This window comes from Vigna umbellata, chromosome 10 (genome assembly GCF_029865625.1).
Source record: "Vigna umbellata cultivar VRB3 chromosome 10, Vumbellata_1.0, whole genome shotgun sequence".
Classification (NCBI taxonomy): domain Eukaryota; kingdom Viridiplantae; phylum Streptophyta; class Magnoliopsida; order Fabales; family Fabaceae; genus Vigna; species Vigna umbellata.
Window position 1 is genome coordinate 15,550,662 of NC_142174.1, and position 143,017 is coordinate 15,693,678.

General features: G+C 32.6%; 14 protein-coding genes, 2 long non-coding RNA genes and 2 pseudogenes across 19 annotated transcripts; 16 read left to right on the top strand and 2 right to left on the bottom strand.

Moving 5' to 3' along the window:
• Positions 1–12,942: 12,942 nt before the first annotated feature.
• LOC124824394 (uncharacterized) lies at positions 12,943–15,729 on the bottom strand. The gene is made up of 3 exons (XR_015782481.1): positions 14,610–15,729; positions 14,280–14,430; positions 12,943–14,188 (listed from the first exon to the last, which is right to left on the bottom strand). It is a non-coding gene; the product is annotated as an uncharacterized LOC124824394 (long non-coding RNA).
• Positions 15,730–19,332: 3,603 nt separating this feature from the next.
• On the top strand, positions 19,333–21,058 carry LOC124824390 (putative polyol transporter 6). Its single transcript, XM_047296818.2, has 2 exons — positions 19,333–19,474; positions 19,677–21,058. The coding sequence occupies exons 1-2, from the start codon at positions 19,333–19,335 to the stop codon at positions 21,056–21,058; spliced, it is 1,524 nt and encodes a 507-aa protein (XP_047152774.2).
• Positions 21,059–23,760: 2,702 nt separating this feature from the next.
• Positions 23,761–25,455, top strand: LOC124824389 (putative polyol transporter 3). Its single transcript, XM_047296817.2, has 2 exons — positions 23,761–23,896; positions 24,071–25,455. The coding sequence occupies exons 1-2, from the start codon at positions 23,791–23,793 to the stop codon at positions 25,453–25,455; spliced, it is 1,491 nt and encodes a 496-aa protein (XP_047152773.1). The 5' UTR covers positions 23,761–23,790.
• Positions 25,456–27,340: 1,885 nt separating this feature from the next.
• On the top strand, positions 27,341–28,996 carry LOC124824388 (putative polyol transporter 6 pseudogene; annotated as a pseudogene).
• Positions 28,997–31,288: 2,292 nt separating this feature from the next.
• Positions 31,289–32,923, top strand: LOC124824387 (putative polyol transporter 6 pseudogene; annotated as a pseudogene).
• A 4,193-nt stretch (positions 32,924–37,116) lies between these two features.
• Positions 37,117–39,016, top strand: LOC124824386 (putative polyol transporter 6). The gene is made up of 2 exons (XM_047296815.2): positions 37,117–37,271; positions 37,537–39,016. Exons 1-2 carry the CDS (start codon positions 37,181–37,183, stop codon positions 38,928–38,930), a joined length of 1,485 nt encoding a protein of 494 aa, XP_047152771.1. The 5' UTR covers positions 37,117–37,180; the 3' UTR covers positions 38,931–39,016.
• Positions 39,017–40,487: 1,471 nt separating this feature from the next.
• LOC124824421 (putative polyol transporter 6) lies at positions 40,488–44,083 on the top strand. The gene is made up of 3 exons (XM_047296849.2): positions 40,488–40,562; positions 41,705–41,873; positions 42,421–44,083. Exons 2-3 carry the CDS (start codon positions 41,783–41,785, stop codon positions 43,809–43,811), a joined length of 1,482 nt encoding a protein of 493 aa, XP_047152805.1. The 5' UTR covers positions 40,488–40,562; positions 41,705–41,782; the 3' UTR covers positions 43,812–44,083.
• An 808-nt stretch (positions 44,084–44,891) lies between these two features.
• Positions 44,892–46,410, top strand: LOC124824422 (spindle assembly abnormal protein (DUF620)). Its single transcript, XM_088100374.1, has 3 exons — positions 44,892–45,206; positions 45,417–45,758; positions 45,881–46,410. Exons 1-3 carry the CDS (start codon positions 44,892–44,894, stop codon positions 46,358–46,360), a joined length of 1,137 nt encoding a protein of 378 aa, XP_087956500.1. The 3' UTR covers positions 46,361–46,410.
• Positions 46,411–48,734: 2,324 nt separating this feature from the next.
• LOC124824423 (uncharacterized) lies at positions 48,735–53,200 on the top strand. The gene is made up of 3 exons (XM_047296852.2): positions 48,735–49,239; positions 49,340–49,555; positions 52,753–53,200. The coding sequence occupies exons 1-3, from the start codon at positions 49,012–49,014 to the stop codon at positions 52,825–52,827; spliced, it is 519 nt and encodes a 172-aa protein (XP_047152808.1). The 5' UTR covers positions 48,735–49,011; the 3' UTR covers positions 52,828–53,200.
• Positions 53,201–54,351: 1,151 nt separating this feature from the next.
• LOC148192010 (uncharacterized) lies at positions 54,352–55,881 on the bottom strand. Its single transcript, XR_015782570.1, has 2 exons — positions 55,564–55,881; positions 54,352–55,308 (listed from the first exon to the last, which is right to left on the bottom strand). It is a non-coding gene; the product is annotated as an uncharacterized LOC148192010 (long non-coding RNA).
• A 3,729-nt stretch (positions 55,882–59,610) lies between these two features.
• Positions 59,611–62,130, top strand: PBRP (plant-specific TFIIB-related protein). Its single transcript, XM_047296847.2, has 3 exons — positions 59,611–60,278; positions 60,579–60,737; positions 61,088–62,130. The coding sequence occupies exons 1-3, from the start codon at positions 59,703–59,705 to the stop codon at positions 61,838–61,840; spliced, it is 1,488 nt and encodes a 495-aa protein (XP_047152803.1). The 5' UTR covers positions 59,611–59,702; the 3' UTR covers positions 61,841–62,130.
• Positions 62,131–69,340: 7,210 nt separating this feature from the next.
• LOC124824418 (histone-lysine N-methyltransferase EZA1-like) lies at positions 69,341–88,384 on the top strand. Its single transcript, XM_047296846.2, has 17 exons — positions 69,341–69,505; positions 69,955–70,059; positions 73,920–74,188; positions 74,374–74,535; positions 74,863–74,947; positions 75,077–75,238; positions 75,343–75,390; positions 75,474–75,542; positions 76,159–76,568; positions 76,906–77,053; positions 77,489–77,709; positions 78,159–78,290; positions 85,059–85,146; positions 85,505–85,552; positions 85,632–85,760; positions 87,794–87,871; positions 87,971–88,384. The coding sequence occupies exons 1-17, from the start codon at positions 69,341–69,343 to the stop codon at positions 88,157–88,159; spliced, it is 2,508 nt and encodes an 835-aa protein (XP_047152802.1). The 3' UTR covers positions 88,160–88,384.
• An 8,220-nt stretch (positions 88,385–96,604) lies between these two features.
• Positions 96,605–98,366, top strand: LOC148192011 (uncharacterized). The gene is made up of 4 exons (XM_088099986.1): positions 96,605–97,161; positions 97,374–97,598; positions 97,698–97,810; positions 98,041–98,366. The coding sequence occupies exons 1-4, from the start codon at positions 96,605–96,607 to the stop codon at positions 98,364–98,366; spliced, it is 1,221 nt and encodes a 406-aa protein (XP_087956112.1).
• A 2,094-nt stretch (positions 98,367–100,460) lies between these two features.
• Positions 100,461–101,281, top strand: LOC124824414 (anti-muellerian hormone type-2 receptor). The gene has a single exon (XM_047296842.2). The coding sequence runs from the start codon at positions 100,602–100,604 to the stop codon at positions 101,112–101,114; it is 513 nt and encodes a 170-aa protein (XP_047152798.1). The 5' UTR covers positions 100,461–100,601; the 3' UTR covers positions 101,115–101,281.
• A 135-nt stretch (positions 101,282–101,416) lies between these two features.
• LOC124824417 (proline-rich receptor-like protein kinase PERK15) lies at positions 101,417–106,108 on the top strand. 2 transcript variants are annotated; one of them, XM_088100235.1, is made up of 9 exons: positions 101,417–102,219; positions 102,461–103,156; positions 103,481–104,038; positions 104,467–104,553; positions 104,652–104,722; positions 104,855–104,931; positions 105,018–105,162; positions 105,261–105,425; positions 105,575–106,108. In XM_088100235.1, the coding sequence occupies exons 2-9, from the start codon at positions 102,571–102,573 to the stop codon at positions 105,797–105,799; spliced, it is 1,914 nt and encodes a 637-aa protein (XP_087956361.1). In that variant the 5' UTR covers positions 101,417–102,219; positions 102,461–102,570; the 3' UTR covers positions 105,800–106,108. The 2 variants fall into 2 exon arrangements, with proteins under 2 accessions (XP_087956361.1, XP_047152801.2); XM_047296845.2 differs by having other exon boundaries at positions 101,417–103,156.
• Positions 106,109–110,932: 4,824 nt separating this feature from the next.
• On the top strand, positions 110,933–115,595 carry U1-70K (U1 small nuclear ribonucleoprotein-70K). The gene is made up of 10 exons (XM_047296840.2): positions 110,933–111,246; positions 111,373–111,487; positions 111,576–111,655; positions 112,176–112,251; positions 112,335–112,399; positions 112,478–112,540; positions 113,803–113,884; positions 113,955–114,117; positions 114,403–114,462; positions 114,635–115,595. Exons 1-10 carry the CDS (start codon positions 111,133–111,135, stop codon positions 115,242–115,244), a joined length of 1,428 nt encoding a protein of 475 aa, XP_047152796.2. The 5' UTR covers positions 110,933–111,132; the 3' UTR covers positions 115,245–115,595.
• Positions 115,596–119,917: 4,322 nt separating this feature from the next.
• LOC124824393 (sulfite exporter TauE/SafE family protein 3-like) lies at positions 119,918–123,454 on the top strand. 2 transcript variants are annotated; one of them, XM_088100786.1, is made up of 12 exons: positions 119,918–120,278; positions 120,407–120,566; positions 120,651–120,851; positions 121,346–121,410; positions 121,503–121,539; positions 121,752–121,801; positions 121,886–121,972; positions 122,091–122,141; positions 122,333–122,554; positions 122,648–122,741; positions 122,884–123,024; positions 123,104–123,454. In XM_088100786.1, the coding sequence occupies exons 1-12, from the start codon at positions 120,060–120,062 to the stop codon at positions 123,184–123,186; spliced, it is 1,410 nt and encodes a 469-aa protein (XP_087956912.1). In that variant the 5' UTR covers positions 119,918–120,059; the 3' UTR covers positions 123,187–123,454. The 2 variants fall into 2 exon arrangements, with proteins under 2 accessions (XP_087956912.1, XP_047152776.1); XM_047296820.2 differs by having other exon boundaries at positions 119,919–120,278; positions 121,503–121,542.
• A 2,943-nt stretch (positions 123,455–126,397) lies between these two features.
• CHR1 (chromatin remodeling 1) lies at positions 126,398–132,639 on the top strand. Of its 2 annotated transcripts, XM_047296839.2 has the most exons (16): positions 126,398–126,543; positions 126,627–126,706; positions 127,298–127,558; positions 127,676–127,774; positions 128,073–128,419; positions 128,539–128,728; positions 128,849–129,024; positions 129,520–129,589; positions 129,665–129,854; positions 130,217–130,315; positions 130,397–130,491; positions 130,580–130,699; positions 131,348–131,467; positions 131,551–131,649; positions 131,734–131,841; positions 132,226–132,639. In XM_047296839.2, exons 2-16 carry the CDS (start codon positions 126,635–126,637, stop codon positions 132,448–132,450), a joined length of 2,271 nt encoding a protein of 756 aa, XP_047152795.2. In that variant the 5' UTR covers positions 126,398–126,543; positions 126,627–126,634; the 3' UTR covers positions 132,451–132,639. The 2 variants fall into 2 exon arrangements, with proteins under 2 accessions (XP_047152795.2, XP_087956045.1); XM_088099919.1 differs by lacking the exon at positions 130,580–130,699.
• The last annotated feature ends 10,378 nt before the right edge of the window (positions 132,640–143,017 follow it).

Consider the following 143,017-nt stretch of genomic DNA (forward strand, 5'->3'; position numbering starts at 1 on the left):
CACTTCTTTTAAAACATTTACTAAAACAGTAGATTTTATGTAAAATAATAATAATAATGATAACATTTAGGTTTAATACCCAATTTTGTCACCAGTTTGGTTGGCAAATCTCAATTTAATCTCTCGTTACAAAAATGTTTGAAATAGGTTCTTACTTTTAAATTTTTGATTCAAATTAGTTCTTTCCGTTAAATATAACCAAACAGAGTTAATGGGATGAAGATGTGGCAGAATGCAATGATAACGTGTTATTCTTATATTATATGCATAGTGACGTATTAGAAATTAAACTGGATATTAAAGATTAAGTATTTGAAATTGGAAAAAAATCGATTTAGGGCATTTTCTTTTCTACTAATCACATATGTCTCCCCCACCTCCACAAATTCCAAACTCATTCATCACTCCACATACAAATACTTCATCACCTCCTTTCACCCAAACCCCAAACTCACAGAGCACCTCCATAGCCACTAATCAAAGCTGCAGACTGCCCATAGTGTCGGGGAATAGAGCTCATAGCGTCGGAGAACTTCACTTCCTTCGCTGTCATAGAGGCGCTGGGGAGTGCCCTCACCAACAAGTACTCCGAGGGTATGCCCGGCAACAGCTACTACGGTGGCAACGAGTTCATCGATCAGATTGAGAACCTGTGCCGTTCCCGCGCCCTCGAGGCCTTCCATCTCGATCCCTCCTGGTGGGGCATCAACGTCCAACCCTACTCTGGTTCTCCGGCCAAGGCGAACGGAGGCAGAGGCGAAAAGGTAGTAGGTGGTGGCTGTAGTGTGATGAAAGTGGGGCGAACGGAGTAACAAACAATATAATTTTTCACAATTTAAAAATGATAATATCCAGCTCAACCTTTGACAACTTAACATGTCAACGCATACAATATAAAAATAATATAAAAATGACACGTTACCACTACATTATGCCAGATAATCACTCTCTTAACTCCTGTTTGGTTATATTTAACGGAAGGGACTAATTTGACTCAAAAATTTAAAAGTAAGAACCTATTTCAAACATTTTTGTAACGAGGGATTAAATTGAGATTTGCCAACGAAATTAGGGACAAAATTGGGTATTAAACCTACAATTTACGACTGATTGAGAGCGATGGGAGTCAATTTTTGAATGTTATTAAATGCATAATTAATGATGTAGCGATCATTAAGAGGTAAATTAATGGATTATATTCCTTGAAACCTTATAAATAACAACGGATTAGGAAGGTCATCCCCTATTTTGACATTGAGAAAGGAAGATCTAGGCGGTAAGGCAGGAGCAAGGAGGACCGATCGATGGAGATGAAGCATTCCCGAGCAGAAGCAGTAGGAGTTTTTCTCGTCCCATTTTAACAAAAACAAATAATAATAATAAAATGAAAGTAATTTACTAAAATCATTACGATTGTGAAATATACATATGAAAAATAAGAAGATACTCGTTGAAAAGTATCATTTAAAATAATCCATTACTTTTAGAAATAATTTCCATATCGAATAGTTACTTTTGTCATATCCATTATTTTTCCCAGGAGAAATAAAACGACTAAGGACTAGTAAATTTCTACTTCTCTCTTTTTTTAACTTATATATCTATTCAAATATACTCAACATATGTTTCGGCTTCACAAATAATTTTTTATATTCATATAGATATATTGATTAAGCTAGTTTTGAATAAAATTGTTATGTTTCATTTAATGTTAAAACGTTAACTATGGAACAAAATATATGTTTAATTGAAGCATATTTAGCTAGCTTTTTCCCAACTGTGTCTTTCTCTTAATCAATGTATAAGTTAGACATTATCTCGTTTAAAATTGTTAGTCAGGTTGTAATAAAGTAACTCCTCTCGAGACACGAACCTTCTTTATAATTGTAATTAGTTTTTACGGATAAATTAATTATATTGAAATATCGTTATATTCTGATTTCATAAATGCAAACCGATTCTTGTATTCTCAAACTTTCTCCTCTTTCATTCCTATTTTTGAAGAGTTTCTTCCAAGAAGCACCAAGAATATGTTGAAAATGGAATAACGTGAAAATGTGTTACTATGACAATATTTGTCTCACCATCACATGTTAGTTCAAGACATTCGTTTTTTTTAATGATAAATTAAACTTTAAATTTCAACAAAAAACTATTAATGTAATTTAGGAATATCTATTAAAACATCTTGAGATCGATCTATTGAATTCTATGGACTAAAATATAATTATTACCAGTTTAACGTAATTAGGTCGTTTTTATTTTAAAATTTATAAATACAAATTTAAATAATAAGACAAGTAATTGAATTTATTTAAAATAATAAGACAGGTAATTAAATTTATTACACACTTACTTGTCATTTTCCTCACTTCATTATACTTTCTTTAAATAACCTTCTAATTTCACCAAACAGAATAAAGAACAACCATCAACGGAAACAAGTATTAGAACACAAAAATTTGTAACACCAACTCTTAATCGAAACATTTATATATAAATAAATTTTATATATATATATATATATATATATATATATATATATATATATATATATATGCGTTGTAATAATAAAATAGTTGTGTATAATTTTTCTTAATGTTTCTAAAATTCCATTACATCATTATTAGACAATTAAATTCTATAAAAAAGTGTCTAGTTAAGATACGCGTTTTTCAAAATATAACTTTGATTATTCAATTTTTTAAAATTAAAAAGATTTAAGATAATTCTAATATGCAATATAATAATTTATAAAATGTGTTGTATGCAAGTAATAGCTACATCGACTATTTATTTGTGTAAGATATTAATAATAATTTTGATAATTAACTTTAATATTGTTATTTTAAAGGTCATGGCAATGTCTTCTTTTAACAATTGGATATTATATTAATGGTAAATCAAAATTGTTTAATGTTATAAAATTAAAAATAATCATTGCAATTAAAATTTCATAGAAACTCTTGATCTTGAAAAACTATAATAAATTTTGAAATTAAAACTTTAAAGAGATTAAAATTACGCATCCATGTAGAAGAAGAAAATATTTAAACCTTAAAAATATATTGCACTCTATATTTATTTTACACTTAATTTCCAAGTATAGATTCTATAATAGAACTCAATCTAAAAAGATTAAGTCATATTTACAAACTTAACTGATACTTGTTTTTATTTCATGTTCTCGTTACTTACGTCATAACACTTTTATATTAGTCATTCACTAAAACTACTTATTCATCTAAATAAATTTTACCTTTTAGTTCTTACATTTAAAAACGACCCTTTTTAATATCTATACATATTTAATGTAACTTGTAGTTTCCAAGAAAAATAATTTCAATGAGAATGGTCCCTAGCTAAAAGAACTTAGCTTCCTATTTAAAGAAGAAGAAGAAAAGTCAAATATCCTTATCTATAATAGAACTGAAACTTTAAGTTTGTGGACCATTCAAACATTTTCACCACCATTCTTCATTAGCTACTGTTTCATTTCATGCTAGAGTATCTCATATCCCTTCCTCCCCATCTCAGCTACAATTAGACGGTCAACTTTTAAAATTAGGGTTTTCACTTTTAAACTTATATACACGGTTTAAAATGTAAAAGTTATATATTTGACTTAATGTCACTACAAATTAAACATATATTTATTTTTCTCTCCCTTTAATTTTATCTTTCCTTTTATGAGAATAAAATAGTCTATTAATATATTTTATTTTGAGTATAATAAGAAAAATATTAAAATTTTAGTGCAAAAATTTATATATATTTTAATTTAATTAGTGATTAAATTAATTAAACACGTATTTAATTTTTAATAATTACCAAATATATTATTAAAAGAAAAAATTATCCCATATACACAGTTAATCTTGAAGTAACTTTAGTTTTTACGTTGTAAATCTAAAATCTTGAATATTATTTTTTAAGTTAACGTTAATTTTCATTTAAATAAATATATTTTTTAAATATTAAGTAAAAAACATATTTGGTTAACATAATAGTTAATAAAATTTAAAGAAAATTAATATAATAAAATTTGTAATTATTCTAAAAATAAAATAAAATATTATTTATTATATTAAATTGAGTGTGTATTATTTATAAATATTTGATGTGATATAATATGTTTACCGAACCTTTGATAAGTATCTGTCTTGCAGTGGCCTTAAAATGTTGAAAAAAAGGGCATTATGAATGGTGGTCCTGACTTTGTCAAAGACGTACAACACATGAGTTTGTGTCAGTTTTTCCCTCTTCCTTCTTAGTTTGAGATTAGGGAGCGTGTTCTGCAGTGTGTACACAGTTCCAGTATGAGAAGCTGTCTATGACCAAAGGGCTACTACCGCATTATTTTCTTTTATTATTTTATTATTATTATTATTATTATTATTATTATTATTATTTCCTCTCTCATTGATCACTTTACAGCAGTTCATTTCCTCCTCATTCCACAATCACATTACTTACTACTTTCCAACCGATCAAAAGAATCAATACTTCAGAATCTCTTTGCCAAAAAACAACACTCATACCTAATCATCGACTACGTACACTATACCCTATGCTCGTCGATTAGTCTATAAATTAAAAATTTTACAAGTTTTATATTAATTAAAGATAATTTTAATTTATAATATATAAGTGCATTTTATTTTATTTTATTTTGTAAGTATTAGTATTTTCGTTTAGCGTATGTAACCAATTTGTCCGTTTTTCTGTTTTTTAGATTTTTTCTATATATTTCTTTTTCACTTTTAGATGTTGTAACACAAATTTATCACATGTCGTTTTCTCTTCTGCTTGTCTAACAGTCTTTTTTTTGTTCTTTATGATTTCAAGATTTTCTATTCTTCACTCTCCCTTTTATCACATTTTCACTTATCACCTTTGCATGTCTTTCGTTATTACATTAGTGTACTCTTTTTATGTAATGAATTACACCTATGTTACGGTATTAGAGTCGTATGTACCGTCTATTTTAAAAAAGTAAACTTATTCATTAAGTTTATTGGCACTAATTTCTAATTTTATTATTAAAAAATAAATATATGTTTTGGTATAGAAAGATGTATCAAAAATTTTATATCTATTAAAAATAAATTAATTTATAATATTTAAATAATTACAAATTTTAATATACAAACAAATTTTATAAAGTTAGTTAAATTTAAAATTTATTTCTTAATTAAAAAATCTTCATTCATAAAAAAATTTCATTTCAAAATTCTCTAACTGAGATCTAATATAGATGCTTGTTTATAGAATTGACTTTAGGTTTTAAAAATCTCGATTCATAAAATAAATTTCATTTCAAAATTTCTTATATTATGAAATGAGAAAATTAATGTATGGATACCTTGTTTTTTTTTTTTTTTTTAAAGTTGTCTGGGAGAAGTCCACTTGGTGTTGAAAGTATATTATTATAATGGTGGTAATTTAAACTTGAACGATGTAAAGCATAAACTAATTAATCTCCACTTTAACTGCAAAGTTTAAGGCTGATCTTCTGTGATTTTGTCTTGTCCCTTCAAACAAGTACCTTAGAATGTGACACACCATAATGTTAATGCTCTAATTATTAAATGCTACGTCTACTCTCTTACACACACATATTTTTCCCTTTTGAGATAAGCATATCCCTTGCAGTTATTACTTATTGTCACAATCATTTGCCCTTTTACTCCAACTTCCCTTATACTAAATCTGTTCATAAAAATATTTAAAATATGCAAAATAATTTTAGATTTAGGTCATATGTTCACTTATCATGCCTAGCATTGTATTTATTTAGTTTTTGGAGTCATCATGTACTTATTTTAAGATGCACGCGTTGTTAATTAGTCGATTAATGCGAGGTTATTATTATTGTTGAATTCTTTACATTATTAGTTATATTTTTATATTTTTATTAAAATAATAAATTTAAATTTAATTCGATCTCACGTGTCAGAATCCGTTTAAAACCACTAAAAACTCCTGCATAGTGAATTACAAATGTCAAGGAAGGGTTGTCTGAAAATCAGATAGTGGAAGACAGGTGTGTGATGCAGATTGGACGTTCGATTTTGACGGTAGAAGTAAAACTCAAAGTTTCAAAATTTACGCCACTCTCTGTATGCAACCATCTTCTTCCACCTACTGAAAACCATTTTCTCCTCCTTCTCTCTACATCTCCTTCATTTTCTCTATAAGAAATTCTCACATTTTCTTCCTCTGATCACCATTCAGGCACCGTTTCTACTCCTCCGGTGTCAAGGGCTTCTGTTTGAGCCGATCGGTTTTGGGTTCTGAGTTAGTAAGTTATCTCTTCCCTCAGCCGTGTGGTTTTTCTTGAACATGCAAACCAAGTTTCTGGGTGCATGGGTTTCTTTTCACATTCTGAACGATGTTCTGTTTTGGTATTTGGGTAGTTTCTTAAATCGTGAACCGTAGTCTTCAAAGGAATCTGGTGGTGAGCCTTTATCTGCAGAACCGTGAGCGTTCGGCTAGCTTAGAGGTAAGGGAAGCTTATATAATTTGATTTAGATTCTTGCTTTGTATGGATGCATGTTCGTTGATTTTTGAATGAATATGAAAAATGGTTGTTATTGCATTGTTGACTGTATGAGGAACTGGAATGATATTCTGTTTGATGATTTGGTTGATGATGAAATATGGTATGTCGTTTAAAAGTATTGATGATTAATGAAAGCCATGAAATGGGTAGGGATGTTGTCGAGAGTCAGTATTGATCATTTAATTATACCAACGTTCGTTCTCAGTAGCGTTCGTTCTTAATAAGTGTTTGATATTAGACCATGTTGTCAAGAGTCAGTATTGACCATTCAATTATACAAGCGTTCGTTCTTAATAAGTGTTTGATATTATACCATGTTGTCGAGAGTCAGTATTGACCATTCAATTATACAAGCGTTCGTTCTTAATAAGTGTTTGGTATTAGACCAGCGCTCGTTCGATATAGTGTTCGGTTTTCTTGTGGTCTCGGTTGGAACTGAATTCTTTCATTTGGAGAGAATTCTAGTTGAAGACTAGCGTCTTCGTTTCGTTTTGTAATATTTGTACTTAAGCATTCAACCAAGGATATTCGTTCTTTGGTATTTGATTATAAACTTCAGCATATCTATATGTATTTGTATATTTCGTTCGTTCTCGAACATTATTTAAATGATATCTTATATTTATCAAGCTTTTATTCTATAAGTTAAGTAGTGCTCGGTCTTACATCAAGCGCTCGTACTAAGTAAGTGCTCGGTCTTACACCAGGCGCTCGATCTCATTTCCGAAATCTATCTTTATAATAAGAGCGTTCGTCCAAACTCAATAGCGTTCGCTCTCTACAGTGCCCGGTCTTCGACTGACATTCGGTTTCCTTGATGTTTAACTCATTAAGAAGCTAAGTATTTATTGGCGTTCGGTTTCTTCATATGATTCCATCAAGTACTATTATTTGATGTCCTACAATATCTGTCTTAATTGGGTTCGGCATAGAGTCTTAGTACTCGGCCTAGGCTTTACGGTGTTCAGTTTGAACTCTCAAGAGTCAGTTCATTAAATTGGCTCACTTAGAAAATAACGTTCGATTCTATTAGTCTCTGAGAAGTATTATTGTATTCGGTCCCTTTCACAACAAGTGAGTAACTCTCTCGATTTGATCTGTTTTGAGTTGGAGACATCTCAGTCTCACTCCAAGTTTTCAGTCTTGTTCTGGGTTAAAAAGTAATGTTCAGTATTTGGTATCCTACGGGATCTTCATTCAAATTGGTCAAGTTGAGGTTTTAATAATGAAAGATGATGGAATATGATATGGATGAAATGACTTTGGTTATGAAAGAGTATTCCGGGGAGGAATATCTCATGAATGGATATTGGAATTGGTAAAGTATGAATGTGGATAAAGCTAAGCTAGCGGTTCATTCTGATATTCCGTGATTACTCGTTCTCACGTAGAGAAGGGTAAGTCATGTGTGGGAATGACAGGAGGTCCTAGTCCTTATGGTTAATTTGGACAAATAGGACTAACCTCGGGTGGCAGCTGTTGAGGGTATCCCAGTTACTACATCACTCGGGTGCACGAATGTTGTAGCTACACAGAATTCATACAGTCCGGACAGTCAGAGTTTAGTATTAGACTTTGCATGAAAGAGTTAATGATTTATCTTGTTTAGTTGATTGTGTGAAATATATGTTGATACTTGAATTAAATTACATAAGCTTACCCTATTTCCTATCTTGTCACGTATTCCCGTTCGTTCGTCCTTGTCATTGCGATAATCACCCTGTGGTGGGAGTAGAAGGAGAAGAGTTGCTGGAAGAAACATTGGAAGAGACGGACGTAAAGGTCGAACCTTAGGACGCTTGGTCAGTTGTTGGCCTACTCTTTTGTAGGAGCGTTCGGTCATGCGTTTACTTTATCTTTTGATTTGACGGTTAAGCATATGAAGGGTTATAAGTCGTTCGTCCTATATTTGTAGCCATTTGTGCAGTTTTAACTCCCTACTATTTTTGTAAGGTCATTCGACCATAACCGTATGTCCTATCTTTTGTAATAACTGAACTGTAATATTATTATATGTGATCATTCTATTATATAATTTTACACTATATTTTTGGAATGTTATATCACGCTAAGTCCATAACTACATGATAAGATAACATTTGTTCTTATATATATGTGTTATAATTTAACTTTATCTTCAATTAATGTTGAACCTTCAATATATTTTTTTGTCAAAGAAATCTAATAACAAATAAATAACGCGATAAATCTAAATCCCAAACTATAATAAATTATTACACTCTTATACCATAGTAACGTATTGGTATTGAGTTTAAGTCAAATATAATTACAAAAAATAGATCAGAAAGATAAATATCTATTTGTATTTATAAAATATAATTTAAATTATACGAAGTCTCTCACAACTTTTTCTTATAATATTTTTTAATATAAAAGAGTGGTATAGTTTTTTTCAACAATGTATTTTTATTAGGTTTGCACATAACAGTAGTGTCAGACTTTGGTCAGATTTGCATGTGAATACAAAATACACATTTCATCTTTTGCAACCAGCGATATGATGATCACTCATGGCGTGATGTTAGTTTACAGTTTAATGTCTCATTATGTTTGTGTGTGATGTTAAATTTCAAAACCATGATTCTCAAACAAAATTCTTCATGATTCATGTACGCCGAAACGAAAAAGGTTAATTGTTTGGTCAACTCATCTTACTTTAAGAGTAATTTAGATATGATGCTAATAATAAACTAGAGCGGTAAAGAAACGCGTAATTCGGTTTGACTCGGCTGGTTAATTACGGATTGGTCACATAGTGAGTCAATTTAATTCAGTTCATTTATTAATAGTGGGTTAAATGGGTTAACTCACTAGTTCATTTAATTATAACATTTTATAATTCAAAATAAATAAAAATATCAATCCAAGCGTAATCCAAAAACATATACAAAAGACGAATAAATAAGTTTTTAATAGTGATAACTTTTGTATCACTTGTCCATTTATAATATTAGAGTATTGAATAGATAATTCTATAATATTTTTCTCTTTCTTCTTTATCACCATCTACAATATAATAAAAAAAATGTTAACTAATAATATAAAAACACAAAATAATAAATAATTAAATTAAATTAGGTGGATTGACGAGCCAACCCGGTCACCACGGGTTCAACTCGGTGAAACAGATTCTAAGTGAACCGAGTTAAAAACTAACCCACATAAAAAATTACATTTTTTTCAAACCCAATCCGATTCAAACATGTGATCAACCGAGTTGACTCATGGGTTACAACACATTGACAACACTATAATAAACATATCTAATTAGAAAATACTTCAAGGTAGTATCTTTTTATTATTAATTTTGATATTGCCTTTATAAACAACAAAAATATACATAACATTTGAAACAATTTCTATATTGAATTTAAACAGCCTTTTATTTTATCTTCAATAATCTCTTAAAATTTTAACTAAAAAGTAATAAAGAAAAACTATCAACGCGTAATTTTTTTAATTTATATTTTATTATTGTACTTAATATTAAATGGAGGTATATTCATATAAATTTAATGTTTAATGAATTATTATATTTTTATTTTCATTTAAAAATATTAAGTTGGTTTTTGAATTTTTTTAGTTTTGGTTTTAATTTGTGAAAATTAATGTAATTTAATTCTGATTTATAAAATTTTAATACAATTTAATTATTTTCATTAAATTTCTTGAAATGAATAAATGATTTTTCAGTACTATTAACATTATAATTATGTTAGTTATACCAATAAAATAAATATTTTTTATTATAATTTCAATTTTAATTAAAAAATATTGATTTGTTTAAAAAAATCTAACGAAAATGTTAATTTTTTATAAATAAAAAATAAATTACATCAAAATTAAAATTAAGCAAATTCAAAGACCAGTTTAACATTTTTAGAGAAAAACAAAAACTAAATAATCAATTAAACCTAAATTTATACACGTTAGTTATTCGATTTACATATGTTATATATTATTGTAGATTTAATAAATAAAGTGACATAAAATAAATAATAATATTTTATTTAATATATTTAAAATAAAAACTAATACAACTATTACATTGTAATTGATTAAAATAAAACAGCGTTGTGAAATGTGAAAAGACGGACTACCGTGCTTTGTTTTTTCCACATTCATAAGCACAGATTTGATTACCAGTAAAAACTTATTCAAAGCTATAAAATATAAAAAAAGGATAAAAAAAATTCCCAATAAATTTAATTACTATAATTCGAAAACATTTTCATGAAAAAGAAAATAATATTAATTTTTGTATTTATTCCAGATATGTTCTTTGATTATACGAGTTATTTATGGTTTCGATGAGATTTTGTCAATTTTACTTTTAAAAGACATTTTAAAAAATAAAAATATGAAAATATATTTAAATTGTCTTAAGTTTTAATTTTTAAATAAAATCATTAAATATGGCAAAGATTGAACTATATATTTTTATTTTTGTAAAATAAAAATATGTTTTATGTAATAAAGATAAATTTTACTAGTCTCGTATTTTATTTTTAATTTTTAATATAATAATATAGCTTGCAAGTTTGTTAGTTGAATTGTGAAAGAGAAGTCTGGCATCTACCATTGATATTATGAAGAAGATGTACAACAGTGTGTCTTATGTCATCTACTGTGTGCAAGTGCAACAGTGGTTTACAAATGTTCATTATTTAAAAAATAAATAAAACATTTAAAATGACTTGAATAATCCAATTTAGTATTGATAAATTTTTAAACCGATTTTTGTTTCGACTATTTTGCGGTTTAATTGAACTTTATAGATCTGGTCACTTTAGTCACGGTCCAATTGAAACGATAGCATATTATTTGATAAATTTTACACATACTTATATTTTATTATAGTATTAACTATGATTGTTAGTATTGATTAATTGGGGATTAGACGGGTTTGGTTGTAGCGCTTTCAAATCGGTTTAATGGTCTTTTCAAGTTTTACATTAACACCAAATGCATAGTATTTGGACTTGTCGAAGTGCGAGCGGTTGCAGTGTGACGCGCTTCAAATTTAAAGTAAAATAATTATCACTAAATTAGGCACAGTGATTAAGACGAAAGCAAAAAGATTAGGAATATTAATGAATATTCATGAGTTTAAACTAAGCAAGATTAACGATAAGGAGTTGAAAAATTGGAATAGAAGGAAAAGGGCGGCACGTGTTGTTGTATTTTGTTTTTGAATTTATTTAATATTTTTGTTTTGTCTGCCTGCACTGTGTCCATCATGGTTAACATTGACTTGGATAGCATTTTCTTTTCCAATTCAAACAATGCATTATTTTTGGCATAAATATGGGACCCTTCTTCATTTGTTTTTTGGGTTTTCAACTTTCTCTCTCCACAGCAAAAGAGAGGACCAATCACTGTCTTTTGAGTCAGCACTCAACAATTCATTCATAGCTATATGCACATTCAATTGCACATTTAAGCCGATCGGATACGTTTACAGAGAAAATAAATATCCAAATCAAATCATGTCAATAAAGTCCTTTTACCCTATGTGCTGGGTTCGAATTCTGGCATCAAACTATTTTTAGCAGCACGAATAATACTTTCTTGTCTTTTTTATTTTCAACTTTTGCTTTGCTTATTTGGAGAAATTTAAGCTCCTCATTTAGTGTCACATGCCATTAATTGTAATGCTTCTTTCAGCCACCACTCCATGGACAATTACAACCTTTTCCTTCTCACCATTAAATACGGCCAAATTTCTGACCACACCAGGTTTGTTATTTATGGGATACAAAGTATTCCGACAATTATAGTATTTAAGTGTCAACCAAACACTATTATTTCATTTTACAACTTCAACCCAAATTGAAAAGCATAAGGTTGATATGACTAAATACTATACGGTGTACAAATGGTGTCCATAATCTTTCTGCCGAAGAAAAGAATCAAAATTTAGGACGCCAGAAGTTCATTGATTCGCCAAAAAAAGTGACGCGCTGTGACTAGCCAAAATTCTAAATTCCAAGCAGAATCCAAAACATAGATCACTGTACAAAATCACCATTAGACTTAAATCAGCAAACACCAGGTTAAGAACAAGAAATGTTCTCAAAATATCAAATTTGCTTGAAATAAAAATATGTGTATTACACGGAATACACTGTCGACGTAACTGATGACATCCGATCGATTCGTTTTAGGACGGTGAAGACTAATTAACAGTGTAATTGATATTAATTGACAGTTAACAAAAACAGTAACACATATTAGTGGTTAATTAATAGGTTTTATAACAGTAAGTTCTATAAATATATAAAGACACTTTTCTCCTAAATTCAGTTAAAACTTTTCTGAGAAGCATAACGTTAGAGTGTCTTATGCGTATCAACAATTAATATCAACAATTGATAGGCAAATATTACTTTCTTGCGTGGGCAATCGAGGAACACTTAAAGGTAGGACGATCGATCATCGATCTCTTTTAACTGAAACAATGTGTGAGAAAATAATTAATAAAACATGAGTAACTTTACAAAGAAAAAAAAAAAACTTAAAACCTCAATAGTTTTTGTTTTGTTCTAGTTTTGGTGGCTGCGTGTTGAGAAGGAGCTGGGAAAAAAATGATAGCACGTCAATGACCACTTCATTACATTATAAGTTCCCTTCTATATAGATAGATATGGATAAGAGTGGAGAATTTGGACGGTGGATTATGTAACCACCCTTTTTAGAAGCTCGCATATGTGACATAAAACATTTGAAAAAGGAGAATTCCATCACTTTCCTTTGTGAGATGCGATGGCGACTTAGGTGGTCATAGTTTCGACTTTCAACACTGGCCCCCCTTTGTAATCATCTTCTCCTCTTGGTAGCTCTACCACCAGCAGTATATTCTTCACACTGAAGCCAAATTCAACCAATCGGATGTTTTTTTTTTCTTCATTTTCTACCACCTATTGCCCCTTGTTTTAGGCCAGGGAAGAGAAAGCAAGGGATGCAAATAGCTTTCACGTTTGATTAGACACATGAAAATTCAGTTTCAGCTGATGGAGCATTTTATTTTCAAAGAAATGACAATTCTTTCACGAGTGTAATGTCTATGGAGCATTAACAAACGAACAAACAAACAAACAGTAAGGCACACTCTTTCTTTGCACTTGCAGTGGTCATCAATAAGTCAAATGATGGTGATTTGGTTTCACCTTTTGATTCATTTCAGATCAATTAGCTTTTCTTTTTCTAAAGCAACTTATACCAGTATCAAAAAAGGCTTATGTTTCCAACAATGTACACTAAACTTCACATATACTAGCTTGATTATTGTTTTTTAAAACATGATACTAGTTTCTGCAGTTTACTAGTTGATAGAGGCTGGTGTGTCCTGAAAGTGGCTCAAACGTCAAAGGCATAGTGATGAAAGATAAGATCACTTTTTGGTCCCATTCTAGTAGCAATCATAAGTTCTTTTACAATGCTGAAACTAAACAAGAAATCCCAATAAGAAATCAGGAACCCGATTGAACCATAAAGTTAAACCAAATAATAGTCGTTCACGAGTTACCACTTTTTCTTTTACCTTTTGTAATGGTTGGGGACCCAGCTGATCTTGGGGCCTCTTGATATGATAATAAACATCTGTAAAATCAAATAGCAATCATCATGGATGGACAAACGTGTTCATCAGAGGCAGACAGAAAAAGTGGCTGAATTCCTTTTCAAAATTTACCCTGTTATCACACAGTAAGATTCATCCTACCGTCACTGTTCAAATGCAGCTTATTGTTAGACGGTTTTGAACACTGTGAATACGGGGTGGTTCTGAGAATCTTCAGTTTTTCATGATGTACTCAATCTGTTGTAAATAGTTCGGGACGAATCTGAGAATTTGTGAATTGTCAGGTAAAGCGAACTTATCTATTCAATGTAGATTTTCAACCATAATAAGTAGAGTGAAATTAGTTGAAACATTATGAACTTTCATCAAAAGGCTTAGCAAAAGACATGAGATTAAGATAAAACTTTTACAGTGTACCTCTTTAAAAGAAAATCAAATTACCTTGGTATGTTCATTGTTAGAGACCTCCCTACTGCGTTTTCAACTTGCAGCCTCAATTATCTCAGCCTTCTTCAGCTTGGCTGGGTTCACTGTCAATTACAAAATCTCTGCAAAAACCAATACATATATAGTGAGTGGATGTACTACTTTTTAGAAGTTCTTGACCTCCTATAGAGCGAAAACAATGTTCTCTTTTCCTTTTGGGGGTGGGGTGGGGAAGATAAAAACAACCTGAATGAATCATCTGAATGATTTCAACACATAATAACCATGAATATCATATGCAACTTCATTATTCGGATCATCAAGACTATGAGTATCTTCCACAGCAATTTTAGAATCTCCCTCTGAAAACATAGTTTTAGAAATTGCAATTTCGTTCAATCCTTGGCATTTAGAAGCAGCATATGATAACCGTCATCCAAACAAGAAGACAGAAATATAGAAGTTTTGTTAAATTCACTATAAGAGAATGCCAATTGGTAGACATTTTCTCCATGTAATTTCTCCACCATGACTAAGAGTGGTAAACAAAATGGGGAGAGAGAAAGATCCATATCCCTGAGATGAATTTTCATGGTCTGGCATTAGTGGAAAAAATTGCTGGCGTGGCATTCTAACCTATCCCAACCTAAACCAGGTTTAGTATTCCAAATAACCAACTGCCATGAAGAATTTTGTTTCGTCAGGAAACCAGCGTAGCCCCTTTGAGCTTCCAAAGAAATAATTTTAGATAACTACTTGGGAAGACTTTCAGTGCCAACAAGTTCACCACAAACATTCACATCAGAACCTGAACTTTCAAATTCTTGCCAAACAATAGTAGAGCTTGTTTGTTCTCATGCCAAACTTTCCAGACCACCGTGAGGATATAGCAGTGAACTTTTTGCAGTATCTACCTAGTCTCCATACTAATATTGCATGATGCTGCAGGAATCCTATAAGTTCCTCCAAAGAGTATTCTAGAGATAATTGCTTAACTTAAGTACCCTTTTTTGGGGTGAAGAAGTGCTTAATAGCACTGAAACGAAGAAGTGGACGACTCTATCATAAAGACTCTGTTAGACATGTTACAAAAAGTAGAACACAGAAATACGATTCCCAATAGAAGAATACATCAGTATTTGATCTGTGTAGCCAACTCCACCTCGAATGAAAAGGCTCGGTGGTGGTAGTTATATTCCTTGGTTCAGTTGGACCATAATTTAGAAAATTAGTTGGATCAAGTTCGGTACTGTCTCCTACCAATAATCTGTTACCTTTTGTCACTAAACCAATGTTACTTCTAATTTTGTTCATATTATTTATGTGTATTTATCAATTCAACTTTCTTAAATTTGTATTTTGTAACATAGTCACATAAAACAGAGACATGAAAACAACAAATCCTTAACATAGTGAAAGATTGAAAGACACGTATTTAAAATTACAATAACAATGACGTTGCCTATAAACACTTTTCATATAGAAAGCAGAAACTTGAGTGTTTGACGTTGATGAATGAGCAAGCAAGTTGGTGTGCATGTCCTATGAACATTTTTTAGGTAAGTTTGTGGGCGAATACAAATCACATATAGATTCAACCAACTGAATAGAGTTATAAATTGAGTGATTTAGTATAAGAGCTGTAATCCATCTTTCAACATAAGTGACACTGTGAAATGACTCAGTGAAGACAAACGAAACCTCTACTTGAAGGAAACAGATGTGAGGTTGAGTTGGATAAGAGCCCAATACGAGCTCGCCGAAGAAGTGGGTCGCGACCATTTGGACTATACTTCCTCTGCCAAAAGTCAATAAGGAAGCTATCAACGGTAGTGACATTAACACGCCCGATTGAGATAAGATTAAAGTTTAGTTCTTTATATTCTTTATATGTCTAATGAAATTTATTATTGATTGAATTTAATGTTTCACTTACTATTGTGTCGATATTAAATCACTCATTATAATTTTAAGTTCAAGATACATATATCTTACATATGTCTAGCTCAACTAAACTTTATAGTATACAAGTAACTGCAAACTTAGCTTCAATGTTTTCTCATTGAATCAATAATTGAGGCACCGTCGTTGGTAGGCGTTTAACAATACGCACATAATACCTTTGCAGGAGACACAACATAGGTTCCAATTCATCACATGTTAAAGGAAAAGGAAGATGTCGAGAGTTTGTGCCATGAAAAATGTCCAAGTATTTTTTCTTTTAGGCTTTGTGATGACATTGATTTCGTTAAATGTCAACAAATATTTTTTCTTCAAGTATTTGTTGAATAAAATGATTGAAATAGAATTTGAGAGCTCTTTAGTGTTTCTTTCATTTTAATTATATTGTTCAAGTTTAGTTTTTATTTTTTACAATTTATGTATAAATTTAAGTTTTACAAAAATAAAAAGTTAATATAAATAAGAAAATTTATAATATGAGATTAGCTTAATTAAAATCTCTCGTATAAATTTCCTTTAAAATATTCAGTACATAAAACAAATAATTTATATTTTCATTTTATTCTTCTTCTTAATCTATTTTAAGAAATAAACTTTAAATTTAACTGAGTATCACAAAATAGATTTATATCTATATATTTTAACTTTAGTTTATCTCTAATTAATATGAGATTTATATTGAAATCTGTTACTATGGGCTCATAGGCTACCGATCAGTCTCGACCAGCTTCACATCCGTTCGGTCTCGACAACTATTGAGCAGAGTTAACGCACAATGAATGTGATAACGGCTACCGTAAGACAGATTCAACTCATACTACAATACGTCCTATTTACGTCCTATTAGGACTTCAATATTTAACTGTAACAAACAGTTCATAAAACCGCTCCTAACTTGAGCGTCAGAGTGTCTTTTGCAGGTACCTCCCCTCTTTTACAACTGAGCGGTCAAGATTGAAGTTCACCGAGCGGACAATATTGAAGGTGACCGATCGGTTCAAACTGAAAGCAGACAAGCGAAGTGCATCAGTTGAAGGTTAGTGTCTCGATCTCAATTCTTACTGAAATAAAATCATATATATAGTTATTATTAGAAGTCTCACTTAAATTAAAAATAAACTATTTTATAATATACAAGAGAGTACAAATTTAAGATTGAATTAATGTCACTGTGTTAGAGTAAGTTAATTGTCACTGTTAGGTTTTGTATAAAAAAAACTCGTAAGTAGGGCTATAAACACGGCAAAATCCAGCGATCGTGGCCGTTGTATTTGATTTATTCGGCTGAAAGTAACTTCATAGACAATCTGACGATCACTCTGCAGGCCCACAACCTTTCGTAAATGGTTGCAGTATATCTACTATTTAGTTACGTTCTATTTCTCCAAGTGGCAGTAATATTTTGTTATTCACTTCAATCAAGAGGCAAAATCATAATAAAATAATAATAAAATAATATAATGCATTACTATTTTGCTTGAAAGTACTTATGGATTCCATGTTTTTAAATTTTTGTAAGTGTGAAGTATATTTTTTGATGATTAATTTGTTTTATTTAGAGAGATTTTTTTTAATTTTTTATTTCTTTATAAAATTCACACTTAATTTTTATTTCAAAATATTTCAATTTAGTTTCGTTTGGATCAACATAATGTTGATAAACTAGTGATTGTTTATATGTTACACAATTATTTTTAATTCAATTAACAATTTTAAACTATAACAAACTAAAAAAAAAACAAAAAATCAAAACGTAAGTAACTTGACTTGATATTTCTATTCACACTTATCGCCAATTCACAAATTCTAACAAACACGTAGAAATGAAAGTTACAAAAATGTAAATAATTCAAAGTAATTAGAAAATATGATAAACGATTTCTATTTTTAGGAAGACAAACTCTTATAAAATTGTTTGAACTCAGTCTGAGTGTAACGGAATATCCACATTGATTGGCGAAGGTGTGAATATGTGTAATACCTTTTTAATCTAAATAGAGGCACGATAACCTGTATTTGTTTTATCCTAAAGTCGTCTCAATTTTAAATTATTGAAATATTTTAAATTTATTAAGTAATTTAAATATTTATTTCCAAGTCCTTAGTTTCATTTTATTTTGAACAACTTTTATTTTACTGCACAATTCTTTATTCACTCTTCTAATTATTTGATTTGTTTAATATCTATAACTTTTACTCTAATTCACAAGTTACTTTTTGTCTCGCCACATTATCGATTAAATTTGTTCTTTTACGTGACTTTATTCAAATGATGGATAATATTTCAGAAAATACAAACCTTAATTTTATTGAATTAAATTATTTTTATGATACATTTTTTTTATTTATACTTCTTTTATTTATTTTAAAATCTTTCATATTTTGATATTCTAAATATAAAATAATAAATAATAATAAAGTGACGTTCCGTAAGAAGTAATGTTTTTTTATCCCATAAATCAAAATATATTTTCTCTTACAAAGTTTACTAGATGCATACTAGTAGTTTATTTTCCAAACAAAGGACGCATTCATTAAGATTGCAATGCTTCTGATAACGTTGAAGAGTCGTTCTGCAGGGTATTAAAAATAGGCAGGGTTAAAAAACTTGGTTTTCATTTACACGCAAATGAAAACAATAAAATACTATTTATCATAGTGTTTTTTTTTTCTGATAGTGAAGCAACAATTGCATATAACTGGTTCAATGTATTGAGCCCTATATAATGATCATCACAGTTGAATTATTTTCTGATCACACAAGCACAATTAAAAAATGACCGAAAAGGAAGAAAATGGACAGTGCCAACTGCCAAAGGAAAATGGTAATGGTGAAAATGGGGATAGTCATGGCTTCAACAATTATGCTTGTGCTTGTGTGCTGGCTTCTTCTATCATCTCTGGTACATTTGGTTATGGTGAGTGCCTTATTCTCATCTCATCACATACAATTGCTAATGTAATAACTATGGTTCTTCACTTTTGGATTTTAAATGTTCAAGTGTGGTATTTGGAAGTAGATTCAAGGGTGTTATAGAAGAACAAGATCGGTCACTAAGTGTTAATTTTGTTTTATTATTAAGTTTATTTATTAACACGATCAGTAACATCAATTTTCAGAAACGGGAGTGATGGCCGGAGCAGTATTGTTCATAAAAGAAGAATTTGTGATCAGTGACATACAAGTGGAGCTTCTGGTAGGAATATTGAATGTGTTTGCACTACCAGGATGCATGGTTGCAGGAAGAACATCTGATTATCTTGGTCGTCGTTACACCATCATTCTTGCTTCCGTAATCTTCTTATCGGGCTCCATTCTAATGGGTTACGGTCCATCTTATTTAATTTTAATAATCGGAAGAAGCATCGTTGGATTTGGCGTGGGTTTTGCATCCATGATAGCACCACTTTACAGTGCAGAGATTTCATCGCCTTCCTATAGAGGATTTCTCACATCTCTCCCAGATGTTTCCCTCAACTTTGGACTCTTTTTTGGCTATGTCTCAAACTACTTCCTTGGAAAGTTGACCTTGAAACTCGGATGGAGAATCATGTTGGCTCTTCCTGCGATTCCGTCACTTGTTCTTGTCATTCTCATGTTGAAATTGGCAGAGTCTCCGAGGTGGTTGGTCATGCAAGGACGTGTAGGTGAGGCGAGGAAAGTGCTTTTGCTGGTTTCTAATACAAAGGAAGAAGCCGAACAACGGTTGAAGGAAATAAAAAAGGCAGCCGGGATGGATGAAAAGTGCACCCAAGACATCGTGGAGGTTCCAAAGAAAAGTCGCAGTGGTGCAGGAGCTCTTAAGGAACTGTTTTGGAAACCTTCGGCAGCTGTGCGTAGGATACTGATTGCAGCTATTGGAGCTCATGTGTTCCAACAAATATGTGGAGTGGAAGGTATTTTGCTGTACAGTCCAAATGTGTTTGAGAGAGCAGGAATGGTAGGGAAGAGCAATCTCCTTCTAGCTACAGTTGGGATGGGAATTATCCAAGCTTTGTTTACATTCCTATCAGCTTTCTTGTTGGACAGAGTTGGGAGGAGGATTCTGCTGTTGATCAGTGGAGGAGGTGCGGTTGTGACACTGTTGGGTATGGGTGTTTGCATGGCCGTGGTGGAGCATTCAAAAGAAAAGAAATCATGGGCAGTGAGTTATATCATTGTGTTTATCTACATATTTGTAGCTTTTGTGGGTATTGGTATTGGACCTGTAACATGGGTTTATAGTTCTGAGATTTTCCCCCTGAGGTTAAGAGCACAAGGTCTTGGTGTTTGTGTGACTGTGAATAGAATTTCAAATGTTCTAGTGGTAAGCAGTTTCATTTCAGTTTATAAAAAGATTACAATGAGTGGGAGTTTCTTTATGTACACTGCTATCACTGCTTTGGCTTGTTGGTTCTTCTTTACCTTACCTGAAACAAAAGGAAGATCATTGGAAGATATGGAGACAATCTTTCAGAAAAATTCAAAAATCGGAGATACAGAGTTAACGGTGCATATTTAGAGAGAGATGATTATGTGTGGTTAGTGGTAGGATTTAAGGAAAATAATAGGTGGATACTGTTCATCTAAATCAGCACCTCCTACACTCTCCACCTTCCTCTCAACTAAACTTCTCTTTCTTCCCCGATTTCACCTCTCCCACGACAAACGACGCGCCTCATCCTCGTCTTAAAAACTTTTTTTTAACAATGTACTAAACTAACAGAGCTGTTGTAAAAAAGTTAAAAAAAAAGTTGCTAAAAGAATGGATGATGACATTTTAACAATTTTTTTATCTGTGTTATTATTTTATTAATTTGTATATTTAAAAAACACTAATAACAAGTTACCATATAAATTATTATAAAAAAATTGTCAAAAAATATTATTAAAAAGACATTTTCTTAAAAAAATATTTTTCTTCTATTTAGTGAGAAGGATAATTTGTAAGGGAAAAAAGTTTTTTTAACAAATTATTTTAATAATTTTTTGATAAATTGATTTATTTCAAATATATAGATTAATAAAATAGTGACTTAACAAAATTGTTAAAAAATATTGTTACCATAATCCTAATGCATGATTATTTTTCAGAAACTGGCAATCATCTTTTTACACCAAAATTTTTCTATACCAACAATTTTAAGTTTTTTTTTTCATTTTTTCTTTCTTTTCTACTTTACAAATATAATTTTTTTATAATTATTTTACTCCTGCCCAAATTGTCAAATGATCTTAAAATGGTACCAAACGATCTATTCTTTTCAAAACATACAATTATTTTTATTTATACATTTGGGATTGTGTCTAATTAATTATGTATCTAAATATATATATTTAATTTCATATCTTTTTAGAAAATAATATATATTTAATTTCTTTATATATGTACATATATAAAAGAAAATAAAATTAATAATAATAAATTACACAAAAAAATCGTGGATAATTTGTAATAATATATTATCTCGCTGAAGGTATTTGAAGGTGAAAATAAAAAAAATTGAAGACGAAATTTGTGAAAACTTTTCAAAAAATTGATTTGATAAATGTATAGATAAAAAATACTTTAATAAATAAAAATTAAAGATTAAACATTTGTATTTATGGTTAAAAATATATAAAATAAAGATTTAGTGAGTTAAAATTAATTTAGAAAAAGATGTTGACAATTAGTTTCTAAATAACAAATTAATAGGTATAAAAACTTATTATTAATAAAAAATGTAATTCTCTCAATATTACACAATTAAAAAATAATTATTTTTATATAAAATAAATCCTTTGAATTGTGTAATATGGAAGAAATGATTTTCAAATCCAAAAACTTTTTTTTTCTAGCAAAAAATAATTTTAAAATTGCATAATTTAAAAATAGAAAAAGTTTCGGATTACATAATATAAAAGTCAATAACTTTTGGATTGTGGGATCCAGAATCATTTTTCATAAAAATAAAATGACTTTCATATTATACAATTCAAGTGTCTTTCATATTTTATAACCTAAAAAGAAAAAACTTCCAAATTACATTGGGAAAGTCAGTTTTTAAGGAGAAAGCACAAATTTTCATATTACAAGATTAAAGAAAAGAAATTTCCTTATTCTTCTTAATCTTAACTAAAGGTAAGTGCACAAGGTCGATCCATTTTAGGTGTATTTGATGATGAATTTGAAAGAAGAGAAATAGATGGATTTGAGAAATTTGAGGGTGAGTTGATTGTTATTTGATTGTTATTTGTTTTATAGAATTTTGAGACGAGTGAGAGTAAATTTGAAAGTAAAGTTTGTGAAAAAAATTGTGAATGGGTAGAAATTAAAGATTATCAAAATGATCCTATATAATTACAAAAATAATATAAAATAATAATTGTTAAAGTTAAATTTAATTAAAAAATGTTTATAAAAAGTAAAAAATAAAAATTAGTTTTAAAAATTTTAAAAAGTTTATAATATAGTAAAGTGATATGAATGCATATACTATTTATTATGGTAGAATGCAAATTATTGATTATCATTTTTTTCTAAAACCCATAACCACCTCAAATAATCAATTATCACTTGTGATAATTGATTATCGCTGACAGTTCGGAGATGTTTTTTCAGTTTTTGATCTTGCACAAACCTTAGATTTATAAATAGAGTTCTCCACAATTCTTAGAACTTAACTTTTCATTTTGAGACTATTAGAGTAGTGTGCCTAAGGGAAATTATCTGTGTACGAAAATATAACTAAGCCATTTGAGAATACAAAAAAATTATGAGGAAGTTCTCAAGTGTTAATATACTCAAATCAAGTCTTGTGAATAGGAGAAACTTGTACTTAGTGTGTCTAAGGTCGAAACGGTTCTCTTCAAGTTGATTGAGCTGAAGTTCTTCCATCATTTATCTAAGGGAGATATTTTCTGTCTTTCAATATTTTAGTAAAAAAGGTTAATGACTCTTTATAATTATTAACATCTGGACGGAAAATCTTTTGATTCAGAATCAGAATAAAATCATTTGTAAATTAGCATCAGCATGAAACCATCTAGAAATGTGATTTGGCTACAACCTTATTTAAATGTGCGTTAGAAAGTAACTAATTTGGCAATATTAAAACATACATTGTGAACATTCATGTGTAAGAAACTTCATGATTATGAAAGGTTAAATACGCCCAGCCTTTTATTATAGATATATAGTATATTATGAAATTAATTTCTCACACAATACGACCTTCAGCGGAAGAAAAAAACACACTCGAGCAACTATCCATGGAAAACGGTATTGATGAAAATGGTAACAGTGATGGAAGGCTCAACAACTATGCCTTTGCCTCAGTCTTGGCTGCCTCTATGATCTCTGCAGTATTTGGTTATGGCGAGTAACTCACTTTCTGTCTCATTTGAGAAAGAGGAAACGAAACAAAGAGAAAATATAAAGAAGTTTGTGCCAAATACCTTATTAAGAATGTTATTAGATGTTGAACATTATTTTAAAATGTTATGCTCTAAAAAAAACAGACAGATTATGATAATGAACATTATTGTGCAGTTATAGCAGTGATGTCTGGAGTACTGGTATTCGTAAAGGAAGATCTTCATATCAACGACTTGCAAGTGCAGCTACTAGCAGGGATGTTGCATATATGTGCATTACCTGGATGCATGGCTGCTGGAAGAACATCTGATTACAAAGGTCGTCGTGTCACCATAATTCTATCATGCATCATCTTCTCATTGGGCTCCATTCTAATGGCCTATGGTCCATCCTATCTCATTGTAATGATTGGAAATTGCATTCTAGGAGTTGCCGTGGGTTTTGCACTCATCATTGCACCACTTTATAGTGCAGAGATTTCACCTCCTTCCTACAGAGGCTTTCTCACCTCTCTCCCCGAACTTTCCATCAACATAGGACTCTTGTTTGGCTATGTCTCAAACTTCGTCTTTGAAAAACTGTCCCTCAAACTAGGATGGAGAATCATGGTGGTTCTTCCTGTTCTTCCTTCACTTTGCCTAATCATTCTCATGTTGAAATTGGTAGAGTCTCCAAGGTGGTTGGTCATGCAAGGACGTGTAGGTCAGGCCAGAAAAGTGCTTTTACTAATCTCTAACACAAGGGAAGAAGCTGAACAACGCTTGAAGGAAATAAAAGGTGATGTTGGAATTAATGAAAAGTGCATCCAAGACATTGTGGAGGTTCCAAAGAAAACTCGCAGTGGTGCAGGAGCTCTTAAGGAACTGTTTTGTAAACCTTCACCACCAGTGCGTAGGATACTGATTGCAGCAATTGGAGTTCATGCATTCCTTCAGATTGGAGGAATAGGAGCTATTCTATTGTATGGTCCAAGAATCTTTGAGAGAACAGGAATCACTAACAAGAGCAAGCTGATGCTAACTACAGTAGGTATTGGAGCCACTAAAGTTATATTTTCATTCATATCAATTTTCTTTTTGGATAAAGTTGGGAGAAGGGTTCTCTTTGTGGTTAGTGCAGGAGGAATGGTTGTGACCTTCTTAGGGTTGGGGATTTGCATGACCATAATGGAGTATTCAAGTGAAAATGCAGTGTGGCCAATAAGCTTCACCATTGTTGTTATCTACATCCTTGTGGCTTTTATGACAATTGGAATTGGACCAGCAACATGGGTTTATAGTGCAGAGATTTTGCCCTTGAGGTTTAGGGCACAAGGTCTCGCTGTCTGTGTGACCGTCAACAGAATCACAAATGTCATAGTGCTTACAGGTTTCATTTCAGTGTACAAAAAGATAACAATGGGTGGAACTTTCTTTTTGTTTGCTGCTATCAATGTTCTGGCTTTCTGGTTCTACTGTACTTTGCCTGAAACCAAAGGAAGATCATTAGAAGATATGGAGACTGTCTTTGGAAAAAAATCTCAGTTGGAGATACAAACGAAGCCCCATAGCAACAAATGAAATTTCACATCTTTCCTTCTTTGTGCCCTAATTAATATATGTTAGAAAGAGCATGAATTATACTTTTTTGTGGCAGTGTCATGGAAAAACAGAAAAAAGAACATGAAGAGAGGGCTTTATATTCGACTTAATAAAGGTTAATATTGATCAAGAAATGTTGTATTTTTTACTAACTGGTGTTTTTTTCCCCCATTAACTATATATGTTATATTTTTTTATGAATATTAATTACGTTATGATATATATGAGTAAATAATCTGCATTTTATAAATAATTTGATATTCTTTCATTCCCTAAAATTAAATGTTACATTTTGGTTCCTTTATAATATCTTTATATTTTTAATGCTACTATTTGAATGAAAAAATCACAACAAATACCGTAAAATTTTTGAAGAAAATGTTTTACTTTATATTATTTATCGATCAAGGAAAAATATGTTAGCCATTTCTATACCAATGTTAAGAATCAAAAGCACCAATGGAGAAGTATCTTGTGATAATGTAAAATCAATTAAAAGGCACAAAATGAAACTTAACTTAGGAATTTACGTTACAGATCTCACATTAATTAAAAATAAATAAATAAGATGAATATATCAATCTATTTTGTTTGTTAATATTGAATTAAAAATAATATTCTAATACCTTATATAAGTTTCTTCACAATTTAATGATGTCAAGTGTTTTTTCTTGAAAAACCTCACACATAATTTTTTAAAATAAAATATAAAGATCAAATACAAATTGGTGCTTTACTTAAAATTAATAAAAATAGCAAACAATATCAAGTAAAATTGAATTTAAGTTGAAGATCAATCATATATATATGACTTTACTTAAAATTGAAGTTGTCAAGATATATAATTTTATTTAATAATAATATATATAATTTTATTTAATAATAGTGATTAATTAAATTTAATTTTACTTAAGTCACAAAATTTGAGGATGATTTCAATATTATTAAGAAATCGTACTTGGATGCCATGTTTTACGATTTAATCCTTCTGTTAATTAATTTAAAATGAAACTTCGAAAATAAATTAAACAAAATATGTAAAAGAATGGTTTGTGAATGTTCATAAAAGTCGAAATTCATAAGCAAATTGGTTATAAGCGAACTTCTTTGTACTTCTATATTGTGTTATTCCTGCTATATATTGATTCCCATTGTGATCCTCTAACTTCTATTTACAATTTCTTATTAACCAAATATAATTCTATAAATTTATCATCAATCGTATCAATCATTAATATATTGAGTTTTAAAAAAGGTATATTTTTCTCAAATGAATCAATTTAAGCCGTTTTTAATTGGTTTATCCATTTTTTATTTTGAACTTCCTTTATGAGATTTGAAAGGTTAAAAGAATAAAGAAAGATTTTTTTTTTCTATGGGTTTTGAAGATATATAATATACTCATAAATGCAATTTAACAGGTTCATTTATATTAAAATTATTTTAAGTTCTTAATACAACTTTTAATAGTTTCTTAACCAAAGAAAATGAGTAGTCAATTCACTTTAAATAATTAAAAGAAAATGAGTTGTCAATTCACTTTAAACAATTAAAGAAAATGCTTTTGCAACTCTAGCAAATTCAAAGGGTAGAGATTTTTTCATTTGCTTTCTGTCTAAGGATTATTTCTGAGTTTTATACTGCGTTAAAGAGGAGGCCTTTTACAACGACGATAATAATATATGGCAATTTCTTATCAAATACAACCTCTAAAGGAATGAAAAAACAATTGCTTGCTTAAAGAAAATAATATATAAAGTAATAAACAATTCGTGTCACATCACAGACTCTTAGAAACATAGATATTATAGTCTACGTAAAGATTATGACTAACTTTTGAACCCTTTTCAGATCAAAATTAACAATGCCTTCGGAAGATAAAAACACAAAAGGACAACTGTTCATGGAAAACGGCGACAGCCATAGAAGAGTCAACAAATATGCCTGTGCCTCTGTGCTTGCTGCCTGTATTGTTTCTGCTATGTTTGGTTATGGTGAGTGCATAAAATGTACTTTATCTCAAACATTGATGTCTCAATGTTTTTCTTTTTTTCAGAACTAATATTGTTGCAATTTTTCATGAACCAAACGAATTATATGAGCTTAAAAAACTATCTATTATTCTTTAGTCACAGGAGTGATGAGTGGAGCACAGGTATTCATTCAAGAAGATCTTGGAATCAGTGACCTACAAATACAACTTCTGGTAGGTATGTCACATTTGTGTGGGCTACCAGGTAGCTTGATCGCAGGAAGAATAGCTGATCATATAGGTCGTCGCTACACCATCATTGTAGCTTGCATCGCCTTCTTATTAGGTTCAATTCTAATGGGGTATGGCCAACCTTACGCAATCTTAATGATTGGAAATAGTATAGTTGGAGTTGGTGTGAGTTTTGCAATGGTTGTAGCACCACTATATAGTGCAGAGATTTCACCTCCTTCTTCCAGAGGCTTTTTTACCTCTCTCCCAACACTTGCCGTCAACACAGGATTCTTGCTTGGATACTTGTCAAACTATTTCTTCGAAAAATTGTCACTGAGACTTGGGTGGAGGTTGATGGTGGCTGTTCCTGCAGTTCCTTCACTTTGCCTAATCCTGATCATGGTAAAGCTGGTAGAGTCTCCAAGGTGGTTAGTCATGCAAGGTCGTGTCGGTGAGGCCAGAAAAGTGCTTTTACTAGTCTCTAATGCGAAGGAAGAAGCTGAACAAAGGTTGAGGGAAATAAAAAATGTTGTTGGAATTGATGGAAATTGCACCCTAGACATTGTGGAGGTTCCAAAGAAAACTAGCAGCGGAAAAGGAGCTCTGAAGGAGTTGTTTTGTAGAGCTTCACCTGCTGTACGCAGAATACTGTTTTCAGCAGTTGGACTTCATTTGTTCCTGAGACTTGGTGGAAGTGCGGTTATTTTATTGTATGGTCCAAGGGTGTTTGAGAAAACAGGAATCACTGATAAAAGCACACTCATGCTTGCCAATGTTGGTATAGGAGTGAGCAAAGTTGTTTTTTCATTGATATCAATATTCTTGTCGGATAAATTTGGGAGGAAGATTATCTTGCTGATTAGTGCTGTAGGTTTGAGTATGACCATGTCTGGGTTAGCTGTTTGCTTGACCATAGTGGAAAAGTCCAAAGAAAAACTACTTTGGGCACAATATTTGACCATTATTCTTACCTACATCTTTGTGGCTTCTATGTCTATTGGAATAGCACCAGTGACATGGGTTTATAGCTCCGAGATATTTCCTCTTAGGTTCAGAGCACAAGGCCTTAGTATATGCGTGATTGTGAACAGAATTTTTACTGTGGCGGTGGTTACAAGTTTCATATCGATTTATAAAGCCATAACAATGGGTGGGACTTTCTTTGTGTATTCGGGTATCAATATTGCGGCTTTGTTTTTCTATACCACTTTGCCTGAAACTAAAGGAAGGTCATTAGAAGATATGGAGACTGTCTTTGAAAGAAATTCTAAGCAAGAGACACAGATGAAGCCTCCCTGTCCAACGATCTCTTGAAACCAAAGATTGATTATTGTTGGTTGATAAGCAATTCTTAATTTTGTTATTGTTTTCATTAAGATTTTCGTGTTAGTTACTGTTGGTATCAAATATACTTTTATTGAAAATAAAAGCTTTCAGAAATACAAGAATCACTCTTAACTCTCACAGTGGTGCACACAATCATCACAACTCACAATAACTCAACACAATAAATAACATACTCACTTTCTCTCTGATGCTTCACGGTACACACACCACACTCCTCTAGTTTTCTCTCTTCACGGTGGTGCACACTACACCAATTTTCCCGTGGTTCTCCCTCTCTTCCCACACACTCACACAACTTTCTTTCTCTACTGCAACTTTGCTTATTTCTTTCTCGGTGGTGGTGGTTTTTCTTTGCACATCTTGCTCTCCTTTTATAACCAATAAAAGAACTAAACTCCAAGAAACATTGGTGCAGAGTTTCGGTACTTCAGCAGACAAAGTGAAGACACTTTCCTCAAAGTCCTCAACATTACAAAAGATCCGTTTCCTTGTTCAGCAAGTGGGCCCTTTTAAAGTTTACCTAACAGTTACAAGTTATAACAGTCATTCACCATTCACCATAAGAGATGACCCACATGTTTTCCTTTCCAGGCTAGGGCTGTATCCTGTTGGTATGCCGTCTATATCATGTTTTGGCTTGAATTTTGCTTAATGTAACATGAACCACTCATGATGACATTGCCTCTCAAGAGATTACAATGCCTACTTGCACCATGAGTGTTCACCTAGAGCCAATTCACAGATAGAATTTATCATATTATTTTCATAAATGAAACTATCTTCCTTTCTATTGTTTGAATATTGAAAAATTTCATCATTAAAAAGTCAAAGATAATATTACTAAGTGCTTTTTAGATTCATTTCCGGTGGATCTTGAAATCTACTATGATTTCTCAGTTTTCAAATCCAAATAACTACGGTAATAACAATTGTTTTAATCACTTTAAACAAATTACTACAAGGAGACTTCATAAACTAAACAACCAAATCCAAAAAGGAAAGTTACAAATTATGAAAAACTTCCTTTAATCATGCCCACAAGAGTGTAACAATAGAACAATGAAAGAACAAATGAGAGAAAGATTTAACATTATTACCATACAAAAATACATAAAGCATAAAACCACTATTTTTTTAACTTTCAAATCAATAGGCATACAATAACTTTCAAAGAACCAAAGTTTTAGATAATGGTACCGCATCCAACTAAATCAAGTTTCTCAAATCCACACATTTCATCCCAAAAGAGTAAAACTTTTTGTACTTTTTAAAAAAAGTTCTAGTAATAATTTGTCGAGATTAAACTAACAACAAAGTATAATCTTATTATGTTAAAATAAGAAATTCTAACCAATTTAGATCTACAAAATCAAAACACCAACAATTATTGTGAAGATTAATACAATCACTCTTGTTTAGTATCCAAAAAATATTTTCAAAATCAATATCATATGCATCCATAATACCATATCAAATTGAAAATGATTTAAATAATATATATTTATGACACTTAAAGTTAAAAAATCAAATACACATTAATTTAGTCCAAGTCATTGTATCATAAGAAAACTCCCAGGCTAAATGTAATAAATAAACTTTGTCCTCCATCTGAATATTAGTAACTTGATTATCATTCACCTTATAGAACCACATAAAATAAACCATTTGATAGTGAGCGAGCCCCATTTAACACTAAATCTAAAAACAAAACAAGATAAAAACTAAAAAAGAGTTAGTTTATTCATAACAATAAATAGAAAAATAGATAAAAATGAATGTTATCATCCATTTTCTATCACAAAAGTTTTGCAATATTTATTTTTGTAAGGAGTTCATATTTTCTTATACCCTTTAATCACTTTAAAGTTTTTTATAAATAAAAAAATTTGAGTTTATCACATCGTTCACCTATAAGACCATGAAGTATCCCTACAAAATCTCATCCTATACGAGTTCGAAAGAGTTGTTTGTTTCCATAAAATTTTATAAAAAGCTAGCGTTCAGAGAGGCAGCTTTTACAATGATATATATACTAATTTATTATGATATTTTTCATAAAATACAACGTCTCAGATTATGAAGCAACACTTGCTTGCTAAAGAAAAGAAAAGACAAAACACTATTCATGTCATGGAATTATGCAAATTATTATTTTTTACTGAATCTACGTAAAGATCACCATACTCGATTTTGAACACTTATCAGAGTAAGATTTTAAAATATCCTCAGAAGATACAAAGGCAAACCGCCAACAAGTTCATGGAAAACGAGGACACTCATAGAAAGCTTAACAACTATGCTTGTGCCTCTGTGTTAGCTGCCTCTACTGTCTCTGCTATATTTGGTTATGGTGAGTGTGTACAGTAAACTATCCATTGTCTATATCTAATCACTTATAAATAAATAAAAAATGTATTTTTTTTACATAAATAAAAGGGTGAAGGATTCTGAGAAAAATGGGTGTTAGAAAGTTATCAATAACCAATTATTCTTTAGTGTCAGGAGTGATGAGCGGAGCACTTATATTCATTCAAGAAGATCTTGAAATCAGTGACTTAGAAATACAAATCCTAGCAGGCATGTTACATTTATGTGCACTACCAAGTAGTTTGGTTGCAGGAAGAACATCTGATTACATAGGTCGCCGCTATACCATCATTCGCGCCTCCGTCGCCTTTTTCTTGGGCACTGTTCTGATGGGCTATGGCGCATCCTATCTAATCTTAATGATTGGTAATTGCATTCTTGGAATTGGTGTGGGTTTTGCATTGGTAGTAGCATCGGTTTACAGTGCAGAGATTTCACCTCCTTCTTCCAGAGGCTTTTTTACCTCTCTCCCACAAGTTTCCCTCAACATAGGACTCTTGCTAGGCTACATGGCAAACTATTTCTTTGAAAAATTGTCACTGAGACTTGGATGGAGAATGATGGTGGCTGTTCCTTCAATCCCTTCACTTGTTCTTATCATTCTCATGTTAAAACTGGTAGAGTCTCCTAGGTGGTTAGTCATGCAAGGACGTGTAGGTGAGGCAAGGAAAGTGCTTCTGCTGGTTTCTAATACAAAGGAGGAAGCCGAACACAGGCTGAGAGAAATAAAAGGTGTTGCTGGAATCGATGAAAACTGCACCCAAGACATGGTGGAGGTTCTAAAGAAAACTCGCAGCGGTGAAGGAGCTCTAAAAGAATTGTTTTGTAATGCTTCACCTTCTGTTCGTAGGATGTTAATTGCAGCCATTGGACTTCATTTGTTCCTACGGATTGGTGGAAGTGGGGGTATTTATTTATACAGTCCAAGGGTTTTTCAGAGAACAGGAATCACTAACAAGAGCAAGCTCATGCTAGCCACTGTCGGCATGGGAGTAAAAAGTTGTATCTTCATTGACATCGATGTTTTTGTCGGATAAATTTGGGAGGAGGATTCTTTTGCTGATTAGTGCAACAGGTGTTGTTGTCAGCCTATTAGGGTTGGGTTTTTGCTTGAGCATAGTAGAACATTCAAAGGAAAAACTAGTGTGGGCATCGAGTTTTACCATTATTCTTACCTACTTCTTTGTGGGTTTTATGTCTATTGGGATAGGACCAGTTACATGGGTTTATAGCTCTGAGATATTACCCCTTAGGTTCAGAGCTCAAGGTCTTGGTTTATGTGTGGTTCTGAACAGAATTACAACTGTGATAGTGGTTACAAGCTTCATTTCAATTTACAAAGCAACTACAATGGGTGGGATTTTCTTTCTGTTTGCTGTCATCAATGCTTTTGCTTTGTGGTTCTACTATACCTTGCCCGAAACTAAAGGAAGATTATTAGAAGATATGGAGACTATCTTTGAGAAAAATTCTAAGTTGGAGATACAAATGAAGCCCCATACCGAGTTTTTATGTTCTGATAACTGAGTAAGTAAGACACAATTTATTTATTCAAATCTGATGGTAATCAAAATCCAAAATGAAAGAAAGATCAATTTATGTGTTAGATAAAGAAAAATAATGTCAGATTACCTAACTTACAAACTTATAATTGTTAAGCTTTCTTTAAGTGTTAATACACGTTTGATGTCCTGAAATCTTAGATAAAATATATTAAGTTTTACACGTAATTTTAAATAAGATTTTTACATAACTTTTTATAAACTACGACGCGATATACTTTATAACTTAGTGTAATTTAAAAATAATATAATTTTGACTGATAATTTAAGAAAAAAAATATTTAACTCTTTAGATATATTATTTTGAAAGAGACTTCATATCCCATCATTCTCTCTCCTGTACCTAATGCATAAGACAATTTTTACTCTTTTTTGGACCATTTATATGAAAACTCAATGAGGTTTAAAATTCTTAACAAAATATCTTTTTATTTTTTTATAATTGGAAAAAGTTCAAATAAAAAGAAAAGTTATACCCACTAATGGATTTGATTTTATTCTTCCATCTTTTTAACTTTCCAAAAAATATCATAAGCCAACTTCTTTATTCTGTGTGTGGAACTAGTTATTAAACATTATTTTCTTTCTAAACTAACAGTTGTTTAAAATTATAAAACGATATATATTTTTTATAAAAATATTTTTTATTTTATAGGAGTTCTTATGAGTTAAGCTACAAAAAACAAATGCATTTTGATGATATTAGTAGTCAAATCAATTCCTTTAAACTATCCTTCAATTGTATAGTCTTATACTTATACAGTCTCTAGATCTCTCGTTCCGGTGTACGTTCGATTCATGCATGTGTCTCTTCCACTGGAAGTCTGCCAAGAGCCGCTCTATGTTTGTGTCTCTTGCACTTCGTGCCTCTTGCATCGACGATCACTCTCTACCTCGTCAATATTCGAGTGTCATATTTTTCAATATAAATGTATTAATTATTGATAAAAATACTATAAAAAACTAAAATAACTATAATTGAGCTTAAAAGTTTTTGACGATAAAAAAATATTGAGATTAAAAGTAAAAACTAAAAAAATTATTACTTCACAAATGAAAGAAATATGACCAATTTGGTTTTTTATACGGCATCAGCTGGGAACAAGACATTAAAGATATTTGTTTAGTATAATTACAAATAAGGAAAAAAAAGTGTAAATCAACATAGGTACTGTTATTGATATTTTAAAGATATTTAATAACAAGGCAATGAGATATTTTTAAAAAATAGTAATTAAAGATAGTAAATATCTTCCCAGTATTCCTGTATATATATATATATATATATGATCTCATTAAGGTGATGAAATTTTTTTTTACGTCAGTTTGACCAAGTGTTGTGTAAACTAAAAAGTTTGATGCAAAAGCACTGTCATGGAAAATGGAGCCACAAGTGGAGAACGCATAAAGTGTAATTGAGGCCATTCTTACGAATTAAATCTTTCAAAAATAGAATAATATTAAAAAGTTTAGTAGAATTACGTGAGTGCATGATGATGCATGCTTCACAATTCTCATATTTTGAAGGAAATCCTAAAAAGCTAGCAGTGGTGGATAAATTTAAATTTATTTTTATAAAAATCAAATAACTTTGGCAATCAATTCATTTGCCTAAAATTAATTTCTACTTCATTTTTAAAAATTGAATTATTAACTGATCTTGTACTAAAAACGCCCTAATGGAAAACATATAAAATTACCTGGAAGAATTTAATTCTCCCCCTCTTCTTACACTAATCTGCATCTTATAAAATCTTTCGAATTCAATTTTAAGTTTTTACTAAACTTCTCAATAAATAACACTTGATAATGAATAAACCATATTCATTTAACTTTTTTAAAAAGAACTTAATTAAATTGATGAAAAATTAAGAGACCCTTAAAATTATTAAATAAGCATCCATTTTTTGTTACAAATATTTTCTTTTTCTTTTATTGAGAATCTTCTAGAAAAAATAATTATATATATTCGAGAAATTGTTATAAACTAAACACGACTATATACATTTTATGAAAAAAAAAATGAGAGACTAACTGATTACTAAACCTGAACTACAACAAATATAATATTAATATATTTTTTTTGACAGATATAAAGCACGATCTTTTTTATAAGTGTAAAACAAACACATGTTACACGTCTTTTTGTTATAAAAGTGGTGTCGTTTTGTTAGAGACAGATTTAAATCTAACTTAATCTCACAAATTATTTATAAGATGAAATTTATATTCTATTTATATATTATAATTTGATTTTATTTTTAATTTACCTCACACTTTTAACATTTTCTTTTTATCTTTGTTTCTTGGTGTGAATTCATCTTCGGATTTGGATAAATATTAGTCATTAGTGCGAAACTAAGATTCAAACAATAATTATTTTGGCTCCATAATTATGTAAAGTCTCTTTCCTAAGCTTATGAACAAGAAAAGTGCTGTGCTATATCTGTTGCCTCGTTGACCTATGGAAACGTCCAACAGCCACGTTCTGTTTGTGGTGGAAAATTGCAAGTACCAAGGCAGGATCTTCTAATTCCACGTTCTTCACTAAATATTTACTATTTAATTATTTTATTAATATAATTTTTTAATACAAATTTAATCACTTATATAAATAATATGAATTTATAGTTGTAGAATGATATATTTTATTGATAAGTTATTTTTAGTAACATTACATATTATTAACATGTTATTACATGAATATTTGAGTATGATATAAAATCCTTAATGTCTATTTCAAAATTTAATTAAAGGATATGAATTTATATATGTGTGTGATAATGTTTATTTTTATATTTTATTTCTAAAGAGATTTTCAACACAATTTGTTTATGTCGAATATTGAGTTTGAATATGGAGTTTGAGTGTTAAAAAGTTAATGATAAATGACATGATAAATCTAAATTCTGATTGGAATAAAATGATTTAATAATGAGTTTAAGTTTTGTTTTTGTTAAATTGAATTTAAGTGAATTTTAAAATTTCATTATCTTAAGAATATATAAAATAATTCAGAGTCTATCATATTCGAGATTTAAATATGTTATGTCACTTTAGATCCTTCTCAATTTCTTTCATTTTATATTTTTTTCACATGAATATGCATAATGCTTTCTACTGTGAAATTATATTAAAAATTTTATATCAATTAGAGATTAAATCAAATAATAATATATAACAAAAATAAACCTCCAGTTAATAATATAATTTTTTAAGATTAAGTTAAATTTAATTTTTTAGTGTCTAAATTATTTTTAAAGTTGAATCTATTCTAAACTTAATTATAAACTTAAAAATATTTTTTATTTTTTTTTCTCAAGTCTCTAATTTCTTTTAATAAACACAGAAACCAAAATCAATCCATATATAAATATAAATTTAAAGCTAGTTTATAAGAAATTAAATAACACTGACTACTCTTCATCCTCATCTTGTCAATCTATTATAAAATTTACATCAAATATACTTCCAAAACACATCCTATCCTATGACTTTTCAACAAAGAAAATTATAAAAAGAGATAACCTTAGGCCTCTATTTTAGTTTAGAATTATTTTTTTCAAACATAAATGAAAAAGACTAATACTGTAATAGATAAACTTAAATATATTACTGGCAATTTTGTTTAAGTTTTATTTTATTAGTTTGGATCACTAATATTAGTTCGATAGATATATAAAATAAAAATTAATAGTTTTTATTATTTAGATACAGTACTGTTTTGTTGCTTTAAGATAAAAATAAATTAAATAACTGTTTATTTTGAGTAAATTAATATTTTGTTTTTAGTTTTTATTTTTTTATTTGACCTAATTTTCTATTTACATTTTTTTAGAGAGTATCAAAATTTTAAAGAGTGTCAAAGTTTAATGAAAATCTTCAAATTTTAAAGAGTGTGAAAATCACCAGACTGAAAATGGAGTTTTATCATAGTGTGTGTTATTTATATTTTTTTTTAACAAATATTTCTCTAAATTTTTAACCTTGTAATCCCAATTTATCAAGTATCTTCTGGTCTAGAGTGGTGAGACCCATCAGACCCAACTTTCGCTGTTCATCCAATAAGAAGAGGAGCTGCGTCAGTGTCTTCTTCTTCTATATAAACAGGCAAAAAGAATTAAGAAGAGCATATAGTTGTTTTGGCTAGCGCTCAGACTCGTGTTCCAATTCAAGACACGAGAGAAAGAGCGTGATAACCTTCATAGAGAGAGTACATGTCATGGAGATACGTGGAGAAAAAGAGCAGTTTAACAAATATGCTTTTGCATGTGTTTTAGTCGCTTCCATGATATCCATTATATTTGGATATGGTAATATTCAATTTACTACTTTCTTTTATCTGCAAAACAGCTTACTCTACATCTGTTACAGAGATATTTCAAATTAGTGTTTATTAATTATGTTTAACGCTCATGTAATATTTATCAGAGGAATCGCATATAAAGATTATTCTTTTGAACCTAATATAAAAAAATATTGTTAAAATCACTTGGTTGGTATATATTGAATGCTAAATTATGTGGCATTCATGGCTGGGCCTAGCTAAAAGTTTGATACCTGTGTACATAATTTCAGATACCGGTGTTATGAGTGGAGCCATGATATTCATAAAGGAGGAGTTTGGAACCAGCGACACCCGACAAGAAATTCTTGCAGGCATCTTAAACCTTTGTGCACTGGTAGGTTCTTTAGCTGCAGGAAGAGCCTGTGATTACTTCGGTCGACGCTACACAATCTCTGTAGCCTCTTTCCTTTTCATGACTGGTTCAATTCTCATGGGATATGGTCCAAACTACGCAATTCTTATACTGGGAAGGTGTGTTGCTGGAATTGGCGTGGGTTTTGCCCTTATGATAGCGCCTGTTTATTCTGCAGAAATATCCTCTGCTAAATCCCGAGGCTTTCTGGCTTCCCTCCCTGAGCTTGGTATTGGTATTGGAATTTTACTTGGTTACGTTGCAAACTATTTCTTAGGTAAGTTGAGTTTGAAGGTTGGGTGGAGATTGATGCTTGGTATTGCAGCAGTTCCTTCACTTGTTCTGGCTTTAGGCATTCTCGTAATGCCCGAGTCTCCAAGGTGGTTGGTGGTGCAAGGCCATTTGGGAAAAGCCAAGAAAGTTTTGTTGAAAGTTTCAAATACCGAACAAGAAGCTGAGCTTCGGTTCAAGGAAATAAAGATTGCTGCTGGGATAATTGACGAGAATTGTCCTGAAGAAACAGTTAAGCTAGCACAAAAGAACAATGGTGAAGGGGTTTGGAAAGAGTTGCTTGTGAGACCCTCTTCTTCGGTTCGGTGGATGCTGATTGCAGCTGTGGGGGTTCACTTTTTTCAGCATGCTACTGGAATTGAAGCTGTGATGCTCTACAGTCCAAGAATCTTTAAGAAAGCAGGTGTTACCAGTAAGGACAAGCTTCTGCTCACAACCATTGGAGTAGGCGTTACAAAAATCATTTTTTCGACCATAGCCACATTTTTTCTTGACAGAGTTGGGAGAAGACGTCTCTTGCTTTCAAGTACAGGAGGAATGGTTTGTAGTCTTGCAGTATTAGGATTCAGCTTGACCATGGTTCAGATTTCCCAGGAAAAGCTCTTATGGGCCTTGACCCTCAGCATAGTGGCTACTTACTCATTTGTTGCTTCCTTTAATATGGGACTTGGACCTGTCACATGGGTGTACAGCTCAGAGATTTTTCCTCTCAAGTTGAGAGCACAAGGAGTGAGTATAGGAGTTGCAGTTAACAGAGTTATGAATGCTGCAATTGCCATGAGTTTCATTTCAATCTACAAAACACTCACCATAGGAGGTGCTTTTTTCATGTTTGCTGGTATATCTATACTGGCTTTGTTCTTCTTCTACTTTTTCCTGCCTGAAACCAAGGGCAAGGCCTTGGAAGAGATGGAGATGGTTTTCAGCAAAAACTATAGTAGAAATGTATCTGCCGAAACTGATCTGAGGCAGAATGTGTAAGTGTGGTGATACAGTATCAGTATCGGAGAGAGAATGTTTGTGTACTAGCATTAAATATAATATATACTAATGTCATAATATTTTAAGGTATTTTGCACCAACATGAGCATGTGGCTAGAGTATTCCCCCAAAACATGATTTTAACTGGGCCTTGCTAATCCACTGCTAAAATACAAGTGTTGCTGATTACAGTTCGAGAGAAAAGAAAGAGGATCCTTAGAGAGTTGAATTAGTCCTAATTGCTCATGACGCAACACACAAGGATTGACGCAAGACCCCACTAATCTTTTTTTTAACGGGTCAGGATATATGTGTTTACTGTTTATTATACGAAGAACCCCAATTCGCGAAATCATGTCTCTTCCTTAAAAACATATAAAATCCTAAATCGCACTACTAAACTTGTTCAATCTCCCTTAATGATGCAAAATCATTTATATCGTTTTTCATTAAATTACAAAAACCTACAGAAATTAGGGTTTTTAATTTGGGGAAGATGATGCAGCGAGACGATGATACAACCATTCTGAGTATTATTGTGTGACAACTCATTCCTGATGAGTGACTTGAACAATGTGTTATTAACTATTTGAACATAAATTACGATTTAAAGAACTACATTGAACAATCGAAAAATAATGAATTTCACATCAAACAAAGCTAAGGAAAATAGAATCACACAAGGATATTAAGCCTTTAAAAAAATGTCAATTAGAAAGATAGACGTGAACAAGAGAATTATATATATATAGATTTAATTTTTTAAAATTATTTTATATTTTTTAATAAAAATATAGTTTTATTAGTATTGTACAAAGTGTAAAGTAGAAATGGGTAGAAATGAGAGTGTTCATTTTATTTTATAAAGCAAATAGATGAAAGTAACATGTAAATTATAATGTCGTCAAAATTCTTAAAAGAATTAAATTCATATATTATGTTTGTTTACCTCAAACTTTTTTTATTCTAGAAAAGCTCAAGTATATATTTATTGGAACAACATATACATATAATTAACCATAGATCTTAAATACAAATAATATAAATAATCCCTCGTATTTACTATATTTATAAAAAAAAAATTGAATATAAAATTCCATTTCGATCAGCCAAAACTTTTAAGTAACCGTTAAAATTTTGTTATAAACAAATTCATAGTCAAAATCTCGATGCGATCAAATGTAATTTAATATATTCTTATAAATTAATATTTTTATACCATTATCTAAAATTTATTAACTCTCATTAATTTTTAAAAATATTAACTAACTATAGGTAATAGTTGTAAATATTGATTATATATAGCAACTGATTTTAATTGTGAGGCTCTCAAGACATGATAGAATTCAGTTGTTTTAGGTAGTTATTATGTTATGGATAATACTTTAGAGTTGTTATGTCCGATTCAGTTGGTAAACGGATATATTCTATTTCTTACCATATCAGTTAAAACCTGAGCTGAAATCTTCAACATCCTAATCCTACACTCTTGCGGATCTACTCTCTTCAGCCTATTAAAGAGCATCATTCTCTTCTTATCTTACCAATCCTCATGCACGAATGACAACAGTGCTATTTACATGAAGAACAAAGACTGATCCGTTGACGACCTGTTTTTTGTTCAGAGAAAAGGTGCAATTCACTCTTCTTTCATGATTGAATCACTCTGTATATGTATATTTTACATTGATAATGCTTCTGAAGTTAAGTCTCTGTTAACAACGCATGTGTACTTTCTATTATCAAATACAAACATAAAAGCTTCATCACCTGCTTTTATCAAAAGTGTTCAAAATTTTCAGCACAATCAAACTCAATATGTGTCGAAACCAAACCACACTCCATTGATGTTGTGTTATTTGAAGGAATGATTTCGTTCTGCTCAGTCGTGTAATATTACCTCATTCAATTTTAGATTGTTATGCATAATAATTACATTCACTTTTATAATTTTTAAATTATTTTAGTTATCAGTACATTGATTCAGTTCCAGATTTTGTTTCATGCTCAAATCTCAATACCATAAGCTCCCCTCTGGATATGTACAACTTTTTCTATATATGGCAGTGATACACTATTTAATATATTTAGTAGTGATATTGTTTATACCACTATTTTTGGTTGAAATTTCATGTTTACTTGGTAGCAAATCAGATGCCTATGATTTTCAATTAATCATATTTATTACATTAATTATTACAACAAATAAAATATTTGTTTTATGATTCTTTTATTTATAAATAAAATGAATTTTTTTTTCATTATAAGGATAATGATACTTTGACAACATTTTTTTTACAACATTTTAAAATCAGATGCCTATGATTTTCAATTAATCATATTTATTACATTAATTATTACAACAAATAAAATATTTGTTTTATGATTCTTTTATTTACGAATAAAATGACTTTTTTTCATTATAAGGATAATGATACTTTTACAACATTTGTTTTTATGATTGGTCTATGTTGGTGTTTATGATTATTATTATTGATTATAAAATAATTTTGGACCAGAATGATACAGAATGACACGTAAATGATGCTAAAATATTATCAAAGTATCATTATTCTTGTTATAATACATAAAAAAAATCATTCCCTATGGATTTTAAATTGGTTAAAATTTCATCATTACTTGGAAATAAATCAAAATGCCTAGTATTTTCGATTACTCATATGTTTACTACATTGCTTTACCATAAAGCAACACCTTCAGGTTGACATTAGAAGTTGATCAATCAGCCATGATGTTATATTTAATGTAAACAGGTTTCAAATTGAAGAAGGTACATTATTACCCATTAGTCATCTAAAGGAAGATAACTGAACAAACACAAAAACTTCATCATGGACCAAGGTGGACAAAACCGCAAAGGTTCAAGATATGCTGTTTTATGTTCGGTGGTCACTTCCATGATATCCATCATATTTGGCTATGGTATATTCATTTCCTTCTCACTTGTTTCATTTCTTCCATTCTTTCCTGTGCATTCTTCTCTGTTTTTCCAATTCACCCATTTTGTTATCATTAACAGGATTCTACTTACAGCTTTCCCTTAAGAATGATATATATAAAACGAAAATTCCCCTTAATTATAAAGTTACTATAATTTACAACACCCAAAGCTCCTCTCAACTTATTAAACTTATTAATCTTCAGAGCCTTGATCAATAACTGGGATTTTAGTTAGATTAATTACAGATTTATTATCCATCAAAAACAGAGTCAAACCATATTGTTTGGCAATGCACCGGCTATGTATTAAAATATGTCACGAACAGTAGTTCTTTATACGATCAATCAATCAATTCTCTCTCCATATGCTTCATTTTTCTATGAAACAATGCACCATACTTTAGTGTTTAACACAGGAGAACCTTTCTTTTTAACATTTTTTTGTTTAAGAATTCACACTGTCTTATCTGCTAAAAAATAGTATAAATATAGTGTTTCTGACTGAATTGCAAATGAACGTGATTTTTAGACACTGGAGTTATGAGTGGAGCACTGATATTCATAAGGGAGGAGCTAGGAATCAGTGACACCCAACAAGAAGTTCTTGCAGGCATCTTAAACGTTTGTGCATTGGTAGGGTCTTTAGTTGCAGGAAGGACCGCTGATTACATTGGTCGACGGTACACAATTTCCTTAGCATCCATCCTTTTCTTGGTTGGTTCAGTACTCATGGGATATGGACCAAACTACGGACTTGTAATGGCGGGAAGGTGTGTGGCGGGTGTTGGAGTGGGTTTTGCTCTTTTGATAGCACCGGTTTATTCTGCAGAAATCTCCTCTGCTGAAGCCCGAGGCTTTGTAGCTTCCCTGCCTGAGCTTTGTATCGGCATTGGAATTTTACTTGGTTACATAGTGAACTACTTGTTAGGGAAATTGCCTTTGAAGCTTGGATGGAGATTGATGCTTGGTCTTGCAGCAGTTCCTTCACTTGCTTTGGCTGTGGGCATTCTCGCAATGCCGGAGTCTCCGAGGTGGTTGGTGGTGCAAGGCCATTTAGCAAAAGCAAAGAACGTTCTATTACAAGTTTCAGATAGTGAAGAAGAAGCCGAGCTTCGGTTCAGGGAGATAAAGAGTGCTGCTGGGATTGACGAGGATTGCACTGAGGAAATGGTTAAAGGCTCTCGAAATAGCTCTGGTGAAGGGGTTTGGAAAGAGCTGATTTTGAGGCCTTCTTATCCTGTTCGCAGGATGTTGATTGCAGCAGTGGGGATTCACTTTTTTGAGCATGCCACCGGAATTGAAGCTGTTATGTTATACAGTCACAGAATCTTCAAGAAAGCTGGTGTTACCAGTAAGGACAAGCTTTTGCTCGCCACCATTGGAATAGGCGTTACAAAAGTCTCTTGCTTGATAATGGCCACTTTTTATCTTGACAGAATCGGAAGACGCCGCCTCTTGTTTATAAGCACTACAGGAATGATTTTTAGCCTTACCTTGTTGGGATTCAGCTTGACAATGGTGGAGAAATCTCATGTGAAGCTGGAGTGGGCCTTGGTTCTCAGCTTGGTGTTTACTTACGTATATGTTGGATTTTTCAATCTTGGACTTGCACCTGTGACATGGGTGTATGGCTCAGAGATTTTCCCTCTGAGGTTGAGAGCACAAGGAGCAAGTATAGGAGTTGCAGTGAACAGACTCACCAATGCTACTATTTCCATGACTTTTATTACAATCTATAATGCAATAACTATTGGGGGCGTCTTTTTCTTGTTTGCTGGTTCATCTGTTCTGGCTTGGCTCTTCTTCTACTTTTTCTTGCCCGAAACCAAGGGCAAGGCCTTGGAAGAGATGGAGATGGTTTTCAGCAAAAAGTCTCAAAGGAATGCAACTGCAGAAACCGAAACGGGGCAGAATGTGTAGTGGGTGTTTACAACTTGTTGCTCAAGTCTTGGAGGGGCATGTCATCTGAAAAAATTTGCATCAATAACTGTTTCAAAGACGTCAACCAAGTCTATAAAGTTTGTTCCTTTCAATTGTCACCACGAGTTACACCTCTGTCTCAGTCTAATGCAAGTCCCTCAACTAACCAGCTATTATCGGGCTGTATTTAGTTCTTTAAGTTGAGTTAAGAATTTTTTTTAAGAGAAGTGTGTATATTTTTATCAGCAGCAGATCAAATAATGTATATCTGATTTCCAGTAGCAATAAAATATTCAGTTTATTTCATATTCAATTTTTCATTAAGTTATTAAAACTATATATGAGTGACACTTTATTACATATAACAAATTTAATTAATTAAATTTATTATTCCAGTAAATTTTATTTAATGATAAAGGTTCTTTCATTAGTATTTTCTCTTAATTAATATAATAAGATAAGATGAATCAGTGAGACAGTTATTATTATTAGAATAGCACCCCTCCTCTCATATATATTCATCCCAGAAAATAATAACGAGTTTCCATTTGAATGTTTCTACTTTTTTCTTTTACATAAACAGAGATTTAGGCTGTGTTTGAAATTTCCTTTTCACAACAGTTTGAATGAAAAAATAAAACACATTCTAATGCAAAGTATTAAGAAGGATAGAGAATGATTGACAATAGGAGGCAAACCTACACACCAAAGACTTAGAAAAGTAATAAACGAGAATAACTATATAATTGATATAGACGCAATGCAAGCAATATTTCCAAAAATTATGGATTAAATCTTTAAATAGAAAATTGAATGACAAAAATGATGAGCAACAATTTGTGGCCACAGTGATCCTACAAGCAAGGAGAGCCTTATGCAACAATAGGTGCGTGTTTCCCCACCACAGGTACAACAACATACAAATGTGTTTAGCCTTTGACTCTGACCCTCTTCCTTTTTCTCTCTTTCCTTACTCTTCTCACCTCTTCAATCAACTTATTCCTCGTACACTCTCTCTCTCTCTCTCTCTCAAACACCCACGTTAAAACACCGACAGAGACCGACACACATAATAAACTGATGAAACAAGCAGCTGCAAAGTCATCCCTGAGGAGGCTTTGTCCGAACATCGATAGAGAAGATGGGTTGGAGACCGTTCTTGAAATTCCAATACCCGAAGAAATGTTCACACCCATGGGAAGCAACGTAACGTTGCGGTGGCAAAACATGTTAACGTGGATGAAGGCTCAAACAGAAGACAAATTATCCACCCCTACAGTTTCAGCGCGCTTAAATGAGCTTCGCTTTCTGCTTTACCTCGTTGGCTCTCCTCTCATCCCTCTTCAGGTCCAATTAGGTCATTCCGTCCGTCGTCCGGTCAGAGATTGTTCTATTGTAAGAACACACACCCTTTTTCCATAATCAAATTTTAAGATCTGAGATGCATGCATGTTTACGTGTCAATCAATCTCAGATCAGAACTACTAAAACCGTAAACGAACTCAAATATTAGATAAATGCATGCATGCTTTATGATATATGTTATGTGCATTTGTTTGTTTATCGTTTGGTTTTCGTGTGTTGATTTATTCGATTGTGGTGCAGGAAGCATCAACGGCAAAGTATATAGTACAACAGTATATAGCGGCAACGGGAGGACAACCAGCATTGAATGCGGTGGATAGTATGTGTGTTCTTGGGCAGATAAAGATTGTTGCGTCAGATTTTCACCAGACTTGTGAAACCGTTGAGGTGAAGAAAACCTCGGAAGAGATGGGAGGGTTCGTTTTGTTGCAAAAGGACCCCGATTTGTGGTGTTTAGAGATTCTTGTGTCAGGGTGCAAGGTTTCTTGCGGTAGCAATGGCAAGGTCTCTTGGCGCCATTCCTCTAACCAGCAGACACCAATTTCAAGAGGTGCTCCTAGACCTCTACGTCGTTTCCTTCAGGTACATTAATACTATAATGTTTTACAGAGTTGTCAATAATTAATTTAAAAACATGTATATGTTTTTTTTACGGATTCTTGTGGTGTCAATGTGATTATGATTAAATTGGTTTTGTTTATTAGGGATTGGATCCAAGGGCAACGGCTAACTTATTTTTGGACGCGGCATGCATAGGAGAGAAGATAATCAATGATGAAGAGTGCTTCATCTTGAAATTGGAAACAAGTCCAGCAATTCGTGATGCCCAAAGCGGACCAAACTTTGAGATTATCCACCACACAATATGGGGCTATTTTAGCCAGCGATCTGGTCTCTTGGTTCAGTTCGAAGATTCAAGATTACTGACGATGAGAACCAAAGAAGACAACGACATTTTTTGGGAAACAAGTTTAGAATCAGTGATTGAGGATTACAGGTACGTAGATGGGATAAACGTATCACACAGTGGGAAGACTCGAGTTACAGTTTCCAGATACGGTGAACAATCAGCTAACCATAAAAGAGAATTGGAAGAGAGATGGAAGATCGAAGAGGTAGATTTTAATGTCTGGGGTTTGAATGCTGAAAGCTTTCTACCTCCTTCAAACTTAGGAAAGACATAAAATGCTTCGCCGTACAAAGCTTTGTAATTGGTAGATCTTAATGTATTGGGGTTTGGGCATTGAACAAAGCTTTCTATCTCTCTCAAACTCAAGAAAGATACAGAATACATTTGTAATAATATGTAATCCCCTCAAGAAAAATATTTATATTTTGTAATGACAAGCATGGTGCTGATGTTTATTCATTAGATTATTGGAGTACTAATTTAAAAATATGCACATAAAAAATTTGCCACAATTTTATTTCATTTGTTATTAGAGAAAATTTTTATATTTTAGCAACAATTTATTTATGCTAATGGTAAATTACACAAGACACTATCTGTACTATATGTCTATATGTGTTTTTAGCTACATACCACCACTAAGATTTGAATACTTTTTAATATTGTTGTAAATATTACGGAAAACAAAGTTCTATATATTTTTTCTATAATACAATGTGTTAAAATTTTAAAGCCTAATTTTTTATTTGGAAGTAATTGTGATGTTTTTGTCTGGAATTAGAATTATTAAAGAGGATTTGAAAAAGAAATACTGTTTTAATTTCATTTCTTGTTGAAGAAAGTATTTATATATCCCAACCGCTCATCTTTAAATTAGGATACGATTGAATCTTTAAAAAAAATAAATTTAAATTCTAATGATTAGAGTGAATTTGAAATCTAAATTTGTATTTTTTTTTAGAAATAATAGTTTGTATTTTAAATTAATAGAAATAATAGTTTGTATTTTTTAAAATACTTGAAAAATTTGTTTATAATTTTATATCTATATATAGAAAAGTTAGATACAATACTTTCACATATGATATTAAATTTTAGGATTAAATATACTTTTAGTTTTTAAACCTATAATTTGAAATTAAATTTTATTCATGTCTAAATTTTGACAAATTTTAATTTTAAATTTTAAAAAAAAATAATGTAGTTTTTGTCATCAAACAACGTTAAGAATTTGCTATGTGAAAAACAACGTTGTCTAATGTTACTGTGTAACCATATCTAATCAAAATTGTCATTACATTAAAACCAAAACATACCATACTATAATAAGACATATTAGCAAATCTTTTACGTTATTTGCTCACGAAAATTACATTTTATTTATTAATAAAGTTTAAAGATGAAAATATCAAATCCAATTTCATATAAAAGTTATATAAAATATTAAAAGTTATTAAAAAATAAATTTTAATTCAATAAATAAAATGTAATAATATATATATATATATCAAATTATAAAATAAATTTTCATATTAATATTATTTTTTGGTCGCAGTACAACTAAATTTATTGATTTTGTTACTTTGAATATGAAGACATATAATAAAAGATATCAAAATAATAAACCTATAATTATTTTCCACTCGACTATAAATATACTAAAAAGCCTAGTAGTGGATCCCATACTTTTTAAAATAATCCTTATTTTTGTATGGTAAGAAAGGCTAAATACAAATAAGAAAATTAAATAATATAATAAAATAAATTAATATTTTTATTTTTATTCAAAATATTATTTATTTATTTCTATTTTTTTTATCTCTATTAAAATGTAAATCATTTTAAATTTTAAATTTATAGTATTTCTTTTTACCAGAAATAATACATGGAAAATGTAGTGAGTATTTTATAAGTAAAAATACTTAAATTGAATGACGATATAAAAGAAATAAAAAAAATAAATTAAGAAACATAGTAATTACAAGAAAATAAAATAAAATTTAAATACTTACGTTTTTATTTGATACCATTTTTTTAATGTATATTTTTATGTTATATATGTGAAATATATATATATATATATATATATATATATATATATATATATATATATATATATATATATATATAATATGTAGAATATCTTTTCAGCAAAGTTTCGTTTCTTTAGCTAATCGTTATTTGAACGATTTTAATATGATATACAATGTTTTATTTGATTATTTTAATACAATTTTTTCTCAATTTAAATATATTTTTTATAACATAATTAGAATAAAATATTTATTGACTTATTGACAAAAAAAAATTATTTTAAAATTATTAAATTAAATTTCAGCCATATTAAACTAACGTTAGTAATGCAAGAGGAAGACAAATAACAAAAATATTAAATTACAATTTCAAATACAATAATAAAAAGGTGCCGTCGGGTGTCGGTTGCCACAAGGAGCAATAACGGATACCAGTCTTGGCATTAAAACGCGGAATGCAATTACGTGGAATGGACGGCGATGATTGTCCCATATCATCTACGACCAAGGTCAAGCAAATCAAGTGTAATAAAAAGTGGTGGCCCACGCGATGTAGCATTGTCCCTTCCGTAGGAGGAAACACCAAATCCGTCATTTTCTTATTATTGCACCGCAACCGCATCGCAGTGTATCTGAGTAACAACACGGTCGCTCCAAATCTCATAAAAAACACAAAAACAAACAAAACAAACCATCCATTCGTATTACCAACTCAATCGCACTCATTTTCTTCCCTCTTCGAAAATTCGATCGAATTCGAAAGCGATGAAGTTGAAGCGTAATAGGTAGTGGCGTCGCGTCTCGTGTGAAAAAGCACTATCACATACACTGCCTGAATTCACGTTAGGGATTAATATTATTATTATCATTAATTAACTAGATCGAGAGAGAAATGAAGGACGAGGAGGGGATTCCGACCACCGCCGCGGTTGCGAAGAAGGAACCATTGGATTCGGGTTTGTTTGGGAAAGGGAAGTATAAGTTTTGGGCATTAGCGGCAATTTTGCTTCTGGCATTTTGGTCGATGTTCACCGGCACCGTCTCCCTGCGCTGGTCCGGCACTCTGAATTCCCTTTCCAACGACATGGATCCTCCCATCCACGACGATCTCGATGTTCTCGTGAGTCAGTTCTGGCCTTAGTATTATTATTCTTATTATGCGTGAGTAGATTAGGGTGTGCAGCGCAATGTGATGGGTGTGGTTTTGATGTTTTGCCCAGGAAATGGAGGAGAGAGAGAAGGTGGTGAGGCATATGTGGGATGTTTACACCAACAGTCGCAGGATCAGGTTGCCGAGGTTCTGGCAGGAGGCTTTTGAGGCTGCCTATGAGGATTTGACGAATGATGTGGCTGAGGTCAGAGACGCTGCAATTACCGAGATAGCTAAGATGTCTGTTCACTCCATTCAATTTGATCCACCTCCTGTTAAATCTACGGTCTGTTCTTCTAATTCTTCATCCATCTCTTTTGCTCGTTTAGCACTCCAATTATTATTATTTTTAGATAGCGGTTCAGTTCTGTCAAAGGGTATTGTTTCTTGCTCGCTTAGTTATAGTAGGTGTAGACTCACAACTCGTGGTGATTGTTAAGGGACAGGAAAACTGATTCCATCTTTGCACATACATATTTCATTCGAAATTTGAAATATCATCCCATTTGAGGTACTGTTTGATGAAGTTTTCAATAAATACTTATTGGAGAAGAAAATAAAAAGGAAAATGAATTAAACCTATCGCCACGATTTATGTTAACTTCTTCTACAAAAGTCGGTGTGTATAACTTAACTTACGGAAGTTTGATACATTTCACTCTTTATTTTCTTCTCTACAAATGCTTGTTGAGAAGTTTATTATGACCTGTTTGTTTTCATTAGCTTTCTTGCAAACGGGAATTTTGTCAGGATAGTTTTACTTTGTTTGGGTAGGAAATCTCTTGTGCTTTTTACGCTGTTTGTTTTGCCTAAAGAAAGGTGAAGAACAGTTTGAAATGAAAGACATACGAATCCACCTGTTAGGCTGCATTTTTTCCTTCTAGGACTCATGTATGGTGGTGCTTATGGTTATGCTGATTGATCAGTTGTAATTTATCTGTTTTGGTAGAGAAATATTCTGTACAAATTACAATCACGGTTTGCATGATATGGTATTCAGTTTAGGTTTAAGTTACAAGTTATTGATAACTTTATTTGGCAGTGTTATATATGCCATCATGGTGAAATAGACACGCTTGATTGGATTTAAAATCCTCTTAACTTCGAGCTTTGGTTGGATAATATATATTGCTGCAATAATCTACTAACATCTTTTACCTTTAAGCAGTCTGATTAGACCATTGTTTAACAAATTAGCAATGCTGCTCCTTCCCTTTTGTCTTTCCATTATTTTCATAAGGCTTTTGTATTTGTGACATCTGGGTTTGTGTGATTATTTGAGAGAGAAGAGTAAAAGTACAAGAAGGAGGGTTATGGTATCCTCCAACAGACAAGACAAACTAAAAACAAGAGCAGTGTAAATGCTCTCTACAAAGCCCGTGCTTTGCCCATCCTGTTCAGGGAGTGTAATTTCATTATATTTGCAGCAGGTGTGTATTTTTATACCTGTGGGATAATAATTTCTTGTCTTTTCATATAAACTGCGACATTACCCATCTGCACATTCTAAAAATTTAATAGGACATCCTAAATCTGTGGAGATTGTTGAGCCCTTTATGATGTTTTGGGATTGGATGAGTTCTTTTGAAGAGTTCTTATTGAATTACAAAATACAAACATCAAAATGTAACCAGAGCATGAAAAACATCTATTAAAGCTCGTGCTTTGTATGACTTGTCAAGCAGTAAAAATACATTGATGGCTGCATGTGTATTATTTTGTATACTGTGAGCCAGGAGTAAAGCCAGAACTTCTTTAGGGGTCAGGAACTAAGAAATCTTCTTGAGAGTGACCATGGTTCCTTCCGATCATCCCCTGTTTCTGCCCCTGCTGAGTTAATTCCATCTCTTTTCTTCACAAAAAGGGCACACGTGATTCATCTGCATCTCTTTTAAGAATTTTTGGAAGTATAATTGCCTTACTCCTATTAAATTTGTTGAATAGCTCTTTGTGATGAACTGGGTTGACTACCTTTTTAGTTGTCTTGACTTGGATGTTTTGGCCAATGTTGTCAAATTCAAGCATTATAAGAGGATCCGAGGGGGGCTAAAAAATTGTAACTCGACTCATATGAGCTACATGTATACAAAAAACTATATTTATTGACCTGTGTATGAACTAGATAGACAAGAAAACTAACTCGAAATAAGATCCAATACATGACACAATTAAACATAATAGAACACTCTCCAAAATGGCAGCAAGAGCAGAAGAAAGATTCAAGAAGACAAATTGCGAAACAGAGTCAAAGATGAAGGCAATGACAGCATTGATGCGAGAGTTGGAGATGGTGACGTCATAATTGTGAGTGCTGTGATGACTAATGATTATTTTTGGAAGTCCTACATCGATCAGGGATAAAGTTAATTTAGAATATATAAGTAAATTTAAACCTCACCTTACAAGTCGGTTTTGTGAGGTTGAGTTAGACTTAAAGTTTACTTCTTAACATGGTATCAGAGTCATGTTAGAGTCTATCCTAGCAATAATTGTTGTTTATTGGGCATATTGCTCTACCCGTTATCGGCCGCTATTGGACCACCTATTAATGTCCAGTCTCGTACTCGAGATGTATATACCTCGGCGTGAGAGGGGTGTGTTGGAAGTCTCACATCGACTATAGATAAGGCCAATTTAGAGTATATAAGTGAGTGCAAACCTTATCTTACAAACCGGTTTTGTAAGGTTGAGTTAAGCTTAAAATTCACTTCTTAACAATTAAGAAGCTAGTGTCAGCGAAAACAATGTCAGTTCTGTGGTTGTGTTGTTGAAGTGCGTGCTGGTGAGTTTTGATTTGCGAATGGAGCCCTAGGGGAAAAGGGTCATGTTTATTTTGGGTTAGAATTTTAGCAAACAAATGGTTATTTTTAACTTGAACTGACTGCTCAAATGGATCCACATGGTGCACTATCCTCTGATTTCACAAGCAACTGAGATCCTGGTCTACAGTGTGTGTCACCAATGTGTAATAGGGTACTTTAAAGAAAAAAAGGGATATTGCTGGTTTATTGGCTTTCTTGTGTTACAATTTTCTTCATTGGTCTTCCTTTGGGATTTATTTTTCATTCTATTTTCTGCGGCTGGTAGCTAATTTAGGTTATATGATCATCGTGTGACTCTCAAAGGTAGAAGCAGCATTTGCAGAGGCAGAGAGGGGATTGATTATTGTATTTTAATGTATATTAGCTTGCTTAATTATTCTGGTATCTTGATGTTAATTACTTGCTACTTTCTTACTTTTGGTATTTGGCCATGGTTTTTAAGAATTTGAATAGTTTATATTACTTTACTTTTTGGGGGGGAATGAGTGAATTAGATTAGAGCTTGCTTGTACAGATGTCGGAGCAGAATTTATGATTTATATTTTTCAATAGATATTGTTGGTCTAACTAATATGTGAAACCTTAAACTCTTTTCCCAAATTCAAATGATATCATTCCATTGCATATTCTAGCCTGATGTTTGCATTGTATACCATTTCAGAGTGCCCGAGAATTCAGCAAGAGCCTTGATCAAGCTGATAAAGGAAAAGAAGCAACGTTGTCGAGACCTGCTTAGTTTTTAGTGTGTGGAGCATTCAAGCGTCTGACCTATACTTGAAAATGCTGGAGTGCTACTAGAAGATTGAGAAGAGATAGTGACAGACGACCTCACTCGAATTTTCATGTTTCCATCACGGGGATAATCACTTATTTTATTAGGCTGTGGTTCTTTCTAATTTATTCAGTCTTCACGAAGTGAGGAGTGGTAATTTGAACGACTTTTGAACAGACAAAGCCAACTGAGCATCTAAATTATAATTCTCCCATGTTTTATCAATTTTCTTGACTACAGCAAGTGTGCGGTTATTATACACAACATGATATATATTTTTAAACATAACATCTCCAATAAGAAATGTTTTATACGGCTTTTATGAGGTCTTATTTTATTTTGAACGGATTCCACAATGTTACATTAATTTAAGATTCTTTTGTAAGTTTAGGGTTAAAATCATTGAAGACACCAAATAATAACATTTGATAAAGATAATTAGGGTTTCAGAATTTTATATTTTAAATAATAAAAGTTTGTAGTGTTTTATTTGAGAGAACGCATATTATTTCAATTTATGATTAGAAGTGAATTGAAAAATATAGAGAGCTTAAGTACTCAATAAAACGAGACTTCTTAGAGACTTCGTAAAATAAATTTAATTGATAATATTAAGAGATTTAAAATTTAATTTAAGGTATTTTTTAATTTTTCATATGAAGACATGTAAACAAGGATAGTGCAAAACAACAATAATATCATTTTAATTAATGGTAAAATCAATGAAGTAAACTGAAAATTGTAAGAATTTGGATACTTAATAAAACTAAAATGTTTAGTTAAAATTGAATTGAAAATATTTAAATTTATAATGAATTTAAAATATATTTAAGCGTCTAACAAAACAAAATGAAGTAAGAATTCTCGTTAAATTACTTTATTGTTTAAAATGAGTCGGTACTAAAAATATTGAGCGGTAAATTTTTTTTATATTTTTTAATTGAATTTTTTTTGTCATTTGTATCGTAGATGTCTTATAACGAAAAATAAAAATTGACATAATGTTTTAAATGTTCCATAAATTTAAATATTTTCATTCTATTGAGTATCTAAAATATTTATATTCTTTTTATTTAGTCTTTGTAATTTAATTTTGGTTATGAAATAAATTGATATAACCATTTCATTTTGAACTTTAAAGTACAACGGACTTGAACTATAATAAAATAAAAAGGAAAATTTAGAATCCTTGAATTATAATAAAAATGATAATTGAGAATCCTAATTATTTTTAGTTTTAATAATCTATTTTATTTTCAGTTTGTTGGGTTGTGTCAATTAGGTTTTTTTTTTTAAAAGTGTGTAAAATTAATCATCATTTAGTAAATTTTGCGTCAACGTCGTCCGTTAAAAATATGTATAAACAATGTTAACTTTTTTTTTCCCTCCTCTATTCCTCTGCGTTGCAGCATACCTTTTCTTTTTTTTGTTAGGGCTATTTTCCTTCTTCCTTTTGTAATACCAAAAAAAGTGAGATAGAAAATTAGATTGTTGGCATGAATAAGTTTTATTTCATTCATCTGTAAACCCCAAGCATAATCTCCCTTGTAAGATCATCAAGACAGAACATTCATTTGACAACATCTTCTTAGACAAAGTTAAAACATTTAAAACATAGATGAAACTCATGAATCAATTCTTTCATACAAAACAGAATCCAAAATAGGTTTTCTCCCTAGCAAACTATAAGTTTCCATCAACCTGAGTAACAACGAAATTTGCAGCCTCTGGCAAAGATAGAGCAGCATGACTCTAGAAACACATGTTCACTCTTCTCCTAAATACCCCAGTGAGTGGGAGAGACCTGGTTCATCATTCCCATTTTGTCAAAGAGTTGTTGAACTCCTCAGTTCTTTTCCTAAAGCTTGTTGCATAATACTTCAAGTCTCTTCTTGATCCTTCTCAGTACCAATAGAGACCTGAATTCGGTCTTCCACGGTTCCAAATTCTCCACCCAGAAGATATCAACTCATGCTCCTCATTTCATCCCAAGACCATTTTTTCACCTGCAATTAAATAACGCAAATAAGACCAAATCACAAACCTCATGCCAATTTGGTCAAAACCTGTCTTCTAGAACAACTCATCACATTCTCTGCATTCAAACAATGTAACACACCAAAAGACAGGTTAATCATTTTGGGACTCCTATGTGAACTCAACATTCCCAAATTCCATGACTCCAACACATCGGTAATCCGATCTTCAAGGCTGTCGGGGGGCGCCATCTCAATCTCTTCCCCCAACCTTGCCTCTCTCCAATCCGGTCGTCCGAGAACCTCAATCAAGAACCGCACCGGCAGCCACTGCACCATCATCTGTTCCACTCAAACCTACAAAACAGATCTTCATTGTCATCATCGCCATCATGAACAGCGCTATCCCCTACCGGTGCACTTCGCGCAGCTTCCAAAGGCCCCAATTTGGGTTGCAGCAGTGAAGAACCTAGAAGGACAAAAAACCAAATTAGCCTCAATTCAGAATGCGAACCCAAATCGCGAATGAACCCTAATCCCATCATCTGAATCATGATTGCGGTAATCGCAAGCGCCCATCATCTCCTTCAACCTTCATCCTCACAAACTACATACATAACAACCCCTTTTGCAAATCAAAGAAGTAACGTTCGAAAAAGGGAGAAGTGGTGCGCGTTGATTGACGGTGGACAGAGATCGCTGCACGCAGCGGTTCAATCCTTACAAGTTTGTCGCCCTTAAGTGAGTGTCGAGCCATGAGCTCTGGCGAACGGAGTAGGAGCAGCCTTGGATTGCGAAGACGCGCGACGGCGAGGGTGGATCGAACATCTCACGTGAAGAAAATAATCCAATAGTGACTAACGGAGGAAAAGGGAACTTGTCTCCATGACTTTGCTGCTCTATCTTTGCAGTCTATAGATTTCGTTGTTATTCATTGAAGGTTTAATGTATTTGCATGTTGTTATTTTGGTCCAAATCTCAATTAAGTCTCCTTTCTTCTTGCCGTCTTAATTGGATTCTCATTTTTGTAAAATTGGAGCAATTAAAGACCTGCCGTCAAATTGGACAAACGGTTGTTTAATTGTGCGTTACGTGGCATGGACAGTGTTTTCACTAATCACACGTGAAATTAAAAAAGAGTTTTGTATTAAAAATTTGAATTGAATCAGATTTAGGGAAGAGCAAAGTAGAGAAAATGTAAAAATTTAAGTGCAGCCCCAGGGTCGCGTAAGGGAAAACTCTTTCCCATCTCTTCTCTGTTCTAGTTAAAAGCAAAACTCCAGAAGCTTGAAGCTTCTTCCCTTTCTCCTTTGACGCAAACAGACTCAACGTTGAGGGAAAGAATATTCTGCATTTTCGAGCACAGGCAGAGACCTTGTGGAGGGGCAGCGAAGGCGCGATGATAACAAATCGATGGAGCAGCAAGGTCGCGGCGACTCAATGGTCATTCTCGTGGTGCAAGGAGGGAGGGTTCGTTTCGGCATCTCAATGGTCGTTCTCGTGGGTGGTGGGGATCACGTTCTTGGTTGAGTTTCAGATTAGGGTTTTTTTTAAAATTGAAATTAGGGATTTGATTCATCTGTTTTCTCTACAGATTGATTCATTTGGGAATTAGGGATTTGATTCATCTAGGAAAGGTCAGGAGTTGGGATTGAACCAAGTGGCTTATGATGAGTCAACCATGCCATCGTCTGTATGTTCTTGTACCGGTGTCCTGAAGCAGTGTTACGAGAATTCCATTCATCTGTAATTAGTGGATTATTTGATGATCTTCCACATCATTGCAACATTTCTGGCTTTAGACTTAGATGGGAACTAGAGATATGAGTACTGGAAGGGGTCCCATCATTCATGCAAATTGCTTATCATCATTCATGCAAATTTCTTATCAGATAACTTGATTTCAAGTGTCCCTGAGATGGTAAGACTTATTACTTGATATTCGTGGATAGAAACAGGGTTTTGTTTAAGTTCAATGTAACACACCTTTCACTCACAACATGATGATGGAACATCAGAAAAGCTTGGATGAGGGAGATAAATGCTCTAGAGATTAATTAACAATATAAAAACCAGAACTTTAACGAATGAAACACGGAACTGCATCTCCTTCGCCTTCCTCGAACTGCATCTCCTTCGTCGTCGCCCCGAACCACACCGTACACGACGCCTTCCGCGGCCAACGCGTCACATGGACGCACCACGTTGAGACCGCGCAGGACTCACTTGAGGAGAAGCGCAACTTCACACTCCGTCTCCCGAAGCGCCACCGCCACTCTGGTTGTGTGTGAGAAGGAGAGGGGAAGACCAATTACTGAAGTGGGAATCGTAATGAGTTTTTTTTCCCACTGTGCCCTTTTCCTAAAGCTGATTTAACCTCATTTTTTAAAACAAAACTCGTTTTTAATGCCACGTGAGATTAGTGAAAATACTGTCCATGCCACATAACGCACAATTAAACGGCCGTTTGTCCAATTTAACGGCAGACCTTTAATTGCTCCAATTTTACAAAAATGAGGACTCAATTGAGACGGCAAAAAGAAAGGGGACTTAATTGAGATTCTGGGCCAAAATAAGGACCTATAGAGACATTAAACCTTCATTGAAACTTATAGTTTTGTCTCACACACTTTTTTTTGGTATTGCAAAAGGAAGAAGAAAATATAACACTGAATAAAGAAGAAAAATTTTGTTGCATTATAGAGGAGCAGAGGAGGGAGAAAAAAGTTAACTACGTTTGTGCGTATTTAACAGAAGGGATGACGCAAAATTTACTGAGTGAGGACCGATTTCACACACTTTTAAAAGGAAGGACCTAATTGAGAAAATTCAGCAAAACTGAAAACAAAATAAGTTATTAAGCCTTATCTTTACTATCTTTACCGAGAGTGATATTGTTTTTTTAAAACATTAAAATAAAAATCAAATCAACCATATAAAGAAGTGTTAAATATGTTTTTAGTCCCTAAACTATCAAGCGATTTTGGTTTTCGTCCCTATTCGAAAAGGTTGTTCATTTTAGTCCTCTTAGTTTTGAAACTTTTATGTTTAGTCCTTAAAATTGAACAATGTTAAGTTTTTTTTTATGTGGCAAATGGTGAGCCCACGTGGGCTACCAGCTTCCCTTGTATGTGTGTGCCACATTATTTTTTTTCACCAACCCATAAACGTTTACCTTCTCCAAACAAAAACCCTAATCCTCCTCTGTCATCAGACATGTCGCGCTGCCGCAAGGCTGCCATTGTCGAAAAGCTGCCATCTACACCATGAATCCTTCGAGCTCACATTGGACCACCATCATGAGCAACCATTTGTCGCCATCATGAGCCTCTACAGCTTCCATCATCAAATCACGCAAGCAACCCTCAAGTTGTTGCGAGTTTAGAGTGCGAGCATCCTCCTACGCAAGCCATCCTTCATCGTCCTTAACCATCAATGCCGTCACAGCCGTCGCAGAGACCACCAAAAGCTCCTTCTTCGCGTCGCAAGCGACGCCGTTCAACCTCATTCCACAACCAAAGGGGCAAATCACCACCAACATCCAGCAACATCATCTTCTTCCCAAATCGCTACCAACACCGCGAGCTCCAACGCCATCAACAATCATCTTTCCACCGCGCACAAGCCTTCAACTTGCCATCGTCGGCGTCGCCTTCCACTCCTACTTTTCCCAGATCTCTTACATGCCCGCTTGGTCCAAGCTCGACTTCTGCCAATTCGTCGTCGCTTGGGCCGGCTCCGACCCCTACCCGTGTCGAACTTAATTCGACGACGCCCTGATTCCCAATCATTTCAATATTCGCGTCGCCAAAGGTGAGAGAATCCCTCTCCCCTGGGAGATTCTCCATTTTTCCTACCGAGTGATTAGGAAGTTGTATTGACTTTCTTTATGGAATTATGTTGTGCCTCGGATGACTGTGCGTGTGTGTAGCTTGTTTGATCATAATCTTGCAATTTCAATGTTGTGTTTTCTTACGGTTGCTTTTACTGGAGATTTCAGTTTATACCTCTGGTTATTATGGTGGCTTGTGATTAGAAAATGGATGAAAATGGAGACTTAGGGGATGGAATAATGGTGGGTGTGAAAGAGATGAGAGGAAGTTTTGAGTGATTGGGGGAGAAGAAAGAAGGGTTTGGGAAAAACGTAGCAAATACTTAATTTCATTTCAGAAAAAGAAAAGCAACGTGACACATAGTATCACACGTGGGCTCGTCGTTTGCTACATCAAAAAAAACTTAATGTAGTTCAGTTTTAAGGACTAAACATAAAAGTTTCAAAACTAAAAGAACTAAAATGAACAAACCTTTTGAAGAGGGACAAAAACCAAAATCGCTTCATAGTTTAGAGACTAAAAACATATTTAATATCGTTTGATAAAAATAATTGAGATTTTACACTTTTTTTTTATTATTCAAGTTCGTACTGTAATGTTACTATTAAATAAAATATCAACCTTGAAATTCTAGATATTTAATTTAGAAAAATTTTAAATTTGAATACTCAATAACATAATTTTTAATAAAAATTAATTAAATATATTCAAATTTATCATAAACCTAAAACTTAATTAATCATTTTTTTTTATATTTTTATATATAAATATAATATAATAAGCATGTTATTTTAATTTTAAAAACATCAAACATTAAATATTTTAATTGAAAAAAAATAAAACATTAAATACTTTAATAAAAAATTAGAAACATTTTAAACAATATAAATTTAATAAAAAATTAATTCAAAATACTCAAATACAGGAACTCTGTTAGATTGACCAATGTGCGGAAAGAAATGTGGTGACGCGGTGAGAATCGCAGTAATAAGGTGCGAAAAGAAAAGCGGCGAGGCTCACAGTTGGAAAAATGAAGTGCCCGTACTGCTCGGCGGCGCAGGGCCGCTGTGCGACGACGAGCAGCGGGCGTTCGATCACGGAGTGCACGTCTTGCGGGCGCGTGATGGAGGAGCGGCAGTCGCATCCTCACCACGTGTTCCACATGCGCGCCCAAGACAACCCTCTGTGTCTGGTTACATCGGATCTCCCTCTTCCTCTCAATCAGAACGAGGACGAGGACCCTTTCGAGCCCACGGGCTTCATCACTGCCTTCTCCACGTGGTCCCTGGAGCCCAGCCCACTTTACCTTCAGTCCTCCCTCTCCTTCTCCGGCCACCTCGCCGAGCTTGAACGCACTCTGGAATCCTCCTCTTCCTCTTCCTCTTCTTCTTCGTCAACGGTTGTGGTTGATAATCTGAGGGCCTACATGCAGATTATCGATGTGGCGTCAATTCTAGGGTTGGACTGCGACATTTCCGACCACGCTTTTCAGTTGTTCAGGGATTGTTGCTCCGCTACGTGTTTGAGAAACCGGAGTGTGGAGGCGCTTGCTACTGCCGCTCTTGTTCAGGCCATCAGAGAGGCCCAGGAACCCAGAACCCTTCAGGTCATTACGTTTCTGCTATGCTAACTTTCCATTTCTTTTTTCTCTTCTAATGAGTATAGTTCAACGATTGATTTCAATTGTGTCTTCGTGATAAATGAACGCGTGCATTTTCTTGCGTGGAAATCTACTGTCGGTCTTTTTAGGAATTTGTGAAGGAAGAACCATCGCATTCAAAAAAGTAGCTAGCATTTGAGTTTGCTTTCAGTAGGAAGATACTACTTGCTTGATATATTGGATGGCTCGAAACATGGAACTTATTGTGATATCTGTAATATTGATGCTTGTGTAGTGATATGGCAGGAAATTTCAATTGCAGCCAATGTACAGCAAAAGGAAATTGGGAAATATATTAAGATACTGGGAGAGGCTTTGCAGCTAAGTCAACCTATTAACAGCAATTCCATTTCAGTTCATATGCCAAGATTTTGCACGCTTCTTCAGCTCAATAAATCTGCCCAGGTACCAACGAGCACATTCAAATTTCGTGGCCTCAACATTTTGTTTTGAAATCTTGAAAGGGTTTATCTATGCCTACAAGCAAAAAGCCATTGAATTAAATAACTGCTCGATTTCTCCTGCTCTTGCATTTGCAAGGTTCTAGAATTTTTTTCATTGCTATTCTCTTTGTAAACTGAAGCTTTTTTTTTATACCGACAGAATAAAGAATTTATGTACGTGACAGGATATACTTTTGGTATTGGTGATGTGTAGCCATTACATTTGTTGTCTAAGCACCGATTTTGGTGCATTTTTTTATTATGTACCATATATTACAGAATTCTGAGAACAAGTCCTACAATTTTTTTAAGGAACTGGCTACTCACATTGGAGAGGTCGTGATCAACAAATGCTTCTGTACTCGCAGGAATCCTATTAGCATCTCAGCTGCTGCTATATATTTGGCTTGCCAACTTGAAGACAAGCGCAAAACCCAGGCAGAAATTTGTAAGGTGACTGGTCTTACTGAAGTCACTCTCCGTAAAGTGTACAAGGAACTATTGGAAAATTGGGATGATTTGCTTCCCTCTAATTACACCCCAGCTGTTCCTCCAGAGAGGGCATTTCCCACAACGATAATTGCTTCTGGCCGTTCTTCAACAGTTAAGGCTGATGCTGTAGAGGCTATTTCTTCTTTGGACTCAGAAAAGTTGACGGATATTAAACCTAGCAAAGCCAATGAGGTCTCAGGCCTAGTTCATCAGCCCAAAGGGAAGGATGAGGCTGAAGGTAAAAGCAATGCACATGGAAGCCATTCCACACTGAATCAACAGTCAACTTTTTGGCAATCCCAGCTTCCCAGTGGTACCAACAATCATCAGAATGTTTTACAAGGAATGGATATTGATGTATTGCAGAGAAGCCACCAACAGCCTGAACACATGGCAGAGGATACAAATGGTTCTGCAAACGGTAATGCGTTAAAATCAAGCCAACTTTGCAGTCCTCCTGCTTCGAGTGCAAGTTCTGTTATGAGACCATTTTCAGCTCCCCCTTCAGCCGGCCCTTCAAATGTTCGATTAGGACAGTCACCTAAGATAATGCCAGGTTTTCCGGAGCACTGAAGAACAATGAATCAATATGCTTGGGAAAATATAGGTTATAGTGCCAACACCAAACCTAGAACGGATAAAATTAGTTTGTCACTTTTAAGTAATCTATTGTATATATTCACATTATGTCATTTGATTCAATTCTGTGTTGTGAACTTGATGGTATTGCAAGAACCTAGAGCTAGAAATTCATCGATAACTTAACACCAAGGGTTTGAAACCTGTTTGGGTCACTGCAATTGGGGTTCACATCTTCTAAAGCGTGAAATTAAGGAAGAATTTATGTCTTTTATGTTCAACAACTGTTTACATGGATGTAACTGGTAACTAAACTCATACTAACTCGTAACATGTTGTATTTGGACTTATCATTCAAACTCGTTGATTTCTTTGAATATGGAAGTCACGGTCCCATGTATCTGATTTCAGATTTCGTTCAAAAGTCGGAGTCAATACAGGACAACCTGGAACTAGTGCTCTACGTGTATTTCGTGCCCCTCCTCATCTCATCTCTACTCGAGGACTTAATTCTGAAGGGCTGTTCATCCATAGCAGGGTCGAGTAAGAAGTGCATCACATCGGTACCACCATGAAACAAGGTTCTGTTACACCCATCCTATCTCTATACCTATTCCTATTCCTATTCCACCCACTTTGCGTTCTCGTATTTTCGTATTCATTTATTTAGTTATCGTGTCTCTAATAGTAATTGAGTTGAAAATTGTGTGTAATGAGTGTATTAAGAAAAGTATACAACAATGAAAATTTTGAAATAATTAAAATAAGGCAAGTACCTGGTTGTAGCTGGTAGCCAGCACCTTAGTCAGTGGTGGGAATGTGTGCAAAGAAGACTCATGAAGTAGCGTGAGGTTAGAAGTTATTCAGATCAAACATGGTTCCCTTATATGCAGCAAAGACAATTTATCTCTTTAACCTGATAACTGATCATGAAAATACTGATAAAATATCTTTGGCGAAATATCGGAGTTCATATTTATCAGTAAGGTGGGAAAAATAGGATATTGTTGTACGTGGGAATCTCTACACACCATTCGGTTCTTGACTCAAGTTTGAGTTTGCGACGAACTAAAGGATAGGTAAGCTTAATGCTACTAAGAGGAGGCTAAACTCATTCATTTGATACTTGTCTGATCGAGTAGTACATAAGTCTATCAAAGTTTGAGCTCCGAATGAAAGAAGAGCTTTGTAGAACAGTTCAGATGGGCGAGGTATAGTGGTTATAATGATGTGTTCTTGGTGTTTTAATCGTCGTCGGAGGCTTAGCTGGTCCAATAGTACATAAGTCTACCGAAGTAGAGCTTCAAAAGAGCGAAGAGCTTTGACGAAACAATTCAAATGGGTGAGGTGTAAGGGTGCTTTTTGTGATGTTTTGCTCCTCGTAGTCTTTGGAGGCTTATGTGGGATGTTTTAGTTCGTAGTCCTAGACTATGAATGAGAGTCTCGAGTTTGGGATAAGGGTTCCACTATATTCACATTTTGAAAAAAGTTCCTTGAGCACCTCTCCAGTTTTCTACCCCTATTTGACACCTACTAAAAAAATATTTTTTTAATCTTCCAAGTGATTTATTTTAAATTATTTTATATTTTAAAGTAAAAATACTATTTTATAGGTGTATATCATTGGCCTAAATTTTATATTCACTATTTTACTTTTTTTCTATAAATACAAATGTTATTTCATAATGGTTATATTTCCTCTAAAAGTGGTTGTCATGTGATTATAATTTATATTGGGCGTTAAAAAAAAATCTCTTTGGACAAAACATAAAATTTAATTTAAATATTAAATTATAAGTTTTATTATTAATATAAGTAATAATAATATTATTTTTAAAGTTAAATATGTTCTTAATTTTTAAGCAAATTTGGATTTCATTTTTATTTTAAATAATAATTTTTTTATTTTTAAACTTTATTAATGACTAAATGTAATTTTGTGATAAAACAATGTTAAAAAAAATTGTGATGTGAGTGTCTTCTCCATTCATTTTCCTTCCTTTCTCTACCTTTACCTCCTTCCTTGCACTCCACCATGCATCTTTAATGGTCTCTTACAGTTGAAGGTGAGATTCCTCTGATCGGAAGACACCCGGATATGTTCATAAGAAAACCATAGACTACAAATTTCAATTGCAAAGCAAAATTTACAGAGTGTATCATCCTACACTTCCAATTTTTTTAAAAATTTCATTTTTAACTTTTTTCTTTTTCTTATTAAAAACATTTTAATAAATATCTTTTTATTTTCTTCTTTTATAAAAGACACTCTACACCACCTTAATAATAATTCTAATTTAATTTAAAATTTAAATATTATTTAATATAATTTTATATTTTAATAATTATTAAAATATGATTTATATTATAATAATAGCTATATTAAAAAAATAAAAATAAAATAATAAAAATAAAAATAATAACATAATAATAATAATAATATAAAATTTAACTTAGTATATTCAAACTTATTAAGTTATATTAAAATAAATTAAACAATTATTAAATTGTAAATAAAAACAAAAATTTTCAAAAACTTGTTATCAAAAATCAGTTCTGTTTCTTATTTAAAATTTAATCAATATTTAATTTAATTAAAAATTATAGCATTATTTATTATATTTTTATATTTTAATAATTATTAAAATATGATTTATATTTTTATAATAGTTTTATTAAAAAACAAAAATAGTAATAACTAAAATAAGAGTAAAAATAATGAAAATAAAAATAATATTAAAAATCACATTTAATATATTTAAATATATTAAATTATATTAAAATTTAAATAAAAATAAAACATTTAGAAAAATTTATTTATCGGATATCCATATCCAATCACAAATTTATCGGATTTCTATACATGACTAACCCATGTTTCCAAAATTTTGTTTTTTATTTAAATTTTAATAATTATTTAATTTAATTTAATATTTTAATATAATTTAATATATTAAATGTGATTTTTAATATTATTTTTATTTCATGGTTACTTTTATTTTTATTCTTTTAATAAAACTATTATAAAAATATAAATCATATTTTAATAATTATTAAATAATAAAAATATAAAAGAATATTATAATTTTCAATTAAATTAAATATTGACTAATTTTAAATAAAAAAATTGATTTTAATATCTGACAAACAAATTTTAAAAACATTTTGTTTTTATTTAAAATTTAATAATTATTTAACTTATTTTAATATTTTAATATTTTAATATAATTTAATATATTTGAATATATTAAATCAAATTTTATATTATTTTTATTTTTATTTTTTAATATTACTATTATTATAATATAAATCATATTTTAATAATTATTAAAATATAAAATTATATTAAATAATACTTAAATTTTAAAATTAAGGTGGTTTAGAATCTCTTATTAAAGAGAATAAAATAAAATGATATTTATTAAAGTATCTTTAATAGGAAAAAGAATAAAATAAAATGATATTTATTAAAGTATCAAAGAGAAGAAAATAAAAAGATATTTATTAAAATTAAAAATGAAATTTTCAAAAAAATTGGAGGTGCAGGATGTCAGAAGGTTAAAAATGAAATTTTTGGAAGTGGAGGATGAGATGTTAGAGATTAAGGATGAAACACTCAAAATTATAAATATTTGCAACCCATGAAAAAAAAAACAAAAAGCCCAAAATTTTTTAAAACGAAGTTGAACAAAACATTATCGGGTATTGCTCCCTCCACCACCACACATTTCTCCCTCCACCTCCCCTTTACTATTTTATCCTTCAGTAAAATTTTATTTTTATGGTTATTGTTTTTTAATTTTACCCATTCACAATCTATTTCACTAATAATCTATTCTAGTCCCGTACATGAGTAAAATATTTTTCTTTCATTTTAACATTATATTTCTTCCTCTTTTTTCTTTCGTCGTTGTGAGATACTACAAGTTGCAAAGGTTGGTGGTGGTGGAAAGAATTATCAAGCAGTCTCCCTCTCATGGTGTAGTGTCACTCTCGTGGTGCAGTGCGTGGAGTGGTGCAGTGCGTGTTGTGCTTCCTCGTATTCGAATAAACCTTGAAATAAAACTCTAAAATAAAAAACGTAAACGGAGGTGACATCCTTCAACGGATGTCAGCATCCTTCAAATGTCAGCATCCTTCAAATGTCAGCATCCTTCAACGGATGTCAGCATCCTTCAACAGATGTCAACTTCCGTTTAAGGAAAAACGAATGTCGACATCCGTTTTACCTTAAACGGATGTTGACATCCGTTGAAGATGTCACCTCCGTTTAAAGGTTACCTTTTTTATTTTAGAGTTTGTTTTATTAGGGGACATCCGTTGAAGGATGTCACCTCCGTTAATGTATACTTTCTCACGCTGGTTGATGCTCTGGACGCTCCTCAATGATGTTCCTCCACACCACGACGACGACGCTCCTTCACACCACGGCGGCAATGGAAGCTTTCAAACCAAAAAAAAAACTGAAAAGAAAAAGGAATGGAAGTGCGGGAGGTGGGGAGGTGAAACGAAAATGGGGAAAGGAGAAGAGAGTTCGTGAGTGGGTGCTGGGAAAATAAAATTAGGGTTTCAAATTATTTAAAATAGGATAAAAGTAAAAATCTTTTTAACTTAAGGATATAATTGTATTTAAAATAATGTGGGGAGGTGGAGAAAGTATAGGGTGGTGGTGAAGGGAGCAACACCCAACATTATCCCTTAAACCAGTCCAAAATTTCCAAAACTTTTTTACCTCTAATGGTAAGAGTGGTTATCTTGCACTTCTCTTTCTTCTTGCACCTCTCTTTCTTCTTTATGAACCTTCAAAATTACATATATAACGTTTAATTTTTTTATTAAATTATTTTATTTTTCTCTTTTTTTTTTCTTCTGTGATTGTCTCACTCACTTCACTTTTTTTATTCTTTAACCGGCTTTCAACAATCGATTAAGAATTTAACGATTTTTGGTTAAGTTTTCCAATATAATATTTTCTTAACTAGCTTATGAAAATCGATAGTATTAAATTTAAAATAACAAAAAAGTTAAAATAACAAAAAAGTTAAAATAACAAATCATAAATTTTGAAAATTCAAAATAAAATAGACAAAAACAGAAAAAAAATTTAACAAATGCGCAGAAAGATTGAAACCTTAATTATTTAAACCTAATCTCATTATTTTGTGTCTTCATGTAGTTAATTTGATTTTTGTTTTAATATTTAATTTATAAAATGGATTAATGTCCTTTTTATAAAGATAATTAAGATTTAATAACTTTATTTTTTTTAATTATCTAAGTTCATTGCACTTTGCTTAATATTGCAAAATCAAATAATCATGTTATTCTAATCAACAGTATCCATTCAATTAAAAAATGTAAGAATTTTGAAAACTCAATAAAACAAATATTTATAATAAAAACTCAATTGAAATCAATTAAATTTGAGATGCTAAAAATTTAATCAAGTCATTCTTTTATGGACCATCTTATCTTGACAGTCTCTGTTTTATAATTCCATTTAAAAACTTCAATTTTTTTATTTATATTTATATTTATTAGTTAAATATAATATTTTATGATTAAAAAGAGTTATAAAGTGGACAAAGGTGTTAAAATATGATATATATATATATATATATATATATATATATATATATATATATATATATATATATATATATATATAATATGGTCTCAATTGACAGGGTAAAATCAATTAGAAGAATTCAATTCAAGAGTATAAATATTTTGAATATTGAATACAACAAAAAATTATTAAAAATTCAATTAAAATACGCCCATTCACAAACTACTCTCAACTTAATTAAGTCTAATATTAAATACGACTAGTATAAGCGTTATTAATGTAGTGTTTATATATATTTGTAAATAAGCGTTTTCTTTACCATATTTAATATTTCTTTACACATAATAATACTTAAATTTAATAGTATGATGAAATATAATATATTTATTACATTTAATACATGTAATAAATGCAATATAGTATTAAATGAAAAGTATTTATTATATAATTTAATATATTCATTGCAATTAATATATAAATATATCTATTTAATAATTTTATTAATATATTATATTTATGAAGTACAGTATTTTTATTAAATCTAATCCATTTAAATGAAAAGTATTTATTACATAATTTAATATATTCATTACAAATAATATAAAAATATGTTTAATACTGTTATCAAACAAATTATATTTATGAAATACAGTAATTTTGTTAAATTTAATACATTTAACAAGTATAAATGTTATTAATGAAAATTAATTATTACATAATGTATAATGTTACATATTCATTGTACATAATATATAATTAAATATATTAGTACTATATTTAAGGAAAATAATATAATTATTAAATTTTAATAATGTAATAATTATAATATGTTATCATGTGAAGCTTATTTATTGCATAATTTAATACCTATGTATAATATATACATTAAAAATGTTAATTTTATTATTTAAAATATGTACTTCACAAAACATATTTTAAAATATTCCAAATTTATATTGGTGTTTTTATTAACAAATTAGACGAACATTTTCAATCTCCATGTATTTAAAATTAATTATAGTAATTGCTGTTGTTGATAAAAGTACATTTAAAAAAAAACAGCGTAAATGCATATTAATTTAATTTCCAATTTATTTAAAAATTACATGTAAAAACTTAGTTATTATTATGAGACTATTTTTTTCTGTACGTATATTGTCTCTTATTTTTTAGATTGTTATGTGTAATCGGACTGTTTATTTTGACAATAATTTTCTTTAAAGTTTATCTGTTTTAAGTTCTGGTTAAATGATAAAGTATATTAAATATTTACACGAACACTGCATGTGAATTAAGTCCAGATTTAGTTAACGCAAATTAAAGTAATAAAAACACGCAAGTATTAAATTTTGTTTCTCTTTTAAGGGAAATTCAAATGGAAGATTCAAAACATAGAATAAATTTAATTTTCTTTCGTTTTATACTTATTCAATTTTGAGAATTTTTCTTTATTCAATTTATTAATTTTTATTTAATAAAATTCCTATTAACATGTCAATTAAAATGCATTCGGAATATCATGTTGGAAAAAAAGATGTTCCAAATCCACCGAAATTTAGAAGTTTGTTCACTTTTACGATAATTTGCTTGAAATTCATTTTAGCAATAATTTTTGTTTGACTAAGAGTTTTGGAAATAATATTTTTTTTTTAAAAAAAACAGTTATTTAAGAAAGAAAACTGGAATTTTCTTAATAAATAATTAGAAAACTGTTTAATTTTCAAAATTACTAGATCAGACCAACACAAAGAAAAAATAAATATACTTAATTTATTACAATAATCACTTATTTTTTTAAAAAAAAAATAAGCACGGACAAACGTGGATTTGGGTGGGAAAAAACGTTGGAGTTGAGAGTGGTGGTCCCAATGCAGTACGTAGAAAGGAAATAATAATAAGCCTCGCATGAAACGGCACCATATATTATGCAACGTTTGTGCTATGACAACTCATTTCTGAAGAGTTATTCTTTCTTCACTTTACTTCATCACTTCGCTCTCGTCTTCTTCAGCATTCCATTTTTCTCCTTTCATCAATCTTTCTGCGCATCCATGGTGAACAGAATTCCTAGCTATGCCTCCAAATATCATGTTTGTATCCCTTTCTTCACTCTCTATTTTCTCATTTTCTATAATTCCTTTCATTTAGATGCTTTATTGTCTTGTCTTCTTCGTCTCCTTCCATTTTTTTTGAAATCGTATCGCAACGATAGTTCAGAATTGAACTTAGATGATAGTGTGTTTGCATGTATGGAATTGGATGTCGAGGCCTGGAATTAGCCGTCGTTGATCTATTTTTGTGTGTACAAATAGTAGAAGTGACATTTTAATTTGGGAAATTCAGTCGATGTTCGGTTACTGATACATTCTTTGATAAATGAGCGTCGTTCTTGCCTGCTTTTCTGCCGCAGCCAAACACGAGAATGTGGAGGCAGATTTTATTTTATTTTATTTTTCTTTATGATAAATAGATGGACTTTTGTGTATATGGATGTTTGAAGCAATATTTGTAAGACTATTTTATGCTGTAATATTGACAGAAACAACAGGGAAAGTCAGCGACAGAGGTTAGTAGAAGATCTTTGAAGACCAAGATTAAAGTGTTGGCAGATAAATACCATGCCGAGAGAGGGGTATCAGTTAAAGTAAGGGCTTTTTTCTTAATATTTTTAACAAGAAGTTTGCATTTTTTAAATTTATTTTCTGGCATATACAAAACTACTTGCCTCTTGAGCAGATTTATATTTTCTAAAAAGTTATCTCCTGGACAGCCAACCTATGCACTCTCAATGAGTAGATAAAATATGAGAAAGCATTTCTCAATTGTTTCTATTTTTTTTTAATTGATAGATTTTCTATCAGGAATTGTTTATTGAGTAGTGTGAAGTTGTTGCGTAAAATAATTTTTGAACCAAGAAAAATTAGACCGAAAAGTCCTCTAACTTCACAATTGCATGACTTGATTGTTGAAAATGTTTTTTGTCCCTTTTATCATCGGCAATGTTATTAGTTTGCCTAAAGTTTAACAAGTGCAAATTAAAACATATTGCAATTTGCTCTTGAAATCTGTAGTATGACAATATATACAATATATGTTTAGTGTAAGTCACATTTACAACAAAACGATTAATTTTTTGGAAATTGATGAACAAAAGCATCAGAGACAGGACACCCCAATAATGGTGCCACCTCAAGCTCTACCTATCATATGCAGCATATCTAGAATAAAATATAAAAGAAAATCACGCAGGGTCAAACCAAAACTCATGATCAAAATTACGCAAACCTGAAAACAGGCAGTCTTAAACAATTTCTAAAACAATTGTTTTAGTTAGGAACATGATCCCACCAACCAAAGTTAAGTGTATTATTCAATCCATGCTTAGCTAACTTATTTGCACAAGAATTTTCTTCCTTAAAAAGTGAAGATCATAGGAAAACAAATAGGTAAACATTTTCTCCAACTCCACACGAAGGCGCCAAAGGGCATTATTTTCCTCATGGAAAGCCTAGAGGACTAACTATGGGTCACATTCAAGCTCAAAGTTATTCCAACCATCTCTTTCCGCATGCCCCAAAGCAAACATAACTGTTAAAATTTCAGCAGCAAGTGCAGAACCCACCCCAATGTAAGTTGAGAAGCCATCAAGGAAATTACTTATATTGTCTTGAAAAATACCACCATAGGACGGGTGCTCAAGATTACCACCAGAAACCTCATCATTGTTGCATTGCATGCAATCATCTGAAGGAGGAAACCGGTTAATTTCCAAAATTTTAGGAGCCGGAGGAGGACAATTAGGGATTAAAAAAATTATAGAATTCTAAGATCATTCATAGAAACAACCCTGTACGCCCAGAAAGAAGACCCTGAGGTAGCCATTTCCAACTAAGTATTCGCAAAAGCCTGACCAATTGATAATGCTTTATTGGCCAATCTCAGAGTTCCTCGTATACCAAGTTAACCATATGATATGAATCACTTTCAATAAGGTAACAACAACCAATTGATTATTACGTGAGGAATGAAGGAAGTTCAAGATAGTACCTATGGAAACAGACTCGCAGTTCCAGTGAACTAACTTCAAAAGTTATCTCCACGCCACCACAGAGACTACGCAGAGGCCACAATACTTCCACTTTTACATGAATTTTCATCAATAGTCATTCTGTCATGCACAAGTCTCCAAAGAAGGAATGGCCTAGATAGAGGAATCGTTGGAGACCAAATCATTTTCTTACCAGAAAGATATACAACATCAGATTTTACATGAGATATAGCAGCTTTGAAACTCCATATCCCGTCCTTAGCGGGCCTCCAAATGACTTGATCTTGCTGCTCAAGTATCTGAAACCCGAAAGTTTATCTATCACATCCGATAATCTCTTTAAAACGTTTCCAGGAACTTGTAGCAAGTTGGAGCATGTGAAATCTTTTACAGTAGCAGATAGCTTACAGATGAGTATGTTGTTGACAATATCTTGAGGACTTTGCCTCCAAGGTTCGATCATATTGTGGTTGCCATTGAAGAAACGCGTGACTTTGAGACTATGGAGGTGGAAGAACGGCAACATTCACTAGAGGCTCATGAACATATATTGAATGAGCGAAGACAGTACCAAGATCAAGTCTTGAAAGTTAGATCCAGTTTCATAGAAACGGAAAAAGGTCTAATATATTTAACAAAAAAAAGCATAAGGAGGTTCAAGATCAGCAAGAATAAAACTTCAATGACTTTGAAAACCGAAAGAGTCACAAGTCAAATCAAGATGGTGATCAAGAAAAGAGCTGGAAGTTTGACAAAAAGAAGGTGCAAAGAATAAACCCAAGAATCAAGCTAATATGGCACAAGACAACACATCTGATTCAGAGGCAGTGATGTTGATGGCAAGAACAAATGAAGATGAGCTAGAAGAGGCGTCATGGTACCTTGATTCAGGGTGTTTGACGCATATGACTGGAAAAAGAGAATGTTTTGTCAAAATGAAGGAAGTTCTAAATGGAAAAATCAAGTTTGCAGATGATAGAACTTGACTGTAGAGGGTTTTGACAGAGTTGTACTTCGAGATGAAAATGGGAGAGAAGTTGTAATAGATGAAGTCTTATTTGTTCTAGGAATCAGAAGTGGAGGTTGTAGACGCTACTATCTATCGAAGCATGGTAAAAAGCCTAAGATACTTGTGTAACACAAGGCCATACGTGAGTTACAGTGTTGGTCTTGTGAGCAGATACATGCAGAATCCAAGAACATCACACCTGAATGTTGTAAAATGCATTCTAAGGTACATACAAGGCACACACAACTATGGTATTCTTTTTCCACGAAGAAGAGAAGGTGTGGAAATGAGAATAAAATCCTATTCTGATGCAGACTGGTGTGGGGATAAGTGTGATAGGAAAAGCACATGAGGTTATTTGTTCTTTCTTGGAAACTCACCAATATCATGGAGTTCAACCAAGGAACTTGTTGTAGCTTTGAGCTCTTGTGGAGCAGAGTACATAACAGCATGTGAGGCAACATGTCAATCTATATGGCTAAAGTCTGTGATGGAGGGATTGAAGATGAAATTGGTAGGAAATACAACTTTGTATTGACAAAACATCTGCAATAGATCTAACTAAACACCCTGATTCTCATGGAAGAAGTAAACATATTGAAACAAAATTCCATTATATCCGTGATCAAGTGAAGAATGAAAGGAAGGAGCTGTGCCATTGCAAGTCGGAAATACAATTAGCTGATCTTCTAACCAAGGCTCTGAAGTTTGAAAGATTCAAGAGTCTTAGGAAACTTATTGGTGTTGTTGGAACAATCTAGTTTGTCTTAGGGAGGTGTATTAGAATGTTTTAGAATGTTACGTGTTGTTAAGCCAAACGAGTAAAGCTATTAATGACATCTGCCCTACTATTCCTTTTCTATAGCTTTTGTTTTCAGTTTTATACTTTGTATATACTGGTTGACCCTTATATAAATAAGGGTGTTGCTCTGTTTTAAGTAATACAGAAAATACATGAACGTTACCTTTCTATCTTGTGCCAGAGTCCTTTACAATCTCCTAACGCCCAACCTACATCATGAACTTCAGGTATGAATCTAGCCAAAGAAGGACATAGAGAACGAGACTTGTATTTATTTAATTGAGTTATGTGCTTAAAAAACCTAGCACGCATCAGCTGAACCCATTGAGAATCAGAGAACAGTCAATCATTAAGTTTCATTAATCTTCATTAACCTTTATTAATAGCATATACAGAGCACATAAAAGACTAATATGGAAGGCAAGTCATCCAATCTTGCTAATGCAATAAAATTGTATAGTTGTCCAAGTTAATCAAATCAACCAATTATGAACACAAATGTATGACCACATATATACACATATAAAGCCTGAGTAGGGGGGCTAAGGTCCTTGCATGCCCCCTTTTAGTACACTCCTAATTGAGAATGACTTGTTTTGAATACTCTTAATTAGAATGAAATTAATTTGAGTTATGTTTGCACAGGAAAAGGTTCATAGACATTGGAGGAATCTTGAGCCTGTTTTTCCAACGACTAAGAGAGTATTATCAGGGAATGAGTATTTGCAGGTAGGGGAAAACGTCAATAAGCTGTCTTTGAGAATTGACAATCCTTTATGTAAATTCAATGGGTTCCCTGAAGCTACACTAGAGGAGGATCAATTCAATGATGTGGAAATATCAGCAGCAGAAAGTACTAGGATTCCAAAAGAGGAAAAACTACCAACATATACGGCTTGGGTATATGTGGCCAGGTGTGTTTGACTTTGAGGTTTCATAAACTAATCTTCTGTCCAGATAGATGTCCAATACGATTTTTGTCATTGGAAAAAATTACGCACTTCTTGATTTATATTTTCTTTTAAATTAGAAAACATTATTGATAAATTCGTTTGCAGATTGTATTTTTTGATTTTTCAAAATTTTCATCACTGAACAGAAATGAGAAAATGGCTAAAGATCAATCGGTTATTGGAAAATACCAGATGTACTATGACAAAGATAGAGGTGAAATGATGATATGCAGTGATAATGAGGAAGAGATACCAAATACCCAGAATGTTGAACATGAATTCACTGAGGCTGAAGACCAAATTCTGAGGTAAATTAAGATGTGGACTTTCATGTAGTAGTTCTAGTTGTTTATGAAGAAAAAGGGAATTACAACAAGAGCTGAAGATCCTTATTGAAATTTTTGTTGTGGGTCATATATAAATTCTTAATTTACATATTTGTTTGCTGAACAAAATAGGGGACCTATTGTGGTTTTCCTTCCGCAAGTAATAGGAAATAAGATCTTTATCATCATCACACAACATATCTAAATTGAATACCAAATTTTATACTTATTGGGTATCATTTTTGTACTCTATTCAAATGTTTGAAGCTTCTCTATTCTGGAATTACTATCTCGACTCTTGAATATTAGGATGACACTCGAGGAATATGGGACTACTAAGGAGGTATTGGGTATCATTGAAGAGATTTTTGAGACTGACGATTCACAAATTCAGGTAATCTAGAGTAACTTAAGGACGTGAATATATATTTGATGCTCATTAATCATATTTAATTATTCATGGATATTTTGAACTATCATCTTTATGTTTTGGAGATTTTTTTTTCTTCATTAAAATGTGCAGGAGAGGTATGAAAAACTAAAGGAAAAGAGTATGGAGAGTCTGGATCAACATTCTAAAGATTGTCATTGTAAAGGATGTCAGAAACATTTTGGAGTATGTTTAAAGAAAGGTCTGGGTGGGACTTTAGAAACTTTTGATAAAATCTTCTGTCGTCGATGTTTGGTACATACTAAAACATTATCTTAAGATTCTTGTCACTCCCATTATGTTTACTATGATATTAAATATTTTGTATCTATCTATGCTTTTACAATTTTCTTGGGCAGATCTTTGACTGTGCTATCCATGGCACTGATCAACCTTTAATATATCTTGTAAGTAGAAATGTTTTATGTTCTTTTTAATTTAATGTGTTCCCAATTCCATCAATAAATTAATTTGATGATTTACTTCCCAGAGCGAAAAACATGTCTGCTCTGAACCTGAAGTTGGTAGGAAACCATGCAGTGATCAATGTTACCTTCTGGTATTCTTCTTCTTGTTCTTGGTTGTTCTATTAACTTGTGCAATGATACTATTTTTATTAAAATTAGCAATATTGAATTAATAAGGGTTAGTAAACATTAATGAAACCTAACAAGAATTAATAATTGTTATTTAGTAAATGTGACTTCCAATAAACATATTATAAATATATGTATTTATATATTGTCATATTATTATAGAATTTGAGGACTTTCGATTATTATCATTGTCAGATACTTTTATTTTTATGTGTAAAGACAACAAATATTTTTGCAGTAGTATTATTTGTCAAAATGTTATTTATCATATGTCAGATATTTAAATATTATAAAGCAAAACAAAAACATCCCTTCCTAAATAGATTTCTGGATGCGTCCTTAATAAAAAGTAATTTGTTAACTTGTATTGACATAAATTCGTCGATGATAAATGTTTTCCATCCATTTAAGAAAATTAAATGTACAGATATACTTGCTAAAGCACCACTTTATCTACTTTCGTTACATGTTTGATGAAAAAACAATGTAAAAGGCTTTGAATTGATCTCCCTTTCATTTTCTCTTGGTTAAAGGATGTCAGGATTTCGTTTAATAAATTTAGCTCATTGATCTTTTCAGGATAAAGGGATTACACCAATGGAAGAGGACACGACATTGCCTCCTAATGAGCCTCAGAGTTCTTGTGAGCTGAAGAGAACCTCAGATGATATAATTATCGATATTGGCAATCATTACAGTGAACTAAATTTGGATGCTAGTGACAATGAAAATCACACAACATCTAGCGCATCTTTGGAAAGTCTTGGTGAACATGCTTCAAAGAAATTACCAGTTTCTGGTAGCTTTGACCATGGTGAGCGGGACAAAGGAGTTATGAATGGACAAGAAGATCTTACAATGGAGATAGAATTTAATGAGATGCCCATTTCAAAGGACGTGCAAACTGATAAGATGATGATTGACTCAGATTGGAGACCTCTAGAGAGGGATTTATATTTGAAGGGAGTAGAAATGTTTGGAAAAAATAGGTATGGAGCTTTCTCACTCTTAAAAAACACTTGGATCGTGTTCAATAATTAGGTTATTATTATTCTTCTTCTGAAAAATTTGTATTGGGTTGAGAAGTGGCAGAACCAAATTATGCTTATACTGTGTGTATGATGTGGATGTGTTGCTTTATATTTGTTATGTGTTTTGTTGTTATCCTGAAGCCAGTTAATCCTAAAATCATGGACAAGGAGACATTTTATAAACATAATCATGGACAATGATACATTTTATACACATGTTTTCCTTGATATCTTCAACAAATTATGATTGTTTTTTGTTTGTTTTTGCTTATGCTGTGCTTCCCACGCTTTGCAGTTGCCTCATAGCCGCTACTTTTTTTCATGGCTTGAAGACTTGCTTGCAAGTAGCAAGCTATATGTTTTCTGGTGGAGAGTCAATGATCCATGGATCCACAACAAATTCAATCGTGGATAGAAATGAAAATATCAATGCAGAGTTCACAGTGAGAGTTATTACAAGCATTTGTTTCCCTGTTTTATTTGTTTTCTTCTATTGACATAATTTTTCTAGAGATGTGGGGGTTGTTTGATGATGATGGAAAATTTATTCTTCCACCAATATTGTGTAAAATAATTATAATACAATTTATTGAGTAAACAAATTTGAATAGGGAACATTAATATATCTTGAAATGTCTTGCACTTGCTCAAATAGTATCAACTTTAGTAGTTGATAATTTTATAATTATTATTATTATTTAGGGGCTTTGGTATTTTGTGCTTCCTAATAGGGGAGGGTATTTTCTTGTATCACACTTGTCTAACTGAACTTCATAGATCAATTCAAAGGAAAACATAATCGCTGAATGTTCAGTTTTTTGTACTTCGAACATAATTTTCGCAATGTTTTGTACTTTAAATTTGGGTTAATTTGCTAGGACCTAGAAATGTCATCAAGATCAAGATCACAACGGAAAAAGGGAAAACCTAGGAAGTTCAACTATACTCGAAAGTCTGCCGGTCTGCCCCCTAGATGGAGAAAAATTGCTTATGGGCAAAACATGTGCAATAAGCAATATACTCCTTGTGGATGTCATGGAATGTGTGGAAAGGAATGCTCTTGTCTTCTTAATGGAACTTGCTGTGAAAAATATTGTGGGTATGTGAATTTTCATTTAGTTATGTCTCTAATCCTTCTTTCTATTAAAGAAATAGATCAACAATTGCACCATATTTTAAATTTCTCATCACCATGTGTTGCCCAATTTAAATTACGTAGTTATAACAATCTTTATGGGGTATCTAATTTGAATATTCAATTGCAACAAGGATATTTTATATTTGCCATGGTCATGTATTGGCCTTTCTGAAGTACTTTGTTAACAATCTTTTTGGGGTATTTAATTTAAAGATTCATGTCCAACAAGAGTGATCTACATGATTATTTTATATGTTTTTTCCCAAGTACTTTAACTCAAAAGGAAAGAAACAAGATTTTTCTTGGAGTGCTACAAGAGACATGTGGACAGAAAGCTTTTAAAAAAATCCATGCTTAGCAAAGCATGAAAATGCGTTCTCAACATAAGGTTTTCTTGCTTCTATTTTTAGGTGTTCAAAGATATGCACAAATCGATTCAGAGGATGTCATTGTACCAAGAGTCAATGCAGAAGTCGATTATGTCCGTGCTTTGCAGCCAATCGTGAATGTGACCCAGATGTCTGTCGAAATTGTTGGGTTAGGTAATGTCATTATTTTTTATCTCTAACTTCATTTTACTTAGCTCTCTTAATATATTTCCTTCATTGTACTTCAGGTTGTTGAGAAAGACATAACTAAGGCAAATAGTTTGATCCTAATAATAATTAGGTAGCATATGTTAATTCAAGAAGATGAATCATATTTGGGGTTATATTTTGGGTTGAACATAGTGAAAACTATGATATTTGTCTCTTTGAATATACATATAGAATTATCTATTTATAATAGAAGAAATATGAACTAGGTTCAAAATACAAATAAGAAATAATAACAAACTAACTAAAGATAAAAGATAAAGATAATATATTTAACACTTCCCTCAAGCTAGTGCATACAAATTGTATGTATCAAGCTTCTTAGTAATATAATCCCTTAGTGAAAATATCTCTTTTTGCACAGTAATACCAAATAGTTAATGATTTGCGACATCAACATAAAAGACGAAATACCAATATAGAAGATTCTCTTGAGTAACAAATCTCGGAGGTTGCTCCATATAAATCTCTTGCAAATCGCAGGTAATGAATGCATTATTGACATTCAATGGATAAAGAGGTCATTATTGAAGAGCCACCACGTGTTAGGTTCTTTTATGCAGAGAACCGTAACAGATGACTCTCCTCTATCACAACACTCAAACAGTAGCAAAGAAATGAATGTATATGTATTTCATTAATTCTGTAAAGTGTGTAAAACAGAATTACAAGTCAATGTCCCAAGGAAGCCTCCCTTCCTCCACTGGAAAAGTCCAGTCTATTCCCAAAAGTAAAATATTTGATGAACCTCTCACCACTTATTATGTTATTATTTATACTCCCCTTTCCCTCTAACAAACTTCTAACAAACATTCCCTCTTAATTTTCCTTCCCGCCTTTATTTCTCCTTACATACACTTTTATTCCCCTATCAATACCCCCCTCCATCTCAGCAACCTTGTCCTCAAGGTTGAAATTCGGAAACTGTTGCTTGATGTACAACTCCTCTTTCCAGGTTGCTCCTTCTACTCCACCCTCTTGCCATTGGATCAGAACTTGGGATACCTCCTCTCCTTGTTGATTTTTGTCTCGCCTTTGTAATACCTTAAAGGTCTATATAATGGACCTTGCACCTGTAATTCCTCTGGCAATTTCCGTTCCACCTTATTCTTCCCCACAACTTTCTTCAATTGTGACACATGAAAAACCGGGTGTATTTTGGTTATCACTGGCAGCTGCAATTTAAAAGCCACTAGACCCACTTGTTTCTCAACCAAGAAGGGTCCGTAGTATCGAGCAGATAGCTTGGGATGCAGTCTAGTTGGCATTGACACTTGCCTATGGGGTCTTATCTTAAGGAAGACCCAATCTCCTTCTTTCACACTGAACTCCTTCCTCTTTCTATTCTCATATTGCACCATCCGCTCTTGTGCTCTAGTCAGGTGATGTTGCAATTGCTTGAGAGCTTCATCCCGCGTCTGTAAGTCCTGTGCCACCGCTTCTACCAATGTTTCTCCTGGAATAAATCTGTTTAATACTAGCAGGGGTCTACCATAAACCGTTTCAAAAGGAGTGCATTTTGCTGCTCCCTGGTAACTGGTATTATACCAGTATTCAGCCCATAGTAACACAGTGTTCCAAGCCTTAGGTTGTTCTGAACAGAAACACCGTAAATAGGTCTCCAATATCCTATTCAATAACTCAGTTTGTCCGTCCGTTTCTGGGTGATATGCGGTGCTCATTCTTAATTTGGTGCCTTGAATTATGAAAAACTCCTTCCAAAATGTACTAATAAAAAGAGGATCCCGGTCGCTAACAATTGATATTGGTATCCTGTGTAGGCGCACCACTTCTCTTACGAAAATTTCTACAATTACCTTTGCTGTATAAGGATGCTTTATGGGAATAAAGTGCCCATATTTGCTCAACCTATCCATCACCACCATTATCGTTTCAAACCCTTGAGATTTTGGCAATTTAACCACAAAATCCATGCTTACTTCTTCCCAGATTGCCCTGGGGATAGGCAAAGGCTGCAAAAGTCCCTAGGGAGATGATGCCATATATTTGTGTTGTTGATAGACTAAACAAGAAGCTACATAGTCTGTCACCCTCTTCTTCATACCCTTCCAATGAAAATCCTGGGCAAGTCTTCTATATGTTCTGTATACCCCCAAGTGTCCTCCTATAGTAGAATCATGGAATTATGCTAAAATCTTGGGTATCCATTCAGACTTTTCTGAAAGCACGAGCCTTCCCTTAAAGTGTAACCTCTCGTTCTCCATGGTATAAGCATGATGGGAATCAGGATCATTCTCTATCTCTTCCATTATTTTTTTCAGCCCTTCGTCCTTCTCCACTTCCTCTATTAACTCTTGAAAATCAGGCCAATATGGTCTGGATATCACTTGTAACGTCTTATCCCCTTCTCCCCCATCTTCACCTTTCCTAGACAATCCATCAACCACCCTGTTTGAAGCTCCCGTCCTATAATATATATCAAACTCATATCCCATGAGTTTAGCTAGCTAGTTTTGCTGGTTTTGAGTTGTTATGCGATGTTCCAACAAATGCTTCAGGCTTTTCTAGTTTGTAAAAACACTGAAGCGCCTTCCCACAGATACGGACGCCAATGTTGAATGGCCAGCACAAGGGCCATCAACTCCTTCTCATACACTGACTTTCCCAATGAACATTCTGACAATGCCTTGCTATAATAAGTTATGGGTTTCTTGTTTTGCGACAATACAACCCCTATTCCCTTCTCGGAAGCATCACATTCCACTTGAAACGCCTGTGAAAAATCAGGCAGAGCTAGTACAGGAGCAGTGGTGACTGCCTTCTTCAGTGCTTGCATGGCTGCCTCCCCCATCACTGTCCACTCAAACTTTCCCTTTTTCAAGAGATTTGTGAGAGGTCTCACGATCTTCCCATAATCCTTTACAAACCTTCTATAATAACCGGTGAGTGCCAAGAAACCTCTCAGCTCTTTGATACATCTGGGTGTCGGCCAATCAGTCACCGCTGGCACCTTCTCGCCATCCATCTCCACCCCTTGCTTCGATATCATATGGCCCAAATAACGAATCAGCCTCCTGCCGAACTCGCACTTCTTCTTGTTTGCAAACAGCTTGTGCTGCTTCAGCACCTCCATCACCTATCTAAGGCCATTTTCATGAGCTTCCCACAATTTGCTGTACACCAGGATGTCGTCAAAGAAGACCAGCACGCTCTTCCTCAAGAAGGGTCTCAACAATGAATTCATCATATCCTGGAAGGTGGCAGGAGCGTTCGTGAGGCCGAATGGAATTATGAGGAATTCGTAATGTCTGACATGAGTCCAAAATGCTGTTTTTTGGACATCTTCTTCCTTCATCCGTATTTGGTGGTACCCTACTTTAAGGTCCACCTTGGAAAAATAATCTGCTTCATGAAGCTCATCCAGTAGCTCTTCAATCACTGATATCAAGTATTTGTTTGGGACAGTAACTCTGTTTAGAGCTCTATAATCAATATAGAAACGCCAGCTCCCATCTTTTTTTTAACTAAAATAATTGGGCTAGAATATGGCCTGTTACTGGGCCTAATAATGCCCAAGCCCATCATCTCTTGCACCTGTCTCTCTATTTCAGCTTTCATCAAGTGAGGATATCTATAGGGCCTCACATTCACGGGTTGGGTGCCCTCTTTGAGGGTTATCTGATGATCGACCCGCCTGACAGGAGGAAGTCCCTGCACTTCCTGGAACACCACCTCGAACTCCTCCAAGATCTCCTCTAGATTTTTCCTCTGCATGGGCGTTAAATCTTCTTCTCTTGAATTTTCCTCTACTATTTCAGCTTTATTCAGGCTCCACACCACCGCCAGTGTCTCTATCTCGATTTCCTTTTGCAGCATTTTAGGGGTAATTATTTTTCTCATTAATGTGTTTTCCCCCTTATCACCACCTTAGCATCCGTCGGCCCATATTTCAATGTCATCTTCTTCTAATCCACCTTTATCTCTCCCAATTTCGCCAACCACTCAACTCCTAACACTACATCCACTCCATCTAACTCAAAAATATAAAAATTCTCTCGAATCTCCGCTCCCTCCAGTGTCACAAACAACCCCCTGCAACACCCTTGTGTCACCTTTCTCTGGCCATCTCCCAAACATACCCGATATGGTGTCGTCTGCTCTTTCTCTAACCTCAATTTGTCGACCAAGTGTGTCGAAATGAAATTGTGACTCGCCCCGCTGTCGATCAGCACGATGATCCTCCGGTCTCGAATCCATCCGACCAACTTCATGGTGTTGGATTGTGTCACCCCCCGACTGAATACACCGACAATTCCATGCAACGCTGCTCTGCCTCCTCTCCCGTTTCCGCCTCTTCCTCGTCGTCATAGGCTCCCATAATCATCACCTTGAGACTCCTCTCTGCGCAGCGATGCCCTGGACTATAAGGTCCTCCACAGTGAAAACAACGACCCTCCTCTCTCCTTTTGAGGTATTTCGGATATGGCAGCGTTCGCACTCCGCGATTGGGCTCGCCACCGCCTGACGTACTTTCGACTTTTGAACCAGCGACTCTAGTCGCCGCTTCTTTCTTCTGACCTTGACCTCCGCCGTTGTTCGCGCGCCCCTCTGATGACCCCTGATAAGTCTTCGTTCTAGCTATCGTGCCTGCACTGGCTGCATACTTCCCCCACGTTAGTCCTCCTTTACTCACCGCACCGCCTCTGGTCACCCTCGCCACCAATCCCGATTGCTCCACGTCCCGAGCCCTTTCCATCGCGGTTAACATGTCGCGAGGATCGTAAGGCCGAACGAGATCCCTCAATTCTTCTTGGAGACCCGCAAAAAAATACCCAAGCAGTTGTTCCTCCGTCATGCTAGTTGCTTGAGCCACCAGGATTTCAAATTCCCGCACATATTCCTTCACCGATTCCCTCTGTCGCACCGCCGCCAATTTTTCGAAGATCGTTCCCCGGTGTCTACCTCCGAACCTCCTGACCATCGCCTCCTTCAATGTCGCCCAGGTAGGCTTCTTAACCTTCTTCCGCCAAAAGCGAAACCAATAGTTCGCTCCCCCTTCTATACAGATGTACACCAGCTTCATCTTCTCTGCTCTAGCGATCCATCCCAACGGATCGGTCCCTTCGAAAGTGGGTAATTCCACTCTCTTCATCTAGCTCCTCTGAACGTCATCGTGTTCTTCCTACGATTCCTCCTCAGATTCATCCTCCTCCGTATCCCAACTTCCATTCATCGAATGACTGCCTTCAGAACTCCTCCCCTGGTTCCCTCTTCTCCCACGGTCGCCGTTAACGTTTCGTCTCCCCTGGTCGCGATTCACGTTTCAAGCCATTCCCCTCATCTCTGCTCGAAGCTCCTCCAACGTTGCTTCCATGGAATTGAACCTCCTCCAATGTTGCTCCCATGGAATCGAATCTTCCCTGCTCTCCCTGCTCTCCATCTTGTCTCTCCTCCAATCTGGATCAGACAAGTCGGACCAAATTTGTTAGGTTCTTTTATGCAGAGAACCGTAACAGATGACTCTCCTCTCTCACAACACTCAAATAGTAGCAAAGAAATGAATGTATACGTATTTCGTTAATTTTGTAAAGTGTGTAAAACAGAATTACAAGTCAATGTCCCAAGGAAGTCTCCCTTCCTCTACTGGAAAAGTCCAGTCTATTCCCAAAAGTAAAATATCTGATGAACCTCTCACCACTTATTCTGTTATTATTTATACTCCCATTTCCCCCTAACAAACTTCTAACAGACATTCCCTCTTAATTTTCCTTCCCGCCTTTATTTCTCCTTACATACACTTTTATTCCCCTATCACCACGACTATAAATAAACTAACAAAAATCATTTTTGTCCACGGGAGAAAAAGCATATATAGACGAGTTAAACACAATTGTGATAGAAGAAATGTGAGAAGAGATAGCAGTGCAAGAAACGATATATAAACATGAGAGAAACCTTAAAAATTCAAGATTCTTCAATTAAGGCACTTGAAAAATGAAAGAAAGCAACATTGATGCTCTGAATAGCTACTTGAGAGGAGACTAGACGTGTGGCCATGCACGAAAAACCTGCGCTTTAAATCACTACAAGACGTGACACCACACAAGACGAAATATGGAACAAATCCACAACTTCAAAAGGCGCTGAGAGTGCGTAGGAGCTCCGATGAAGGTGTCATTAATGACAAGGTGGTCGCTTGGCCGAGACAATCAAAATTGTGTGATTATCGATCGAAAATGAAACTCCGATAATGACAATTGTAGATGACGACACCACCGGAAACCGCGACGGTGGTGTACAATGCCACCATCGACAACAACAAGTGTAGTGGCAGCGATAACAAATTTTTTTTTCTCAAAAAAACCAAACTCTAAATATCATGTTGAATATAATGAAAACTATGTATGAGATTAATCTCAATTATGTTTAATATGTATTTTATTTATAATAAAAGAAATACGAACTAAACCAAAATACAAATAAAAAATAATAATAAACTAAGTAAAAATAAAAGATGAAGTAAAATAAAAATAATATATATAATATTTTAGATATATTTTAGAGACATAAGATACAATTCTCTATTAATTTGGTCTATTGCCCATTTGGATATGTATCTTGGTTTCAGAATATATTCATTTGTTTAAATACTATCTATTAATTTCAGAATAGTTGTATTAACCACTTCAAACTTTGAGTCTATGGAATTGATTAGCATTTTTCAAGATTTTAAATGTGACATTTTTTGTACAGTTGCGGCGATGGTTCATTAGGGGAGCCACCTCGACGTGGAGATAGCAAATGCGGAAATATGAATATTCTCTTAGGACAAAAAGAGAGGGTTAGTAAAGACTTATTTTATTCTCTTTTAAATTTTTGGTTTTAAAAAATATTTTTCCTAAACGATTTCACATTACTCAACAACCAAAATCCATTAATTTTAAAACATTATTTTAGAAACCAAAAAATAGAAAAGAGATTCAATCTTCCACTTAATTCTTCACTTGTGCTTTGTGCCTTGCGTCATTCTCCTCCAGACTAACCTTATTTAATTAAATTATTTTGAAAATTAAGTAGTTTTTGAAATTAGAAATAAAAAAACTCTATAATCACTGTATGATTTAAATTATTTGTACTTCATTCATGAATAAAATGATAAATATATAAGTATCTTACGTTGTGTTTCTGATATCTATTAGATTCTTTTGGCAAAATCAGACGTTGTAGGATGGGGAGCCTTCGCAAAGGTTGAATTTTTTTTTTTTACTTTTTGTTTTTAAATAATGTGATGACATGCTTTTCTAACTAATTGATAATGCATTTCAGAATCCGATTAACAAAAATGTTTGTCTAGGAGAGTACAAGGGTGAATTAATCCCTCCTAAAGAAGCAGAAAAACGTGGAAAACTATATGATCGTGTCAACACTTCCTTCCTTTTTAACCTCAATAATGAGGCAAGTCTCGACCCTTTCGTTTTTATCAACATTTTCTTTCATGTAAACTAAATTTTCTCTTGATCCTTGTTCTAATGCTTTTTATATGGACATCAGCATTCTTATAATTTCCATAAAGTTGTTTGAATGATTTAAGATCTAAAACATAGTAGTTGTTAGTTGATTTGTACAACATATAGACATTATTTTTCTTTATTTAGCAAACACATGATTGATTCTAGGTAGTGAACGAATAACACTTGAGACCTTACCTCATCAAATGTCTAACTCAATTTCACTAAAAAGTGAGTTATACAATATTTACTCCTACGTAATCTTGAATTACGTGCACATTGAGAAATAGGCTTGTGATTATCTAATTTCTTTCAAAGTATCTTGTGTTCGCTAAAATATTCTATTCTTATTGAATTTCTTTGGTTAAAAGAGTAAATCTCCTATTGTAACTCTGAGATTCAAATGAGGTCCCCTTGTTAAAAATGCTCTTTGAGATCCTTTCAAGCTTTGTGTACATTTTGGTGAGACTAAATTTCAAATCTATGATAGCAAGATTATATTATCTTTGTCATCATTTGTGCTTGGAACCTAAGATATTATGTGGAACAAGTGTGTTATTTTGTAACCCTAACTTGTTCTTTGAAACTATCACGCAACACATCACATATATTAAGTGGAAAATCTTTATTTTGAAACATTAACTTATTCTTTGAAATCATCACTCAACACATCACTTGTGTCCAAGAATAGTTATTTCTTTTCAATGTTGGATCATCATTACATTTGAGGTATTTTTGCTTAAATGAATGTAAAATGAGTTACTTTGATCTTGAGATTCCAAAATAGTTCCATTAGAATCATTATTCATGTTAGAAGTGGAAGTAAAATTATTGTTTTACATCACTAAACGAGAGAGACCTCCATACCACATGCCAAAAAGGAATAGAAATGGCATAAAGGAAATTAATTGTATATTAATTTCGTGTAGAAAAATATACAACAAATATATATATATATATATATATATATATATATATATATATATATATAAAAGCATGATCAACAAATAGTGACCTAACTAACTCTAGCACATGGAACTAACTTTCATTATAAGTATTTACATATGCTAACAATTAGGTCACCATCTTTATACATATAATGCCTATATCCTAATTATTAAATTTATTTATGGTTTAAGATGTGAATATTGTATTTATGCTAAAAGTCATCATGTAATAATTAAGTTTAGTTAAAAGAAAATATTTTTTTTCTCTATTTATTTATATTTGTTTAAAAGCCACAAATACAATTTCATGTTCTTAGTTTCATGTTCTTGACTTTTGTTCAGTCTCAACTGAATGACCATCTCTAGCCTCAAGTTCGTGCCTTGTTTAAACCTCAACAACTTGTTCTCTGTCAAAACTCCAACACGGTCTTGTTTAGACCTCAAGAGCTCGTCCTCTTTCAGGATTACAAAACAATTTTACTTAAGATATTGTCAAAATACCTTTTTACTTGTCGTGAAAGATGTTGTCAAATCTTTCAGTACTACTGACTCTTATTAAAGTTTTAACATATCTCTTTGTCATTAAAGTACTTAAATCTAAGCATAGCTTCCTAATACATTAGGACACTTGGTGTAAACTTTACAACTATATTTTTTGACCTATTACCAATTAAGGTAAATCATGACTAAAGTACCCATTCAGTTCGAACTCTAAAAGTCAAAGAGATACTGTCTGATTAATCATGTTATCTCTGGTGGTCCATTCTATGTTTAATATCTATGCATCAGTTTGACATCTATGTTCAATTTCTTCTTTTGTTCGCAAGTTGACTTTCCTACAATGGGCAATGTGCACTCTATAAAAAAAAGTATCTATGAATCAGTAGAACTACTGATTGTTTGATTAGATATTTGTCAACCTTCCCCATCATCTCTTCCCAAAGAAGTATAATATATTATAATTTTGAAAACAGTTATTGTGAGGTTTTTTTCCTACACATCTCTCATCAACGTACTATTTGTATTTTGATAGTGGGTTATTGATGCACATCGCCTAGGAGACAAATTAAAATTTGCGAACCATTCATCAAAACCCAACTGCTATGCAAAGGTTAGTCCCAATACCCACTTATGTGAACATATGAAACATACTCATTGATGTCAACATAGGAATTGTCAAAATGATTGGACTATTGGATGGGTTTCATAGGTGATGCTTGTTGGAGGAGAACATCGAGTGGGAATATATGCCAAGGAAAACATTGAAGCTGGTGATGAGATTTTTTACGACTATTGGTATGATCTAGAATGTGCACCATCATGGGCTCTTCCACCAGAAGACAATGCTTCCAAAAAAGATGAATTAGGCATTTCTCAGAGCAAGGCAAAGAAGCGTTAGTCTCATTAATGAGCCCTAACTAAGGAATAAGTGTTTACGAATTATGATATCTTCTCTCAAAAACGAAACTTCGATGTCCTATGTGAAACAATCAAGGCCTAATATCATTTGGATAGTAGTTCCAAATGTTAATATGCATAAAATTAGCCTAAACATTATGAATCGAAGTAGGAGCCTCTCTTGTTTTAAACAGTTATTTTCTATTTATTAAATACTAAATTTGGATATTTACATTGATATTGTTACTAAATTGTAACAAAAGAATGTTATTTCAATTCCTATGATTTTTTTTACCATTTATTGTTTTTTTAATTAAAATAAATTGTTTCTTTATAATTTATGGAAAGATGTTTTATGAGATTTGTTTGTGTCGAATGATTTGTTTATGATGAGAATCTAAGTATGAGTCTAAGTCTTATATTGACTACAAATGATAAAGTTGAGTACTAAAGATAAAGACTCATAAATTCATTATTTTAAACGTTTTTTATTGGAGGTGGTGTCAATTCCTTATGTCTGAGTTGAATTCATGTGTCACGGGTGTTGTTTCTCTCTGATGATCTTCTTTCGAAAGATCCAATGATTGGATTATTGGATGGGTTTCATAGGCGATGCTTGTTGGAGGAGAATATTGAGTGGGAATATATACCAAGGAAAACATTGGAGTTGGTGATGCGATTTTTTATGACTATTGGTAATGATCTAGATTGTGCACCATCATGGGCTTTTCCAACAGAAGACAACGCTTCCAAAAAAGATGAATTAGGCATTACTCAAAGTAAGGTAAAGAAATTATAGTCTCACTAATGAGCCTTAACTAAGGAATAGGTGTTTACGAATTATGGTATCTTCTCTCATCAAAAACAAAATTTTGATGTCCTATGTTAAATAGTCAAGGCCTAATATCATTTGGATAGTAGTTCCAAATGTTAATATTCATAAAATTAGCCTAAACATTGTCAAGTGAAACACGAGTCTCTCTTAATTTAGACAATTTTTTTTCTATTTATTGAATACTAAATTTATATATTTACGTTGATATTGTTACTAAATTGTAATAAAAGAATGTTATTTCAATTCTTTATAATTTATGAAAATATATTTTTTAGATTTGTTTATGTCAAGTGAGTTTGTTCATGCTGAAAATGTTTAAGTCTCATGTTGACTTAAAATGATAAAGTTGAGTACTAAAGATAAAGACTCATAAATTCATTGTCTTAAAATTATTAGAGGTACTGTTAATTCTTTATGTGTGGGTTGAACTCATATGTTATAGGTGTTTTTCTATATGATGATCCTCTTTCAAAAGATCCAATAACATCATAAGCAAAACTTATCTAATTTTTATTCAACCTTATCTCAAATACTTTAGTAATCTCTCTCATTATTAAAATATTCTCAATACATTAAAAAAATTTATTGATGAAATATTTGAAATTACTTTTATTCAATAAATAATCTTAAACTTTATTTATTTAATAAATCTATACTTACATATAAATATAATTTCATTTTTTTTGTGTCCACATTTTTTTCCAAATTTATCTTTCAAGTAATAATTTTTTTAATTTAATCATTTCTTTAAAATTAATTAAATAAAAACATTTATAAAATAAATAAAAACTATCTACAATTAAATTATAAAAATATTTATATTTAATTTTGTAGTTATAATTTTATTTTTATTATGAAAAAAATCAGAATACATACTTGCATGTAGTACATTCATGTACTACATATATCTTCACAGGGAAATATATAATGTTAAGAAAACTCTAGATTATTAAAGATAAAATATACATTTAATTGCTTACTTTGATCCTAGTTTTAAGGTTGAGTGTCAACTTCATCTTCACATTGTATAATTTGCACCAATCAAGTTCATTATGTTAATTTTGCAAAAAAAGAGTTAAGTGTGTGGTGACGTGGCAAAAATATATGCATTTTCTTCTCTCTCCTTTTGCTGTCAAAATGGGTTGTAACCCGCGAGCCAACCTGATCCACCACGCGTTTGAGTCGGGTTGGATTGGAAAAAAATGTAATTTTTTTATGTGGGTTAGTTTTCAACCCGGCTCACTTAAAACTCGGCTCACCCGGGTTGAACCTGTGGTGAGTCGGGTTGGCTCACCAACCCACCTAATTTAAATTAAATATTTATTATTTTATATTTTAATATTATTAGTTAATATTTTTTTATTATATTGTAGATGGGATAAAAAATGTTTCAAAAAAGAAAAATATTATAGATTTATCTATTCAAGACTACAATATTATATATGGACAAGTGATATAAAAATTATCAATATTAAAAACTTATTTGTTCGCTTTTGTGCTTGTTTTTGAATACGCTTGGATTGTATGATATATATATATATATATATATATATATATATATATATATATATATATATATATATATATATTCTTTGGAGTTTAAAATCATTTTAGAGTGAAATCTATTTAGATTTGAATTAAAAAAATTATATTTTTTTTATTTAAAAAAAACTTATAATTAAGTGACCTAGTGAGTCAACCTATTTAACCTCCAACCCGTGGTCGGTCAGGTCAGGTTTGAATTTTTTCAGCTTGCTAATAAATGAGTCAAGTTGGGTTGACTCACTAAGTGACCAACCCGTGGTGTGATAATGCTAATTCTTATCATTATCTAAGCATCATTTTAGTAGCAAAATCAACCCCTTTCTAGCTTGTAACTTACTTAATCATCGTCTTTTGTCTTGTTTTCTATTCCATTATTTTGTAGCTAAAACTATGTTTGGAAGAATCTCAAACAGTGTAGAGAACTAAACCAGCCACAAAAGCAAGCAAATATGCAAAAAAAAAACAGAAAAAGAAGCAGTGCAACAGAGTCAGGCCCGGGCCCCTTTTCCATGGGCGTTTAAGCGCCAGTGCACCAGCTTCTGAGTTTGACTGACGCGCGCCCGAGCGCCCATTCTTTAGGGGCGCTTGAGCGCCATTTTTGCTGACATGGCAGATTTGCCCTATTTAACTTAGAAACGCGAAGAGTTTCGGGTCTTTGATTCTTTGGAGGTGCGAATTCACTACTGGAGATCATGGAGGCTGTGAGGAGCTTGTGGGAACATCTCTTCCTCTTCCTTTGGGTCTCCTTCTTCTTCCATCTTTCATTTTGTAAGCTTTAGGGTTCTCCATGGAAGTGGAGAACCAAATTCATCTTGTTAGGGATTGTTGTAGCCTATGAATTCTTGTGTAATGGATGATTGATTCGTATATATATATATATATATATATATATATATATATATATATATGTATGTATGTATGTGTATATATATAGATATATGTCTTTTATATCAATTGTTAGTATTCTTGTTTACGATCTTAAAGCTTGCATGTAATAGAAATGTTCATGACTTGATTTTGGAGTTTCATGGATTATGGGGACGTAAGATGGAACCTTGAACTGAAACAAGATTCCTTGTGGTCATTGATTATAGGGATGGAAGATGATTCACATGTTGTCTTAAGATCGTAACTCATTAATGCGAGTTTGTTTGTTAGATTTTCCAAGGGATTGGAGTTTAATAGGGAAAACCTAGGCTTTTTCACCTAAGAGATTAGGGCTAGAGTGTTTTTGTGGATTGACTTTAGTAAATTGATGGAAAGGAGATGAAATTGGGTAAGCACAAGAGTTTAGTAGGTGAAAACTAACCTTAACAATGTCATTTCATACCATTTCTAGTCTATTCCATTTCTAAGTGCCTTCAAACACCAAAGTCCAACCTTGTAATTAGTTGTAATTGTATCTTATTCCACATGTTTGTAAATGAGTTGTTCTTGAGTCTAAATGAGTTGTTAATCGCACAATTGTCTAGTATTACGAGTTTCTTGGGAAAACGACACTTAGTCTTACCATGTTTTATTACTTGAAACGATTCGGTGCACTTGCCAAAATCACCCAACATGGTGGCCAGGCCGGGTCGAGTCGAGTTACTCGTTTTGACGCTCCTATGCGCAATGCAGACCCATCTTTTTCTCTCTCTCTTCGACTTAGAGAGAAAAGAATAATGCATTATTTGTTGCATGGCATTAATGAACACACGTTTTAACTAACCTCTTCAATGATGGAATAAGTGCTAGAGACCTTTCTTTTAAGTACATCATTTCTCCATTATCATGCCAATTACCTTTTCTTTAAACATCTATAACGTCCATTCTTTCCTTCTTCACAAATCTCCTACTGATTGAAAAGTAATTACTATAATATTTTGTGATTATTTTTTTATTTAATAATTTGTATCTCTTCTAATGAGGTTTAAATCTATATTAGGTTTAAAATAATTTTGGGTTGGTCAAGTAATAAGATGGACTAATGTGTATATAATACACTTAGATTTTTCTATTTATGATTAGAAGGAACACACTTTGTATCGTATTCTACAAGTCTAACACTTTGTTCACTTGAATGGATTTGGGAAAGAGTGATTGAATGAATTTGAGAGGATTTGAAGGTAAGTTTTTTGTTGTTTAGAGTAGATTTGGAAGTAAACTTTTTTAATTTGTCATATCAATCAAATCCTACACTAATTTTCACAAATTTTACTTCCAAATTTACTCTCACTTACCTCCAAATTCACTCAAATAAACAACAAAAAATTTACCTACAAATCCTCTCAAATTCATTTAATCACTCTCTACCAAATTTAAGTGAACAAAGTCTAAGACAACTTGAGATTTTGGGATTATTAATTCAATAATTTATTTGTGCAATGATGAATGGAATTCAAATAATTCATTAATTTATTCAATATATATTCCTCTCTAATACAGAGGCAACACTATTTTTAATTTCAATTTTCTATATCATACTTTCATTTTAAACATCATTTTAAAAAAATATTACTTAAATATTATATTTGAAAAATTTAGCAATCGTTTCCATTGTTATTTTTTAGTATGTTTTATGATTAACTACTCACCAACACATAACTAATGTAAATGTCTCATGTATACATATATTTAACTTTACAGTGTATTGTCTTTAATTTTAAACTTAATTATACATATTTTAAGATAAAAAAATGAAATTAATAAGACGATATTATAAAGATATAATAATAGAAGTTAGATATTGAATTAAAACAATTAGTATATAAATAAACAAATAAAAATATCATTTAAGCCTTTACTTTTGAAAATATCTAGATAAACAATTTAAAGTTGTAAAACTTGTGTAGTTAAAATCAATAAATATATTATTTAAAAATAATTAATAACGATATTTATTTAATGGAATTGATACTGATTAAAAAATTATAAAATACATTTAATAGTAAACATATTTAAAATTATTAATTACAGATAACAAAATTTAAATACATCACATAATATCAATGATAATAAATATTTAAATAATTACATAATAGTTTTCATTCATTCTTAATTTACATTTATTTGAAAAAAATATATATTAATAAACTTCGATAAATTTATTTCAACATTTTTCATTTTAAAATATAAATTTATTATTTATTTATAATTAATAAAAATTATAATTATACTTTTAAAAAATTGTGTGCTTAAGTTACGTTACTTTGTTTAGTAAAAAAAAATCTTATTTGAATTATATTAGGTTTAAATCTTCATGCAGCAAATAATATATTATTTTTTTCCTCTTTAAGTTAAGGAGAGAGAAAGAGATGAGTCTGCGTCGCAAGAGAGAAGAAAATGTAAACTTTTTTTCATATTATAACATAGTTAACTTTTGTAAAATTAATAGACTTGATTGGTTATATAAAGTTAGAACGAAATATATTACGTTAAATATTGGAATACTTTTTTGTTTAAACAACAAAAAGGAATATATTTAGGTTTATAATAATTTAATGATTATCATATTTTATATCACCATCAACAAGAAAAATAACATTCTTATTTTATTTTTATTAATTATATATACATATATAATATCTTATTATCGAAAGGAAATAGAAGGTAGGTATAACAAAAGAAAAATCACATAATTTATCCAATATTTATATCTACATTAAGATGCAATGTATGTGAACTGTAAAAGATGAATTTAAGAGAGAGTGAATAGAAGAATTTAAATGTATTTAAGAGTAAAATGTATATTTTTTAAAAAGAATTTGGGAGATGATAGAGAATAAATTTAAAAAGAAAATTTATAAGAAAAATATTTTAATAAATAAAAAATAATAAATATCAAATTATCCTTCAATATTATAAGTAATTTTACTCGTCATCTTTTTCTCCCTTCAAATATATGAAAAAAAAAATAGTTTTACCTACACCATCTTCGAAAATATTTATAAACAGTGACTCACTTGCAATGATAATTTAACCAATATTTACTTATTTTTCTTTAATTGAAATAATTTTACTTTTTACTTTTTTTTTTACTTCTCATTTTAAATACTCAATCCAATCAAACGCAAATGAGAAAAAACCCTGTTTATTTATTACTCACCTCCCGGATAAATTCATATATATTTTTTGTTATTTATTAATATTTGTAAATTATTAAGTGGTAGTAAATTTATAGTTTTTATTAGATTTAATCATTTAGAATATCCCTATTTTTGGAGGATTTTCTCAATTAGGTCCTCGTAGTGTTTTATCTCTCAATTAGGTCTCTAAATATGAAAAATTTCATTAATTGAGACCTTGTCGTTAATTTGGGTGAACGGCGTTTAAAAATGTTGTGCATGGCAGGGTGAAATTAACAAGTTTTATTGACGTGGCAGAGTATGGTGTACTGAGTTGGATAAGTTCCATAACATAATAAATTTTATTGAAATAAAATTACTGAATCATTGAAAACACAACGTTTAAATTAAAAAACATTAAATGAATGAAACGCAACGTTTAATTGAGTGAGCACGTTAATTGAGTGATAACTTATTAGAAGAAAGAAAATTTTAATTTCATTGTTGAGTGGGTGCGAAATTGGGATTTTTGGGAAAGTAGGGTTTTATTGAGGCAAAAAATTGTTGATTGGGTGCGAAAATTCGTATATGTGGTGAGAAAGTAGGCTTCGTGTGAAGATTTTGGAGTGATCTATCAATTCTAAATCGGTGAAATCAGGAAGCTCTTGGCGGTGAATCACGTGGAAGGCAGTGGCGAAAGTGTTTAAGGTGAATCACGTGTTCAGGTTAGTAAATGCGTTTTTCATTGAATTGTTTGATGATGTTGTCCTTTTATGGTTGTCCCACAATGTTGTATGCTCTATCCTGTTTCAATTTTGAGTGCAATGTGGTCCCCTAATATTAAAGTGTTGTTGGATTGTCTTTTTCAGTGGGTTGTGTTTTGCATATATTCTTACTAAATATTGTTGCCCTCCATTTTTTATTACTTTATAGGTTAAATATAAGTTTATTTTGTACGTCATGGAGGAAAATTTACAAGTTGTTTTCCACCACGGTGGAAAGTTCATAAATGAAGGGAAACTTAACTATGAGGGGGAGAGTACAACTTTGTCGTTTGACCCATACATGTGGAGTTATTTCCTTGTAGTGAGTGTAGTGAAAGGGCTAGGTTATGAGGGGTTTAAGGAGTTGTGGTACTGCATAGGTGGTGGTTCTGTGTTAGAAAATAGGTTGGAGCCTTTGTTGGATGACAAAGGAGCCATGCACATGATTACCTTAGCTAGGCTTAATGGTGAGGTGCATCTTTTTGTTGTTCACAGTTTCTAAACCTGAGATCATACATATGTTAGAATATGTTACTTAGAATATAACTAAAGTAGAAACTGTTTAGGCTAAATGTCAACAAGATATTGGAAGTGAATGTCAACAGGATCGTGAAAGACAATGTGAGGTGCCTGCCAATGAAGGTGAGAGAGGTCAATGTGATGGTATGACTAAAACTGCTGTTGTTTCAGAAGAAAAATGTGAGGGTGATCATGTTGTTGAAGGTGAAATTGAGTGTAAAGGTGATGTTAATGATGATGGTGGTGATGTTCGTAGTTGGAGTTCTAGTGGTGAGGATGTTAATGATGATGATGGCAATGATGAGGTTAATTATGATTGTATGGAAGGTCTGGTTGATGTAAATGTTGACTGTGATATAGAAGAGGAGGTAGGAGATGGAGTTGGTAATGTTCAAGTTGATGTTCAATGTGATGGACCATCATGGACTCAGATGTTCGATAGTGATGTTGATGATGGAATAAATAGTGATGATGATAAAGGTTTGTCTGATGATGAATGGGAATCCGATGAATTAGACAGTGGAGCAGAAAGTGATGGTGAAGATGATGAAGACGAGGGTTATGGGAAGTTTGTAACATTCTATATGCCTAAGACAATGGTAGATTATAAATAGGATCTGGGCACTTATTTTGCTGAGAAGCAAGACTTTGTGGATGCCATAAAAACATATGCAGTACAAAATGGCAGAAATATTAAATATGTTAAAAATGATAAGAAGAAAATTAGGGTAAAATGTATGGGTGGTAAAGGAGCATGCCCCTGGATGGCATATTGTGCTTATATGGAAGCCATTAAAACTTGGCAACTAAGGACTATTGTTGACAACCACAACTATAGTAGAGAGCACAAATTAAGATTACTTAATTCAAAATGGCTCAGTAAGAGGTTGGAAAAAACTGTTAGAGAAAATCTCAAAGTAAAGGGAGTGGAAATTCGTGAGAAGATAAATAGAAAATTGAATGTAAGTGTATTTAGATGCATGGCTTATAGGGCAAAGGCCATTACTTCAGACAATGTTGATGGGTCTTTCAAAGACCAATATAAAAGGATTTATGATTATGCGAATGATCTCCTAGGTCGTGATGAAGGATCCACAGTGAAAGTCAAAGTTGAAGATACTGGCAGTGGACCCATTTTTGAAAGGTTTTATACTTGTCTGAAGGCTTGCAAGGATAGTTTTGTGTCCTGCAGGCCAATTATTGGGCTGGATGATGCTTTTTTGAAAGGAAAATGTGGTGGTGAATTATTAACTGCTGTTGGTAGAGACGCAAATGATCAAATGTTACCTCTTGCGTATGTCGTGGTGGAAGTAGAGAACAAGGATACTTGAAAATGGTTCCTTGAACTTCTGGTTCAAGATCTTGGTGGGTTACAGTCAGTTCATCATTTACATTCATGTTCGACCAGCAAAAGGTAATGCACATGACCTTTTCCCCCATTATGTTCATTAACATTCTTATTCAAATAATATTTCTAACAACACTGTCATTATTCTGATTAAACAGGGACTACTGCAAGCTGTACAAGAAGTGGTTCCTAGAGTTGATCAACGTTTCTGTGTTAGGCACCTATACGCAAATTTCAGAAAAAAAATTCCTTGGAAAACATCTCAAGCGTTTGATGTGGAAGGCAGCATCAGTAACCCATCCACAAACATGGGAATCAGAAATGAGAAATATAAAACAACTCAATGATGAGGCTTTCAAATACTTTTTAAAAATTCCTCCCAGGTTTGTATTTATACTTCTTTTCTTTAATATTTCAACATGGTTATGTGACTTGGGTAGATACTGGCAGACTTAAATGTTCATTATACTTAAACAATGTAGATACTGGTCAAGATCAAGATTTAGCAGCACACCCCAATGTGATACTTTGGTCAACAACATGTCAAAGGCTTTCAACATTATTTTGGTGCATACAAGGTCTAAGCCAATCATAAGTATGTTGGAGGACATCCGCCTTTACTTGATGAAGAGATAGGCAACTAACAGGAGTAAAATACAATCATTGTCTGAGGACATTTGTCCTAAAATCAAGAGTAGGCTAAACAAGGAGTCTCAGTTAATTAAACATTGGATTCTGAGGTAACCTTTACTCAATTTTCTTTATCATTTGTGTTAGTATGTGAACTTTTTATTCTTTATTAATTGCCTTCTTTTTACTTTACAGTTTGGTCAACAAACAAGGTTTTTGAAGTTCGCCATGTGTCTCAAGCTGGGGACAAGTTTGTAGTGAATTTAGATCAAAATTTGTGTACATGCACGAAGTGGGCTATAACTGGCGTACCATGTTGTCACTCCTTGGCTGCTATGAAATTCCTAAATCTAGATGCAGAGGACTTCATACCATGTTGCTTTAGGAAGTCAACATATGAAGAAATCTACTCTTCAATTGTGCATCCAATAAATGGTAACAAGATGTGGGAGATTACCCCATATGTTGATGTCCTCCCTCCACCAAAAAGAATATTGCATGGGAGACCAAAGAAGAAGTGAAGGTTGGAGCAATGGGAGTTGGCCAAGGACGACAAAAGAATGAGGAAGGGTGGTTTAAAGAAAAGATGTGGCATTTGTAAGGACTTGAGCCACAACAGAACCTCTTGCACCAAAGCAACCCAGACACGTGATGTGAACTCTCTCCAAACACAAGATACTAACCCATCAACTCAACCAATGATGCCATCATCAAATCAGGATGAAGTTGTAGGTGAAGGGGATAAATGATGAATTATAATGTTTAGACAATTGTATAAGTCCTATAACCAACATTTTGATGCGTGTGAGATAATTTTGTATACCTCAAAACTTTGTTAATCTTTAGACAATGTTAGTGTTGTTTTATCACTGCTTATTGTATCCTCTGAACAAGTGCAAACTGTGGCTTGTGCCATGAAATATTTTGGATTCACTGCATATTGAATCTTTCTTGTTGCTTATGACAATGACTATTTATGTATCAGTTGTTATTAACCATTTATGTACAGTTTGTGACTATGTACAACTTATGACAATGATTTATTCATATTTTCGATTGATTAACCAATATGAAAGTGAGTTAAGTCTACTACTTATAGTTTTATTTTAGATTCCTACTCAAACACAACTCTCTTTAATCATATCAATTCCATACCATATAAAACCAATATACGCACATCTCTTTAGTGATAAAAGATTCCATAACCAGAATTCAATTTCTTACTCAAACACATCAAACAACTCTCGTTTTCATTAAAATGGAATAAAGGTACATCATTCAAAGACATCATCCCATTCTCATCATCATTGAAACTAAAACTGTGTTTATTACACATAAAATGCAAACCAAAATGATGAACCTTTCATCCACTTTTCAACAATGAAGACACATTTTTGTAACTAAACTAACATTTTCCTAATACTATCCATTTCTTCACTGTTCAGCAAACTTTGTTTGTTTCCTTCACACTTCAAGCACGTCCCCATTTCGTGTTCCGCAACATCACTGCACCATTTGAAGTAGTTACCACCACCGTCTTCAGTACCACTTTGTAAACACAACAATCTATTCTCAGAAACAGTTCCACATAATACATAGCTGAAATCAATCATACCTTATACTTCGAGAATCCCCAAAGTTGCTTCCCACGATTCTTCATAGTTTTAGCAGTTCTCAACACACATCTCTCTCCACAGTGACAAATCGGTGAACACACATTAGGGTTCTCCTTCCGCCACACATTGCAGCTCGACGAACAACATGAATGATCCTTGGACATCGTCTTAGAACAAGTTCGTTCAGCACCCACTTGCGTCGCACAGAAACACCCTCCAACAATAAACTAAACAAGGTCCAAGACCAACCTCGCTCTCCTCAGACACACATTTAAATTAGGGATTTCAGTGTTCCAATTTAGGGATTTATTGAAATCCCAATTAATTTTGATTTTGTTTCCCCAAACGTTGTGTTTTCAATGATTCAGTAATTCAATGGAAGTTATCCAACTCAATACATCATACTCTGCCACGTCAGTAAAACTTATTAATATCACCCTACCACGCACAATATTTTTAAACGTCATTCACCCAAATTAACGGCAATGTCTAAATTGATGAAATTTTCATATTTAGGAACCTAATTGAAAGATAAAACACTATTAAATTAAATATTAAAAACCCTTTTCTCCAATTTTATAGATTTGATTTCATCTATATTGGATACCTTTATTTGTTTGAATCAGAACTAATTCTAATATCTATACATTAACAATTCAATATACACAGATATAGACCACATATCTACTTATCTTCTATGTACCTCCTTATCTTATTTTTTCATACAATTTAGAATACTCGAATGGTCGATTCTTTTTTTTTTGTTTTTGCTGAAATAAAAAGAAAATAAACAATCCATTTATTCATATACAATTGATATAACTAAAACGAATCTAGTGGCTAGAAAAAATCATTCTTTTAATTTCATATAGAATTAGACATTTACTTAGAAATATGGAATTCCTTAAGATTTACTAAAATAGATCTATTTCCTAAAATTTATATTTCTTCAAATTTACTTGAGAAAATGCTCAAGTAGCATAGATGTTCTAAATTATTAAACTTTTTATTATTAGATAACAATAACATTAGCTGCAAAACATTACCCTTATTCCACTCGCACCAACAACTTAAGGGTGTTTATTCTCCCTTCGCTCTTCGTTTTTGCTTTCTCTCGCGCTCAAAGCACAACACAGAACTATGAACGCTTCAAGGATGCTGCTGTCGTCTCCACTATCGAGCTGCCACGTGGTGCGCGGGAAGCTTTTTCCGGAGTCAATTAGAAGGCGCAGTTGTTGTTCTCCTCCGCCGCTGAAAATAGCGAGCATGGCGAAGGATGGCAGCGACGCCAGCAGCAACGGCGGCATCATTGAAAAAGTAGCCATAGGAGGTGGATTGATCTCAACCCCAGTAATCGCTTGGTCTCTCTACACTCTCAAAACAACCGGTTGCGGTTTGCCCCCCGGTCCAGGTGGCTCGATCGGTGCCCTGGAAGGAGTGAGCTACCTGGTTGTTGTGGGCATAGTGGGTTGGTCACTCTACACTAAAGCCAAAACCGGTTCTGGACTTCCCAACGGTCCTTTTGGTTTGTTGGGTGCTGTTGAAGGCCTTTCCTTTTTGTCTTTGCTTGCCATTGTGGTTGTCTTCGGGTTGCAGTACCTTGACAAGGGTTTCATCCCTGGTCCTCTCCCCGCAGATCAGTGTTTTGGCTAGGTTTTGCAGTAACCTTTCCATAATGTAACATGAGCCACTACAATCTTATCCTTCTACTTGTGGATAAGCTCGTAACATGTGTCTTACAATATCCTAATATGCGTCTCTATTTTCCTTTTAAGACTTCAGAGCATAAAATGGAAATTAATTGTTTGTGTTTTTCTTTAGGATTATACTCCCTTGTTCACAACCACATAAAATAGGCAAAAAAAAATGTTCAGTTTAAGAGGATGGAGATGGTTTTTGAATACAAAATTTACACGTTTATGTTTAATTTGTTCTGTGTAGAACGAAATGACTTGTTTTTAAACGAAGGTGTAAAGAATGGACCCAGCAAAGAACGAAATTTGTCCATATTTTTTTTCAAAGAAGTTACTAGTTCTTGTGTTTTGGGTTAAACACGGCTAAGATTCTGTCGTTATGTTTTCATATACATAAATTAGTCTTCAAACTTTTAAAAAACACAACTTTAGTCTCTCTTACTTTCAAAAACATGATTATATTTTAGAATGAAGAGACTAATGACCTGTTTAGCGAAAGTTTTCCTCCTCTGACCTGTGTTCAATGTTCAATATCTTGTTAAAAGCTGTGTTCAAACATATCTAGAGTATTATCTCAAAAAGGGGATAAATAGGGAAAAAAGAAGGGTTAACATTGCTAATATGCTATAAATGGGATTGTGGGATAGTTAACAATGCGAAAAATATATATTAAGTAGTGTAGTAATTTATGGTGATTTACTTCTCATACTGAAATAAAGCCTATTAAAGTTTAAAATGTTATTTTTAGTGAATATATGCAAGTGTTTTTGGTAAGGTATTTCAAGGTAAAATGTGGTATGAGTGAGCAGAATCCTGTAAGGGAATTATGGCCGAACATGGGATAACAGAAGGAAGACCAGCCAAAAATGGTAAAAGCTATAACTGATTCAAACTAAGCAAAAGGTGGCAGAGAGAAATGCATTGATTGAGAAAAACATAGGTCCTCCTTTGTAGGAGACCATTGAGGAATAACAGCAAAACCTCCTTTCGTATTATGGACTTTTTAGCATGCAACACGTTTCTCTTTTTCTTTCTGTTGAGAACCCCTGTTTTCTTCCAATCAGGTACATTTCCTCCTTGAGAAACAAAACACTTCTCCCCACGACACTTCAATCCCATAATCTAGGAACACAAATTCCATTAGTAATTCAAGATAGAAACACCAATAAACATAGTAGTAACCTGGTTTTGACTTTTCTGTAGGTTAATTGATCATTTCGCATTCATCTACATGCTTCTAACTAACATGCATTCACATTTTTTTACCATAACTCGTTAATCATTCCTACCACTTGTTCTTTTCAGGGGTCCAACCGTTTGTAGGTGGTGTTTCCGGCAACGTGCTCTTCTGGATACAAACCTTTGGCCGGAAACCATAATTATGTGCTTCATGTGAATTCTGAGATACAGTAACAATGTCTTCCTCTCCTCACAACAGTTCTCCAGATAATGAAATACCTGATGATTCCACCCCAGACAACAGCACCCCGGACAACAGCACCCCTGATGACGCTGACAACTCATCTTCAACACCATCAAATTCATCACCGCCACCATCTCCACCGCCACCTTCATCGCCACCTCCATCTCCTCCACAATCATCTTCATCTCCACCTCCGCCAACCCCATCAGAAAAGTCCTCTCCTTCCCCTCCAACATCAACCAATCCAAGCCCGCCATCACCCAATACTTCCCCACAGACACCTTCTCCACCCGCTTCATCACACTCTCCTCCCTCTTTTAAATCACCCACTCCTCCACACAAATCATTGCAACCTCCACCCGCTTCAAAAAATAGTGGCAGTGGCAGTAGCGGTAGTGGTAAACATGGAAACAGCGATAGCAGTGATCGTGGCAGCCACGATAACAGTAAAGCAATAGTTGGAGCAGTGCTTGGGGTGGGGAGCGTGCTTCTTGTTTTGGTCATCGTCTGCGTTATCTGTTCCAGGAAGAAGAAAAAGAAGAGAATGTACTATTACGGAGAGCAATCATTCGGGAAAGGTAACCAACCAAAACCGTTACAATTTCTTGCTTGGCTTTCATGCATATCATGCACAGGCACCATCAGATGATAATCAATACTAACAAATCTTTCCATGAATTTTTCATCCCACATTGCCCAAATGGTTCACTTTATTTCTTCGTTGCGACAAATAGTACCCCTGAAAACCTGCGAGAGGGGTCTCGGGGTATAAGAAATAAAAGGATACCATTTTTGTTTTTCTAACTGGAACTGTGTTTCAAAATTATGTCTGTTTGTTTGTCTCTCATCACAGTTGTATACTGCTGTTGATTTCTGATGTTCATAATTAATGGTCTCTACAGGGAATAACAACTATTACAATAGTGGGCAACACCAGGGTTATTACGGAGGTCCACACGGGGACCATGTTGTGAGGGTGCAAAACGGAATGGTTCCCGGTGGTGGTGGTGGGGGTGGGGGTGGAGGTGGTGGTGGAGGTGGGTGGGGTGCACCACCTCCTCCTATGATGCATAGCGCTGATATGAGCTCCAACTACTCGACGGGACCACCCCCTTTGCCTCCTCCCTCACCAACCCTTGCTCTAGGCCTCAAAGGTGGCACCTTTACTTATGAGGAACTATCTGCTGCCACCAATGGATTCGCTGATTCAAAACTGATAGGACAGGGTGGCTTCGGTTATGTCCACATGGGTGTGTTGCCTAACGGAAAGGAAGTGGCAGTTAAGAGTCTAAAAGCAGGAAGTGGACAGGGAGAACGAGAGTTCCAAGCTGAGATTGACATCATCAGTCGTGTCCATCATCGCCATCTTGTGTCACTCGTTGGATACTCTATTTCTGGCGGCCAGAGAATGTTGGTCTATGAATTTATTCCCAATAAAACCTTGGAATATCACCTTCATGGTAACTACTACATATATGCATTCTTTCAATCTATGTCACTTTAGCTTTCGCTTCAACTGTTGTATTTCAAATTTCATTTCAAGGACAATTGTGAAACCATAACCCTCAAGTTTACACACACACACAAACACATATATATAAGTTTAACATGAAAGAAAACCTTTTAGTGATGTAAAACAACTATAGAAATTTTCTATAGTAATGATAAACTGCAACAAAAATTTGTGCAAAGACTAAAACTTAAGGTTTTTTGAATTGGAACTAAAATTTAGAATGGGAACATTTGCAAAAAGCACTGAGTGAATACTAGTATTTAGATCTGAGACTTGTAATGCCGCTGGTGCGAGTTACTAGTGAGATTTTTCTGACTTCTTTTGCTGTGAGCACCTGCAAGCAAAATTGCTAATGTATTATATGGTTCTATTCAGGAAAGGGAAGGCCTACAATGGATTGGCCTACCAGAATGCGAATTGCGATAGGATCAGCCAAAGGACTGGCTTATCTTCATGAAGATTGTAAGAGAGTCACAACCCTCTAGATTATGATCTTTCTTTTTTTATTCATTTTATTCTGTATTTACATTTTCTTTTAAATTTTTGCTGTATCTCTTTAGGTCATCCTCGTATAATCCATCGTGATATTAAAGCTGCGAATGTCCTCATTGATGATAGCTTCGAGGCAAAGGTTCGACATAATTACATATTTTATCTATTTCATTAGTTTACATAGACAATTTACCTACTTAATTATCATCACACATGTTGCGAATCTTATGTTGTCGAGCTAATTGAGTTTGGCAACAACGCATTCATTCAGGTTGCTGATTTTGGATTGGCTAAGTTGACCACCGATAATAATACTCATGTATCGACTCGAGTCATGGGAACTTTCGGGTTATTTCTCATCACCATATGGTTTCATCCCTGTAAAAACTTCAATAAAGAAATGGTTTTTGCTGACGATATGCATGCTGACACAGGTACCTAGCCCCAGAATATGCATCAAGTGGAAAATTGACTGAGAAGTCTGACGTTTTCTCATTTGGGGTCATGCTATTGGAGCTCATAACTGGGAGGCGACCTGTGGATCACACAAGTGCCATGGACGACAGCTTAGTAGATTGGGTTGGTATCATCTTCATCTAAGACTCCATCATTTTTCCTATAACATTTTTTTTTTTCTGGTTGAACTAATTACAACTTTTGGGAACCTATGAACCTAGGCTCGACCACTACTGAATCGTGGATTGGAAGAGGATGGCAACTTTGGAGAGTTGGTTGATCCATTCTTGGAGGGAAACTACAATCCTCAAGAATTGGCTAGGATGGCAGCTTGTGCTGCTGCTAGCATTCGACATTCTTCCAAGAAACGTGCAAAAATGAGCCAGGTATGTATGAGTCATACAGAGATCACATCAACGTTGATTAATGCCATATAAGTGAACAAAACAAAATAAAACGTTCCCTTTTATAGTGACTAATTGGATTCATATTCGATTAAAGTACATAATTTAGTTACTTACGAGTTTATGTGCAGATTGTAAGAATATTGGAAGGAGATGTGTCGCTGGATGATTTGAAAGATGGGATGAAGACAGGGCAGAGTACTGTTTTCAATTCTTCATCTGGGTCAGATCAGTATGATACAATGCAGTACAATGCAGACATGGAAAAGTTTAGAAAGGCAGTGTTTTCTAGCCAGGAATTTGGCACGAGCAGTGGTGGCTCTAGTAGTGAAGTGAGCCAGAAACAGAGGCTTTAGATTGCGGAACTGATGAGATTACTTACCAATTGTAGCAGAAACGAAGTGACCAGTTACTGCATTTTATTGTTTGATTGGCATGCGTGCATGGGAAGTGAGGTCTCAATTTGTAGACAACTAAACTGAGCTTGGTGCCTTCAACCGTTTCAGGGTGCGTTTGATGAGGCCTAAGGTCAATGTAATGTTATGTGGCTTGCATCTTTTGTTCAATGTTTTATGTCCTTTGATGTAAGAGCACATGTATGGAATGGAGTCTTGAACATAAATATAACCCTTATCATTGATGCAATGTTTATTGTATTTGTTTCACCCAGGTTGTGGTGATTGTAGGCCTTTCAAGTACTTAATTCTTTTATTTTATTTTTCTTCTGTTTCTTTCAGGAAGGTAGTAGGCCTTAAAAATATATTATATTGTTGTTTCTGATAGAAGAAATATTCAATTTCATTTATGAAAATTTGAGGAGTAATGATTTTTAAATGGGTCTATGAAATTTTGTTCATAAGGTAGAACTTTCAACAGAAGTTCACATCAGTACTTAGATGTCACAATGATATATTTCACACTCACTCTTGTATATAACTCCTATGTATGACACTTAAATGATTCTTATGTAATTTATCCATTTGTATTTAAATCCTTCTCTTAATTTTGAATTTGTCTATTATTAAATAGAAAACACTAAAACATTGACAAAACCTAAAAAATGGACTACCAATATGGGAACACAAGTCCTCATAGTTCAACATGAGAAGAGGATGAAGAAACATTTTATATATTTAGATTCTCATTGCACCAAATGCATTTGAGATTTGTTAGTTTGTAAGACAATATGTGAATGGCAAAGAGTGATGAACACCAATGAGTTTTTACAATATTAAAATGCTATTGGTTTTCAAGAAAATAAAATAGTAATTTTATAAATTGATTACACTTATGTTATTGTTAAAACTATTTAACATATACGGAGGTTATTTTGTATAAATATGACTTAGTTAGTATTACCAAATTGTATAACAAAAAAATTACTAGTTAAGCAAATGTTCAATATCACTTAGCAACAATAATACTAATAACTTTCTTAGACATTCACATGTAGGAACGATTTTAAAGAGAGATAAACTAATATTAAATGTTTCATATTTTCTTACATTTATAAGAAATATAACACAACCTTTTATATAAGATACACAAAATAATAAAAAAAGAGAAACAAAAATGAGAAAAATACTTAAGTTTCCTAATAATCCATATACAAAGAAAATAAATAAGGAATGTTTTGAAATCATAAGACTCAACAACCAATTTGATTTAATTCTTTTAATTTACTGAAAGAAGAGTTTTATGCTGTAGTATTTACTTTTATAATAAATTTCTGTAATAGACCTAATTTGAAGTTTATTAAGATATTAACTACACTACTTTTTTTTTGTTATTTTTCATTATTCTTTTATTTATTTTCTCTTACAGTTTTTCTAGTACAATTTATTGTTTGTGTAGTAGCCTATTAGTATTCCACAATAAACAAGGTGCACGGAATGGTGTTGTGTTTGTGCTAAATTTAAACCATGGTCAACAGAAATTGATAGTATAAATTTCAAAGGAGTCATGTAATGAATTGAGTTAGAATTTTCTGAATAATTCACCGCCAAAGACAAAATTTTAATGTCAATTCATATTTTATAGAAATGTTTATGCTTAAAAAACAAAAGAATACAAATAACATCAATTCTGGTAAAGAAAATAGTCTACCGTGAATCATATGACATGGTTCAATATATTTGTTAAATATTTACGTATATTTTAAAAGTCTAAGGTTTTCTGTTCGTCAACGCTTTTTTTTTCTTTTGTTAAATTAGAAGGTTATTTGTCAAAATTAGTGAACATTCCTCAAGTAATTAATTCGTATTAAATATAATTATTTATATTTTTATAACACATATGAATTTATAGTTTTCAAAATAAATTTTAAACTTATAATAATGTAATTATAATTTAATTAGTAATAATCATTGTTCTAAACTAATCAGTGTTAATAATAATTTCATAGTTCTAAACTAATCAGTGTTAATAATAATTTCATAGTATTCACAAACAAATAAATATTTATTGTTCGGTCTCTTATATAAATCTGACTGTAGAGGTTCTTATGCTACATTTAATTCACAAGTAACATCAAAATATTATTTATATTTATGAAAACATTTATTTATTACACATTTTAATTACATGAAAATAATTATTTTGCCAAAGTATTTTCCGGATTATCTATTAGAGAAATTAACATGGGGGTATTATAATTACAAGTAAAAAAAACGCAGTCAAAACCCTCTTAGCGAACGCCACGTGTTAAGCAAAGGAAGTGTGAGATTCAAAAAGTGGAAGACAGGTGTGCATCGCAGATTGGACGAACGATTTGACGGTAGAGTAAAACTGAAATTTTCTAAGTTTCGTGCCACTTCTCTGCATGCACCAGTCATCTTCAACCTTCTGAAATCTCCTCCTTCTCTCTAAAAACTCTTTATTCTCTCTACAAAATCTCACCCTTTCTCTTCTCTGATCACCACTCAGGCACCGTTGAAGCACTCCCGACGTCAAGAGCTTTAGTGTAAACCGATTGGTTTATGATTCTGAGTCGGTGAGTCTCTTTTTCTCTAGTACGTTCGGTTACGTCTTGCATGCAACTATTTGGTTCTGGTCGTCTGAGTGGGTGGTAGTAGTTTGAGTGTTTCTGGTTTTTCTCTGTAGTTCAGTATCCCTAACAACGTGATCGTCGAACGTTAGTTCTGTGGTAGAGGGAAGTTTTATTCTGATTCGTTTGAGCGGTCGTCTACATGTCGAGGTAAGGGAAGCTTATATAATTTAATTGTATGTTCGTTTTTACGTTCGTTGCTAATGAATCCATGTTTGTTGAGTGGCTGAATGTATATGAAGTATGATTGTTGATATGTTTTGACTATATGAAGTATGATTATTTACTATGATATGGATGTTTGATTTTATGAAAATAGATGTTGAGAGATGAAATGATATAAAGAATTCTAGTATGAAATTTCCCTATGAAAGTGTACGTTCGTCACTGAACGGTCCTTGACCGTTCGATTTTTCTAGTGAACTTAGTTGAAATTGGATTCTTTCATTTGGGAAGAATCCTAGTTGAGGACGAGCGTCTTCGTCTTCGTTTCGTAATACTGTGCATGAGCGTTCGACCAAGCGTAGTTATTCCTTGGTATTCGGTTATAAACTTAAGTATATCTATATGTATTTGTATATTTTCGTTTGTTCTTAAACACTACTCAAAAATGATATCTTATTATATTTATCAAGTCTTTCTCCTATAAGTTTAGTAGTGTTCGGTCTTACACCAAACGCTCGTACTAAGTAGGGCTCGGTCTTCCACCAAGCGCTCGTGCTGAGTAAGTGCTCGGTCTTACATCAGGTACTCATTCTCCTTTTTGAAATATACATATACATATACATACATACATACATACATATATATATATATATATATATATATATATATATATATATATATATATATAAGAACGTTCGTTCAAACTCAATAGGGTTCGTCATTTTCGGTGCTCGATCTTCGACTGACATTCTGATTGTTCTTGATGTTTAACTCATTCAAAAGCTAAGTATATTTATTGACGTTCAGTTTATTCACCTGATTCAATTATTTACCCTCATTTGAGGTTTTCACAATGTCTGTCTTAAATTGGTTTCAGCCTAGAGTCTTGTTATTCGGCCTAGGCCTATTAGCGTTCGGTCTAACTCGGGAGTCAGTTCATTCAATTGGCTCACCTAGTAAATAAATGTTTGATTCCTAATCGTTCTTGAGAACTATTATGTTAATCACTCCCTTTCTTAAAGCCAATGATTCCATCTCTCGGTTTTGATCCGTTTGGAACTGGAGACCTTTGGTCTCACTCCAAGCGTTCGGTCTGGTTCAGGCTTGATGTTTAACGTTCGGTATTTGGTATCCTTAGGGATCTTTGTACGAAGGGTTCAATTGAGATTATTAATAATGAAAGATGAATAAAATATGATATGGATGAAATGTTTTGGATTATGGACGAGCGTTTCGGGGAGGAATAACTCATGAATGTATATTGGAAAGTGGTAAGGTATGAATGTGGGCATGCTAAGCTGACGGTTCATCCTGATATTCCGTGATTACTCGTTTCTCACGTAGAGAAAGGTAAGTCATGCGTGGGAATGACAGGAGGTCCTAGTCCTTATGGTTAATTTGGACAGATAGGACTAACCTCGGGTGGCAGCTGTTGAGGGTATCCCAGTTACTACATCACCCGGGTGCACGAACGTCGTAGCTACACAAAATTCATATAGTCCGGACAGTCAGAGTCTAGTATTAGGCTTTGCATGTAAGAGTGAATGAAATGATCTTGTTTATGTGGATTGTGTGAAATACATGTTGATGATTAAATTGAATTACATAAGCTTACCCTATTTTCCTGTCTTGTCCGTTTTGTATGTTTGGTATGTGTCCTTCTGTTGCAATGATCATCCGTGTGGATGTGAGCAGAAGGAGAAGCGTTGCTGGAAGAAACGTTGGTAGAAGAAGAAAATTTGATAGAAGTGGAAGTTAAGGTCGAACAGTAGAAGCGTTCGGTCAGTTATTGATTTTCTTGGAATGACCGTTCGGTATAGGTCTGTTGTAAACCGTTCAGCTTAGTTGTATCTAGGGTGCTGTTTTAACTTAGTTATGTTGTAAGGTCGTTCGGCCACAACCGTACATCCTACTCTTTTGTAAGACTGATTTGTAATATTATTAAATTGTGATGTTCCTATTATATGGTTTTTACCCTGTATTTTTGGAATGTTACGTGAAATATTTATACTTTCTATGTTCCAAAGTAAGTGTAGCTTTAACAATGCAAACAAACAAAAAATTCAAAATGAGTGATATTTTTTCTTTCAACTAAAACATTTTTTTTTATACTATCTCACACATTAACTACTTTATATTTTTATTTCAAGTAACGCATTAAAAAAAATCAGTTTTTCTTTTTTTAAAAAGTGAAATATTTATTATCGCTGTTATACATTTATGTATTGAATAGTCTAAGATAAAATCCCAATATAAAATTGAACATAAAACCCTACCATACCTGGAAGTGGACATAAACAACCAAGGGCGGAGGCAGTGAGAAGAAAGTAGCAAGATCCCGGTACCGTTCGATCTTTCATCCAACGGGGCGGGGCAGAACTTGGATCGGATCTTTTTCTTATATTACATGCATTCGTCTCCCTGATTTGGTTTTTTATACCCTCACATCACAACACACTCTCTCATCTGCGCAATCCCATGGGGGACTTCAACAGCAACAACAACAACGATGCCTTCATGCGCAACCAAAACGCCGCCGTTCAGGCTCGCACCAAAGCCCAGAACCGTTCCAACGTCCTTCAGCTCAAACTGGTCTCTTCCTTCCCAATCCTCTCTTCCAATTTCTCTTCTCTGTATACCAATTTTCGATTCGTGACCATAGCTAGGGTTTGTTATACTTATCTAATTCCCGTGTTTTTGTTATTATCGGAGATTCAGATTGGACAGAGTCATCCGACTGGTCTCACAGCGAACCTGCTGAAGCTCTTCGAGCCTAGGCCTCCTTTGGAGTACAAACCGCCGCCCGAGAAACGGAAATGTCCACCGTTGACAGGTTTTGTAAACGATTCCGTTTGCTTTGGTTGGTTCTATTTGTGTGTTGTGTTCGTATTAATTGATATATTTCTCTTACATTTTTCAAGGGATGGCACAATTTGTGAGCAAATTTGCTGAGCCTGGGGATCCAGAATACGCTCCACCTGTTCCAGAAACCGAAACTCCTGTACTGTTTAGTTCATTTTCGATTCTGATAAGTAGTTTATGTGTTTATGTTTTATTTACTTTATGTAAGCGTTTGATTGTTGTTGAATCTTATTATTTTGATTGGGAAGCTTCGCTTCTACTCTGAAATTTAGGGAGGGAGTGTGAAGGTTGAGCCTTCTTCTGAATGGTGTCTGTGATTTGTCTATTGCTTCACCGAGAGCTTGTTGGGATGAAAATTTACCATGACGATTAGTTTGTAACAAATGTTAATGTGGAGTGCTGGGACAGATTTAATTGAGTGTTAAGATTGCATGGTTTGAATAAATTCGATCTATTTTTTGCTTATGACGTATGGTTTAGGTTTTAAATGCATGGTTACTTTGTGGAGTAATCATTTTATATTCTTTGCCTTCGTGATCTTTTCTGTGTGGTAAATTTCTGTCATTTGTGGTAGTGTTTTGAAAAATCATTTTAGACTAGGTGTTAGACGGCAGAAAAATTATTTTAGATTGTGGTTTTGATCCATTTTGCTGGTGTAGGCACAAAAAAGAGCCAGAATACACAAGCTAAGACTAGAAAAGGGAGCTGCAAAGGCTGCTGAAGAGCTTGAGAAATGTGATGAGTCCCTTATTGTGAATATGTTAATATGTCTTTATTTATGTTCTCTGGATGCCATTCTTATATTGGCTGCTTTGCAGATGATCCTCATAATGATCCAAATGTGTCTGGAGATCCATACAAGACATTGTTTGTGGCTAAACTTGTAAGTCGGATTTTCCAATGTAGTATTGGTTTGCCACTTTATCAGCATATATAACTTATTGTTGCTATATTCAAACAGAGTTACGAGACCACTGAAAGCAGAATCAAAAGGGAGTTCGAGTCATATGGTCCAATCAAACGGGTAGGTATTTTGAATATCCCCAAGGGTATTTGGTAAGAGCTCATTCATAGTTTCATAGTTATATCTTCTGTTTTCGTAAGTATGTATATTTTACCAACCTTCAAAATATCTTTCTCAATTATATAATTCTATATGTATATCTATGTATACCTTGAACAACAAAGTTCAAGCTATTTTGATAATATTTTTTAATTGGATATTCGTATTGATTAGTCTTGTGGTTGACCAGCTATTAATTTCAAGGTATGATTATCTGGAGAATGTGATTGTTGAACTGTATAGCTTGTCATGATGCTAATCAATCTTGTATAACTGTTATCCTGTTCTGTCCAAAGATTTTAGGATACGAATTACGCATCTTCCTCATTAAATTTATCATCAATGATGGTGAGCGACTTTGCAATGGTAACAACTGTATTTTAGTGGCACCACTAATTACCATATAATGGATTTCATGTATTGGTTTCTTTATTAGTTTCAACTCAGTCCCTCTGTTAATTTATGTGGATCAAGAGATCTTATTAGGGTATGGGTCTATCTAGGAATTATGTTATCAGTAGGTATAGTATCTAAAAATACATCCATGGTAAGGGTGTGGACTTCTTATTATGCAAATGATAAATTGTTCTAAAATTTCAACCAATCCGGACTCAAGTTCAAGTGCTTCCATCTGCTGTTAACTGAACATTTAGTTGAGCAGAGCAGTGATGTCCCTCGTTCCTTTTGGCCTTTGTTTTCAAGCAAGAAAAGGAGACTGACTTCTGTTATTTTCTGCACTGGGTAACATATTGGGAGTATTGCATTCTTTTCCTCTTCTGTTTAATTTCTTAGCTAGTATGTTTTTGATGTTGCTAAATTTTATTCTTGGCTGAGGCTAGAGTATCTATCAAAAAAATCAGCAATTGAGAAGATGTCATGGTATTTCCTATATTACCTATAGTTGTTTTTTCTTTTAAAATTAATATCCCTGGTAAGGGGAACTAGTCACCAACTGGTTAATTGGCCCCAAATACATCAGTTTTTCTGCAACTATTGCTGGTGGTGATTCATCTCTCGATGGGAGCTGTGTGATTTAAAGGTGAGCACGGCTAATTAGGCACAGTGCCTGTCTGCCGTGCCATTTAAGAATATACCATTAGTCCTTTTTTTGGTAGTAATGTCAATTTTTAAGTGAGGGAGTGTTGTTTATTATATTTTCTTTGCAGCTGAAGACCAAAATTCTCTTTTCTGACTGGTCTTTTTTCTATTTTCTTATGTTATAGGTTCGATTAGTTGCTGACAAAGAGACTAATAAGCCCAAGGGTTATGCTTTCATTGAGTTTCTGCATACAAGAGACATGAAAGGTTGACAGAGATTAATTAATTTGTTCATTTCAATATGGCTTTAAATTCACATCCGTGGTTCATTTTGCAGCTGCTTACAAACAAGCTGATGGTAGGAAAATCGATGGTAGAAGGGTGCTCGTTGATGTTGAGCGTGGGAGGACTGTTCCAAATTGGAGACCTCGCCGCCTGGGTGGTGGGCTTGGTACTACTAGAGTTGGGGGTGAAGAAGTTAATCAACGGCATTCTGGGAGGTTGATCAGCTAACTTCAATCCTTTTAATAATTGGCATTCACTGTTATCATTATCTTTTTCAAAATAACCTGCACTAGGGTAACTGACAGAAATTAAACTTCTATTGACTGTTTATTTGGCTTAACCAATACACAACTCATCACCCTAGGTTGCAAATGAAGCCCCTAGTTTTTTGGTTAATATTAACCCCTTGTTTCTTTGTTGAACGTGATTTGTATTGTTGATAATTTGTTGTATGCTTTGTTTTTCTGCTCAAGGGAAGCTGACATGATTTCAATTTCCAGGGAGCAACAACAGTCTCGTTCTGAAGAACCAAGAGCGCGAGAGGACCGGCATGGTGATAGGTAAGGAACATCAAATGATGTCCATACAAATAATTGTTTCATATTCGAGAAGGTTCTGTTGTTTCCCTTCATTAAGTGATGTTCGTACAATTCTGAACTTTTAAGTAATGTTCTTTCATAGTATATTTTGCAAGTCACTTACTTTGATTACTGTTGGGCCGAGATAATTTAGGGACAGGGAAGTATCACGTGAAAAAGGTAGGGATAGAGATCGGGAGCGATCTCGGGAGCATTCTCATGAAAGGGTCAGGGATCGTGATTATAGAGAGGATAGACACCACAGAGACAGAGACAGGACAAGAGACAGGGATAGGGAAAGAGACAGAGATCGTGGACGTGATCGAGATAGGGCACGGGATCGCGATAGGGATAGGGACCGTGATCGACACCGTGAAAGGGATAGAGACTATGATGTCGGGGACACAGATCGACGTTCACGTGATAGGGAGTCTGAATATGATCGTGTGGAATCTAAACATGAGAGGGACCAACATGGAGAAAGGAACCGTGAGTATGAGCCTGAGGATGAGCGTGGTAGGCATAGCCAGTACGAGCATGGACGTCGACATGCAGACCCTGATCATGACCCTGAGCAGTATGACCACTACCATGGAGATGACCGTGGTGATCATTACAATCAGTATCATGACCATGATAGGATGGAAGATGACTACCATGTAGGGCGTGCAACATCTGAATCACATGAAAAGGAGAAAAGTCATGGTACAGACCGTGAATATCGTCGCACAGAGAGATCTCATTCCCGGGAGTATGATTACTAGGAATTGGGGTCCCCTGGTAATTGTTGTGTGATCATTGGACCATAAAAAGGGCACAGTAGCCGCTGCTATCCATATTTGAAAACTTGAATACTGCATCTTTCGAGTCGTTTGCTTCTGTTTGTGAACGTGGACTTGGACATCTAGTGTTGGTATTTTGTTTTGAGCTTTGTGTTTTCTTCTGACATTTTATGAAATCAACATAGGATTTTCTGGTTCATTTGTTATGGGAAACAATTTGTGCGGCTTCCGAGTTTTCTGTGGACTTGGACATCAAATGTTGGTATCTATCTTTGGATTTATGTTGCTTTCTTCTGACATTTTTGGGAAGTGAAACACAGGATTTTCTGGTTATTTTTTAGGAAACCATTTTTCAGCTTCGAAGTTTCCTGTGGTCACTTATAAATGATTGGAGCTTATGTCTACAATACAGAGCTTCCAGCATTATTTGTCAGTTTTCTTTACGTTGGATGCCAAATAATTTGTTTATCTCAATACATTACTTGATTATGTGATAGAACTTCCATGATTATTTGAGGTTGATCGTTTGATTCGGTTTATGCTTTGAATTTGGAAAGCTAACGCCACGGAAATGAATAGATTTTGGATGTTTCTTCTTGCAGTTTCTAAGGAGAATTGTTATGAGTGTGCATCGCTAACTGGAAACTTTATTTTCATCGATGAGAAGTGTATGTTAGGAATGAAACAGCTCAAGCAAGTAAGCTGCGGCATACCATAGAGACCATAAAAGTTTGAACTGCCTTGAGTTACCTGAGAATAAAAGGAAACTAAAATAATAGTTTATTTGAACTGAACTAATAAACAAGTTGGACAAAATAAACCGAATTCTTTCAGTTTATTGTAATTTCGAACTAAATTGCCTTGACTTTACTGCAGAATACAGCAAAATTTTCAGATCTATGTAGTCACTGCAAATGGTGCATAATCCTACATAAATTGTTCAGATATTTTGAGACACTGCGGATGGTTTTGATAGAGGAGTTTCTACAAAACATTTAATTGCTCTAACAGTTGCATCTTTAGATCTTTCGAGTCAGATGCGTCCAAGGCAAAAGCTCCAAACGTTTACAGTGGTCTTGTATTCACCCATTTTTTTCAGTTTGCTGGTCCAGTAAATTTACATCACCAGCAATGGTTCTATGAAAGCAGGTGTTAAAGACTGAACTAATGAAATACGTCAGTTCAAATTTTAATAAAAATAATTCAGTTTTTAAATTTAGTTCAGTTCAGTTATCGATGAACACAAGCGTCACCATTACCTTTCTGTCCAGAGGTTTATAAGACAAGGTTTGATTAAATTTTCTTTTCATCCCATAATATAGGTTCTTTTAATTTTTTTGTTCCATTTTTTTTCTTTTAGTTTTTACCATTGACTTTTTTTATTAACTCCAACTGTCATCACATACTACACTAAAATTATCAAATAATTTTTTTATATTAAAAAATGACGTGAGCATATAACTTCATCAGATATTAAAACAAAAAAGAAAGCTTTTATTTACAGTACCTAACAACAAAACATTTACGAGTTAATATACAACTTTAGATTAAAAAATCATACATAAATATTACACAAATTTTATTCATAATTATTTGATAACATGAGTATATTTGTAATGACTCTAATATTTTATTTAAAAATTGTTAAAATATATTTTTATTATTAATATCATTAATCAATTTTTACATCTTATTTACATAGGTAATTTTATTAGAGTGAAAAAAAATATTCTTGGTAATAAACTAAATGTACTTTTTCATTTATTGTTCGTAATTATTAGTCTATTTTTAGTGTTAATATAAAAGTAGTAGATAAATCGATTTAGGAACTTATCGAACAAATTAGACTTTAAAAGTAAACGGTATAGTCTTGTGAGAATAAAATTAAAAATATAAGATTTTTCTATTTCATAAAAGATAAATAAAAGGTATAAAATACATTCAAATAATAGTTATATGCTATTAAAACTCTACAACTTCTCAAAAATGAAAATACATAATTTGGAATTACTATTTCCTTTACTCTTCGAATAGAAACAAGTTACTTATAGCAAAATAGTTAGCCAGCTATTAACAATGTTCCAAATATACAACCAACACACACGTGTTGAAATAACATAAAAATTATGATTTTTTTATATTTTAGTTTCTAGTAATATTATATGTTTAGAAGAAATTTGTTGACCTCATAAAATTAAAAATAAGAATGACCAAAACTTCATAACAAAATTAATTTAAAGCCAAAATGAGACCAGAGATTATAATTACAGAATATTGGATTGAAAGAGAGATATTTCAAAAAAAAAATATTTGACTGGTTTAGAAAATTAGCAAGAAGAAATAGATTAATTTCATTGTCATAGATAAATTTTGGTACTAAGTTAGAGGATATTCCCTGCATAAATAAAAATATATATTTTGACACATAAATTTTTTATAATTTTTTTTATTTTTTATTTTTTCTTTATTAAAAAAAATACATTTTTTATGACGATTTTTTCTTGTGTCAAAATGAATTAAAAATATGTCATTAAACCATTCCTTCATAAAAAAAATATTACTATTTTTGTCCCCTTTTCCGTATCATCCAGGAATCAAAAGAAGAAAGAAAATTTGAATTTTTAAAAATTAAAATATGTCAAGATTTTGTACTTATGATTGGGAGGCGCGTACGGTAGCTTGGGATGCTTCTCCTTTTACTCAATTATATCCTTCAGTTTTTTTTTCATACAATCATTTTAACATTAAAATCACTATTTTTTTGACTTACCATTCTCTACTTTCAAATCACACCAATCATATTTCATAACAAAATTTTGTACATCATCTTTAATTCTTTTTTATCTTTTTTTAAATAATAAAACAAAACAAAAAAACACATCTCATGACTTTCTTGTACAGTCTTAATCGTCCCCGACAAATAAATAACAAATGTAAAATAAACACTTCAATGCTAAAACGTTTTCTTATCAAAAAAGACTTCGTTGTCGTTGTTACATGAAGCTTCCTAAAACCGGTAGGTTTGTTTGCTTCCCTTACAAGGTTACGGGATTTTATTATCCTTTTTTAGTGTTATGTTAATATAAGGTTTTGTATTCTATTTTCATTATTTATACCACCATTTTGATAAATAGCTTTTTTCTAGACAAGAGGAAAAAACCAGTGAGCATCACCTAAACTTCAAATATACATTAACATAATATCTTTAATTTGGTACTTATTTGTGAAATTGTTATCGTACAAACTACACCGTAATTCTTTGTAGAATAACTCCGATTAAAATGACATTGTGACCTCTCAAAAACTATTACACTTGAGTACACGCGAGATTTTGGCACTTATCAACCTTTGTTTGTTACTCTTACGAAATTTATATCTATTAGGTGAAATAGATGTTAAAAGAATAGAAGTATTAAATGAAAACGAAAGGAATTTCAATAATTTAATAATCCGAAAACTATTTTGTTTTACTCTTTTTCAAGAAATGGAAATATAAAACATAAAAAAACAACTAAATATGAATGTTTCTTTCATGAAGCTTCCTCCATAATCATTGGCTTGTTATTGACGTTAGATATGGGGAAAGTACTTATTTAATTTGTTTTTTAAGTGGTGAATATACTGTTTAAATTTTGGTATTCTTTACACTCTCATAATCTTTTAGCATAAGAAAAAGGTGAGTTAACTTTAACTTTCAATCTTCTTAGAATTGATAAAACGTCGAAATATATATATGAAAAAATCATATATAATTATTCTCCTTGACTTTTTCTTCATTTATATATTTTAATAGAACTGTAAAAGTTGGTTAAAATTCAATAAGTAATCCCACTAATCATAGATTCAAAGTTTAAAAACATTGTAAATTTCAACACAAGAGTTAGAATCGGACTCTGCTCAATTTATGTTGGCTCACTAACTCACTGATAAATTTTAAATTATATTAAAAAAATAAAAATCTTAACCTTAAATGTTCTCATTTTTTGAAACATCGTAGAGCGTGTTTCTTTGCAAGCAGGCCGTGTTTCTTCGTAAGCAGTGTTCTTTTCGGTTTCTGCTACCAACCTATTATAAATTATATAAATTATATTTGAATTTTTTAGACTCACTAATTAATAAATCAGATTAAATTAGTTTACTAATCCACTCATAGTAAACTAGGCTTTTAGAGATTTTTAATGAAATAATCGGTGTGCCACAACAGTGTAATAACACGAGCACGATTTGTACGTGCCAAAACGACTAAATACCACCCAAAATGTTCATAATGCATTTCAATAAGGATAAAATTTTTGCTTTTTGGTTGGAGTTTCGGCTTCCAGTACCTTTAAATTAGTGTTGTCATTTTATATGAACCTTCCTTGAGACTGTGATAAAAAATAATAACAAAAGACACTTAATTACTACAAATGTTTGTCTTTTGAATGACCATACAATTTTAAGAAATTAAAACGTACTATAGAGGAATCTTCTACTATTATAGATTCTATACACAACAGATGGAGTTTTGGAAACAGGTATGAAAGCAATAACATGTGAAAAACCAAAAATTAAGCACCTCTCAAAAATCCATTTAACCAAGATTTTTCTTTAATGAAATTAAAAAAATGTCACTAAAGTGGCTGAAGATATTTGTATATATAAATTATAGACACAAGATGGTGGTACTGAAGAATGCACTCCTAAATTTTCACAATTTCCTTCCTCAGCTATAGTTATAGAAGCAAAGGGAGAAAAGACTAAGGAACATAGCATAGCTCCTAGATTCTCATCCCTGGCTATTCTCACCTTGCATTCATGGCTACATTAGTGAAACGCAAGACGTGTTCAATTGTTGCAGCAACATGGCTCGTCCTATGTATTCTTACTATGATCTGCAGTGTCAGTTTAGCAGACAGAATGTTGAAAGAAAAAGAAATGGGAAATGATGGTGAGAAAGAGAGACAAGGAGTTCTGAAAGCCATTGCAAATTTCTTGTGGGAGGAGGGAAAGTCTTCCTATGAACCTATTTGGCCGGTGAGTTCATCAAACACATAGATACGTAACGAGTAACTTTTGTAACATACATTATAAAGCATAGTACTTTGTTTTTTGTTTATCCTTGCATTCTGAAATGTGCATGCATTGTGCTGGTGGTAGAGCAGAACATGAAATTTGGTTGGAGAATTATAGTAGGATCCATCATTGGATTTTCTGGAGCTGCATTGGGAAGCGTTGGAGGGGTAGGAGGTGGAGGAATTTTTGTTCCTATGCTTGCTTTGATCATTGGCTTTGATCCCAAGTCTTCAACGGCCATTTCTAAGTGTTAGTCTCTACTATCTAGCTTGGTTTATTGCAACATTGGGTTTTTGGATTCTTCATGTCATAGCTTTGATTTCATAACCTCAGGTATGATAATGGGTGCATCAATATCAACTGTGTACTATAATCTGAGGCTCAGACACCCAACACTGGACATGCCGCTTATAGACTATGACCTGGCTTTGATATTCCAGCCTATGCTCATGTTAGGAATAAGCATTGGCGTTATATGTAATGTCATGTTTGCTGATTGGATGGTGACAGTTTTGCTTATCATCTTATTCGTAGGTAATAACTATATAACAACATCATTAATATTTGTCTCTTTTTTAATGTATTTTATGTTTTATGCGTGTGTAATTATTTACTTGACAACTAGATATTGGACATGGAAGATGGTCTGGTTGAAAGAACAAATAAACGAGTAGTTTTGAAAACTGCTGTGTTAAAAATCTAATGCAGAAAACAGCGTGTTCGCAAGGATTTTATAAAAGATTCAAAAATTAATAATAACAGAAGAATACGTACAGAAGGTAAATTTGGAGTATAGACTCTTTCATATTTTAGATATGATATTTTGGTTTATCAGAATAAATTTCTATGGAAAGAAATCTCATGAAATCTACACTTAGCAGTCAATTTAGTTATATTGTTGTATTTGGCAGTGCTTCATAATCAATTGATGCTGCAAATGACATTGTTTATGCAATATCCATGATAACCTTATTTATATTTTTCTTGCTTGCTAATGTTAATGCTAATTTGGAAATAATCGGTGTCAGCCACATCATCAAAAGCTACATACAAAGGCATAGACACATGGAAAAAGGAAACAATTGCAAAGAAGGTAAATTCGCCTTATTATACTTCCTGAAATTTTGAAGTTGAATCTCACCCATTGAAAATAATTACATGAATACTACGCTACTTGGCTTTCAGGAAGCATCCAAACTGCTGCAGGCAGAACCAGAACCTGGTAGTAAGCACCTATATACCTGACTATGATATTCATAAGAACCCTTCAGATGATTTCAAAACTGAAAATAACAACATGCAAATTAAAACCCCGTAGGAAGTAGAGAGGAAAGAGGATCCAAATTTGAATGATGAGATTTATCAGATAAAAATTAAAGTAAAAGAAAATCTCTTCAACATTTACTGTTGTAACTTGTAAACCTTTTATTACAGATGACTACAAGTCAATACCAAGTGGTCCAACTGATTCACTATTTGAGGAGGTAATCTCAAGGTTTTTTCAAGTCATTTCCATCATAATTCATCTAACTTTATCCACTAAACAAAATTTTCACGTGCACATGCAGGCCCCTCTACTAAAAAACATATATTGGAAAGAACTAGCACTCCTCGTGTATGTCTGGGTGGCCTTTTTCATTGTTCAGATTGTTAAGGTAATCAAACTGTTACATACTGTTTAGTTTTCTGATTCCTTAATCACAAACATGCTGCTGATGAGTTTCACTGTTTAATAGTTACTAATTTGTGTCTAGTAAATTCATTTCTGTGCAGGAATACAGCAAGCCCTGCTCCATCCAGTTCTGGGTTGTTAATTTCTTGCAGGTAAGATATCTTCTATTACATATTTGGGCACTGCATATCAGATAAGTTTCTGCAGTATAAAATCATTTGGTTCTATGGTTCTAAGAATCCGTGAATATATGTAACTTTTAGCTTTTTGATATATGTAACTTTCTGCAAAATAATACCATGACACGCCAAAGACTAAGTGATATTTGATTTGTCAATTCAAGGTTCCTATTGCAGTCTCCGTTACACTTTTTGAAGCCATAGGCTTGTACAAAGGAACTAGAGTGATTGCATCAAAGGGAAAGGAAATAACCCATTGGAAGATTCATCAGATTTGTCTCTACTGTTCCACTGGAATAATGGCTGGTATGGTTGGTGGACTGCTTGGTCTAGGAGGCGGGTTCATTTTGGGACCATTGTTTCTAGAATTGGGAATTCCTCCTCAGGTATCCTCTTCACCGTTCTTGAGAATCTCCCAAGAACAATCTCACCAGAAAAATATAACTTTGATTATTAAAGATTTGTTCTTTGTATTGCAGGTAGCAAGTGCTACATCAACTTTTTCTATGGTTTTTTCATCCTCCATGTCAGTGGTGCAATACTACTTGTTGGATCGTTTCCCAGTACCGTATGGTAAGTGGCAGTAAAAAAAGTTTATTTGCTATAAGAATGTGTACTGAAGCAATTTCACTAGCTGCTAATTTCATGAACATCCCAAAAAATTGTGAAACTTGCTAGTTATTTGTTTATTAATTTATTAACCTCTTTGCTTCAGCTTCCTACTTTGCTCTGGTTGCAACCTTAGCTGCCTTCGCCGGTCAGCACGTGGTGAGAAGGATAATTGTAGTTCTTGGGCGAGCATCCATTATCATCTTCATACTAGCATTGACCATTTTCATCAGCGCACTGAGTTTAGGTACTTTCTGTGATTTTAATTGGATTACATAGATTTTCGTTTCTTTTAAATTTTAATGCCCATTTCCTTTGCATCACAGGTGGAGTGGGAATAGAGAACATAATTGAGAAGATAGAAAAACATGAGTATATGGGCTTTGAAGATCTCTGTGCGTCTTATTAGAATTACTATATAGAATAGCATTATTCAAACGGTCCATTTAATTCGAGCCGTGCTTTGTATCTTATTTTCCTTTATCTCAATGTTGATGTCAAACATTTCACTTTCGTTTCTGAAAAATCATGCACAATTGTTCCTTAAAGACGAATAGGAAGAAGTGGTGTGCCACGAAAACAAAGCACTCGGGTATATTCTCTGATCAGTTAGACAGCACACCTGACATATCATGGGCTATGAATGATGAAAATAAAATTTTGGCTTTGCTATTTTATTCCTCTGTGCCTTTGATGAAAGTGAACACGTGTAATCCACCCAAGTTTGTCTACGTAATGTGGTCATGACATGACTCCCTGTTTTACGTCAAACAAAAACAATAAACAGGAATTGTATATATAGTTATTTCTTCAATAGGAGAATTGATTCGTTCTTGAAAATCAATAATAACAAACTCATATAATAATAACAAATGTCCAAATAAGATTGATTTTGTTCAAAAATTAATATTGAGTACTTAAAATTATCTTATACATCTAACCAAACATTATTTAAAACCATATGACTTAAATAAACAAAACTTATCACGTTTTATGAAAAAAATAAATACAGTTGAAATTCATTTATATTTTAATGATAATAATAATAATATTTTTCTTTTCATTTTTATCTATCGGCAAGTAAGAGTTCGCGTTATAACCTTTATATCATAATATATAATGAAAAGAAATGAGAATTATTTTTTAATATTATAACAACTAGACCTTCTTTTTATTTCTTTAAACATAGAAATCATTTTTACTCTCACAGAAGACAGCTACACCTATTTTGTAAAATACCAAATAATTGTTTCTTTTGAGAAAGTATTACTTATCAAAAGTAATCTTCATTAGCGCTATTGAAATTCTTACAATAACGTGGTCATGGTAGTTTTTTTTACTACACACGTGTGATGTTGGTAGTTAAAAGTTGTAGAGTTGTGTTCAAGAAAAAAACTTAGTATAAATTTATGGAGAAAAAGAGAGATAAGATTCGAATTGATATAAAAGATCATATACCACATGTTTTAGGTAAAAAAATATATTATAAATGATTAAATAATAATAGTTTATATGTATGTAAGTATATAATCATATATAGCCTTTTTATTTTTTAAATAACAAGTTTAACAATAAACAAAATGCTTTTAACTGACAAATTTAAACTTTTTTTGCACTATTAGTTTATTTATTTGTCAAAATAAAAAATTAACTCATTTTCGTCAATCACGAGATTCAAGATTAAAGTTTTGTTCACTTAAATAAATTTGGGAGAGAGTGGTCGAGATAATTTGAAAGAATTTGAAAGTAAATATTTTTTGTTGATTATTTAAGTAAGTTTAGAGGTAAGTGAGAGTAAATTTAGAAATAAAATTTGTAAGAATTAGTGTAAGATTTGGTTGACATGACAAATTAAAAAAATTTACTTTCAAACTCACTCTCACTTACTTTCAAATCCACTCAAATAATCAATACAAAAAATCCCGTGAAATCTCCTTAATCACTCTCTTCCAGATACATTTGCAAAAGTCTAAAAAATATGAAAGTCTGTAAAGTCTACATGTTAATATTCTAAAACAAACTCGCTGAAGTATGGAGATGGCAATGTGCTTTTGTGTTGTATAGTAATTTTCTTTATCATTCAAATCAAAACAGTATAAATATTAATTAATGCACGAGTTTTATTAAGTTATAGTTTTGTTGGATTTAATTAAATTTTAAAGTTTTTCACAGATTTATTTGTTTTTAATTGAGTTTATAATTTTTTTATATTTTTTAATCGAGTATTTATTGTTTAATTTTTTTATTAATTAGTTATGTTCATATTATTTTTTTATCTTGTCGTTTTTTCTTTCTTTCTCCATCATAGATCGAGTTAAAATCGAAGTTTAACTCATAAAATAATAAGGTCTTACAATTTTGTATAATATTTTTGGTTCGGATAGCAAACATAATGTAAAATAGCAAAATCATCCCATTGTCAAACAAAATAAATTGTGTAAATAATTGTTTTTTATATTTTTTATTAATTGAATCACATGTTCACCTTCTTAGATAAAAATTTAATTCAAATAAAACTTATACTTAATTAAAATTTAATGCAATTAAAAATATACATATGTATTATTAATCGCAATACCATTTAATTAAAAATTAATGTAATTAAAAGTATTTTTTTTCTAACTTAATTACAATTTAATGTAATTAAAAATCTACCGACACCAGCCAATTAAAAATTAAAGTAATTAAAATTTAGTTTTTTTTACGTATTTTCTTTATTTGTGAATATGTTTTTAATCAAAATAAAATTCAAATCTAATAAAGAAATTAAGGGTGTTTTCTGCTCCATCCTTCATTTTGTGACTGAATCAGTTTGAATTAAAATAAAACCTAATCAAGATTGATGAATGAGATTTTAATATAAACAATTTAATTCCAAATAGAAATTATGAGCGTTTTCTACTTCACCTTCAACCTAAACAAAAACTCGTTTAAAATAATTATAACTTGCATTTCTTCTCGTCATCTAACTTGCACTGGCTTGCTTGTATGTTCATCTCTTCACCCAAATTTAATTAAATGTAAAATTTAAGAATTGAAATTAAAAAACTTAACCTGATATATATTTTGTCGTTATGGAATTCAAAAACTACATACAAATTAATTGATTTTATTTTAGTAATTTATATAATTTTCCTGATAAAAAATTATTATTATTATATAATTTCAATTTTAACTATCTTATCATGACTTCTTAGAAAAAAAATTGTGAGATTTTGTGGATAATATAAAATAATATTATCAGCTATAGTAAAAATATTAAAAACTTAACTTTAAACTTAATTAAATTATTTCTTGATATATTAGATATGTATTATACGAATTTGACCATAAATTAGTTTCCCGAAAACTTGAATTCGAAAATGGAAGAGGAGGCTACGAACCACCAAAATGTGGCCAACCACAGCACGCGTCACCTCTTTTCACGGAATTTGGGAACCCAAACACCGCTGGTTAGCACTTCCCACAACGTGGGCCACTTTCAATAAATGACCGTACTCTATTCTGCCCTTCTAGTGGCTTTCGATAGTAAATATCGCCAAAACCAGGGTGCAATAGTTCTATTACTTTTTCCCGCCCAATTCCATACGCCATCGATAAAACTCTCAAAATATAAATAAAAACTAAAATAAAAAACTCCTCTCTCTTTATTTGGTTGTTGCTTTCTTACACGTTGGTCTTTGTCTTCAACTTCTCAGAATCTTGAGTCTTCCCTTTCGTATTTCTGGTTTTGCTCCTCCATTTCTTCACCGTTTTTATCTGCCAGGTATCGTATTACAATCCTTACGCCGTTGTTTCTGTTATTTATTGTTCGTGTTTTTGTTCGGTGATTGTACTATACGATTTTAGGGTTTGAAATGGAGACGAAGGACAAAATGAATAATGAAGAACTTGCTGTGGAGTCTCCAACTTCGGTTCTCGAAGATGAGGTCTGTTATCTGCTCTCTCTCTCTCTCTCTCTCTCTCTCTCTCTCTCACTCACTCTCTCATTTCTTCAAGTAAATCATTTTCGTGTAGAGCACTAACCTCAAGATTGAACTTGAAGAAGGCCGTTTTGTTATATGCTCCTGTCTCTCACTCTCTCATTTCTCTCACGCCCTCGCCCTCTCACACAATGTGTTATGAACGCTTCGTTTGCATCTTATCTTTATTAACTATAACGCGCATTTTGTATTGTTAGCTTTATTTGAACGGTTTTTTTTTTATGAAATCATGTTTGGCGTATATGAGGTGTTAAAACTTATTCCGCTTTTGTTCTTGTTCAGGAGGATTGTTTTTTTTTTTTTTTTTTTAATGAACTGTGACTCGCATCATGTAATGTAAGCTTCAGTTGAACGGTTATTTTAATCGAGTTAGTGTTTATCGTCGATTGGTGTTGCAAAATAGTTTTGAAACTTTGTCCTTTTTGTGATGCTGATAGAGGTTTATGTTGTTTGTGCTATATTTATTTTTAATTTGGTATAAATTGGTTTTCGATTGGTATTTGATTTTTGTTCCTATTTTATTTTTCAAATGCAAAGGATGTTTGTGCCCCCAAAGATGAAGTTCAGTTGGAGGAAGAGTTAATTGCTGATGTCATAGACGATGGGTCGTCTCTTGTATCGAAAACTATGGCGGAGGAGGAAGCGAAGTTACTTAATGCTAGGATAAAGGAAGAGGAGGTTCAGTGCGAGGAGGCACCTGACCTCAACGACACACAGTTTAACAAATTGGATGAGCTTTTGACTCAGACCAAGCTGTACTCCGAATTTTTGCTGGAGAAAATGGATGACATCACACTTGTACTATTCCCCTCTCTCTTATGCTCTTTTGATGTGATAACTTTTAATGCATGTTGGTTTGAAGTTATTGCTGCATTGTTCTTATTCTTTGAATATTTGTTCAATATTTGTTGCTAGAATGTGGGTGAACAAGTGAAAATGGAAGAGCAAGAGAGCAATCCTTCTGCAAAGAGGGGTAGGGGATCGAAAAGAAAAGCTGCTTCCCAGTGCAATACTGTCAGTACATTGTTCTCTGATGCATCGAAACTGTTTTCACGTAAACTGTCATGCCACTGTATATCATCCGCTCTATGCATGTAGGAGTTGTAAAAATGACATTATTGAGATGTATAGTTTCATCAGATAGAGTTTGATAATTGGTTTAAAGTCACAAAACACGATCATTTCTCTCCTTTCTTTATAAGCATAGTCTAATGAGCAAGTTTATTTTATTTCGTTAATATATTCTATTAATCTGCGTTGCTTGCATGCCTATTTTAACATTTATGTGTTTTCATGTTTGTAATTACTTTAGAGGAGGGCCAAAAGGGCAGTTGCTGCCATGCTAACAAGATCTAAAGAAGGTGAGGGGACTGTAGATATGAAAATGACTGAGGAAGAAAGAGTTGAGAAGGAGCAGAAAGAGCTCATGCCTTTACTGACAGGGGGAAAATTGAAGCCTTATCAACTAAAGGGTGTAAAGTGGTTGATTTCCTTGTGGCAAAATGGATTGAATGGAATTCTTGCTGATCAAATGGGTCTTGGAAAGACAATCCAAACTATTGGATTTCTCTCACATCTAAAAGCGAAAGGTCTGGATGGGCCATACATGATAATTGCTCCTCTATCAACCCTTTCAAACTGGGTGAACGAGATTTCTAGGTAGAAAGAAAGCTATTTACTGAAGACTTTGGCTACATAGTTATTATCATAATAACAATTATTATTATGCATGTTTTGTTATCTTTTGATCAATAGTTATTTTTTAACAAACGGAATAGGTTTGCACCATCACTTCCTACAATTATCTACCATGGTGACAAGAAGGAGAGAAATGAGATCCGAAGGAAATACATGCCTAGAACAATTGGCCCAAAATTTCCCATAGTCTTAACTTCTTACGAGGTTGCATTAAATGATGCCAAGAAATATTTGAGGCCATACAGTTGGAAATATCTCGTTATTGATGAGGTAAATAAGTTCAGTTGAATGTGCAAAATGTTTTTTGTTTGTCCAATGTTTTGGGTCAGCAATATTTTGATTAGAAGTCTGTATGTTTCTGTTGTTCTAACTAGATTTTGGCCTTTGAAGGGACACAGGCTCAAAAATTCACAATGCAAATTAGTAAAGGCATTGAAATACTTAACTGTTGAAAACAAGCTTCTTCTAACTGGAACTCCACTTCAGAACAACTTGGCCGAACTATGGTCTCTATTGAACTTCATTTTGCCTGATATTTTTGCATCCCTTGAAGAGTTCGAGTCATGGTTAGTATTGTTTTCTTAATGGTTTTATGATGTGCCAGCACTGAATGGAGATAGTTGAAAATATAATGCTCTATAATTTTTATGTGCTTTGTTTTTTCCTAATGAAAGATTTTTAGATTCTGATTCGGTATGCTGAATGTAAATAATTTAGACCAATTCCTATGCTTCAATGATTTTTCCTGTTTGATATATTGTTAGGAACTTCATGAATTTGTTTCAATCACTATTTTGGATGTTTCCTTAACCGTAGTTTCCTTTTCCCTTGAATCTGTTGTGTCCTATCCCTACCCCTACCCCTACCCCTGTTTCTGCTTACATATATATAAAGTCATCCATTTTTTCAAACCAGTTGTTGCTTGTCTTTTATTATGTTGCTCTTTTCTATATGATCAATTGGTTCTATGTCATTTGACAATATTGGTATTGGTTTGATGCAAATTAAAACACTAATGCATTTGTTTTACTTTCTTTTAATATAAATTAAATTCCTTGTAGGTTTAATTTGTCAGCGAAGGGCAATAATGAAGCAACCAAGGAAGAACTAGAAGAGAAACGAAGATCCCAAGTAAACTTGCTGTTCTACTCTTTTCTATTCTAATAATATGAACTGTAAGGCTACACGTGACATAATTACCTGCAGGTAGTAGCAAAGCTCCATGCTATTCTTCGACCCTTTCTTCTGCGTAGGATGAAGTCTGATGTGGAGATTATGTTGCCAAAGAAAAAAGAGATTATTATCTATGCAAACATGACCGACTATCAGAAGAATTTGCGGGATCATTTAGTTAATAAGACGTTGGGAAACTATTTAAAAGAAAAAATGTCAAGCGGTAAGATTTGCTTCCAGTGTTTGCTATCAAGCTATGTCTCAAAATTTAAAAAGAATACTATATTTCTTCTATATTACAATAATGAGGTCATTGGACCTATAAATACATGAGTATGTGGTTTATTTTTGGACATATATAGTTATTTCTGAGGATCAAATTCCTGTAATTATGATATTGTTTTTAAATACGTAATCCTATTTTAATATGAAGAGACACCTATAGTAAAGATTAAAAATATAGCAAGTATAAAATAAAAGGCTTCCTAAAGTACATAATTAGCATGATTTTGACACTGAAAACAAGGTTTTCTTTCAACCCCTCATTGTATTAATATAGATCTATATTGCATTACTTTACTGCAGGACGCCCTTTTCCTGCAAGTGCGCTTCGTAATTTGGCTATTCAGCTTAGGAAAGTGTGTAACCATCCCGATCTTATAGATCCAGACTGTGATCATACATGTAACTATCGTGCAATTGAGTGGATTAACTGATTTCACGATCTATTGTTCTTATCTAAGCTATATTTTCCTGTTTGTACAGATTTATATCCTCCTGTAAATGAAATAGTTGAACAGTGTGGAAAATTCCATTTGCTCGATCGATTGGTGCAACGTTTATTTGCAAGGAATCACAAAGTATGCTTTACAGTACTTTGTCTACATTTTCCCATTTCCTTGTTACTAAGTCTACTTATGTGTAGTTGCATTTGCTAATTTTTATCAGGTTCTTGTCTTCAGTCAGTGGACTAAAGTGTTAGATATAATAGATTATTATTTTAGTGAAAAAGGCTTTGAAGTTTGCAGGATTGATGGTTCTGTGAAACTGGATGATAGGAAACGACAGGTTTGTACCAATGCAGGAATAACACCACACAATATGATAATTCAATTCAACTTTCTGAAATTTTCTTTTCATTTTTTTCTTGTTATTGTCTTTTATTTTAGGCCTTGAATATTTTATACTCCATAGTCCTTCAGTTTCTTCAGTATATACGTCTGTTGTCGTTTTAATTAACTGTCTGGCTGTTCTTTTTTCTTAATGAAAAGATGTTTAAAACTCTTATCATATATTATTTTTGAAAAAAAAATAGAAAATCTAATTAGAGAAGTTTGCCCTTTTATTGGAAGCTAGAAAGAGTAGCTTCTGAACATAAATGTCACTACCACGAAAGGACTGTTTTTCATATATTACTTATATATCGTAGATAACAAGGGGATTAAAGATTTTTACATTTGTCTGGCAATCATGATATCTTAAATTTGTGATCACAGCCTTTTGCGCTGTTTTTTTAAGTTTTTTTTACGTGCTTCAATTTTTCCTGTAAAAGTGAAGCATTATTGGCAATTTCTATTTTAGTTACCATAATATTTGTAAATAAGCTTTTGATCAAAGAGGCTTTAAGCCTGTCTTAAACATGCTTTAAGCCCTTTTATTGTTTGCAAATATAGTTCTTAATCTCTAATCATTGATAAGTATCCTGGTCATGAACAGATCCAGGACTTCAACGATGAAAATAGCAATTGCAGAGTTTTTCTTCTTTCTACTAGGGCTGGTGGATTGGGAATCAACCTTACTGCAGCTGATACTTGCATTCTTTATGACAGTGACTGGGTACTGTTTGACACATTTCCTGTTCTGCGTTTTATCTATTTGTTTTACTGTTTTACTTATAATACACATTTTTTGAGTTCCAGAATCCTCAGGTGGATTTGCAGGCCATGGATAGGTGTCATAGAATTGGTCAAACAAAGCCTGTTCATATCTACCGGCTGTCAACTGCTCAATCCATAGAGGTACTTCAATATTACATATCGAGCTCAAGTCTCTAGTGTGACTTGTGGCTTTTTATAGAGATGGATATGACAGTCTATTTACAGGATCGCATGTTGAAAAGGGCTTTCAGCAAATTGAAGCTTGAGCATGTGGTGATTGGGAAAGGACAGTTTCATCAAGAGCGTAAAGCTGTCAATACTGATCAGATAGAGGTTAGAATTTTAGCAACTGCTATCCAATGATTTTTTATTTTTTTAATTTCTCCCACGTTTCAAAAAAGTATAACTGAATTAGCCGTCAACGGCGTGCCTTTGGTGTTTAAAGAATTTTGCTGCCAATATTTCCTTAGAATGGCCAAAATTATGTTTTGTATTGACCAGATCATTAAATGATTAATTAGTCTTTTTCGTCTCTTGTATTTGCTTGCCTGGTCATTGTAACCGGATTTGGTGGTATCCCCATTTGCTTAGGGTGTAGGGATTAGCTTAATCTAAAATTTATTCGAAGTTTTACTTTTTTTTTTATTGGATACATTTGTTTCCAGGCTTTCCTATACCTTTGTCTTAATTTGTTCTTTGTGCATTATCGAACTTTAGGAAGAGGATGTTTTGGCATTGCTTCGTGACGATGAAACAGATGAAGATAAAATGATACGAACAGATATTAGTGATGAAGACCTGGAGAAGCTCATGGATCGCAGTGATCTTATCGTCAACAACTCAGACGAACCTCCATGCAGTTCCTTTCCTCTTAAAGGTCCAGGGTGGGAGGTGGTGATTCCAACTGCGACTGGAGGTGTACTCTCTACTCTCAACAGCTAGTTTGTCGTCACTATTGATTGGCCTCAGAGCTTGAAAAACCTGCTTTTTTGTGGTGTGATATATGGCATTTTAAGATGATCGCATATGTCACGGCGGTAACGTCCTGAGGGGTATTCACTTTTGTAGATTCTTTTAACTGAACTACACGTTTTGAAATGAATACTCAACTTATTCAGTGGCGAGCGAAAATTATCTTGGGTTTGTCTTGGAATTCATTTAAAATGAAACTAGTGCGTACACGTGGGCCATATTTATGTGTTTTTATATTAAAATATTGTAAGTTTTAAAATTATGAAAGATAAATAATTATTTACATATAAAAGTTAGAAAATAGTACAGAAGAATTATATAATTACTTTTATCTATTATCTATGAGTATAGTTGTTTTAATTAAATAAGTGACAAAATTGTATGATTAAGAATGAGAATGAGTAGTATTTCTTGGATTGGGTTGTGGGCTTAATATTTTGGTGAAATACGTCGATTTTGTTTATTTATTTAAGGAAAACAGTATTAAATGAAAGGTTCATCTTTAATTAGAGGGAAAGTATACTCTATAAATAATTTCTTCTGACTGAATATACCGTGTTTAATGGGTAGATAGACAGTTGTAAAATAAATTCAACAAAATAACACATTTTGAATTCTTTTATCAACTGTCACTATTAGCCGTGGTATTATTCTGTGATAAATAAAATGGAAGAGGGCGAAGAAGTAGGTGAATCATTTGGGGCTGAACTCTAAGTCTTGAATCTCAAGCAAATCACAAAACACTAATAATTATATGATGTAGAGATGAAAAAATTACTGTTTAACTGAATAATTATAATCAAGCATTATTGTGAAATGTATTTTTACCATTAATATAGTCATTAATCATAATTCGTCACTAAAATAAATAAGTTTTAGAGGAAAAAAATGATATTTTAAAGTCTATTATGATAATATATATTTTTGTTTAATTTTGTAATAACTAAGTCTATTTCAGGCATATTTTCATCGTAATTATATATGGATAAATTGATTTACATATTTATTTAAATATCTTGCTTTTTTTTTTTCAAATTGATATATTAAAACCTTATATTTTATTTAAAGTCTTCAAATCTCTAAAGGATTGTCTTATTGAAACCCTACTTTTACTTCCTATAATATTTCGTAACATGTAATAAACTGCTTTTAAACAAATGAAAATGGGACTTGACTGAAGATTTTTTTCGCTTAAGTTGTAATAAAAAATTGATTTTAAGTCTAAAGTTTCTCTCAAGCGTGATTAAAGTATCTCTGTTTTCATATGGAAAATAAGTTTATTCTTCAAATATAAAAGTATATGTAGATTTAATTTGTTTTATTAAAAAAAATTGATGAGCTCTATTAAAAAAAGACTAAATTGATATATTTTTAAAAAATTAAAGCCAAATTTACTAGCATACAAATACAACAATTTTTGTTACGTTTAACTGATAATATAGTAATTAATCATATTTTAAAAAAGTTAGGTTTCAATAAGACTTTAAAAAATAATTTCAATATTACAATTAATTATTTTCAAAAATAACCATGAATATAGCGATTTTGAATATTAGAGTAGAGTCATACGTTATTCTTAATAAAAAAAAATTAATGTTATGTTTGGATAAGACACTTTTATAATTCAAAATAATTGAAATACATATTTAAATTGTATAATAGTTTAAATTTTGTATTTTTAAATATTTTATTTGAATAAAATAATTGAAGTATTTTATAATTCAATATTTATTAAGATTAAATAATGAATTCTTTAAAATAATATTTAAAATGTTTTACCTTATTCATCTTCCTTCTTCTCCCATCCCATTTTGATATATTCTTACTCTCATTCTTCTTGCTCGCATCATTTGATTACCCATTCATTAAAGGAACAATTACCCATTCATTAAAAAAATCCCTAGTTGGCGCTCTTTGAGGTATGTTTGTTTGAAATGTGCCTTCAATGCTGTCAAAGCAATTTTAATTTTGAATGAGTCAATTATTAAATTAATAAGAATGTTATCTTGTTTGTAGTTGTTACTGGATTAGCTCGTTTTAGATTTCATTATTCAGTTATCAGTGCAAGATTTTTACAAGTTATTTTGGAGTATTTTGATAGAAACCTACTGGTATAGAAAGATGGTCTGAACTTTATTCAATTAAAGTGACACTGAGTTACAACAAAATTACACCAGAACAGAGTGAAATTAAGTGAGTAAAAAGGTTCCCTTCCAAGATTGTTGAGAGGTTGGTCTCTCCATACCCAACCATTTTCTATCTGTTTCCCCTTCGTTTTTCCCCTATCCCATTTTCATTCTTCCGACTAGTAACTGCTAAAAAAACCAAAATTCTTGCTCTCCTCTTATAATATTTACTTATAAGAGGCCTGCCATATTTATATGCAAGCTAGATTCAGTAAAAATTGAACCCTTTTGCAATTCAAAATATTTTATACTGTTTCCTTTCTCAATTGTTTTTCTTTTATCCTTAAAAAAATCCAGCAAGTGGTATCGAAGCTCTCTTCTTGAGGGACCTATGAAAAATGGATGGCGAATCAAATTCCTCCTAAATTGCACTAATGAAGGCTTTTCTAGAGATTTTGAACTTTTGGGAAGCTGTTTGTGAGGATTTAGAAGTACTTTAGCTGTCAAACAATCCCACCATGGCCAAAATAAAAAATCATTAGAGTAAAACCTGAAAATAATAGGCAAAATCATGTCTATTTGCTGGTGTTTCAAGAACCACCTTCACTAGGATCATACAAGAAATGTGAGATTACCTGAAGGAAGAGTATGCAAGAGATGAAAGGATTTGAGACATACAAGTGCTGAGCTTGATGAGGGAATGTGAGTTCCAAAGGATGGAAGAATCTAAAACAATTAGAAAGAGTACTAAGAAAGATTGTTGGCACTGGCTTTTCTTATTCAAGAATTATCTGAAAAATTCTTGTAATAATGCCAGACAGATGAGGCGTCTATAACCACTTTGGAGAACACAAAGGACCTCTCCAAAATCACTTCAGCAAAAGTTTTATATGCCTTGCAGGTCAAAGAAGAACAAAGGCTTATGAAACAAGATCATGGTGTTGAAGCCAAGAGCCATAGAGGTAGAACATGGAAAAAGAAAAACTAGAAGGCGAATCCTCCAGCCAACAGTGAGAACTGTGCAAATAATAACAGCGAAGGAAACGATGAATAGAAAAGTTACCCAATTTGTCAGGTGTTAGAAAAGGCTTAGAATAGGCTTTGTTAAAAAGGTGTTTTGAGTTGAACCTATGTATACCTAGGTCCTAAATGTGCTGTTACTTTTTTTCTACTCTTTTGTCTCCCAGTGCATCTCAGATTACGCTACAGATTTTGTATGTGAAAACCTAAGAGTAGTTAAAAAGCTCTCTAAAATATATTTTCTCTCTTTCTATTTTTCTGAAGTTCAACATTGTGGCAGAATGGGTCACCCTTCATTTTGAAACTGTAAAGACTTGATGCTAATTGCAGTAGGCAAAGGCTGCTAAAATAATTAACCGAAGGGTGGAGGCAAAGGTTGCTAATCAAGAGGAGGTGGATTACTTGTTAATCAAGTCAAATTTGGCTTATTGACTGTGGTACTAACCGCGTGACCGAAAGCAAGGATCTATTCACGGAACCAGGCAGGCATTGCAATCACATCGAACTTTCGAGTTGGACATGAAAGTTACATTCTTGTGAAAGGAAAAGGAGCAATAACAATCTCAAACAAAGTTCATTTCTTATGTGTCGTGTGTTCCTGATCAAATTTGTTGAGTGTTGGAAAACTTGTTGAAATGGATTATCTCGTGTTGTTCAAAACAAATCTTGCACGATTAAAGATATCTATGGCAAAGATATTTCCCAAGTTGAAAAGAAGGGGAAAAGTTTTGCTTTAAATCCATTGGAGGAGTAGCATGTTGCTTGTTCAATACAAAAGGATGTAAAAAGAAGATGAACAAGAACAAGAAGAATGGAAAATCTGCTTTAGAGAAAGTTGAAAAGGTTGAGTAGAGTGGGAAGTTTCTAAAAACTTTGAACTTAGAGTTGTAGGCTATTGGAACAAAGATAAAGATAAGAATCAAGAACCAAGAACCAAGAATCAAGAAGAAACAAGAATCAAGAATCAAGAATCAGTAAAAAGAAGCAAGAACCAACAAGAAAGCAAATATAAGATTTATTTAATTATTTTCTTTTTTTATGTTCGATTTGATTTATCATTGTTCTTGTTAATGCATTGTAAATATGGATTTAAACTTTTCAAATTTTGGGTGTTATGATATGTAGTTTATGATGGGTTTCGTACCTATAGTTCCTATGATAACCTTTTGTTGCCACGAAAGAGATAATTCAACTTGTGAGTTGAATACTCATAGTCCTTATATGTGCTCTTTACTGCAAACAAAGAGGGAATGCAGGCTATGAGCTTACTGCCCGAAGTCCTATAAATACCTGTTTGCCGCAACAAGAGTATCCCATTTGTAAAATGTGAGGTGAAGGTTCGGGGAAAGATTTATTGTTATTTTTATTGATTACGATGTTAATTACTTTAGTGCCATGTTTGCTTTCTCCTTCATGCCGACATTGTTCATTATGTTTTCTCTAGTTCATTTTTATATTCTCCAGTCTTTCCTTTTTCCCTCCAAATTCACCATTTTTCACTAGATTGACCAATTTAACCACGAGTTTGTTCATTATCTTGATAGCCCCCCATTGCCTGTGATCGAGAGCATTTTGAATGGTCACCCCAATATTGCAGCTTTTAGTACACGAATATTGAATAGAAAGGAAGTCTTTATTTTGAGATGTAGATTATCCTACTATTAGGTGTGTTAATAATGTAATCATGATGTTGAGAGACAGTAATAGATAGTGTGTTTGAACTATGATTCCTAGATGAATAATTTAGGTATATCTTGATCTCCAAGGCTTAAAATGGTGATATATATGTCTGTACCGTTGCATGGTTTCACAGGTAACTCAGTATACAGATTGCCCTATTTTTCAAGAGAGACTTTCTCCGATTTTTTATATTCTTCTTGGTTGTTTATTTTTCTCTTTTGATGTTGTGTTACTTGAAGCCTGGCCAGGGGTCGTGACACTTTTCAACAAGGCTCGGTCTATAAACCTTAATACAAAATAAATTACAAACTAATATTTTTAGATGCATTCTAGCAGTCAAACTTGGAGTTTTAAGTCATATATTTGGAATTTGGGTCTAGATCAAATCTTATGCAAATAAAAATCATGGAACGTAATTGGCAAGGAACAGGGAAAGAAGATTGCCATTGTCCATATAAGAATTCATTCCTGTGGTATCTTAATTGTTAGCTGGTTGGCAACGGCGTATTTCTTGGCATGTTTAATTTGCTGCTCCAAGTACTCGTCTAGGATACTGCAACTTATTCTTGCCTCTGGTGGAGACGGATCACAACCTCTATACACAGACCAAGTGAATTTGTGGCACAACAATTTTCTTGTTTTGTCTCTTAATTTGCTTTCAGATTTTCATCAAGGAATTCCTCACAGGATTATCTGCGGTGTTTCTATATACATTGTCTGTAGCTTTGACTGTGTAGAGTTGTATAACTTGCAAATGTAAATGGTTATAGTTGATAAAGAAATATAAAAATTTTGTCTCTGGAAATTGCAGGCTAGTTGTCCATGCAATATGTATGTGTCTGTCCTTGTCTTAGGCTTTAAATGTCTTTTATCTCCTCTGTAGTATTATAAGACTAGATAGACTTTTTAGCATGCTTATTCATAAAAAATTCCAGGAAATTTAAGGGTTCTCCTTTTCATCGGATGGTCAAACACAGTAGTCGAAATGAAATTTACAGTTACTAGAGACGCCTTCAATCCTAATTATTAAGATTCAAGTATCTTTAATTTTATTCTTTACAAGTATGACAAATTTTAGTTTTATTAGTTTATTATATCTATGTAAGTTTTCAGTAATACCTATGAGTATTTACTGATGAGGTAACATGCATATGTAAACGTCAAGTCTACATTGTTATTCAGTACAAAATAACACTATAGATCATTTATAATGATCGAAATTTACAATGTTCTATGATAGCAGAGCTCAAAAATGTATTTATCTTTTAGATATTATAAAGAAAGAAAGAGCTGGTGGTGGGAAGGATATAATTGTTTTTTCTTTTTACTTTATAAAAGGTTAGAAGGGTGATTGTATGTTGGAACAGAAAACATAATTATATCCTCTTTAGTCAGACTCTGATGGTCATATTGCAAATTTTACGTCTCCTATGTTTGTTTCTGACAGAAATAGGAGTTGAATTGATTAAGCAGACATAGGAAAATCCAAAAGAAATGCATCTTTGGTTGACCATATTTTGTGATATATAGATAGTAGTAAGTGGCTAAGTGCTGTCATGGTCCCCCACGGTTCCATCTTGTGGCACCTTTAGGCATTGCTCTAGGTATCGAATATCATGAGCAAGAGAGGAATGAAAAAAAGATGGAAAAATATAATGAATCAGAAATATGTGGTTTCATTAGGTGGCTCACATCACAGGTGACATTATTGCTCTAACATAATGAGTGTGGCCCTCCATCAGATCTTCCTAATGTGTTTAGGGGCTTCTTTTGGATAATAGTTCAGTATCAACCATGCTCAACAATTATTGCTGCAACAACAACAACACTGTCTTTCTTTTCTTTCCTCTTTCATAAATCATAACCCAACTATGTCTTCTATTCAAACCCAGAAAGAATAATACAATCAGTTATTATAATTTGTAGCTATTTCATTGGATACCCATTGCATGTTACTTCCTTTTCATAAATAATCTTAGGATTTTCTGGTGATGTTATGTGCTCAGAAGCTGCAATAGAGTTACATGTTTTGAAAAAATCCCTTTTTCAAGAAAATTCAGGAAGCTGAGAATAATATTTTTGTTTTTTAATTTTTCTTTCAAAACAATGCAAACCAAACTGTTTATAGCTAGAAGTGGGTTTGCTCTGGAAGCAGGTCATAGCTTTTATGTCACAAGCATGTCATATGTGTAGTCTTAAGAATGTGCAATCATTGTTCTTGAATTGTGTTGCTGTTATAACACCAGGTTTCAGAGTTACTAGAAAGGATAAAAATATAAATATAAACAGGTATATAAGCGCAAATACTGTAACATTTCGTATTCTTAGACGTCTTTAAAATATATCAATAGATATTGATTTTGTTGTTTAAAAATATATTAATTTTTTTATTTTAATCTCAGTATATTTTGAAGGTTTGACAGAGATAATACTAAAAAAAATAGTAAAAATCTGAACTTTATTTCTATTCTTTACGCTAGATATTTACTATTAATTTGGTCCTTCAACTATGTTGTGTAATAATTTAAAATAACACTATAAATAAATTTTTAAAAAGTCTCATGAGTTGCAAGATTATGCTTTACCGTTAACCAATTAATATAGTGTTTACTGTAAATAAACGAAAAGTTATTTGCATTAGACTCTCGTACTTGATTCTCTGAAAGTCAGATAACGGTTATGTTTTGATACTAACTATTAAGCAAAACTATTAAAATAAATTGAAAATGTGAAAGTGAAATTATATAATCTTACTGTCAGTATTTTCCTATGCTTGAATAACATATAATTTGTTAAATTGATTTTCTTATAAAAGTCATAAATTTAGTGTAGTGCATTAAGAACTTTTAATTTGATAGGTTACTGAAATTTAATATGTAGACGAAATTGAAAAAGTAACTCAATTAAGAGAAATATCTTGTCACAATTGATCATGTTCCATGTATATACAAAGGTGACTCTTGTGACAAATACTTTAGTTATTGTGAATAAAATTTTAAAACTCTAGATCGTATAATCATATATGAATGTTGAAAATTATAATTAATTAACTTCACAGTCAAATAATCTTTTAGAAAAGTTATACGCGGGTCTCTGTTCTTAATTTGATTAATTAAGATTTATATTTAAAAATTTTATTTTTCAAAATCCAATTGTTCTATAAAGTGATTTTATATGTGAATTTAGATTTTATAAAAAAGTGATTTTATAAAATTTAGATTTTTTTTTTGTAAAACTTAATTAACCCTAAAATTTAGTTTATAATAAGAGTTATTTCTATTTTATATTCAATATTTTAATTATATTAATAGTGAATGTGATCCTACCATAAACCTTTTAATTAAGAGTTAAACATTAAATATGCAAGGTTTTTAAAATTAGACATTTTTTAGTAGTTTGAGGATATATAAATCAACATCTAAAAAACCATTCATCCTATATATAATAGTCAACCTCAGATATAAACATGTCGACTTCCTATATTGTTATATTTTTTATTCTTAGTCAATAACGTAATGATTATTGTTGTATAGATAGATGGATAAAAAGATTAACTTAACTAGTTATGTACGTATTTTTCAGTTATAAAAATATGAAATGCAATTCAAATTCCATTTTCTGATATATTACACCATAAATATATGTAGTTTGAACCGTATAATTTAAATGATTAAAATCATACTAATTAAATCAATGTTTATTAATCATACGTGTTAAGTGACCAAAATTGATGACTTATTGGCAGAATTTTCGTTATCATAGACTCGCACCTTCCTAATACCTCATATGATCAACCATAACCCTAATACACAACAAATTTGCTTAATTTGTTTGATTTAAAGTCATATTGGCATCAAACAGAGATTGAACTCTTTATTTGTTCCGTAAGATCCAATGCTATTCCTGTTTTTGGGTTTGAAGAAAGAACATTTGATGAATATCTTATATGTAAGTGGTGCTTGCTTTCATTTATCCTGAAATTCGTTTACTATACATGAAGAAACTTGGTGATAGTGATAAGCTATCTACCCCACAAACAACAAAACCAGACCTAAGCCAAACCATTAATATTCCTTAACCTAACTATATCACAAATATATAAATTTTCTATTTGTGGCTGTAGTTGTCATGCATGGGATATAATTGATGATTCATTATAGTTGCTGATGAGCTAAAGTAATTCCACCAAGTTTAAACAAATTGAAATGTATATATTATTAGTTTAAGGATTGTAATTGTCTTATTTCATCGAGAAATTAAGTCTTATGTTAAATAACCACCCATAAATTTAACATGTAAATCTAGGTTTTTAATTGTATTTCATAATTCAAATGTAATTGAGGTGGTAGAAGATCATAAATATATTTTTATGTTGGTAAGTTAGAAGTAATGGTAATTTTGATGTGAGTTGGATTTGATGTTGTGTTTTTTTCATGAATGTCTTCTTCTTGTTCTTGATGAGGTATGTGATTTAGTTAGAGAAGAGGTAGGTGATGATATCTGATGAATGATCCCTTAAAAGAGGGTTTATATTTTGAATTGATTCATTGAATGGTAGCTAGTTGTAATTGTCCCTCAGCACAAATATTTATATTTATATATTGGATGAACCGAGTGGGGACTGTATTTGATCAGACAGTAGCCGAAAGAAAAAGTCTATCAGTTCTCATCTTCCCCTCTTCGATCACCTTCATACCACCAACCTTTTTTTTCACTACATTTTTCTACACTTAATTTCCTTTTCATTTTTTAACTTTATATATTATTGGATTTTAGTATTAAATTTTTATTGAGAATATAAATCTGAATCTAAATCCTAAAAGTATTGACATTCATAAATACTTTTTAAAGGTTTTAGATGAGATATGATTTCAGTATCTTGTCTAAGTTTGATTCAGATTTCATTACCATATCTTCAATTAATCTTTCCTTTCAAAAGACTCCTATGTTATATTAAAATGGATTATTAATCTTTATCACCTATTCATTTAAGTTCAGCATGGTCTCGAAATTGTTCTTGATAAATTATAGACTCAATTAGTGTTTAAAAGGCAATTTACAAAATATTACTAGTGATTTGCAGAAAGCTAACTATTACGCATACGAGGATGATGCTTGCTAATAGGATCTTCGTTGGCTATGAAGTTTTTCTTTTTTTTTTCAATCTTAATTATTTGAGAGTATGATTGCTATCCTTAATTATTTATGCTTTCTCTGAGACAAAGAAAGATTAGGTTCATTAATCTCACGTGTCTCATCTAGGAATACTAACATTAACTTCTCATCATTTCTGCACTGTAAGGCAAAATCTAATGGCTTATATATATATATATATATATATATATATATATATATATATATATATATATATATATATATATATGATAGATGGGTGGAGGACAGAATTACTTTTGTTGCTTTTGTTTTATTTTATCATCTTTTATAATCATAACATTTATTTTAGGTTTAATACCTATTTTGGTCCTTCGTTTTGTAGGGTTTGTTCAAAGTTGTCCTCTTTTTTTTCAAAAGTTCATTAACATCCTACTTTTCGCAAAAATGGTGCATGTTAGTCCTTTTTGCTTACGGCGTTAGAAAGATTAACGACAGAGTTGCTTACCTGGCGAAACCTGAATTAGCTGTACAGTTTATTATTACGTGGCATTCTTGGTTATTCCCCCTTTCCGCTTCTCTCTCCTCCCTTCGCCGCT

Excerpts from the sequence above, each read along its gene's own strand:
- LOC124824390 (XM_047296818.2), top strand. The coding sequence starts at position 19,333 with ATGACCGAAAAGGAAGAAAATGGACAGTGCCAACTGCCAAAGGAAAAT. Across the intron at positions 19,475-19,676 it reads CTCTGGTACATTTGGTTATG|AAACGGGAGTGATGGCCGGA; the intron begins GTGAGTGCCTTA and ends ATCAATTTTCAG.
- LOC124824389 (XM_047296817.2), top strand. The coding sequence starts at position 23,791 with ATGGAAAACGGTATTGATGAAAATGGTAACAGTGATGGAAGGCTCAAC. Across the intron at positions 23,897-24,070 it reads CTCTGCAGTATTTGGTTATG|TTATAGCAGTGATGTCTGGA; the intron begins GCGAGTAACTCA and ends ATTATTGTGCAG.
- LOC124824386 (XM_047296815.2), top strand. The coding sequence starts at position 37,181 with ATGGAGATACGTGGAGAAAAAGAGCAGTTTAACAAATATGCTTTTGCA. Across the intron at positions 37,272-37,536 it reads ATCCATTATATTTGGATATG|ATACCGGTGTTATGAGTGGA; the intron begins GTAATATTCAAT and ends ACATAATTTCAG.
- LOC124824421 (XM_047296849.2), top strand. The coding sequence starts at position 41,783 with ATGGACCAAGGTGGACAAAACCGCAAAGGTTCAAGATATGCTGTTTTA. Across the intron at positions 41,874-42,420 it reads ATCCATCATATTTGGCTATG|ACACTGGAGTTATGAGTGGA; the intron begins GTATATTCATTT and ends CGTGATTTTTAG.
- LOC124824422 (XM_088100374.1), top strand. The coding sequence starts at position 44,892 with ATGAAACAAGCAGCTGCAAAGTCATCCCTGAGGAGGCTTTGTCCGAAC. Across the intron at positions 45,207-45,416 it reads CGGTCAGAGATTGTTCTATT|GAAGCATCAACGGCAAAGTA; the intron begins GTAAGAACACAC and ends ATTGTGGTGCAG. Across the intron at positions 45,759-45,880 it reads CTCTACGTCGTTTCCTTCAG|GGATTGGATCCAAGGGCAAC; the intron begins GTACATTAATAC and ends TTTGTTTATTAG.
- LOC124824423 (XM_047296852.2), top strand. The coding sequence starts at position 49,012 with ATGAAGGACGAGGAGGGGATTCCGACCACCGCCGCGGTTGCGAAGAAG. Across the intron at positions 49,240-49,339 it reads ACGACGATCTCGATGTTCTC|GAAATGGAGGAGAGAGAGAA; the intron begins GTGAGTCAGTTC and ends TGTTTTGCCCAG. Across the intron at positions 49,556-52,752 it reads CACCTCCTGTTAAATCTACG|AGTGCCCGAGAATTCAGCAA; the intron begins GTCTGTTCTTCT and ends ATACCATTTCAG.
- PBRP (XM_047296847.2), top strand. The coding sequence starts at position 59,703 with ATGAAGTGCCCGTACTGCTCGGCGGCGCAGGGCCGCTGTGCGACGACG. Across the intron at positions 60,279-60,578 it reads AGGAACCCAGAACCCTTCAG|GAAATTTCAATTGCAGCCAA; the intron begins GTCATTACGTTT and ends GTGATATGGCAG. Across the intron at positions 60,738-61,087 it reads AGCTCAATAAATCTGCCCAG|GAACTGGCTACTCACATTGG; the intron begins GTACCAACGAGC and ends AATTTTTTTAAG.
- LOC124824418 (XM_047296846.2), top strand. The coding sequence starts at position 69,341 with ATGCAACGTTTGTGCTATGACAACTCATTTCTGAAGAGTTATTCTTTC. Across the intron at positions 75,391-75,473 it reads ATCAACCTTTAATATATCTT|AGCGAAAAACATGTCTGCTC; the intron begins GTAAGTAGAAAT and ends TTTACTTCCCAG. Across the intron at positions 75,543-76,158 it reads GTGATCAATGTTACCTTCTG|GATAAAGGGATTACACCAAT; the intron begins GTATTCTTCTTC and ends TGATCTTTTCAG.
- LOC148192011 (XM_088099986.1), top strand. The coding sequence starts at position 96,605 with ATGGGTGGTAAAGGAGCATGCCCCTGGATGGCATATTGTGCTTATATG. Across the intron at positions 97,162-97,373 it reads GATCAAATGTTACCTCTTGC|GGACTACTGCAAGCTGTACA; the intron begins GTATGTCGTGGT and ends CTGATTAAACAG. Across the intron at positions 97,811-98,040 it reads AAGGTCTAAGCCAATCATAA|TTTGGTCAACAAACAAGGTT; the intron begins GTATGTTGGAGG and ends TTTACTTTACAG.
- LOC124824414 (XM_047296842.2), top strand. The coding sequence starts at position 100,602 with ATGAACGCTTCAAGGATGCTGCTGTCGTCTCCACTATCGAGCTGCCAC.
- LOC124824417 (XM_047296845.2), top strand. The coding sequence starts at position 102,571 with ATGTCTTCCTCTCCTCACAACAGTTCTCCAGATAATGAAATACCTGAT. Across the intron at positions 104,723-104,854 it reads ATGATAGCTTCGAGGCAAAG|GTTGCTGATTTTGGATTGGC; the intron begins GTTCGACATAAT and ends GCATTCATTCAG. Across the intron at positions 105,163-105,260 it reads ACGACAGCTTAGTAGATTGG|GCTCGACCACTACTGAATCG; the intron begins GTTGGTATCATC and ends CTATGAACCTAG.
- U1-70K (XM_047296840.2), top strand. The coding sequence starts at position 111,133 with ATGGGGGACTTCAACAGCAACAACAACAACGATGCCTTCATGCGCAAC. Across the intron at positions 112,252-112,334 it reads TGCTGAAGAGCTTGAGAAAT|ATGATCCTCATAATGATCCA; the intron begins GTGATGAGTCCC and ends GCTGCTTTGCAG. Across the intron at positions 114,118-114,402 it reads AATCAACGGCATTCTGGGAG|GGAGCAACAACAGTCTCGTT; the intron begins GTTGATCAGCTA and ends TTCAATTTCCAG.
- LOC124824393 (XM_047296820.2), top strand. The coding sequence starts at position 120,060 with ATGGCTACATTAGTGAAACGCAAGACGTGTTCAATTGTTGCAGCAACA. Across the intron at positions 121,411-121,502 it reads AGGAAACAATTGCAAAGAAG|GAAGCATCCAAACTGCTGCA; the intron begins GTAAATTCGCCT and ends CTTGGCTTTCAG. Across the intron at positions 123,025-123,103 it reads CATCAGCGCACTGAGTTTAG|GTGGAGTGGGAATAGAGAAC; the intron begins GTACTTTCTGTG and ends TTTGCATCACAG.
- CHR1 (XM_047296839.2), top strand. The coding sequence starts at position 126,635 with ATGGAGACGAAGGACAAAATGAATAATGAAGAACTTGCTGTGGAGTCT. Across the intron at positions 126,707-127,297 it reads CTTCGGTTCTCGAAGATGAG|GATGTTTGTGCCCCCAAAGA; the intron begins GTCTGTTATCTG and ends TCAAATGCAAAG. Across the intron at positions 127,775-128,072 it reads CTGCTTCCCAGTGCAATACT|AGGAGGGCCAAAAGGGCAGT; the intron begins GTCAGTACATTG and ends TAATTACTTTAG.